A 144,179-nucleotide genomic window follows, 5' to 3' on the forward strand; every position below is an offset into this window, starting at 1 on the left:
AGTCAATTTAGTAATATTGTTATTGATGTAGGCTTCTAAGATGCACTTGAAGGTTTTTCAAAAAGCATTGCTGCATTACCTTTTGCTTGAACTGAAATGAAGCGTCTTAGACTAGAAACATTTCATTAATGAGACGTGCTAAGAAGTGATGTATGAAGAAATTATTGCCCTGGTATAGACATTTCTCACCCTTATTCTTTGAGTCTATTTCAACAGAAGTGGTTTAAGTTTCCATTAGGCTGTTGAGTTACCATTTGATCATATTTTACTCTTTTCCTTTGTAGTGGGATAAACATTTATATTTTTGGACAGGACTAGAGAGAAACAAGTAATTGCAGCATAAGCATACTTTCTTGATAGAGTGGCCATCCACTGGGTATTAAAAGATCATTAAACAGATCTCCATATTGAACATTGATATATTTAAAAGTCACTAAACCTTCCCTAGATTTCATCCCCAGTTACTAAGTCATTCCTAGTTGTCATCCCTACTTACTAAGGCTGGTTTCACATTTGCGGACGAGGGCTTTGCGGAGGGCTGCGTAGTTTCTCCGTTAAGCCCCGTTCACTGCTGCACCTCTTCCTTCAGCTCCACCTACGTTGGTATGCGTCCTGAGTACCCTATCTTTAACATTGGGTACGCAGGCCATGTGGATGTATGTGGATGCCTCCGCATCAAACGCAACATTTTAGGATTTTGTTGCGGTCGGCGCAGCTTCAAAACGACGCATGCGGTGGCATCCGCATACATCCACATGGCCTGCCTATCCAATGTTAAAGATAGGATACGAAGGATGCATGCAGCCATAGGCGGCGCTGAATGAAGAGGCACGGCAGTGGGCAGGGCTTCACGGAGGAAGTCCTCAGCCCTCCGCAGCCCTGCCAAACGCTAGTGTGAAACTAGCCTAAGTCATCCTTAGTTGTCATCCCTAGTTACCAAGTCATCCCTAGTTGTCATCCCTAGATACTAATTCATCCCTAGTTGTCATCCTAGTTACCAAATCATCCCTAGTTGTCATCCATAGCTACCAAGTCATCCCTAGTTGTCATCCCTAGATACTATTTCATCCCTAGTTGTCATCCATAGCTACCAAATCATCCCTAGTTGTCATCCCTAGATACAATTTCATCCCTAGTTGTCATCTTTAGATAAAAAGAAAAACAGTTAAAATATAATGAAATCAAAATTATATGAAAAAGCATAAAATTGATTAATAAATGGGTCAATGCCTTTAGATTTTATAGATAGCGAACAACCATAATGCTTTTGTAAATTACATTATTTATGGTTCATATAATGTATTAGTTTATTGACTTTTAAGGACGTATTCCTGATCTTAAAGTCATCAGAAAACTATATTCCATCAACCAGTTCTCATAAATTTGTCTATGGGAGTAAGAGCAATGGAAAAGATCATATTTTTTAGATAAAAAGGAAGGATTTCATTTTTGTACAATATGTTCAATTGTTCAAAGTGCTTAAAATATCCCCTAATAATAGACTGATTCTCACTTGGTTTTTAGATGTACTATGTGTTCTTTTAAAGGAAAAAAAAGTAAAAACTTGAAAAGTGACCTGAATGTGATACTAAACTGAGCACTGTCACAAAGTCTCTTTACAGCATTATCTCGCTTCAAGAGAGAAGGGCCATTAGGTCCCTGAAAAACAATGATTCCATCATTATAAGAGAAGCAGACAAGGGGGGGAATGTGGTTCTGTGGCCATCCAATATGTATCTTGAAGAGGCCAATAGGCAATTGGGGGATCAGAGATTCTATACGAGATTACCATCGGATCCTACTGGAATCTTTTTGGAGAGATTACATAGTTTGATTAATCGGGCAACCTCTATGGGAATAATTTCCCCAAGTGAAAAGAGATTTATGTGGGTGGATAACCCAGTGACCCCTACCTTTTACCTTTTGCCTAAGGTGCATAAGAACATCCAAAAGCCACCGGGAAGACCAATTGTGTCCAGTATAGGAAGTATGAGCGAACGGGTATGTACCTATATTGACTATTTCATCCAACCTATTGCCTCGGCGTTACCGGCTTATATTAAGGATTCATCTCACTTTATCAGTGTTTGCCGTAACATCACCTTGACAGGCCAGGAGTTGTTGGTGACATGTGACGTGGAGTCGCTATATTCAAATATCGCTCACACCCATGGTATTCAGGCACTCTCTTACTTCCTTAATAGATTGGAGGGCTCTAATCGCCATCATGATTCTTTTATCTTGGACCTCCTTTACTTTGTTTTACATCATAATTACTTCTTGTTTGACAGGACGTATTATAAGCAAGTATCGGGCGTGGCCATGGGCGCGCGGTGCGCGCCGGCATATGCAAACATCTTCTTGGGTTGGTGGGAGGAGACGATGGTTTTTAGTTCGCAGGGTTATCTGAATCACATTAAGCATTGGCATCGTTTTTTGGATGACATTTTTTTCATTTGGGAGGGATCCGAAGCCTCTTGTACCCAATTCTTGAGGGAGCTTAATGAAAATTCGCTTAATATTTTTTTGACATCTTCTTGTTCCCCGGATTCAGCTATCTTTCTGGACCTTCGAGTGGTGGCCGATGGGGAGAAGCTGTTGACGGATTTATACCGTAAGCCAACGGCCACGAATAACCTGTTACAATATCAGAGTTTTCACCCTCACCATACGCGGACCGGAATACCTGTGGGACAGTTTTTACGTACCAGGCGAAATTGTACAACGGATGCAAGTTTCAGAGAACAGGCAAAGGATTTGACCATGAGATTGTATGGGAGGGGATATCCTAAGAGAACCGTTTCCACTGCTTTCCAACGTGCCAGGACCCTTAATCAGGAGGCTCTCCTAACATCACGTCCCCGCCTACAGGACTCCTCAGTAAGATTCATCACGGAGTATAGTACGAATTGGAACCAGGTGAGAGACATCTTAAATCAAAACTGGGATATCCTAACTTCGGATGCCCAAACCTCTTCTTGTGTCAGTTCGAGACCTCTTATGACGGCAAAAAGGGCCCCTAATTTACGGGATATTGTCACAAGAAGTCACTTTTCGCGTCCGGTGACTAGGCTTAATCGTGGGATTCGCCTCAGGGGTTCGTTCCCCTGCGGTGAATGTAATGTATGCCCGTATATGCTTCCCACTAGGGATTCTTTTAATAACCCTGGTGATAATGTGGAGCATTCTCTTGCTCACTATATCAATTGCAAAACAAGTTTTGTCATTTATGCTATTGTTTGTCCATGTCAGAAAGTGTATGTGGGGCAGACATCGCAGGAGCTGAGAAAACGGGCACAAAAACATCTCTCAACTATTGGCCCGGACAGACTCCCAGAAAGGCAAAATGCTAACACCAGTTGCAGCACATTATATGAGGAAACATGGAGGCAAACCCACTAACACCCATTTTTTTGGCCTGCAGAGAATTCTGGGCAATGAAAGAGGCGGTAGCCGACATAGATTACTACTACAACATGAAGCCCGCTGGATCTTTCGGTTAAAGTCTATCTCCCCGTTCGGTCTAAATGAGGAGCTCCTGTATACTGGCTTCCTGGGACAGGATTAAAGACTGAAGTGGCACTTTGGATCTGAACAAAGAAATTTCTCTGTGTTGGGCTCTCCGGGAATGGAACTGGGATTCTAGGATAAGCCCATTTGGCATTGGGAGTGGAACAAGAGATGTGTATCATGGACGGAACTAGAGGACTGGATCTGAATTGAAGTGCAAGGTTATAAAGAGAATGGAGAGGCATTAGAGAACTATGGACATTTGTTGTCATTGGCCCTCTATTCTATTCCATGGGGCATATATTCTTAGGCCTTGAGTATCATATGTACTGTTTGTTTTGATATCATATATGGAAATGTATCTTATTGGTTTCCGCATGCAATTATATTGTTCCGCATGTATATGTGTTCTGCACTTTATGGTATTTATATGCTCTATCATGTGGTTATGTATGCATTGAGGCTTATACATCTCCCTATTTTAAGGTAGAAGATGACTCCCTATCTTTATCAGATAGGATAGGGATGTATACATGAACAATGTTAATAATAATAATCCTCCCTTGGCTCCTTTTTTAGGTTTAGGATTTATCTTAGTTATTTGGCACATATATGTGCTTTGTCTTCTTTGATTCAGCTATTTACTTATCTTTATTATTCTCATTATTATTATTATTATTATCTTTATTACATATAAATATCTCTGTGTATATTTGCATTTATTCAGAATTTCGTTATAATATGTATACATATGTTTATAATAATTTCTTTTCCTCCATCCTGGTGCACCATTGGGCTCCATCTGTCCACATAGTTAGATTTCCGGGGCTCCTCTTCCGTCCGATTGCTGATTGCGATTGACCCGGGACTTTTCCTCCCTTCTTCTCTCTTCTTGTGCGGCCGCACATCACGCTTGCGCTGTCTTTATCTATCTTCTTGTCCGCTCTTTTAGCGCATGCGCTGGACTCGGTACTGAGTTGGTGATCATCAGAGCCGGGGTGGATTACGATGGGTGCACACTTCCTCTCTCTGCATTTCCGGCCCTGTACGGGACCTTCCGGTGCGGGAATCAATAGGATACGGTACTATTTGTATATAAGGGGGACACTTGTGGTTGCTGTTTATTCCCTGACGAAGCTGCACAGAGGCAGCGATACGCGTGGGACTTCTCCCCACTCCTTCCCCCTTATGCTTTTTGCTCCCTGACCTGTTGGAGGCTTCTCGCACTTTACATTGCCTTTAGGGTATGTCTTTGAGCTCTGGGCATTCCCGATATTGGCACATTTATCGAATCCTTGGATTTGGGGACTCTTTAGCGCCCTTTTGGGTAGCATTATTCGTCCACTATACCTTGTGACCCCATATCCTCCTTCTTTGTGGATGTATCTTTATGCTCAGCTATATAGATATTTTGCTGCTGCTAGATTTTATAACCTATATATTTTTGCATTCAGGATCCTTCAGTTATTATGTTGGGGACGCCCAATGTATGTTATATTACCTGATAAATATTAGTTATAGGCTATTATATTGTATTTGTCAACATCCATATACTATAGTGTGTGATTTTGGTGTATACCTTTGCATGCGGGATTAGACCTTATTTTGGTCATATTATTCTTTCAGGGGGAAGGGTGGTTTGTTTCCACATGGTTTTAATTGTTTTTAATGGATTTATGTGTCTTTATCCTTGTTCATGTTTACAATAAAGATTGTTGTTTATATATATTTAGGTGTGCGCTTGTTTATGCATAGGCTATTTTTTCTTTGTGGCTATGCTGTTTCTATGCATTTTTGCAGCACCCTATAGAACTTATTTGGTTATGTATATTTTCCTTTAGATATATGATTGGTATATAGTCAGTGCACCTGTGATCCTTTGATTTGTGTCTTTACAGCATTATAGATAATTTGTAAGAAATAACTATGTTATGTTAAGCTACATTTTTTGTCTAAATTGTAGGTAAAGTTCTCCATACATGGGAAACTCTGGTTCTTTGCAATGACTCTGAGGTCCTGAGGCATCCCTATTCATTTTTTTACTTATGGGGCCACATTGTACTGTGGAAAAAGTCATGAAAGAATATGATTAAAAAATGAACTGTACATCTCCTTGCTAGAATAAAAACTTCACTATGAAGAAACTTTTGATTAGTTTCCTAGAATTAAATGTTTTTGAGATACATACACATTTACCATTTACAAAATGTATGTGGTGAAAAATTGCAATCTAAACATTTAATAAATGTTCTTGCATATTCTTGTATGATGCGTAAGACAGAGCAAATCTCTTAGATTTCGAATAGGTTTTAAAATGAAGTTAAAGCAAATCTGAAAACTGATTTCATTTTATAAACTCCAAGAAACCTCTAAAAACTCTAGAAAAAGTATCCAGATTGCAAGTATGTCACAAAAATTGTCCTTTTCTGTCTTCATTAATTTTATAATGTTTGAGCTGCAGTGCTGGATTCATAGTGAGTCACTCAATGGTTTTCACTTGACGTTATATTACCATGAGTAAAATATCACTGTGGCTTTGTAGTCACACAAAAACTATAACAACTGATGGTAGATCACTCAAAAATTATATTTATCTCCCACTTCCCTTAATGTAGAGTGACCTTAGTAGTTGTCTTATGCGGATGGGGACCAGACATAAATGTTCCTGTGATCAATTTGGGGTCCACTCAAACACTCACGTATCAGACTTTTAGGGTCATTTTCTTATTCACAGTTTGTACTGTCCTTCCCCTTACATTTGCTTGTTGAATACTTCACTTTTCCCTTGTTATTGCCCTGGCGAGAATAAGTAGGCCTTCTATAATTGTACAGTTCAGATTATCCAATATATAAATTATGGCAATGCATTAAAAAAAGACAAATCTGGGATTATATAAAATTATTAAAGAGGACCTATCACATCCTGGGAAACACCAGGTCGCAAAATAAAACCAAATATAGACTTTGCTGAAATATCAATTAGGAAAATTGTAAAATTTCCTCACAGATATAGTAAAAAAAAAGCTTTGCCCATATAAGCAGAAGGAGATTGGTGTAACTTGTGGCTTGGCCCTCCACTGTTTCACTGTTTTGATCGTTTTGAAAGACGTCTTTCTTCTAAGCTTGATGCTACCATTGTGAGGAATGAGACTGATTGTGAGCTGCCTGTAAACATAGGGGAGATCTGTGTTGCTTCTACAGCATGGGATACCATAAAACTTAACTTTTAACCCACTATGATTACCAATTAAATTCATTTTTATTAAATGAAAAAGAAAAAATTATCTCCAGCATGGATCTTCTAAAAAGTCAATTTATTGGAAACACTTTAAAATGCAAACATATGCAAAAAAGAGTCATGCCATGACTAAGATCTGATGGTCCAACTGGGACCCCCATCTCTTTTTTGCAAATGTTTGCATTTTAAAGTGTTTCCAATAAATTGACTTTTTAGAAGATCCATGCTGGAGATTATTTTTTCTTTTTCATTGCTGGGTCTGGACTACGCCCTTGACCAAGGCGGCTCTGTGCATGGACATCATTGCACTGTTGAGGGATTGGTGAGCTGACTTATTTTCTTCCCATTTTTTCCTTTTTCCCTATTTTTGTATTTTTATTAAATGGAATAACATGCAATGAGTAACAAGTAATGATTCCTGGTAGATAATTCCTGGTAGATAATTATGCTTGATGAAAACCATCGAAGGGTCTGTATTATGTCAGGGTCATTAATATTGACATGAATCACCACCAGTATCTTGCAGTTCTTCCTTATTCCCTTTGGAGTGTCATCAGTACCATGATGTAGAACAGTGCAGGGCATATACTTTCGTAAATTATTTCTTGCGACAGGAAGCTAATGAATAATTCAAGTCCACTGGAGAAATAGGACAACCACAGTGCATGTAATATAAATGTATTATGTCTGTATACTGTGGAACTTATGACATCTCTGATAGTTTTTCTGACTTTCACAAAGAAGGGAAATTCATGTGCTGCAGGGTCAGTTTCAAAACCTCTTGCAAAAACAAAGTTGTCAAAGAGATTATTGATTCCTCTTACAGTGATTACAATGTGCCCGAAGTATAGTATTAATCCAGGCAGTGGTATAAAATATTTAAGCTGTTTATGTTGTGAATAAGTAAGAGGTTAGATTTGTCTTAAAATGTCTTATTTTGAGAAGTAGAGAAATGTAGAGTTTGTGATGAAATCCGTACAGTCACTTCCTCTAGGCTAAGTCCAGCTGACACGGCAGAATATATTCAGAATAGGTTAGAGCAGGTAAAGAAATACTAACCAGTTAGCGCTATTACCAAGCATTATGGGTTTTAGACATGTTATGAACTACATTTACATAAGCGCTTGAATAGTGGAGCGCTTTGCACAATAGCAACCAGCTTCTAATTATTACCACAGAAACAGTGTTTAAGTAATTTAGTCTCTCAGCTCTCATGAATCCTACCTTTATTTTCTTTTTTTAAAGCTTCCCTATAAAGCAGTATTAAGTGTCCCATATAATGCTCAATGTCTTCATATGATACACTGAAGTGAATATGTCAGCAGGATCAATCCTCCTAAGCTGTCTATATGGACAAGTAGGCTATAGGAAACTGAATGAGATGATACTTTAATATCTGCAATCAGATGTCTGATTTCAGAGATATCACCATTTTTCTTAATATGTAAATGAGCGGATCAGATTTATGGGCAGGACACTGATCTCCCTGAGAATCTGCCTCCAGAGATTATTTTAAATGAAAGAGGGATGTACCAGTGTAACATGTAAAAATTGTAGTGACATGTAATAACTGACAGTCTGGTCACTTGATCTCACTGCCAAACCATGTATTTTCACTAACACAGTACAGCAGAGCTAAAATTTGCCACATTCCAAACATCTGCAGCTCCAGTTGTCTTATTACAGTGCTGTCAACTCAGCTGTAGAGGTGTGACTGACTACAACTTAGGGTACCGTCACACTATACCATTTCAATCGCTATGACGGTACGATTCGTGACGTTCCAGCGATATCGTTACGATATCGCTGTGTCTGACACGCAGCAGCGATCAGGGATCCTGCTGAGAATTGTACGTCGTAGCAGATCGTTTAGAACTTACTTTCATCGCTGGATCTCCCGCTGGCATCGCTAGATCGGTGTGTGTGACACCGATCTAGCGATCTAGCGATGCGATCCAGCGATGCGTTCGCTTGTAACCAGGGTAAACATCGGGTTACTAAGCGCAGGGCCGCGCTTAGTAACCCGATGTTTACCCTGGTTACAAGCGTAAAACTAAAAAAAAACAAACAGCACATACTTACATTCTGGTGTCTGTCAGGTCCCTTGCCGTCTGCTTCCCGCACTGTGACTGCCGGCCGTAAAGTGAAAGCAGAGCACAGCAGCTGTGCTTTCACTTTCACTTTACGGCCGGCAGTCAGTGAGTGCGGGAAGCAGACGGCAAGGGACCTGACAGACACCAGAATGTAAGTATGTGCTGTTTGTTTTTTTTTAGTTTTACGCTTGTAACCAGGGTAAACATCGGGTTACTAAGCGCGGTCCTGCGCTTAGTTACCCGATGTTTACCCTGGTTACCCGAGGACCTCGGCATCTTTGGTCGCTGGAGAGCTGTCTGTGTGACAGCTCCCCAGCGACAACACTACGATTTACCTACGATCACGGCCAGGTCATATCGCTGGTCGTGATCGTAGGTAAATCGTATAGTGTGACGGTACCCTAACTCTTCTTCAGTTTCCATCTCATAGGCCACCAGTGTTGTGAGAGGGGCAGTACAGAAGAATTTTGTCTCATTACAAACCCACCTGCAGTTGTAGCTCTCCTCTCACATTGCTGTCAGCTTACCCCCACACTGACCTTATGAGATGAAAGCTAAAGAAGTGGACGTAATCACATTTATGTCTGCTCTACTCTGGGCACTTTTACTCTGCCACAGCTATGCAGTGAGATAAGGCGAGAAGACCGTCAGCCATTACATGTCTCACTCTGATAACAAAATAGTGCAATATGGTCTTATCTAAAGATAACGGGGTTTCAAAAGAAATGAACTCACTCACCTAGTGGGGTTGCACTAAAGCAATATATGATACGAATGCATTTCAGTTGCAGCAGGACACCGGTTGTAGATGGACTAAGCTTGATAAGGAAACAGGATGAAGGTGTCACTCAATGCCCTGCTAATGAAGGATCAATGTTGGAATATTCTTAAAATAATACAGTTGTGGCCAAAAGTATTGACATCCCAGCAATTCTGTCAGATAATACTCAGTTTCTTCCTGAAAATGATTGCAATCACAAATTCTTTGGTATTATTATCTTTATTTAATTTGTCTTAAATGAAAAAACACAAAAGAGAATGAAGCAAAAAGAAAAACATTGATCATTTCACACAAAACTCCAAAAATGGGCCAGACAAAAGTATTTGCACCCTCAGCCTAATACTTGGTTGCACAACCTTTAGCCAAAATAACTGCGACCAACCACTTCCGATAACCATCAATGAGTTTCTTACAATGCTCTGCTGGAATTTTAGACCATTCTTCTTTGGCAAACTGCTCCAGGTTCCTGATATTTGAAGGGTGCCTTCTCCAAACTGCCATTTTTAGATCTCTCCACAGGTGTTCTATGGGATTCAGGTCTGGACTTATTGCTGGCCACCTTAGAAGTCTCCAGTGCTTTCTCTCAAACCATTTTCTAGTGCTTTTTGAAGTGTGTTTTGGGTCATTGTCCTGCTGGAAGACCCCTGACCTCTGAGGGAGACCCAGCTTTCTCAATCTGGGCCCTACATTATGCTGCAAAATTTGTTGGTAGTCTTCAGACTTCATAATGCCATGCACACGGTCAAGCAGTCCAGTGCCAGAGGCAGCAAAGCAACCCCAAAACATCAAGGAACCTTAGCCATGTTTGACAGTAGGGACCGTGTTCTTTTCTTTGAATGCCTCTCTTTTTCTCCTGTAAATTCTATGTTGATGCCTTTGCCAAAAAAGCTCTACTTTTGTCTCATCTGATCAGAGAACATTCTTTCAAAACGTTTTAGGCTTTTTCAGGTAAGTTTTGGCAAACTCCAGCCTGGCTTTTTTATGTCTTGGGGTAAGAAGTGGGGTCTTCCTGGGTCTCCTACCATACAGTCCCTTTTCATTCAGACGCCAACGGATAGTACGGGTTGAAACTGTTGTACCCTCAGACTGCAGGGCAGCTTGAACTTGTTTGGATATTAGTCGAGGTTCTTTATTCAACATCCGCACAATCATCTTGCATTGAAATCTCTTGTCAATTTTTCTTTTCCGTCCACATCTAGGGAGGTTAGCCACAGTGCCATGGGCTTTAAACTTCTTGATGACACTGCGCACGGTAGACACAGGAACATCCAGGTCTTTGGAGATGGACTTGTAGCCTTGAGATTGCTCATCCTTCCTCACAATTTGGCAAGCCTACAACCTGCAGTAACCACCGATCGACCAAACCACTGCACGACCAGCTCTATCCTCACCTACCGTATCCTCACCCATCCCTTGTAGATTGTGAACCCTCGCGTGCAGGGTCCTCTCTCCTCCTGTACCAGTTGTGACTAGTGTAGAGCGATACCGTCCGATACTTGAAAGTATCGGTATCGGATAGTATCGGCCGATACCCGAAAAGTATCGGATATCGCCGATACCGATACCCGATACCAATACAAGTCAATGGGACACCAAGTATCGGAAGGTATCCTGATGGTTCCCAGGGTCTGAAGGAGAGGAAACTCTCCTTCAGGCCCTGGGATCCATATTAATGTGTAAAATAAAGAATTAAAATAAAAAATATTGATATACTTACCTCTCCGGAGGCCCCTGGACATCACCGCTGGTAACCGGCAGCCTTCTTTGCTTAAAATGAGCGCGTTTAGGGCCTTCCATGATGTCACGGCTTCTGATTGGTCGCGTGCCGCTCATGTGACCGCCACACGACCAATCACAAGCCGCGACGTCATTCTCAGGTCCTAAATTCCTAGAATGAGGAGTTTAGGGCCTGAGAATGACGTCGCGGCTTGTGATTGGTCGCGTGGCGGTCACATGAGCGGCACGTGACCAATCAGAAGCCGGGACGTCGTGGAAGGCCCTAAACGCGCTCATTTTAAGCAAAGAAGGCTGCCGGTTACCAGCGGTGATGTCCAGGGGCCTCCGGAGAGGTAAGTATATCAATATTTTTTATTTTAATTCTTTATTTTACACATTAATATGGATCCGATACCGATTCCCGATACCACAAAAGTATCGGAACTCGGTATCGGAATTCCGATACCGCAAGTATCGGCCGATACCCGATACTTGCGGTATCGGAATGCTCAACACTAGTTGTGACTTGTATTGTTCAAGATTATTGTACCTTTTTTATTATGTACCCCTCCTCACATGTAAAGCGCCATGGAATAAATGGAGCTATAATAATAAATAATAATAATAATAATTTGTTTTCTCAAGTCCTCAGACAGTTCTTTGGTCTCCTTTCTTTTCGCCATGCTCAATGTGGTACACACAAGGACACAGGACAGAGGTTGAGTCAACTTTAATCCATGTCAACTGGCTGCAAGTGTGATTTAGTTATTGCCAACACCTGTTAGGTGCCACAGGTAAGTTACAGGTGCTGTTAATTACACAAATTAGAGAAGCATCACATGATTTTTCGAACAGTGCCAATACTTTTGTCCACCCCCTTTTTATGTTTGGTGTGGAATTATATCCAATTTGGCTTTGGGACAATTCTTTTTGTGTTTTTTCATTTAAGACAAATTAAATGAAGATAATAATAAAAAAGAATTTGTGTTTGCAATCATTTTCAGGAAGAAACTGAGTATTATCTGACAGAATTGCAGGGGTGTCAATACTTTTGACCACAACTGTACATTGTACAGATTTTAAAGGTCAATGTGTTTTGAAGGTCACACAGTATTAGGGCTAGCGGAACGCACCGAGTAAATAGAGATGTTTATTATAAATGGTGCGTTCGCAGCCCAGGGTCCATCGTGCAGGAGGAACCTGCTGCTAGCGAATGGCGGCACTGTTTGTCGGTATAGACTAGCTCTGTTACCTCACAGAGTAGCCATGAAAGGAAAGCACTGCACCCTGTTAGCCTCACAGGAGCACAAGCTTACTGCCAAGCTGATAGCAGTCAGTGGTTATGCAACACAATCTCCTCACCGGAGAAGCCGGTATTCTAGGGGCTTATTTCAGCTGGGTCCCTGAACACACTCATACATTCTCCTCACCGGAGGTGCCGGTATTCTAGGGGCTTATTTCAGCCGGGTCCCCAAATACATTTTCACATAACCACACTGGCGCAAAGCACATAACTTAGATTTGATACTAGCGCATGGCCGTGCAGCCATGTGGACCTTATATAGCTGCAGCACATACAGGACCTTCCTAGAAGGACCAATGAGAGACTGCCACAGAGCCTGAGGAACTTCAGGACCTTCCTGGGAACCAATGGGTCTTGCTGCAGTATCTAAGCATGTGACCCTCGATCTCCAATGAGAGATCTTTCCCTGGGCATGCTCAGAAGGGGAAAAGCAGGACTTAGTCCCAAAAGCGTCTGCTCGCCGCTGCTCAACACTGGCTTCAATGGCAGAAGCTGGAAAAGCAGCAGTAACCCTTTGCACAGAGTCAGACTGAGCGAGACGTTGGGACCGACGTCTCCGCTGAGCAGGCTCCACCGCGGCAGGAGAAGAATGGGAGACCGCAGCGAAGATGGCCCGAGATTCCCCCTGTGCACAGGATCTTTTCATCAGGACAAAAACCTGCAGCAAAAAAACAGGGCAAAATATAGCAATACATGTTACATATTAAAAAAGGGCTGCCCAAGCCCTATTTTAGGATACTATTAGTATGGTCTAAAAAAAAGCATAGGAAGCATTCCATTTAAAGATGTTTTTTACATGTTAGTTGGAGTTTCTGTGACAACCTAATGTATGAAAGGAAGATGACTTGGGACCTGTGCACTTGTACTTGGTGGTCAATGGCTATGCTGAGATACTGTAGTGATCACAATATTAGGCTGAAAAAAATGATCCTTTGGTTTCCGGCTGCTTCAACATTCAATGTTCCTGACAACAAGAATGTCTAGTCCCCATTCTCAGCAGAAATGTCTCATGTGCTATATATCCCATACACCATTTCGGTATATATATAAATGAATAAGAAGCACGGATGTATAGACGTTATTCTATATCTCAATGTCTTTCCAAAACACAGAGAGTTGACACTGATTCTGAACAAATTAATCTTCAATTGTAATTTTTAGGCTTTGGTTGAGACAGGCCGAATGGGAACAGCTGAGGGAATAATTTGAGCATTTATTTGCTTCACATTCTCATCACTGTTGTCACAATCTAAATCCCCACACAACCAGGGACAACATACAAACTCTATAAAGATGTTGTCCTTGAACCCTGGACCTCTGTCCTCCAAAACGAACCACTGTGCCACCATGCTGCCCATGGTAGTTAGACAAAAACACAAGGAATAAATCTAGGAAAGAAAGTTTCTCAATGAAAAACACAAGAATAATCCAAGGACAGAACTGTATTTTGACCTTGTATTAAATTACAATTTAAAGTCATTATTCATTGGAGAATGTACTACAATTCCCTTTCAATGTATCATTAATTTGGCAATGTCTTGTTTATAATGAAACTGAAGGTCAAATACTCCCAAAGAAATTAAATACAGTTCTCTTCAGTTAGCTTGGAAAATACATATACAGAACTAAGTATCCATTATAGACAGAATTAAGTGACTGTGACCCATTGGACCTTCTCATTACAAAATGCAGGGTTTCTTATTGAGATATTAAAATCAGTGTTACCTCTAAGTAATTGGTTTACTAATTTGCTGTGTGTTTTTGTGATTATTTTAGAGGGATAAAACTCTTCCCGTGGGGAACCCATGATATGTGAAGAAGACACAAAAAGACCGTAAACATTTCTGGTGTGCATGTCTTATCAATGATACATTAAATATACATTTCAATCTCTTGCACCCAAGTGATTTCTGAACCATCAGATGAACCTTGCTTTATATTTAATGAAAATCTCATTTGCTTACAACCATTAAATCTCAAAGGAATGACTTAATATCCAGAATCTTTCTGCCATCAATACCAAACCACAAACTGTGCAGGAGACAAGCAAGAGAGATAGACTTTTATGAAAGCTGCAGGCTTGTCATGTGTTTAATTCCTTGTGTTAGGTCCTAGGGAGACACCACTGTTTGTTTCATGAACTAAAACAAAATTTAGTCATGCAGAAGTGTGATACGCAAGGATCCAGCCGAGCGACGACACATCTAATGCTATGACAGGCTAGAGATTGCTGTGACAGATAAAAAAAATGGTTTAGTTATTGTAGAATACAATATAAAGTAGATATACATAAATTATAGATTTTTATGTCTATTGCCAAATATATTTGAAAAAAATAACAAGACGCAGGTAAACTGAAAGCTCATGCATACATATCTATTAAGGCTTACAGAATGCTCTACGGAGGGGCTGCACAACCTGCAGTCCAGTGGTTACATGTGCCACGTGATGACATTTTGTCTGGGTCCCAACCATCTGGTCACAGATATGCTTGTATGTTTCTAGGAGATGCTCATATGTATTTTTTTTTATGCCAGAGAGAAAAGGCATGGCTGTAGAAGGTAACAGTAAGAAGTCGATTTGAGTGAATTGGTTTAAAGGAGTTATTACATTTTTTCCACTATGGGCTGAAGAGCTAATAGGCAGCTAGTTGTTAACTATGTGCCTGTTGTGCCCTGCACCAATCTCCGCTGGCACAGAGTGGTCAGACAGCTCCTGCTGGCAATTTAGTGGTCCTGCTGGTATCCCGTAGACAGAACTGCTTATCTCATCTGCTCTGCTTTGTTGGCGGGGTATGACTGCTGATGTAATGCTAATTGCAGCTGGCTCCGTGCTGCCTAACTGCAAGAAATGGCTGTCAGTCCACATGATGCCATCAATCACGCCCCAACGGAAGAGCAGTCCAGAAAAAGAAGAGCTGCTCTGTTGATGTGGAGCAGCTGAATTGCTGACAAGAGCGGTCGGTGACTGCTCTGAGACGGCGCTGGGTTGAACAGGTAGGTAGTTGCCTTTGTTAGCAACTAACTGCCACTTAGGTTTTAAGCCCATAGTAGTAAAAACAATTTTCTGAACCCTCAGTCAGGCGCAGCTGATCTGACTGGCCCAACTCAGTTAGTTTAGTTTCTCACTCCTCTCTCCTCAACTAACCTATCTTCCGGCTTATCTCAATGCTTTAACATTAACATTCAGATAAGCAAGAAGACTAGCTTGTCAACATGTGCTCACAAAAAGGTAAATGCAGATGAGCAATCACGTGATGAGCAATTGAACCAACAAGTAAAACAAAATCCTAACATTGTGTATCTTATGACAATACTGCAAGATACAATAACTGACAAAAATTAGTCCTAGTTTGAAAAAATCTTTAATGATAATGCATTAGCTTTGTATATACAGTATGAAAGTTTGGTTATCAAAATAAAGCCCCGTGGTCTGTCCACGGTTCCCCAGCCCAATACTGCATTCAGTTATTCTGCAGTACATACAATGCTGCAGGGATGGGATAACTCCACATGTACTGCACCTGACTGTGACTGTACTGCTCCGTATTAGAGCCATGCACCCTCCTTACAATGTAGATCACGCTCTATGCTCACAATTCTACCGTGTACATAAGCTTTTAGCTTCATTGCTTATAGTGCAACCATACCGACATGGAACACATAGTGCTTCATTATGTGACATGACACTCCCAACCTTCAGCACGAACATCTGTAATTACTTGCAACATACATTATCTACAATCACTGGAGGGCTTGACAATGAGTGAATAGGAAGGACTGGTTGATTTGTTTCATGCTCATTTTCCAGGTTTCACAGCACTTTATATGGAAGTATGGAAGCCCATTGTGTAAGAAAAATAACAGCTTGACACATTAATTGTGAAATAGCTGCTAGAAAATGGAGTGACAGGTAGAATGTCATCATGACTTCTTCAGTCATATAAGATTATTTTCTAGCGCAGGGAAAATGCATTCATAGCACATTAAAATTTAATTTCAAGTCTATAAAATACAATTAGAAACATATATAATTTCCCTTTTCCATAAAGAGAATTGAGTACAGCCAACATGTTTTCTTTTATTTAGTCTTTGAAGCAAACAGCTAAGTCTTTTTTTTTCACTCCATGCAACTATGTAAGCCATATGTTAAAAACAACAAAATGTAGTAATTTTAGTAATAGCCTATAATAATAATACCATTTTCTTTATCACAAACTCGTAATTCTGATCTTTTCTTATAGTTTAACCCCTGAGTGATCGAGTCAATTTTAACCTTAATGACCAGGCCAAATTTTTTAAATCTGACCAGTATCAATTTATGTGGTAATAACTCTGAAACGCTTCAACGGATCCCACTGATTCTGAGATTTTTTTTTTTGTGACATATTGTACTTTATGATAGTGGTAAAATGTATTCGATATGACTTGCGTTTATTTGTGAAAATATCAGAAATTTGGCCAAAATGTTGAAAAATGTTGCAATTTCCAAACTTTTATTCTTATGCCCTTAAGGTACCTTCACACATAACGATATTGTTAACGATATCGTTGCTATTTGTGACGTAGCAACGATATCGTTAATTAAATCGTTATGTGTGACAGCGACCAACGATCAGGCCCCTGCTGGGAGATCGTTGGTCGCTGAATAAAGTCCAGAACTTTATTTCGTCGCTGGACTCCCTGGAGACATCGCTGGATCGGTGTGTGTGACACCGATCCAGCGATGTCTTCACTGGTAACCAGGGTAAACATCGGGTAACTAAGCGCAGGGCCGCGCTTAGTAACCCGATGTTTACCCTGGTTACCATGCTAAAAGTAAAAAAAAACAAACAGTACATACTTACCTACCGCTGTCTGTCCTCCAGCGCTGTGCTCTGCTCTCCTCCTGTACTGTCTGTGAGCCGGAAAGCAGAGCGGTGACGTCACCGCTCTGCTTTCCGGCTCCCAGACAGTACAGGAGGAGAGCAGAGAAGCAGAGCGCAGCGCTGGAGGACAGACGGCTGTAGGTAAGTATGTACTGTTTGTTTTTTTTTACTTTTAGCATGGTAACCAGGGTAAACATCGGGTTACTAAGCGCGGCCCTGCGCTTAGTTACCCGATGTTTACCCTGGTTACCGGCATCATTGGTCGCTGGAGAGCGGTCTGTGTGACAGCTCTCCAGCGACCAAACAGCGACGCTGCAGCGATTCGGATCGTTGTCGGTATCGCTGCAGCGTCGCTAAATGTGAAGGGGCCTTTAAACCAGAGAGCTATGTCACAGAAAATAGTTAATTAGATTTCATATACGTCAACTTTACATTTGCATCATTTTTCAAACATTTTTTTTTCTGTTAGGAAGTTAGAAGGGTTAAAATTTGATCAGCAACTTTTAATTTTTCCAACAAAATTTCTAAAACCATTTTTTTAATCATTGTGAATATTATGTCTTTGGCAACTTAGGGCATAATGCAATTACCTTGACCTTTGTTAAAAAAAAAATTGAACAAATAAATGCCAAACCGCCCTAATATGGATCATTCAGCAAAAAAAAAAAAGCAAAGTTACAGCTCTCAGAATATGATGATGCCAAAACAAATTTGTTTTTGTAAAATAGTTTTTAGTGTGTAAAAGCAGTGAGGGATAAAAAAAAAAGACATAAATCTGGTATCACTTTTAATGCATAGTTAAAGGTGCAAAAAAATTAAAACAATAACTGAATTGCTGGTTTATGTTCATTCTATATGAAAAATCTAAATATAAAGCGATCAAAAAATATTATGTACCCCAAAATGGTGCCAAGAAAAATCTGCAACTCGTCCCGCAAAAAAAATAACCCTCATACAACTCTGTTTGTCAAAAAAATAAAAAAATTCCAGCTCTCAGAATATGGCTAGGAAAAAAACAATTTTTATAAACAAGCATTTTTCTGTGTAATAGCACCAAAACATAAAAAAACAAAACAAACAAACAATATAAATCTGGTATCTCTGTAATCGCACTGCCTTATCACTTAAACTGAACGGTGAACAGCTTAGTATAAAAAAAGAACTATTCTTGTACTACAACTATTTAGTCATTCTACCTCTCAAAAGATGGAGTAAGGCTAGGCTCACGTTTACTCTGTGCCCTCTGCTGAGTGCTTTAGTCGAGGTTTCCATGTAAATTCCCCAAAACCGCATTTGAGACAAAACCCCTATTTTAGGCAAATGATGATGAATTCTGTTTTGTCCATGTTCAGTTGTAGAAAGCGATTTACATGGAAATCCCGAGATAAGTGCTCAACATAGAACACAAGAATTTGACCATAGCCTTATTCTGGAAGCGATCAAAAAATGTTATGTATTCCAAAATGTTACCAATAAAAACACTTATCTAACCAGCATAAAACCAGCCCCATTCAGGTTTATGATCTGTCACTGAAACTATGCGGGGTTCCCATGTTACCGGTAGAACAAAGACTATGGGCTCACACCCCCTCAAATTAATCCAAGTGAATTATGTGCTCCGAAATCCATATGCTCCCCTCCTTCTGAGCTCCACTGTGCCTAAACCACAGTAAGCGCCCACATGTTTGGCATTATTGTAGTGGGGAGAGAGCACATAACAATTTACAGGGTGCATGTCACCAGAAGCACAAGGTGAGGGCACAATAAATGGGCATTAAACTGGCAGAATTGCAATGCTTCAGAAAAATTGCCTGGCATGGATGTTACAAAATAGTCATTGCATCTATAGGATTAATTGATTGAAAGGTGAAATTTCTACAATGGGGTCACTTTAGTTTTTTTCTACTGTTCTGGCACCTTCAGGGCTCTGCAATTGTCACCTGTAAACTATTGTACCAAAATATGTGCTCCGAAAGCCAAATGGCGCTCCTTCCTTCTCAGCCCTGACATGTGGATTAACCTTAAATACTGACAACATATGGGGCATCACCATGTTTGGGAGAAATTGCGCAATAAATTAAGGTGGTTTCAGTTTCACCTATTAACTCTTGTGTACCTGACAAATTTGTAGCAAATACAAAACTTACATTCTTACCACTAAAATGTCATATTTCCACATCTCAATATTATAAAATTCTGTGAGGCACCCCACCTATAGGTTCAAAATATGCACTATACCCCTAGATGAATTCCTTAGGAAATGAAGTTTCTAATATGGGGTCACCAGGGGGATTTCTGCTGTTCGTTTTTTCTTCAATACCAATTACCCTATGTACTCGAGTATAAGTCGACCCGAGTATAAGCCGAGGCACTTAATTTTGCCATGAAATACTGGGAAAACTTATTGATTTGAGTAGAAGCCGGATATGCATTGTCCCTTCATCCTTATCCTGGTATGCATGTGATAGGGTATTCAGGGACCCTCATAGTTTATCCTCACATATATGTATTGTTGTGTGACTTGTGTTTCACCTCTCTTGCTGAATCACTGTATTCTTTCAGTTACGTGATCGAAACTACTGACAAACACTATTATTGCTTAAGGGAGTAGTTAATAGCGGTGTTGGTGGTGGGAGCTATCAGATAGTAATGATTAATGAGCGTTGTCCACCTTAATTATACTAATTATCTACTTTTTGTAATAAGAATGATAATTTGCCATATGAGAATATGTTTTTGGCCAATCAATAGTTTGTACACCACATTGATGTGAATGCCCTAAGGTGAAAGGGTAAATAATGTTAGCTATGGAATAAAGGATTATGATTGGTTTCTATGCAGATACAATTTGTCTCTGTGTAAATTCATCATCCGCTCGAGCGTCCTCATAATAATATTTGGAAACCATCCAATATACTCTGGTCTGCTTGAGACCACCCTAACAGATGGCTCCCCATCCCTGTCCTTTTTATGCATGGCTCCCCATCCCTGTCCTATATGTATGGCTTCCCATCCCTGTCCTTGTATGCATGTCTCCCCGTCCCATCCTTGTATGCATGGCTCCTTTTCCCCTATCCCTTTATCCATGGTTATTATAAAAAAAAAATCACATCCTGCTTAACCTTCCCTGCACGCCATCGCTACATCTCGCTACATCTCGTTCCGGCTCTAGCAGCTCTCCGGCTGAGCGATCACGTGGCCCCCGCATTAAGGTAATGAATATTCACTTCACGCCTATGGGAGTAGATAGAGGTGAATATTTATTACCTTAAAGAGCAGGGCAACATGGTCGCTCAGCTGGAAGAGTTGGTGGCACCGGAATGAGATGCAGAGAGGGAGCGCAGGCAAGGTAAGTATGATGTGTGCTGGAAGCTGGTGACTGCAACTGTGCGTGCTATAAGAGAAATTAATATTCAATGTCAGCACAGTGAATATTAATTTCTCTTTTGCAGCGGGCACAGGCCGGCTCCTGCCTCTGTGGAGTTCCCCTCCCTCTCCCCGTTGTTGTGCACCTTGCATCTCCCTCATCCAGCTTGACAGATGGTCACAAAGGGGACTTGTAATCCCTTTGCAACCTATTAAATACCACTGTTGCAACTGACAGCTGTATTTAAGGGGTTAATTGTCCCCAATAGACTCCAAAACCAGCCAGGGCAGGTACCACAGGGTGTCAGCTGTCATGTATTCGTGAGTGAATATGCTCGGATAACATCTTAACCGAGCATGCTTGGGTGTTATCCGAGTATCTTCGGTATGCTCGTAAATTATGTTCAAGTGCCTGTAGCTGCATGACTTGCGGCTTCAACATATGCGGGGATTGCCTCTTATGTAGCCACAGACACTTGAACATAATATAAGAGCACGCCAAAGATACTCTGATAACATCTGATCATGCTTGGATTTGGATAAAATGTTATCTGGGGACGTGCGCTCATCACTACTTTCATGCACAGGTGACACCCACAGGAATTTCAGCTGTGGGTTGGCACTATACTCTTGTTCCTCAGTGCTGATAAAAAGCATATCAAAGGTCATTAAGGGATTAACTGTAGCTCAGCATGTTCAGGTAGGCTGGTGTATATAATGTATACTATGTTAAAGGCAGAAAATTACGTGTACAATCTGTTTGGCTCATCACTAATTTTTTTTTGAGTGGTTATGTTTTCCTATGATTAAAGGTTTATTCTCCTGTTATGAAATTGGTATAGTTAGAAAGCATGAAAATAATCAAGTTGGAAACTGACTTACTTATTTTATCTGCTGTCATCCTTCTGCTGTGAGAGCGCTTACATATCTTATTAACTGTACAGCTTGTTGCCAAGAAATTTTATCAACAAACCCTGGCCATATTCACAGCAGCTGCAATCCAAGCTGAGAAGTTAACTTTTGAGACACAAGCCACCTCACTCCAGCACACTGATTTCAATAAAGTACTTTGCTGCTCATCTCCCTCATTCTCAGCTCCATGACTGAGGTGCTGTTATTGGTCTTGCAAAATCACCATCCTACAGCAACAGTAGCAGCAACTCTCCTATTCACTACTCCCTTGTTCAAAGATATTGTTATGTCGATAGAATAAATTCAGCAGCTAATAAATCAGGATTGTCACTTGAGGAGGAGTGCTCACTCCTTAGCAACAAGGAAGTAAAAGAAATTGGAAAGCTGTTGTCACGTAGTGACAAGGGATTGTGAGCACATATCCAATCCCTCGAACTAGGGTCACCCTAGGCTATTCCTGTCCCCAGGATTACCCTGGATGAAGGAGATGCTAAGGTCTTGTAGCTTGCTATATTCCTATCTTAGCCCTTCTCTGTTCCCTCCCCCACCCATGGAGAAGTGAAACCAAAGTCTATTGGAAAACAAAAATCAGAAAGACAGGGGTTTACAAACAGGGATAAAAGAAAATTACAATCACACAAATAAACTCACAAAACCACAGAGTGGTAAACAGGGAAGGAATAGAAGGCACAAACCAAATGGGAGAGAATAAGGATAAATACGCAAACCACATCCGCAGAGAAAACTCCTGAAAAACTCACCAAACTCCTACTCCAAATAATGAACTTCTCCTTGAACACCAAACCAGGAAGTAGAACAAATATCATAGGCAACTCCCAAATGCCAGTGGTGAACATATATACCAGAGGGGTGTGGTCAACACAGAACAGCTGAGACAATTCAGGATGGAGAGCTCCAGGAAATCAAATCAACTGATTAACCCTTGCAATGACAGGGTAAGGAAAACCTGCACTGTTTAATAGGTTGGTGAAACAGTTGTAAACAGTTCAGGAGTTTGTGTAACCAGATGCAGCTCTCTTGTAGCACCTCTCTGTCGCGGTATCCCCGCAACACAACTTGAGAATAACACTTTCAGCTCTTGACCACTGCTGTGTAGTATACAAAAGATCACAGCACTTCTACATTGCAGTGTCATTGTTTTAGTTCTCCCTGAGCTAAATGAAGGCCTGTTAGGATTAGTATGATGGACATTTAGTTTTGAGGCTAACAGCATTCCTTGACCAGTGTGTAGTTTCTAACCATCTGATTATGCTCATGGTTGAATATTGTATTTCCCCACATGCTGCTATGGATCACATAGGATCTGATAGACAGCCTATTTGCTTGAGATGTTTCCTTTCAGTGGAATTGCACATTGAGCTCTGCACAAATCTAGCTACTATTAAAACACCTTTGCCCGTGAAAGAGGTGATTGGTCAATGCATTTCGTGAACAGTTAAACTACCTTAGGCAATTTTTCAATATTGAGGCCATAAAAGTCAAAAATTATATCCTAAAAATGGTAAATGAACATGACAAGCAATGTAACAAAGATAACCTATGCTATCCTGAACACATAGCACATCCTTATTCTTATCAATCTGTCAGCAGGTTTTTGACATGTAAGATGAAGACAGCATGCTGGAGGGGTTAATACACAGATTTTAGCAATGCATGGGTTGTTGTTGATATGCTCCAGCTCTTCTGTCTACCAATTGCATAAAGTCAGAGATAGAACCGTACAATCATAAAATGTTTGAGTTGGAAGGGACCTCGAGTGTCATCGTGTCCGACCCCCTGCTCAATGCAGGATTCGCTAAACTATCTCAGACAGATGTCTGTCCAGTCTCTGTTTGAAGACTTCCATCGAAGGAGAACTCACACCTCTCCTGGCAGCCTGTTATACTCATTGAACACCCTCACTGTCAAAATTGTTTTCTAATATCTAATCTGTATCTTCTCCCTTTGAATGTTATTAAATTGCTTCTCGTTTTTCCATATGCAAATGAGAATAAGGATGATCCCGCTACACTGTGACATCCCATCAGAAATTTGTAGACAGATATTAATTCTCCCCTTAGACTTTTTTGCAAGCTAAACATTTGCAGATTTTTTTTAACAGTTCCCTATAGGACATATTTTCAGTCCACTCACCATCCTGGTAGCTCTTCTCTGAACTTGCTCCAGTTTTAGGATGTATTTTTTATAATGTGGTGCCCAGAACCGGACACGGTATTCCTGATGAGGCCTGAACAAGGAGGAATAGAGGGGGATAATTACTTTGCATGATCTAGACTCTATGCTTCTCTTAATACATCCCGGAACTGTGTGTGATATTGACTTTCAGCTTAGGGCAGGCAAGCCACTGGAGAATGGCAGGTGCAATATATGCTGAAGAGGAAGTTTTCAGCCCCTATAATGCTGGCAGAAAATTGACAAATAGAAATATAAATTTATATATTTGAACTCCAATAATCTATGCAGGCATTGGGAAAAAATATTTTAGCATTTACTTTTCATAACTCAAATTAGTTCTCTGCAGTGGTGTTTTAGAAAATCTTGTCATATAAAGTATGGAATTCATTCTGTATTAAAATATCCCATAACACTTCTCCACCAAAGTGAGAAAGAAAAATCATAAATAAATCAGAATATCTTATATTGTAATCATGAAAATAATAGTCAATATTGTTACCAAAATACATCCACTGAATTTTGTATTCCAAAAGTAATCTTGTACTTTTTGCATACTCCCAAAATGAGAGTTAAAGTAATGCATTAAAGAGCAGATATAATCGTGGCCGTAATATAATTTTATGTTTGAGAATATTTCTTTTCTATATATTTTTTGCTTTAAAATGCCATCATCTCAGTGACACTCTTTCATGCTACTAATTAAATATAGATTGTCAAAGTAAAGTGCAGTCAAAATTGCTTGACGAAACCAGAGGTGTTTTATCCTCATTACAAAAATGTGGCAAAGTACAAGCTCATATCTATTAAAATGAATATAATTCTTTGCTGGAATAATCTCGACTTTCATGAATATAGAGCATCTCTGTTTGAGAGTTTTGACTGAACAGAAGCTTAGCGGCATTTTAAAAGATAGAATAAAATTGTGTATGCTTGCAGAAATAATTGCTGAATCCTAAAAAAAAAAAGATATTGTAGTTTACTGCAGAACTCCACTGAGCTTTTTACAGAGTAATATACGGTTAATCCGCAATCTCATTTTAAAGTATCACGGGTTTTCTTGTTTATGGCTGGAAGTATCACCATAAAAAGAGCTGTATGGTATATGTCAGATTTTTGCCTTTACTGACTATTATCAGTTCCTTTGTAGATGACTTTACAAAAGTGAGGTTAGTCTTGTTCCTTGAGCCCTTATAAGTGCCAGCACAAAAGGTGCCTCTTGCCTTTGGCGTACCATTAGATAGAACACATAGGGTGAATCACTGAAGCCTCGCTCATAAACAATGCAGTGGTCTCATAAAATATTTATTTACCAGTTTTAGGTCAAGGCTAGAGCTATCAGGGAGATAAAAGTTTCCACTTTTGTGTTCGTGGATGGAAAAGTATCTCCCCTGGACCACATTAGTGAATATTTTCAGAAAACAGTTTCTGATATTATTACATGATTGTTCAGAAGAGAAAATGTCAATATTCTTGAGAATTAAATCAACTATGGTCTTTCTAGGGCAGACGGGCAACTTTTATGTAGCTTGTGAGACACTTTCAAAAGCGGAAAGGTGAAACCGAAATGCCCTAGATGAGATTTCTTTCACCAAGGATAAAAGTAAAGAATTCTGTAGATGGGTGAAAGAAACAGGAGCCTGAGAACCAGATAAAAGTGCTTCTCACTAAATTAGAATATCATCAAAAAGTTAATTTATTTCAGTTTTTCAACACAAAATGTGAAACTAATATTTATTATATAGAATCATTACAAACAGAGTAATAGAGTAATCTATTTCAAGTGTTTATTTCTGTTAATGTTGATGATTATGGCTTACAGCCAATAAAAACCCAAAAGTCGTTATCTCAGTAAATTAGAATAATTAACAAAACACACGTGCAAAGGCTTCCTATGCTTTTAAAAAGGTCCCTTACTGTTTCAGTAGGCTCTACAATCATGGGGAAGACTGCTGACTTGACAGATGTCCAAAAGGCAGTCATTGACACACCCCACAAGGAGGGAAAGCCACAAAAGGTCATTGCTAAATAAGCTGGCTGCTCATAGAGTGCTGTATCCAAGCATATTAATGGAAAGTTGAGTGGAAGGAAAAAGTGTGGTAGAAAAAGGTGCACAAGCAACCGGGATAACCGCAGCCTTGAAAGGCATCATGCTGCTGCAGTGCAGTACAGCGCAACCTCCACCGGGGGGAACTTGAGAGGGAAGTGAGACTGCACACACAGAGCAGCAGCACAAATGCCATCTAGTGGTAAGAGAGTGGTCAGATAAGCTGAGTCAAAGCACTAGATAGCACGATAGTACAAAAGGATTAGACAGAACGGATAGTCAGGACGTAGCAAGAGATCAGTAAACCAGAACGGGCAATATATGGTACAATAGGGACAAACAGTAACAGAGTCAATAGCCAAGCCAGGAGGTCAGAACCAGAGAAGACAATAGTACCAAAGGCAGAAGCGAGTCCTAATACAAGCCAAATCAGGAACCAGAGAATCAAACAGATAAACAGAGAAACGATGGGAAAAGGGCAGACACGCGGCAAGTCAGGGATCACAGCTGGACAAATCAAGAGTTACCAGAGTCAGGTTCACATGCCAAAGACAAAACTATAGCTGACGCCACCAGCAGGATGCCTGGGAGGTAAATCGCAAACCTGAGCCCAGAATGAGGCAGAGCAAAGTTAACCCTTGACATGATCCACCCGGAAAAAGAGCAGACAGGACAAAACCCTGTCAAAAGGATTGTTAAGAAAAGGCCATTGAAAAATTTGGGGGAGAGTCACAAGGAGTGGACTGCTGCTGGAGTTATTGCTTCAAGAGTCACCACACACAGATGTATCCAGGACATGGACTACAAGTGGTGCATTCCTTGTGTCAAGCCACTCATGACCAATAGACGCCAGTAGCGTCTTGCCTGGGACAAGGAGAAAAAGAACTGGACTGTTGCTCAGTGGTCCAAGGTGTTGTTTTCAGATTAAAGTAAATTTTGCATTTCATTTGGAAATCAAGGTCCCAGAGTCTGGAGGAAGAGTGGAGAGGCGCACAATCCAAGATGTTGTGAATTCTGCTTTTGGGTTCCCTCCAGTGGTTGTAGGTGGTAATGCAGTTGTCCCTGAGTTGCTGTCCTGGTCAGGTGTTTCTGCTGATTGCAGTTCTGACTGGGGTATTTAGGTGTGCAGGATTCATTAGTCCTTGCCAGTTGTCCATGGTTCTGGGAGGTTTTGGATCTCTGTCTGGTTCCTCCTGCCTTGCTGCCAATTCAGCAAAGATAAGTGTCTGGTTTTTGTTTCTGTGGCACACATGCTGTGTGCTTAATAATTCTGTGCTATTCATTTGTTTTCTCTTGTCCAGCTTAGACTGTGTCAGTGTTTTCTCAGTCTTGTTGGATTCTCTGGAGTTGCAGATATATGCTCCACATCTTTAGTTAGATGGTGGAATTTTTTGAATTTTCTGCTGTGGATATTTTTGGAAGGATTTTAATACTGACCGCTAGGGTTGAGCGACTTTTCTTTTTATAGGATTGGGTCGGGTTTCACGAAACCCGACTTTTTCAAAAGTCGGGTCGAGTGAAATCGGCCGATCCTATAGAAAAGTCGGGGTCGGGGTAGGCCGAAACACGAAACCCAATGCAGTGCATTGGGTTTCTAATGGTTCCCAGGGTCTGAAGGAGAGGAAACTCTCCTTCAGGCCCTGGGATCCATATTTAAGTGTAAAATAAAGAATCAAAATAAAAAATATTGATATACTTACCCTCGGATGCGCCTGAAGGACCTTCGATGATGTCGCGGCTTGTGATTGGTCGCGTGACCGCCCATGTGACCGCTCACGTGACCAATCACAAGCCGCGACATCATCGAAGGCCTTCAGGCGCTCATTCTTAGAAAGGAAGGCTGCCGGTGAGAACCAGGGTGCGTCCGAGGGTGAGTATATCAATATTTTTTTTTTTATTCTTTATTTTACACTTAAATATGAATTCCGATACAGATTCCTGATATCTTAAACATATCGGAACTCGGTATCGGAACTCCGATTCCAGATTAGAAGATTGCCGACCTCATGGCCGACCCCACACAGGGGTCGGGTCGGGCTTCATGAAACCCGACTTTGCCAAAAGTCGGTGACTTATGAATCTGGCCGACCCGTTTCGCTCAACCCTACTGACCGCTTAGTATTCTGTCCTATCCTTTCCTATTTTAGCTAGAGTGGCCTCTTTTGCTAAATCCTGTTTTCCTGCCTGCATGTGTCTTTTCCTCTACTACTCACAGTCAATATTTGTGGGGAGCTGCCTATCCTTTGGGGTTCTGCTCTGAGGCAAGGTAGAATTCCTATTTCCATCTATAGGGGTATTTAGTCCTCCGGCTGTGTCGAGGTGTCTAGGATTTGTTAGGCACACCCCACGGCTACTTCTAGTTGCGGTGTCAGTTCAGGATTTGCGGTCAGTATACTTTCCACCTACTCCAGAGAAAGTTTCATGCGGCTCCAAGGTCACCGGATCATAACAGTACAACTGGCCAATAATGAGTTAAATGCATCTCAGAAGAAGGGAAGAAAGGTGTTGAGCCATTTTTTTTCCGCACTCTGTTTTGTCTTCTCTTTCCTCTTTTTCTCTGGGTGGCCGAGGAGTCTTGTGCTAGCATGGATATTCAGGAATTAGCTTCTCGTGTGGACCAGCTTGCTGCTAGGGTACAGGGTATTTCTGATTATATTGTTCAGACTCCTGTTTTAGAGCCGAAGATTCCTACTCCTGATTTGATTTTTGGTGACAGGTCCAAATTTTTGAGTTTTAAAAACAACTGTAAACTGTTTTTTGCTCTGAGACCTCGATCCTCCGGTGATTCCATTTAGCAGGTTAAAATCATCATCTCCCTGCTGTGTGGCGATCCACAGGATTGGGCATTTTCCCTGGAATCTGGGAATCCGGCTTCGCTTAATGTAGACTCCTTTTTGCAGGCTTTAGGTTTATTATATGATGAATCTAATTCTGTGGATCAAGCGGAGAAGACCTTGTTGGCCCTGTCTCAGGGTCAAGAGGCGGCAGAATTGTATTGTCAGAAATTTAGAAAATGGTCTTTGTTGACTAAATGGAATGATGATGCTTTGGCAGCAATTTTCAGAAAGGGTCTTTCTGAATCCGTTAAAGATGTTATGGTGGGGTTTCCCACGCCTTTCGGTCTGAGTGATTCTATGTCTCTGGCCATTCAGATTGATCGGCGCTTGCGGGAGCGCAGAACTGTGCGCGCTGTGGCGTTGTCCTCAGAGCAAATTCCTGAGCCAATGCAGTGTGATAGGATTCTGTCTAGAACGGAATGACAAGGTTTCAGACGTCAGAATAGGTTGTGTTATTATTGTGGCGACACTTCTCATGTCATTTCTGTCTGCCCTAAGCGGACAAAAAGGATCGCCAGTTCATTTACCATCAGTACTGTACAACCTAAATTTCTGTTATCTGTGTCCTTGATCTGCTCATTGTCATCATTTTCTGTCATGGCGTTTGTGGATTCAGGTGCCGCCTTGAACTTAATGGACTTTGAGTTTGCCAGGCGTTGTGGTTTTCCCTTGCAGCCTTTGCAGAACCCTATTCCTTTAAGGGGCATTGATGCTACACCCTTGGCAAAAAATAAGCCCCAGTTTTGGACACAGGTGACCATGCGCATGGCGCCAGCCCATCAGGAAGATTGTCGATTTCTGGGGTTGCATAATTTGCATGATGCTATTGTGCTAGGTTTTCCATGGTTGCAGGTACATAATCCTGTGTTGGACCGGAAGTCTATGTCTGTGACTTGTTGGGGTTGTCAGGGGATTCATAATGATGTTCCTTTGATGTCAATCTCCTCTTCTTCCTCTTCTGAAATTCCTAAGTTTTTGTCTGATTTTCAGGATGTATTCGATGAGCCCAAGTCCAGTTCCCTTCCACCGCACAGGGACTGTGATTGTGCTGCTGACTTGATTCCAGGCTGTAAGTTTCCTAAGGGCCGACTTTTCAACCTGTCTGTGCCTGAACATACCGCCATGTTGAATTATATTAAGGAGTCTTTGGCGAAAGGGCATATTCGGCCATCTTCTTCACCGTTGGGAGCGGGATTTTTTTTTGTTGCTAAGAAGGATGGCTCCTTGAGACCCTGTATTGATTATCGCCTCTTGAATAAGATCACGTCAAGTTTCAATACCCTTTACCTTTGCTTTCTGATTTGTTTGCTAGGATTAAGGGGGCTAGTTGGTTTACTAAGATTGACCTTCGGGGGGCATATAATCTTGTTCGTATTAAGCAGGGTGATGAATGGAAAACTGCGTTTAATACGCCCGAAGGTCATTTTGAATATATTGTGATGCCATTCGGGCTCACTAATGCTCCATTTGTTTTTCAGTCCTTCATGCATGATATCTTCCGGACTTATCTTGATAAATTCTTGATTGTATATTTGGACGATATTTTGATTTTTCCCGATGATTGGGAGTCTCATGTGCAACAGGTCAGGATGGTATTTCAGATCCTTCGTGACAATGCTTTGTTTGTGAAGGGGTTTGTTATGATCTGGTGATTTAGGAGCAACATGGAACGAGCTCTAAAGGAAATGGTATCTGTACTGACCGCAGTCCCTAAGCTCAACACAACACTAGAAGTAGCCGTGGGATACTCCTAACTCTCCCTAGGCACCTCGTCACAGCCTAAGAGCTAACTACCCCTAAAGATAGAAACAGGAAAGCTATCTTGCCTCAGAGAAAATCCCCAAAGGATAGATTAGCCCCCCACAAATAATGACTGTGAGAGGAGAGGGAAAAAGACATACACAGAATGAAACCAGGATGAGCACAGGAGGCCAGTCTAGCTAGATAGAGAGGACAAGATGGAATACTGTGCGGTCAGTATAAAACACTACAAAAATCCACGCAGAGATTACAAAAATCTCCACACCTGACTAAAGGTGTGGAGGGTAAATCTGCTTCCCAGAGCTTCCAGCAACAGAATTAAAATATTACTGACAAGCTGGACAAACATAGCAAGCACAGAACGGATAAGTCCACAACCTGTGGACAGAAAAGAGCAAGCAAGGACTTAGCTTTGCTGAACTGGTCAGGATAACAGGGAAATCCAAAGATATGTGAATCCAACCAGGAACCATTAACTAGTGGCACTGGCTGAAGAAAGAGCCAGGCATAAATAGCCGAGCAGAAAAGACAATCAATGGAAACAGCTGAAGACAGCTAAATCCAAGGAGCAGCCATACCACTTGAAACCACAAGAGGGAGCCCAAGAACGGAATTCACAACAGTACCCCCCCTTGAGGAGGGGTCACCGAACCCTCACCAGAGCCCCCAGGCCGATCAGGATGAACCAAGTGAAACGCACGAACCAAATCGGTGGCATGGACATCGGAGGCAACAACCCAAGAATTATCCTCCTGGCCATAACCCTTCCACTTGACAAGATACTGAAGCCTCCGCCTCGAAAAACGAGAATCCAAAATCTTCTCAACCTCATATTCCAACTCTCCCTCAACCAACACCGGGGCAGGAGGGTCAACCGAGGGAACAACGGGCACCACATATCTCCGCAACAAAGATTTATGGAAAACATTATGAATGGCAAAAGAGGCTGGAAGAGCCAAACGAAAAGACACCGGATTAATAATTTCAGAAATTTTATAAGGACCAATAAACCAAGGCTTAAACTTAGGGGAAGAAACCTTCATAGGAACATGACGAGAAGACAACAAAACCAAATCCCCCACATGAAGCCGGGGACCAACACACCGACGGCGGTTAGCAAAACATTGAGCCCTTTCCTGAGACAACGTCAAATTGTCCACCACATGAGTCCAAATCTGCTGCAGCCTGTCCACCACAGAATCAACACCAGGACAATCAGAAGGCTCAACCTGCCCAGAAGAAAAACGAGGATGAAAACCAAAATTACAAAAGAAAGGTGAAACCAAAGTAGCCGAACTAGCCCGATTATTAAGGGCAAACTCGGCCAACGGCAAGAAAGACACCCAATCATCCTGATCAGCAGACACAAAGCATCTCAAATAGGTCTCCAAGGTCTGATTAGTACGCTCAGTTTGGCCATTAGTCTGAGGATGAAACGCCGAAGAAAAAGACAAATCAATGCCCATCCTAGCACAAAAGGCCCGCCAAAACCTAGAGACAAACTGAGAACCTCTGTCAGACACAATATTCTCCGGAATGCCATGCAAACGAACCACATGCCGAAAAAACAACGGAACCAGATCTGAGGAGGAAGGCAACTTAGGCAAAGGTACCAGATGGACCATTTTAAAGAACCGGTCACAAACAACCCAGATAACAGACATCTTCTGGGAAACAGGAAGATCTGAAATAAAATCCATGGAAATATGCGTCCAGGGCCTCTCAGGGACCGGCAAAGGCAAAAGCAACCCACTGGTGCGGGAACAGCAAGGCTTGGCTCGGGCGCAAGTCCCACTGGACTGCATAAAAGCACGGACATCACGCGACAAGGAAGGCCACCAAAAGGACCTAGCAACCAAATCTCTGGTACCAAAAATCCCAGGATGACCAGCCAACACTGAACAATGAACCTCAGAAATCACCTTACTTGTCCATCCATCAGGAACAAACAGCTTCCCCACAGGACAGCGGTCAGGCCTATCAGCCTGAAATTCCTGAAGCACCAGTCGCAAATCAGGGGAGATGGCAGAAAGAATCACCCCTTCCTTAAGAATGCCAGCCGGCTCAAGGACTCCAGCAGAATCAGGCGAAAAACTCCTAGAGAGGGCATCATCCTTAACATTCTTAGATCCCAGAAGATACGAGACCACAAAATCAAAACGGGAGAAAAACAGGGACCATCGAGCCTGTCTAGGATTCAGCCGCTTGGCCGACTCGAGGTAAATCAGATTCTTATGATCAGTCAGGACCACAACGCGGTGCTTAGCTCCCTCAAGCCAATGTCGCCACTCCTCAAACGCCCACTTCATAGCCTACAACTCCCGATTGCCGACATCATAATTGCGTTCCGCAGGCGAAAACTTTCTGGAAAAAAAAGCGCACGGTTTCATCAAAGAACCATCAGATTCCCTCTGAGACAAAACAGCCCCTGCCCCAATCTCAGAAGCGTTGACCTCAACCTGAAAAGGAAGAGAAACATCCGGCTGACGCAACACAGGGGCAGAAATAAATCGGCGTTTAAGCTCCTGAAAGGCCTCAACAGCCGCAGAGGACCAATTCGTCACATCAGCGCCTTTCTTCGTCAAATCAGTAAGGGGCTTAACCACACTGGAAAAGTTGGCAATGAAACGGCGATAGAAAATAGCAAAGCCCAAAACTTTTTGAAGGCCCTTCACAGATGTGGGTTGAATCCAATCATGAATAGCTTGGACCTTAACAGGATCCATTTCCATAGACGAGGGAGAAAAAATAAAACCCAAAAAAGAGACCTTCTTAACTCCGAATAGGCACTTAGACCCCTTCACAAACAAAGCATTATCACAAAGGTTCTGGAACACCATCCTGACCTGCCTCACATGAGACTCCCAATCATCGGAAAAAATCAAAATATCATCCAAATATACAACCATGAATTTATCAAGATAATTGCGGAAAATATCATGCATGAAGGATTGGAACACAGATGGAGCATTAGAGAGCCCGAATGGCATCACAAGGTATTCAAAATGGCCTTCTGGCATATTAAATGCAGTTTTCCATTCATCACCCTGTTTAATACGAACAAGATTATATGCCCCTCGGAGGTCAATCTTAGTAAACCAACTAGCCCCCTTAATCTGAGCAAACAAATCAAAAAGCAAAGGCAAGGGGTATTGGAATTTGACCGTGATCTTATTAAGAAGACGATAATCTATACAGGGTCTCAAGGAGCCATCCTTCTTAGCAACAAAAAAGAAACCCGCTCCCAATGGTGACGAAGACGGCCGAATATGCCCTTTCTCCAAAGATTCCTTAACATAGCTCCGCATGGCGGCATGCTCTGGCACAGACAGATTGAAAAGTCGGCCCTTAGGGAACTTACAACCAGGAATCAAGTTAATAGCACAATCACAGTCCCTATGTGGAGGAAGGGAACTGGACTTGGGCTCATCAAATACATCCTGGAAATCCAACAAAAACTCAGGGACCTCAGAAAAGGGGGAAGAGGAAATTGACATCAAAGGAACGTCACTATGTACCCCTTGACAACGCCAACTAGTCACAGACATAGTTTTCCAATCCAGCACCGGATTATGTTCCTGTAACCATGGAAAACCCAGTACAACAACATCATGCAGGTTATGCAACACCAGAAAACGGCAATTTTCCTGATGTGCAGAAGCCATGTACATGGTCATCTGCGTCCAGTACTGAGGTTTATCCTTGGCCAATGGAGTAGCATCAATGCCCCTCAAAGGAATAGAGCTCTGTAAAGGCTGCAAGGAAAAACCACAGCGCCTGGCGAATTCTAAGTCCATTAGGTTCAGGGCAGCGCCTGAATCCACAAATGCCATGACAGAAAAGGACGACAATGAGCAAATCAGGGTCACAGATAAAATAAATTTAGGCTGTACAGTACTAATGGTAACAGACCTAGCGACCCTCCTAGTACGTTTAGGGCAATCAGAAATAACATGAGCAGATTCACCACAGTAAAAACACAGCCCATTCTGACGTCTGAATTCCTGCCGTCCTGTTTTAGTCAAAATCCTATTGCATAGGTTCAGGACTCTGCTCAGATGACACTGCCATATGGTGCACAGCTTTGCGCTCGCGCAAACGCCGATCAATCTGAATGGCTAGAGACATAGATTCGCTCAAACCAGTAGGCGTAGGGAAGCCCACCATAACATCTTTAAGTGCTTCAGAAAGACCCTTTCTGAAAATAGCAGCCAGAGCATCCTCATTCCATTTACTGAGCACAGACCATTTCCTAAATTTCTGGCAGTATAATTCTGCCGCTTCCTGACCCTGACACAAGGCCAACAGGGTTTTTTTCTGCATGATCCACAGAGTTAGGTACATCATACAATAATCCGAGCGCTTGAAAAAATGCGTCTACATTCGGCAATGCTGGATCCCCTGATTCAAGGGAGAATGCCCAGTCCTGAGGGTCACCACGCAGCAAGGATATGATGATTTTAACTTGCTGAATGGGATCACCAGAAGAACGGGGTTTCAAAGCAAAAAACAATTTGCAGTTATTTTTAAAGTTCAAAAACTTAGATCTGTCTCCAAAAAACAAATCAGGAGTAGGAATTTTAGGCTCCAAAGCCGGAGTCTGGACAACATAATCTTGGATACTCTGTACTCTTGCAGCAAGTTGATCCACATGAGAAAACAAACCCTGAACATCCATGCCAGAGCACAAATCCTGCACCACCCAAATGTCAAGAGGAAAAAAAAGACAAAAGAGTGCACAGAAAAAAAAAATGGCTCAGAATTTTTTCCTTCTTTTGAGATGCATTTAATTCATTTTTGGCCACTTGTACTGTTATGATCTGGTGGTTTAGGAGCAACATAGAATGAGCTCTAAAGGAAGTGGTATCTGTACTGACCGCAGTCCCTAAGCTCAACACAACACTAGAAGTAGCCATGGGATGCTCCTAACTCTTCCTAGGCACCTCATCACAGCCTAAGAGCTAACTACCCCTAAAGATAGAAACAGGAAAGCTATCTTGCCTCAAAGAAAATCCCCAAAGGATAGATTAACCCCCCCACAAATAATGACTGTGAGAGGAGAGACATACACAGAATGAAACCAGGATGAGCACAGGAGGCCAGTCTAGCTAGATAGAGAGGACAGGATGGAATACTGTGCGGTCAGTATAAAACACTACAAAAATTCACGCAGAGATTACAAAAATCTCCACACCTGACTAAAAGGTGTGGAGGGTAAATCTGCTTCCCAGAGCTTCCAGCAACAGAATTAAATCATACTGACAAGCTGGACAAACATAGCAAGCACTGAACATAGCTTTGCTGAACTGGTCAGGATAACAGGGAAATCCAAAGAGATGTGAATCCAACCAGGAACCATTTACTAGTGGCACTGGCTGAAGAAAGAGCCAGGCATAAATAGCCGAGCAGAAAAGACAATCAGTGGAAGCAGCTGAAGACAGCTAAATCCAAGGAGCAGCTATACCACTTGAAACCACAAAAAGGAGCCCAAGAACGGAATTCACAACAGGGGTCTAAGTGTCTCTTTGGGGTGCAGAAGGTTTCTTTTTTGGACTTCATTTTTCCTCCCTCATCTATGGAGATGGATCCGGTTAAGGTTCAGGCCATACATGATTGGATTCAACCCACATCCGTGAAGAGCCTTCAGAAATGTTTGGGTTTTGCAAATTTTTATCGTCGTTTCATTGCTAACTTCTCTAGCGTGGTTAAACCCTTGACCGATTTGACGAAGAAAGGCGCTGATGTGGCGAATTGGTCCTCTGCGGCTGTCACTGCCTTTCAGGAGCTTAAATGCCGATTTACTTCTGCTCCGGTGTTGCGCCAACCGGATGTTTCTCTTCCGTTTCAGGTTGAGATTGACGCTTCTGAGATTGGGGCAGGGGCCGTTTTGTCTCAGAGGGATCCTGTTGGTTCCTTGATGAAACCGTGTGCCTTCTTTGCCCGTAAGTTTTCGCCTGCTGAATGCAATTATGATGTCGGCAATCAGGAGTTGTTGGCTATGAAGTGGGCGTTTGAGGATTGGCGACATTGGCTTGAGGGAGCTAAGCACCGTATTGTGGTCTTGACCGATCATAAGAATCTGATTTACCTCGAGTCTGCCAAACGGCTGAATCCTAGACAGGCTCGATGGTCCTTGTTTTTTTCCCGTTTTGATTTCGTAGTTTCGTATCTTCCGGGTTCTAAGATTATTAAGGCTGATGCCCTCTCTAAGAGTTTTTTTGCCTGATTCTCCTGAGGTCCTTGAACCGGTCGGCATTCTGAAAGAAGGGGTGGTCCTTTCTGCCATTTCCCCTGATTTACGACGGGTTCTTCAGGAATTTCAGGCTGACAGACCTGACCGCTGTCCAGTGGGGAAACTGTTTGTTCCTGACAGATGGACTAGTAGAGTGATTTCTGAGGTTCATTGTTCTGTGCTGGCTGGTCATCCTGGTATTTTTGGTACCAGAGATTTGGTTGGTAGGTCCTTTTGGTGGCCTTCTTTGTCACGTGATGTGCGTTCTTTTGTGCAGTCCTGTGGGACTTGTGCGCGGGCCAAGCCTTGTTGTTCCCGTGCTAGTGGGTTGCTTTTGCCCTGAGAGGCCCTGGACGCATATTTCTATGGATTTTATTTCTGATCTTCCGGTTTCCCAGAAGATGTCTGTTATCTGGGTTGATTGTGACCGGTTCTCTAAGATGGTTCATTTGGTGCCTTTGCCTAAATTGCCTTCCTCTTCAGATTTGGTTCCGTTGTTTTTTCAGCATGTGGTTCGTCTGCATGGTATTCCGGAGAATATTGTGTCCGACAGAGGTTCCCAGTTTGTTTCTAGTGTAAGATTACGCTACCTGAGTGTGTTGGGGGACACTCGCTTGGCACAAGATTCAAGCACTCATTCACGGTACCTCACTTGAGTCTGGTTTATTAAACTGCATAAACCATATGATGTACAGTCCATTGCAATACATTCCATGATACCACAAGCACCTACAGTTTATGAAGGTACCTGACGGGAGCTCCTGCTCCACCTGCTGACTCCTTGTCAGTCCTCTGGGAAAGCTGCCTTACGGGGTTCACCAACTTGCCTGGCCGGCACACATCAGTTAGTCCAGAGCCACCGAAGGACTGTAGCTTCCCCAAACAGTAGCTGTCACTGGCTCTGCAGATCCCGGTCCTCACCTCGTGCTATTCAGGGATCCGGTCCTACTCCCAGGACCTCCCAACACCCAGGTTACACAGGATCACACAGGTGGCCAGTCCGGGTACTATTCTGGACGTCCATCCCCAGCTGGGACCGTCTAATACCCAGGCCACCAGTAGCAAAGTCCCACCATGTGCTATTCAGGAAATCCCAGGATTATCCAACACAGGCTTCCAGGGCCTTGCACTTGCACCATTCAGATCCAAACACAGGAACCATGTGACCCACACCCTGGTCACATTACATACCTGTAACCACTCCCCTGGGTGGGAGTGTGGGTGTGTGTGGCTAGTCTGACCCTCCCATCTCTCATGACTAGCCCTGCCAATCTCCCATTAGAACTTACACATTTACATGTGGGACTACAGGTCCCAGACCATAACATAACTTTAGACTGACAGCGCAGAGTGTCCTCCTCTGCGACACACATACCGGCCATCTACAATTCTGCCGGACTTTGTCTCATCACAACTATGCCTCCAAGTGCATCTTGAAGTGCACACGCAGCGCCCCCTGGCTGTAACATTGGTCACTGCACCACACTAGGTTTTGGCGGGCCTTTTGTGCTAGGCTGGGCATAGATTTGTCTTTTTCTTCTGCATTTCATCCTCAGACAAATGGCCAGACCGAGCGAACTAATCAGACTTTGGAGACTTATTTGAGATGCTTTGTGTCTACTGATCAGGATGATTGGGTGGCCTTCTTGCCATTGGCCGAGTTTGCCCTTAATAATCAGGCTAGTTCGGCTACTTTGGTTTTGCCTTTCTTTTGTAATTGTGGTTTTCATCCTCGTTTTTCTTCTGGGCAGGTTGAGCCTTCTGACTGTCCTGGTGTGAATTCTGTGGTTGACAGGTTGCAGCAGATTTGGGCTTATGTGGTGGACAATTTGGTGTTGTCTCAGGAGGAGGCTCAACGTTTTGCTAACCGTCGTCGGTGTGTTGGTTCCCGGCTTGGGATCTGGTCTGGTTGTCTTCCCGTCATGTTCCTATGAAGGTTTCTTCCCCTAAGTTTAAGCCTCGGTTTATTGGTCCTTATAGGATTTCTGAGATTATTAACCCGGTGTCTTTTCGATTGGCGCTTCCGGCTTCTTTTGCTATCCATAATGTCTTCCATAGATCTTTATTGTGAAAATATGTGGTGCCCTTTGTTCCCTCTGTTGATCCTCCGGCCCCTGTGTTGGTTGATGGGGAGTTGGAGTATGTGGTTGAGAAGATTTTGGATTCTCATTTTTCGAGGCGGAGGCCTCAGTACCTTGTCAAATGGAAGGGTTATGACCAGGAGGATAATTCTTGGGTTTTTGCCTCTGATGTCCATGCTGCTGATTTGGTCCGTGCCTTTCATCTGGCTCGTCCTGATCATCCTGGGGGCCCTGGTGAGGGTTCGGTGACCCCTCCTCAAGGGGGGGGGGTACTGTTGTGAATTCTGCTTTTGGGTTCCCTCCAGTGGTTGTAGGTTGTAATGCAGTTGTCCCTGAGTTGCAGTCCTGGTCAGGTGTTTCTGCTGATTGCAGTTCTGACTGGAGTATTTAGGTGTGCAAGATTCATTAGTCCTTGCCAGTTGTCCATGGTTCTGGGAGGTTTTGGATCTTTGTCTGGTTCCTCCTGCCTTGCTGCCAATTCAGCAAAGATAAGTGTCTGGTTTTTGTTTCTGTGGCACACATGCTGTGTGCTTAATAATTTTGTGCTATTCATTTGTTTTCTCTTGTCCAGCTTAGACTGTGTCAGTGTTTTCTCAGTCTTGTTGGACTCTGGAGTTGCAGATATACGCTCCACATCTTTAGTTAGATGTATTTTCTGCTGTGGATATTTTTGGAAGGATTTTAATACTGACCGCTTAGTATTCTGTCCTATCCTTTCCTATTTTAGCTAGAGTGGCCTCTTTTGCTAAATCCTGTTTTCCTGCCTGCGTGTGTCTTTTCCTCTACTACTCACAGTCAATATTTGTGGGGGGCTGCCTATCCTTTGGGGTTCTGCTCTGAGGCAAGGTAGAATTCCTATTTCCATCTAAAGGGGTATTTCGTCCTCCAGCTGTGTCAAGGTGTCTAGGATTTGTTAGGCACACCCCACGGCTACTTCTAGTTGCTGTGTCAGTTCAGGATTTGCGGTCAGTATAGTTTCCACCTACTCCAGAGAAAGTTTCATGCGGGTCCAAGGTCACCGGATCATAACACCAAGCTACTTGAGGTCTAGTGTCAAGTTTCCACAATCAGTGATGGTTTGGGGAGCCATGTCATCTGCTGGTGTAGGTCCACTGTGGTTTTCAAGACCAAAGTCAGGGCAGCTGTCTACCAGGAAATTTTAGAACACTTCATGCTTCCCTCTGCTGATAAGCTTTTTGGAGATGGAAATTTCAATCTCCAGAAGGACTTGACACCTGTCCCCACTGCCAAAAGTACCAATATGTGCTTTAAAAACAACAGTATCACTGTGCTTGATTGGCCAGCCAGCAAACTCACCTAACCTTAACCCCATAGAGAATCTATGGGGTATTGTCAAGAAGAAGATGAGAGACACCAGACCCAACAATGCAGACAAGCTGAAGGCTGCTGTCAAAGCAACCTGGGCTTCCATAACAGCTCAGCAGTGCCACAGACTGATTGCCTCCATGCCACATTGCATTGATGCAGTAACTGATGCAAAAGGAGCCCCGACAAGTATTGAGTGCATTTACTGAACATACATTTCAGTAGGCCAACATTTCAGATTTTAAAATCACTTTTCAAGCTGGTGTTATAAAGTATTCTAACTTACTGAGATAATGACTGTTGGGTTTTCATTGGCTGTAAGCAATAATCATCAACATTAACAGAAATAAACACTTGAAATAGATCACTCTGTTTGTATTGACTCTATATAAAATATGAGTTTCACTTTTTTTATTGAAGAACTGAAATAAATTAACTTTTTGATGATATTCTAATTTTGTGAGAAGCACTTGTATATCGCCAAACTACTGTTTGGGAAATCTGATCTAGAACATTTCTTGCACACGTAATAAATATACAGTCATCCTGCAAATTACAATATTAAAGGGAACTAGTCATGAAAAATGCTATTAACTTGCAAATATGTGGCTGATTGCATTCTAAAGCTATGTGACAGCCACACTGAAAGCCCAGCTGCTCGGAGGAAATTAACTTTATTGTTCTTGTCAGCCTTCAGCTTTCAGTCTTAGAAGTGCAGCTTAAATCATCACTCAGTACATAATGAGCCACAGTTATAACCACACCCCGACACTGCCTGACAGCTGGCTCAGCAGTACATCAGTACAAAGCTGGCTGTCAATCAGTGCCAGAGCATGGTTGGAGCCACCGCTAACTATCTACTGCCTCTATGACTAAAAGCCAGAGGCTGCCTGGAAGAAAAAAGTTAATTTCCTTCTGGCAGCCTTCAGCCTTCACTCATATAGCTGCAGCTTTAGTCAATGCTCAGGAAATAGTGTGTGGCCCCCCAGCACTGTCTGACTGCTGGCTATGTAGTTATGCACTACAGGGCTGGCTGTCAGTCAGTACCGGGGTGTGGTTACAGTTGCCGATCACCGTGTACTGAGCGGTGAGTGAAGCCACACTGAATGCACCTCTATAACTGAAAGCTGGAGAGTGTAAGGAGAATTAAAGTTCATTTTGACTTGGTAATCTGGCTTTCAGTACAGTGATCGCACCTCTTTAGAACGCTATTACCTATCAGACTAACCTCATATCTGCAGGTTTATGGCATTTTGTGGCATGAAAGGTTCTTTTTAACTTGTTTCAGGTTAACTGTTGCCTTATCTGGTAATTAGTCCTAAACCATATAAAATGTCAATGCAAAAGAAGATTTTAAAATATAAAGAAAAAAAAGTAAGCAGATACAGTATTTAATGCAGATGTGTCATTACAGACACAGTAACAGCCAAAAAAAAAGCTGCTGGAAGTATATCACTGTAATACTCTGGCTCTGTACAGTGTATGCTGATTGGCTGCATCTTCCTTCCAATCACGCATGCTGCAGATCTACGCTGTACATGTCATTGCTTGTTTGTTGTATTTTTACGTTTATACTCACGCAAGAGATTATTGTTTGTTGAAAATATTGTACTTAATAGCAAAGCCAAAAAAGAGGAATAAAAATCATCCAAAAATTCAAGAACTAATACAGCAGAAAAGTGGCATCACCGTTTACCTGCCCAGGTCTCCGAACAAATGCACTCTCAGGATGCAGCAAACCCATGTAGTAAAAATGAAAATATTGTAACCTGATATTTATTGGGTGCACTGAATTCATAAGTTATTCCCTATCAAGAGGGAATTGACTGCTGAGTGTCTGAGCACTAGGATCCCCACTGATAATGATAACGTGGCTCTGAAGAACGCACTGCTATCTTTGACAGTTTCATTGTGAATGAATGGAGCAGAGGTATGCTTGAAAAGCCCCATTTTTGGATCAGTGATCAATAAATTATTTACTCTCCTATCTATAAGGAATAACTTATTTTTTTGGTACAATTCCTTGAAGAAACCTCTTTAGTTATCGGACTACTACAATAAAGAATGCATGAAAATCAGTTGAATTGACATTATGAGTATTTAAGCCTGCTCGTAAAGGGGTTGGCCAACCTTATGGTGCAAGTCTGCAGTCACTTTATGTGAATTCAGACTTGTGAATCCTCACAGGGGTAGCACTGCATGTTGTGTGGATTCTCTGGTGCTGGCATAGGGAGTGTGAGTGCAAGTATGCTATTAGCATAATTGCGGTCACTTGCCGACTAGACGTGTGTGGCCTTCTCAAAACAAGTGAATTAAGTGAAGCCAGACATGTCTAGCCAGAATGTGACTGGAAATATGCAAATCACATACTTGTGGTCACATGATGGCCTGCTTTCAGTGTCGGGACCGGAGAATCCTCACAATACGCAATGCACGTGCTGTGAGGATTATCAAGTCTACAGTTAAGGTACCGTCACACAAAACGACGCTGCAGCGTTACCGACAACGATGTTGGTCGCTGTTTGGTCGCTGGAGAGCTGTCACACAGACAGCTCTCCAGCAACCAACAATCCCGAAGTCCCCGGGTAACCAGGGTAAACATCGGGTTACTAAGCGCAGGGCCTGGTTACCAGCGTAAACATAAAAAAAACAAACACTACATACTTACCTTCCATGTCTGTCCTCTGGCGCTCTGCTTTCCTCTGCACTGTCAGCGCCGGCCAGCCGGAAAGCAGAGCGGTGACATCACCGCTGTGCTTTCCGGCTGGCCGGTGCTCACAGCCAGTGCAGGGAAGCAGAGCGCCGGGGACAGACACGGAAGGTAAGTATGTAGTGTTTGTTTTTTTTACGTTTACACTGGTAACCAGGGTAAACATCGGGTTACTAAGCGCGGCCCTGCGCTTAGTAACCAAATGTTTACCCTGGTTACCAGTGAAGACATCGCTGGATCGGCGTCACACACGCCGATTCAGAGATGTCTGCGGGAGGTCCAGCGACAAAATAAAGTTCTGGACTTTCCCCAGCAACCAACGATCTCCCAGCAGGGGCATGATCGTTGGTCGCTGTCACACATAACGATTTCCTTAACGATATCATTGCTACGTCACAAAAAGCAACGATATCGTTAACGATACCGTTATGTGTGAAGGTACCTTTACATAGAATGACAGCACACTTGTAACCTAAGGCCAGAAAAGCCCTTTAAAATGGTGCTACTGTATTTGCACATTGTGGCCATGTTGTGTTTTTTTTAATCGCAACTGTGGTTAAGAACACATTGTTTAAATTTTTCACTATCTGCATGTCACCACTATTGTTCAAATTGATGTTATTTTTTTATGTTTCCTTTAATGACTTACATTGCAGCCTACCTTTCCATTGTCGCATTCCAAGAACCATAACTTTTTTTTATATGACAGCCAATCTAGCTGGCAAGTTTTTTTTCCATGGCTATTTTCATGTACATATTATTTTTAGTTTCCATAAATACCTTTCTTCATGAACTGCAAAACTCCAGTATTTTTTTTTTCCTGCAAAGTATGTTTTTAAAATAAGTCAATACATCTCAAAACCTACAGCTTTTCCCACTAACATACCCATATGAGGGCCTGCTTTTTTAAAAAATTATTAACGGGTCATAGTTTTTATTGATTCAGTTTTGGGAAACATAATTTTGCACATTTTTTTCATATGGAAATACAATAAAACATTTGTGCCACTGTAGCTTACATTTTGTTTTTACATACCCCATTGCATTCCCATTTACATCTCAACATACGTCATACAATACTGTAGCATTAATAGATTTTCAGACAGTAGATCTTTACGAACATGTAGACTTGTTCCATGCATGATGCCTTTTTAGGTTTTTTTCTGAACAATAGATGAATATTTATATGTTGTTTCATGTAGACAATAAATTATAAAAAACGAGTTTGTACTAATGTGCTGGAGTGAAATCTACCCGGCAATAAAGATTAATGGCCATATATGCTTCTTGCCCAGAGCATCATTTTCTGTAAAACTCGCTCTCAGAGCATATTGTGAGACAACCCATCCAGCTGGCAACATCAGAATGGATTTATATATTAAAGTGTATTACAAATGAATTCAAGTACATGATAAAATGTTTGACACCAGAAGAACCGACTCTAAAACATGACTTAAAACTGATAGGATGAGCAAGCTTTAGCAAGAATAAATGACATAAAATGAGTAATTGCAATTGTACTTTTATCATTCATTATTCCGGGTAGGATACCTTATGAACAGTGATGTATGTGACTTTAAAATCAGAAACCATAACTGTAATGAAGGAAGGGGGAGCCAGGGCGATAGTCATGGCCAATAGAAATCCTTAGATCACTCCCTGGTCCCTCCCCAGTAAAAGTTCACATTTCTCTGTGGCTTTACCCTATGCTGACTCTCTGCGCCATCTGGACTTGCCCGATACGGGGATGTATTCCTCACAGACGGTTCCGCAATAAAGGAGACACACTCTGGCTTATCTTCAATAACAACTTGTTTACTCAGCACAGTCCGTTCAAATACAGGCACTTCGGATATCGCATTCAGTTCCTCCTCTTCGGTCCCTGTTCTGTCCTTTCCTTTTCTATGCTCAGCCCGGGTTGGACCTAATCTTCCGGTCCCGCAGAATCTATCCCATCCGGGATTCTTGCTTCACATGGGGGAGTCCTACACTGCTTCACCCCGGTACTAAGAACTGCTGCCCAGGCAAAGATCTCCCACATCACCCAGCTGAACAATCTTCTCTTTCTCTACAGGGACAGATTCCTTCCGCTGCCTCTGCAGTGTTCCCATACTCCTTTCCTCCTAGAGGAATTATTCTGTGTACTGTACTATGCTGGGCCCCTTCCTTAATGTTGTGGGGCACAACGACTCCTGGCCAGGCAGCCCTGGGAGCTGCACGGGCACCCAGGCCCTTACTGACCTAAACCAGGAAGCTACCTATTCTTATCCCCACTGTGCCTCTCCTATGCTAACTGTTTCCTAAGATGCTCGCCTCTAGTGGCCAGCTAGGGACACTACTCCCCTAACACTAAACTGGGCCCGGGGAGTTACTTTCCTTAACAACAGTGTGCAAAACATGTAAGCGTGACATGAAACACATATAGAGCAATATACAGTAGGTATAGCAATGCTCTTGTACACGGTGGTAATACACTTTATGTGTAGCGGTACAACCATCTACAAACATATTAATATACATTACATACATGTAGGGGTTGGGGAGAAGAGGGAACAACAATACTTTCACACCCCCTACAGTAACATATCAGTCCTTCACTGCAGAGTTTATACTAAGATTATCCAGGTTAAATCCTTAAAAACTAAGAGATGTAATCTTACCAGTTAAAGGGGTTGTCCGGTCCAAATCGATAAGACTGCGGTCACTCTGTGTGACTACAGACATATGAATCCCCCCAGCGCATGCCGGTATGTGCTATACATACTCCCTGCCAGGGTCCATCAAGTGGGCATGGTCTCACTCCATACACTTATATGGAGTGGGGCCACGTCCCACCTAGTGATGTGCCCGTTCAGTGGGCGTGGCTGACTAGAGGGCAAGTCCTTCCTCCATATAAGTGTATGGAAGCGAGGCAGCACCCACTGGTCGGAAGTACTGTAAGCATAGCTCATACTTACCCTCCGGTCCTAGCTCTGAAGCTTGCGAATCTCTCTAGCGCACAGTGCATGTGCTGGGGGGATTTAAAAGTCTGCAGTCACATAGAGTGATAGCACACTTACCGATTTGGATTTGACAATCCCCTTAAAACTGCCTAAATTTTCCCTTGCTAACTTCCCAGTTTTGATATTTTTCTGCCTCATTGTTTTCCAAACCTATGGAGCATGAAGCTTCTCACCCCTCCAGCTATCTGCTATTGCACCCAATCTAGTTTGTTTTGTAGACCTTTATTGGTTGAGAGACACAAACTATTGAATTATTATACTGTAGGAGTTTTCACACTTTAGTAAGGCTTTATCAAGACTTCATAATTAATTGCCCTGATCCCTATTCCATCACCCATTTCCTCTGCACAGTGACGCTACTAGCAAGGCTGTTGTGCAGAAAACTGAAATTTAGTCTCAGAACATTGGCCTAAGTATTATACATACAGACATTCCATGCTATATTAACTCTTAAGGACCAAGGAATTTTTCGTTTCTGGCCTTCTTGTTTTGTCTACTTTCAAGTGCCAAATCATTTTTACTTTTCTGTCAACATGAAAGTATGAAGGCCTGCTTTTTTAGCAGGGCGAGATGGAGTTTTGAAAGGCATAATTCATTTTACCATGTAATGTTCAAGAAAATTTCAAGAATGCTAAAATAGTGAAAGAATGCAATTTGTTGTGAATTCTGTGGCCAAGCTCCCTCCTGTGGTCGTGAGTGGTACTGCGGCTGGTTCTGTCTATAAGCTTCCTTTGGTGGATGAGAGTGGTACTGCGGCTTCTGAGTTTCCTTCCTCAGGTGATGAGGTTAAGTCGTTAGGTGCTGCTCTATTTAACTCCACCTGGTGCTTTGATCCTGGCCTCCAGTCAATGTTCTAGTATTGGTCTTGCTTCCTCCTGGATCGTTCCTGTGGCCTGTCTATCCTGCATAAGCTAAGTTCTGCTTATGTTATTTTTGTTTGCTATATTTTTTGTCCAGCTTGCTATATTGGTTTTTCTTGCTTGCTGGAAGCTCTGAGACGCAGAGGGAGCACCTCCGTATCGTTAGTCGGTGCGGAGGGTCTTTTTGCCCCTCTGTGTGGTTGTTTGTAGGTTTTTGTGTTGACCGCAAAGCTATCTTTCCTATCCTCGGTCTATTCAGTAAGTCGGGCCTCACTTTGCTAAATCTATTTCATCTCTGTGTTTGTATTTCATCTTTACTCACAGTCATTATATGTGGGGGGCTGCCTTTTCCTTTGGGGAATTTCTCTGAGGCAAGGTAGGCTTATTTTTCTATCTTCAGGGCTAGTTAGTTTCTCAGGCTGTGCCGAGTTGCATAGGGAGCGTTAGGCGCAATCCACGGCTACCTCTAGTGTGGTGTGATAGGATAAAGGATTGCGGTCAGCAGAGTTTCCACGTCTCAGAGCTCGTCATATGTTTTTGGTAAATGTCAGGTCACTTTGTGTGCTCTGAACTTCAAGGTCCATTGTGGTTCTGAATTACCTGTTCATAACAGCAATTACAACATTGCTTCTTGGGTTTTGTTTTAGGGTGTTTATTGGACAGAACGAAAGACCTGGAAATATGGATGTCCACATCAGTTCGATTATGGCAACATTAAAAATGCATTTTTTTTGCGTTTTTGCAGTAAAAAATGCAAAAAAAGCATGCGTTTTTCCCCCTATATTTAACATTAAAAACGCATGCTTTTTTTGTATGCGTTTTGACGCGTTTTTGCAACGCATGCATTTTTTTTCTGCATGCGTTGTGTTGCAGAAATGCAACATGGAGTATTTTTAGCGGCGTTTTTTTTTGCCGCAAAAAAACACATGCGTTTTTTGCAGCAAAAAAATGCATTGCTGTCTATGTAAACGCATGCGTTTTTAACCACATGCATTTGCATGCGTTAAAAACGCATGCGTTTTTATAAAAAAAAAAAACACACTGATAAACCACCCCACACCATAAACTTGATAAAGGGATCCTACCCCTAACCCTAACCCTACCCCTAACCCTAACCCTACCCCTAACCCTAACCCTAATCCCTTTAAGGGTAGGGTTAGGGGTAGGGTTAGGGGTAGGGTTAGGGTTAGGGGTAGGGTTAGGGTTAGATTTAGGGGTAGGGGTAGGGTTAGGGTTAGGATCCCTTTAGGGTTAGGGTTAGGGTTAGGGGTAGGGGTAGGGTTAGGGTTAGGATCCCTTTAGGATTAGGGTTAGGGTTAGGATCCCTACCCCTAACCCTAGCTCTTTCTGTTTATAGTGGGTTTTTTACTTTATTTTGATGATTGGCAGCTGTCACACATTTATTTGCATGCGTTTAAAAAACGCAAACGCATGAAAAAACGCATGTAAACGCGTTAAAACGCCGCATTTTTTCACCACATGTAAAAACGCATGCGTCAAAAAAACGCGGTGTTTGCACGCGTTTTCATGCGTTTTTTCACCATGCGTTTTTTTAAAAAACGCATGCGTTTTAAAACGCAAGTGTGAAACCAGCCTTACAACATTGCTTCTTGGGTTTTGTTTTAGGGTGTTTATTGGACAGAATGAAAGACCTGGAAATATGGATGTCCACATCAGTTCGATTATGGCAACATTAAAAATGCTGTGATTTTTTAATATTTAACTGTTGAAAAAAAATCAGAATATTGTTAAAAAAAATTTTTTGCATTGTATTGCCATTTTCTTAGACCTGTAACATTTTTATTTTTCTGTTGATCTGACTAAGGGCTCATCCCACTTGCGATGAAATCGGACCAATGCAATCCGATAAAAAATCAGATTGAATTCGGACCAATGTTATTCTATGATTGTGTCTTCATCTGCGCTTTTTTCCAGCTCGGATCGGATGGAAAAAAGTCACAGCATGCTGCAATTGTAATTGGAATTCTGATCGCATCCTGCAATAGAAGTCCATGGGTGCGAGAAAAAAAATCACACAGCACCCAGACCATGCGATTGCTGTCCGATTTTTACACATCGATCACATTTGAAAAGCCGGCAATTCATATGCGGGTACAATAAAATCACACTGACAGGTAGATTTTAGATAGAATAGATAGAATAAATATATATACACATAGAATGCATACATATATATATATATGTCAGTGACACACGTATATATGGACGGATAGATAGATACTGTAGATAGATTAATAAAAGATTATTTTTTGGAAAAAAAATGGCATGGGCTCCAGTGCAATTTTCATAACCAGCAGAGGGAAAGTCAACGGCTGAGGGCCGATGTTTATAGCCTGAGAATGGGGTGATACCCATTGAGCTTACTCGGCAATTAATATCAGCTCACATATCTATAAGTAGCCTTTACTGGCTATTAAAATGGGGGACCCCCAAATAATGACGTGGGGTCCCCCCACAATTAATAATCAGCAAAGACTATGCAGACAGCTGCAGGCTGATGGCTAAAAACATCAGCTATCAGCCGCCCCAGAAAAGTCGCATCTCTATGATGCGCTAATACTTGCACATAGGCCGGGATCACACGTGCGAGAAACTCGCACAAGTCTCGCGTCTCAATACCCAGCACAGATGCCGGCACTCAGACTGGAGTGTTCAGCTGCAGAGAAAAGCATGCAGCCAAACACTCCTGTCCCGAGTGCCGGCGGCTGTGCCGGGTATTGAGTCTCGTGCCAGTTTCTTGCATTTGTGATCCCGGCCTCAGCCTCGCTCTTCCCACTTGCCTGTAGTGGTGGCAAGTGGGTTAATTGTTGGGGGGTTGATGTCACCATTAGGTGACATCAAGCCCTGAGTTTAGTAACGGAGAGGCGTCTATAAGACACCCCCATTACTAACCCCATAGTCACATTGTAAGAAAACACAGACACCCAGAAAAAAGTGACAGAGGATTAATGTATGCAAAAGCTCATGTTAAAATTGCATTGCAATAGGATAGCAATCACACTGCATTCAGATGTAAATCGGATGTTAGATGGGAACAATCGGATTGTACTCACATAAAAAAAGCATGACACTCGCATGACACTTGCATTACACTCATCCGACTCTCCTGCATCAAAATCGGACCAATTTTAAAATCGCTATTGTGTCTCCAGCTAGTGTGACTTTGGTTTTTACACAATGAGCTGACTTTTTTAATCATAATTTTTGTACATAAGATGTTTTCATTGATTATCATTTCCCTTACATTTTGTTTGTTTACATTTCGTTTACATTTCAACCAAAAATGCAATTTGGGGTTTTTGATTTTTTCCTCTTTATGGCATTTACCAACTGTGCTAATTAATTACATATTCGAATAGATTGGACTTTTATGAATGTAAACACCAGGTTTATTCTTAGCTATGCCAGACGTATTATTCGGTAAGCCCAAGAAAAGGAGCTATTGTTCATATGAAGGATTTTCAAATAGAACCACATATATATATATATATATATTTTACTTGCTGCTGGGCAGTGTGGTTCTACTTGAAAATGGCACATGGTCTGTATTGTTGAGCTTCACATATATGTAGATTTTACGTGCTGCTCATTTTTCTAAGAGGATTACTGCTAACATGCAGGAAACCGGATCAGAGAAGCACAGTCCTATGGTGTTTCTTTGAATTTGCTTTTGCTCTGTAACAGCCTAATTTGATCATGTATAATTACATGAAGCACAGCCTGTCATAAATATTTAATATATGTTTTATATGCCTGATTTTTCAAATGTGTATGAACCACTCTGTCCTATTTTTAAGTTTTTTTAGGTGCTTTTTGTGCTGTTGTTTCTCACTGTGTGATTTATGTAATAAAGATTATTTGTTAATTATTTAACTATTGTTCATAAAAGCCTAAACATGACTGTAGTTGTAAATTGAATTGATGTTTCTTGATTTGTTGAATGGCTGCTGATACTTATTGTATCAGCTCATACAGCTTATTTTTCTGCTATCCTTGAGGAACAAAGGCACAGGTTAATTGAACAATCAGTGTTTGTTAATTTGGTGAATGCCTGCTGACTACCCATTGTATCAGTCCATGCAGCTAGTTGTTCTGCAAACACTGAAGGTCAAAATATGCTAACCTGAATGTGCAACACTCGAACAATGACCTTGTCCCACCTCCCTCCAAACCTGTTGATAATGCCCTAAAGGACAGCTGTGGGTATAGAAGGGAACTCTCTCAATCTAAAGGGAGACTTTAGGCGACAGCAGCCAAGACACCAGGCTCCCACAAGAAAAACAATACAGATTTGATCCACTGCCCATCACTGAATATATGGAGACTTTAGGAGAACCCAGGTAGGGACAATCAGGTCACCTGGCCACATACCTCAATGGAATCTGTCAGCTCTCTAAGCTTGCTGTTACCTCCTCTCTGTGAGTGCCTGCCAAAACAAGGGTGTAACTGCTTGGGGTAGTTGACTCTGGAAGACCCGAAGTGACAGATTTTCTAATTCCTGGCAAGCCAACAGAAGGGTGAGACTATGTCATATTCACCATCTTGTGTACTTTTGGGACTGTACTATATGTTATTGACTGTTGGTGGTCGAATAAAGTACTGCTACACTGTGTTACCCTCACCCTGTGTTGTCTGAGTAGTATTTTGTTCACGGAGAAAATGTATTGACGTTCAGTGGGATGAGCCCTGGCCCATGCAGTCTTTCTAAAGACAGTCAGGCAGCGGACGAAAGCACCCACTGACCCTCATGCTTCCACATTTGGTGACAGCGGTGGGATACTACTCAGCCAAGCAGATCTGGTGGAGCTACAGGAGACTGGTGTATGTAGACACCATCTAGGGGCTCCACAAGCAGGGAGGCAGCTAGACAGACTCAGCAGACCATAGGTGTGTAAGAAAATAGTCAGCCATAATATATGGAACAGCCATGTTGGTTCTAGCAGCCATCTTGTGCAAAGTTATAAACTAACTGACTTTGCTTCTAGAAAGCTAATAAGATGTACTTCTGAAAGTCATAGACAGATTGGAGACACCAGATGAGATCATGGCCATTAGAAGGTATAGCGGGCATACACACAGTTTAATTGGATCAGAAAAAGGGTAACATATGGTAATAAATAAGTGTATTTGTTGTAGTGATATTGGAAAATAGACGTGATGTGATTAATTACAATTGCTAAGACGAAAAAGGAGATTTACGAGTTCTAATGGAGTTTGGCGTAAAGAATCTCAAAGTCATTACATTTAACCATTGTTTTGTCTTTAAATATGTTTTTCTCTGCAATATGATGTTATCATGTATATGCCCTTTTGCGGCAATGTGCTTTCTTTGTCTGTATCATGTATAAAAAGCCCTTACTACTGTTATTCGGGGCAATTACATCGCCATTCTGCCGCCTTGCCACACCATGGCCAGGCTAGAGCCAAACCATCGCCAGGCATCCCAGAATTCCCCTTCCTGTCTGTACCCCTGTTTGTGCCTGCCTGTGTTATCTCTCTAACTTCTATGAAACTGTTCTGCTACAAAATCTCCAAATAAACTTCAGTCTCCGCTTGATAAGAGGATTGTCTACATATTTTTCCTGGCTCTTCCAGCCCTCAATAAAAACTTTCTTGGAAGGTGAAGCATACACAGCAAGTTTCGAACGCCATCATGTTCAGTCCCACCAACTCAGTCTTGAGAAGAGGACCAGAGTGGATATACTGCTTCAAGAGGAAACGTCAACTAGAAGACTTGTGCCAGCTTCAATGGATCGAATACAGGGCCACCAACACTCTGTCAGATTTGACCCAGGAATTGGTCCTTTGGGATGCCCAGAAAGTCATGGAGGACAATGAGTTTGATTAAGAGGAACTGAACTGCCTTCCAAATCAAAGATCCATTGTCAGTCTGGAATCAAATAGCCAATCCCAAGCAACCCAAATCTAGGAGTTGTTGGTCGCATTGGGACCCAGATCCTCAAGCAGGAGAAAGACCTGGAAGAGCTGTTCCATCATTACTTACGAATTCATATCATCAATCTAAAGAATTGTGTGGTATACCAGATGTGTTTATTTTTTTCCTTTGATTAGTTTTAACGTTGCAAAGTGAGGGGTGATTTGAATTTTTAAATGTTTTTACTTTTGTTTTTTATAAGTACTTAAAAAAGGTTCAAAGGAAGATGAGATGACAGCGACAGGCATCTTCAGAAGACACGAGTCTGTCATAGTAACTCATCGCCAATGGGAGCAGATCACTGTGCACATTTTATTTAAATGCCGTTGTCTGACATTTACTGAAGCATTAAAGTGGTCAACAGTTGTGGTTATTAGAGCCTCATGCAGGCTATATATTATAGCTGGTATCTGCTGCTTGTGGGAGGGAGCTCAGCTTCTGAGCCCACTACACCCATATAACCCATTCCCAGGATGTGAATTAAACATCTTTTAGTGGAAAGAAGTTAATACTAGTTTTTTTCTGAAGAGGCTGTGGGGAAAATGTATGGCTTGTGATGTGGGCCCAATTGATCATTAATAAAATTTGGGCAGTGCTAAATGAGATTCTATAGGCATCCATACATATTGAACTGTCTTAATAATTTTGGCAAGTTCAAATGACCTGTCTAATGTGTATGAATGTTAGGATTGGCGGAACGCACCGAATATATTTATTTATTAGAAGAAGTTGGTGCGTTCGCAACCCGGGATCCACCGTGCAGGAAAGCACCTGCAGCTAGATATGGCGGTACAATATAGTAGTATAAACAGACTCTGTTACTTCACAGAGTCTGTTAGCAAGGATAACGCTGTGCCCTGTTTGGCTCACAGAGGAACACAGCTACTTAGTAGAGCAGATGGTGGTCATGCAGTCAAATGCAAACATGAAACTTCTCGCCGGAGGTGCCAGCATTCTAGGGGCTTATTTCAGCCGGGTCCCTGAATACACACATACACACGAAACTCCTCGCCGGAGGTGCCAGAATTCTAGGGGCTTATTTCAGCCGGGTCCCTGAATACACACACAAACATGACCACACTGGCGCTGAGCTCGTACATAAATTGACACTAGCGCATGGCCGTGCGGTCATGCGCACCTCTTATAGCTGCAGCAAGTACAGGATCTGCCTAGAAGGACCAATGAGAGACTGCCACAGACGTTGAACACCTTCAGGACCTTCCTAGAGGACCAATAGGATTTGCTGCAGTACCTGAGCATGTGACCCTTGATCTCCAATGAGAGCTCTTACGCTGGGCATGCTCAGAAGGGGAAAAGTAGGACTTAGTCCCAAAGACGTCTGCTCGCTGCTGACCAGTACTGGCCACAATGGCAGAAGCTGGAAGGACAGCAGTAACCCTTCGCACAGTGTCAGACTGAGCATGACGCTGGGACCGACGCCTCCGCTGAGCAGGCTCCACTGCAGCAGAAGAATGGGAGACCGCAGCGGAGATGGCTCGAGATTTCCCCTGTGCAGAGGCAGGAACTCGACCCCTAACATATGAGTACCTTTAGACTCCACTCCTTGATTTTGCCCTGTCCGAATTTTCTAATGACCCAGTGGGCACATATTACTTAACTCAGCAGCCAATTTAAGCAGCTGATTATGAATCCATCTTTTTCAATGTGCTTGTATGTGATTTTGGTGCATTTTCTTGGAAACTATTAAAACTGTTTAATATTCTATGGCAACTTCATGACATAAGTATACAATGAATGAGTTGTTTCTAAATCCTTCTTTATCTTTTAAATGCACATGGCGTATTCCCCAGATACTTCTCAGAATTGCTTCCGTCTAAATACTGGAACTTTAATACAATGTGTTCTCCATAGGGAAATATATTGGAATACTTTGAATTGAAATGAATGAGTTTATTTCATGCCAAAAGGTTGTTGCTATAATAGGAAATGTCCAAGCGAGTCAGTTATATGCATGGGAGATATGGAAACATATATTCTGTGATGTCAATGATGTTGGCAATAACAGAGAAGATTGGAAGAAAGGAATGTACTGTACAGTAGTATACATTGTAGTGTGAAGGTATGCAGAATGCATTTATGATTTAATCAATCTCAAGGAGAAAATTCTAAAGGGACCGATTCCTTGAATTCTGGAATTTTTTATAGTAACCCTTTGAAGACTAAACCTTTTGTAGGCATGAAAATCATTCATTATGCCAGTTGAGAAATATAATTTAATGCAATAGTAAAGTGTGGAAAGTACTTATCTGATAAAAAGACACATCTGTACAAGAGAATTAAATACTAAACAAAATAACACTAATTAAAGGGGCTGTCTCAACCTCTTATCCTCAGGAGAGCACCGCTCTCTGCCCCCATCTTCCTGCTGTGCAGGGTATGGGGTGCTGCTACAGATTGAAAGGTTTTTACCATTGGTATGGTTGCTATGCTTGGTCAAACTATGAACTCTCCTATTGTGTAAGTAGAGGCAGCATTGTCTCCACAGTATATTAGAAAGGTAAGGACACTGAAGCTGGCCAGATTGCTAGATCCAACTGGCTTCAGAGTGACAAAAGCAGGCTCTAAGTCATAGAGCCTACTAGTGGCACAAGCTCTTAGGTAATTGGCCACTCTGTGACCGAAGGGTTTTCTGGTTCATACATTCATGATGCATATTAGACAGGAGTTTCTAACTTTCAAACACTATTAGTATTAGCCTGATGATGCGCTTAGGATGCGTGCACGCACACTCCTGTTCCCTTCAAGAGACAGTGCAAATCTTATGTGTCACCAGCCACTAACTGGGAGGCACTTAGTACTTAAGGCACCTCCACTTGTAGGGCAGTGCCTGAGCAGCAATTGAGTTTTCAGTCTGTTAGCTGATAGCCCATTACCAGGTCATTGAACCTACATCTGTTATAGTACCTGTTCCAGTCTAATCTGTATCTGTACTTTGAGCCTGAAACCGGTCCGGTGGAACCAAAACCGGAAACCACTCAGGCAATATCTTAGAATAGGAAGTCAGGAAGGGGGCAAACACTTTTTCACACAACTGTCTGTTTCCCATCCTGGTATGTATGCCTCTTTTCCTGGGCCCTATCCTGGTGTATATCCCCCATTTTTGTATATATTTTCCCCATCCTGGTCTCATTCTGATATATACATCCCCCATCCTGGTATGTATATCCAACATCCTGGCATATATGTGCCCTATCCTGGTATATATGTTCCCTATCCTGAGCCCATCCTGGTATATATCCCCTATCCTTTTATATATATGTTTCTGTTCTTTAATGCATAGAAAATAACTGATTATACTCACCACCCATCCTCTGCCACGCCAAGTTATGTCCTCTTGTTAAGCCGGCATTTGAGTTCAGCGTGCAAGTGACGGGATCTCATGACATCATTGCCATGCGCCCCCAGTGACGTGAACGTCGACAGCTGCTGGTCTCTGATTATACGGCCTTGTGTATTGCATGGCACTGGCCTCATGGGTACCCTGCACAGAAATACACTTGACAGTTGAAGTTTGCCGTAGCATCGGCGGACCCCCTCGCACAGCCCCGTCCTCTACGACCACAATCATTACGCCCCTGGTCATGGCTTTAAGACATTATGAGGAGGCCTGTGCAGCAACACAAAATGACAAAATGGATGCTCTCTGATGCTTCAGCGCTATGGAAAATGCTTCTAGAAAAGTTTTTTTTTTTGCAAATCATGAACCGAATCTCAAAATGTTCGAGTTGGTGTGAAATTGTGAATTTTGGCACAATCGATGCAAACTCCCTGCAGATTGATCCACTCATATCTAGTCCTAGCACTTGGGTTCCTTGAAGCCTTCTTCATATCAATTGAACTTTTCTTTGAAGTTCTTGATAATACAATAAATAATTGATTCAGGGGTAATCTTACAGCAGTAATTTCCTTGTCAGGAAAGCCTTTCTGATACAAAGCAAAGATGGCTGCACATGGTTCCTTGGAGGTATACATGTTTAATAGAAATAGACAATGATTTTAAGCAATAACCCCCTTGCAACTAGTCTGTTCTTATAATATTTTGTGATTAAGTTAATTTTCATGGCAAAAAATGTGTTTGAATTTTTTGGCAATTCATCCAATCACTCTTCATAACAATTTAGACTGAATTTTAATTGCCACCATTAAAACTTAAGAAGCAAACTTTGTTAAAAACAACATTTTCACCCATTCCTGGTTTTGGTTTACAGCCTATCTTTCTACATAGTCTATAGACAATGAGCTGCTTATCACAGGATGGGGTGGAGTCAGGCTAGCAAATGCATGCTAATGTAGCTGCTGTAGTCTGGACAATGATATTCACCAGATGATAGAACCTTCATTGTAATTAAATAGCAGCACATCACCTTATATGTGATACATAATTGAAATCTGTGTTTTAACCCCTTCCTCATACTGTCCTCAGATTACATAGCAAAAATCTACTGACAGGCTCCCTTTAAGCGTAGGCAGAAGTAAAAATCTGCTTAGGAAATTGTTCTTAGAATTGACATGTCTAGACTGGCATTGTGTTCCTTCCCCATAGAATATGCAAGGATCTATACAATTCTTTGTTAGAAGTTCATGCATACTTGGTATGAATTTTCTATGGTTTAGTACTGTTCATTCAATAGTTCTTGTCAAACACTTCAGATGTCTTTCTTTGATGCAACCTATGTCTCCTCAACTGCCACAATTCTCTACATACATCAGTGATGCTACTGTCCAATGCTTAATGTCAAATATCAGCACCTTGCTTTGCAGTCAGTAGATCAGATAGAACATATGCTGCAAGCAAACTATGTGCTAACAGTTATAAATATAAGGGTTGTCACTTAAGTCAAACTGTTCCAAGAAATGTTCTTGGGAAAATACAAGTTTATGTGCCTTGAAGGCAGTAAAAATTATGTAGATATCTTGATAAAATATATATGAGCACAAAGGAAAGCTACAAAACAAAAGGGAAATACAGGTCCTTCTCAAAAAATTAGCATATAGTGTTAAATTTCATTATTTACCATAATGTAATGATTACAATTAAACTTTCATATATTATAGATTCATTATCCACCAACTGAAATTTGTCAGGTCTTTTATTGTTTAAATACTGATGATTTTGGCATAAGTAATACAAATGCCTTAAAACATTCTCTCTCTCTCTCATTATTCTGGCATTTGGCAAATATTAATAATTATAGTAAGCCTAATTGACCTAAAACAGGAAAGGTTTGTTCTGATTTCATGTCAGATATTGAGAAAAACATGCAGATGTGTCTCTTTATATGGTGTATGTAAACTTCTGGTTTCAACTGTATATGATGTATTATTCATCAATCTTGTCTTTTCCTGTGGCACTCACCATTTTATCTCTGTGTTTTTGTGTATTTTTTAATGTATGTGATATTAATAATTTATGATAAGAATCACATTTGTTATGAAACTCTGGCTAGTACAGGTCCTTCTAAAAAAATTAGCATATAGTGTTAAATTTCATTATTTACCATAATGTAATGATTACAATTAAACTTTCATATATTATAGATTCATTATCCACCAACTGAAATTTGTTAGGTCTTTTATTGTTTTAATACTGATGATTTTGGCATACAACTCCTGATAACCCAAAAAACCTGTCTCAATAAATTAGCATATTTCACCCATCCAATCAAATAAAAGTGTTTTTTAATAACAAACAAAAAAACCAACAAATAATAATGTTCAGTTATGCACTCAATACTTGGTCGGGAATCCTTTGGCAGAAATGACTGCTTCAATGCGGCGTGGCATGGAGGCAATCAGCCTGTGACACTGCTGAGATGTTATGGAGGCCCAGGATGCTTCAATAGCGGCCTTAAGCTCATCCAGAGTGTTGGGTCTTGCGTCTCTCAACTTTCTCTTCACAATATCCCACAGATTCTCTATGGGGTTCAGGTCAGGAGAGTTGGCAGGCCAATTGAGCACAGTAATACCATGGTCAGTAAACCATTTACCAGTGGTTTTGGCACTGTGAGCAGGTGCCAGGTCGTGCTGAAAAATGAAATCTTCATCTCCATAAAGCATTTCAGCCGATGGAAGCATGAAGTGCTCCAAAATCTCCTGATAGCTAGCTGCATTGACCCTGCCCTTGATGAAACACAGTGGACCAACACCAGCAGCTGACATGGCACCCCACACCATCACTGACTGTGGGTACTTGACACTGGACTTCAGGCATTTTGGCATTTCCTTCTCCCCAGTCTTCCTCCAGACTCTGGCACCTTGATTTCCGAATGACATGCAAAATTTGCTTTCATCAGAAAAAAGTACTTGGGACCACTTAGCAACAGTCCAGTGCTGCTTCTCTGTAGCCCAGGTCAGGCGCCTGTGCCGCTGTTTATGGTTCAAAAGTGGCTTTACCTGGGGAATGCGGCACCTGTAGCCCATTTCCTGCACACGCCTGTGCACGGTGGCTCTGGATGTTTCCACACCAGACTCAGTCCACTGCTTCCTCAGGTTCCCCAAGGTCTGGAATCAGTCCTTCTCCACAATCTTCCTCAGGGTCCGGTCTCCTCTTCTCGTTGTACAGCGTTTTCTGCCACATTGTTTCCTTCCAACAGACTTACCATTGAGGTGCCTTGATACAGCACTCTGGGAACAGCCTATTTGTTGAGAAATTTCTTTCTGGGTCTTACCCTCTTGCTTGAGGGTGTCAATGATGGCCTTCTTGACATCTGTCAGGTCGCTAGTCTTACCCATGATGGGGGTTTTGAGTAATGAACCAGGCAGGGAGTTTATAAAAGCCTCAGGTATCTTTTGCATGTGTTTAGAGTTAATTAGTTGATTCAGAAGATTAGGGTAATAGGTCGTTTAGAGAACCTTTTCTTGATATGCTAATTTATTGAGACAGGTTTTTTGGGTTATCAGGAGTTGTATGCCAAAATCATCAGTATTTAAACAATAAAAGACCTGACAAATTTCAGTTGGTGGATAATGAATCTATAATATATGAAAGTTTAATTGTAATCATTACATTATGGTAAATAATGAAATTTAACACTATATGCTAATTTTTTGAGAAGGACCTGTATAATTTTATTTATCATACATTATATGGGTATGCTCGGCATTCAAAGATGTTGTCATTGCGATATGTGATATCCACAGGCACTATGTTCCCTCCTTCTTAAAGGGGCCACGTGCGCCATCTTATAGTGTACCCAGCCAATGGCTAGGAGACAAGTACTATTTAAGGCTCCTCCACCAGCATGAAGGTGCCTGTGCAACGTTGTAGCTTGTTTCTAACATGTTTGCTAGTTCTCAGGTCCCAGTACTCCCATCCCAGCATACTTGTCCTGTACGTCAGCCATGCCTGCCTGTTTGCCTGTATATCAGCCATGCCCACCACCCCATACCTGTCTATATATCAGCCGTGCTCAACTGCACCTACCATTTTTGACCATTCCTGCTTCCTGTCTCTTGGGGGTCAGCTACCATCTACTCAAGCTCAGTCCTGGTGTAGCACCTGGTCGCCTCTCCCTCGTCCCTCCTCGGATTGCGGTATACCAAGTTGCCGTGCATCCGAGGTCGGACTTGGTGAGGCACCTAGTCATGTACCTCCAGGCTCTCCTCAGATCACGACACAATGGTTCCACAACTCAGTCCATTACAGTAGGCTGAATTTCCCCTGTAAGTGCAACTAATATACCAACCCCAGTTGCAGGGGAAATTTCCAATAAAAAGAATGTATTAACATGACAAAATGCCCCCATAAGGTATTTTAAGACCTTAAGGGGGACTCACAGTGTGTGAATAAATGAAAAAATAAATAATCAAGAAAAAGTTAAAATACCCCTAAAAAAGGGCTAGTCCAAATTGATGTTTCTTGCCCCACTCCTGTAAAAAAAAATTATGTCCAAAATATATAAAAATAATTTTGTAATGGAAGGTGAACATATTTTAAATGATTTTTAGGGGTCCGCTGTGAACATAAAAAAAGAATTTAAAAAAGTTAAACATAAATGGAAAATACACATTTACATTCTCTTTACATTTCCCCAGATTCAGACCCCCCAAAAATTATATACATACAAATATATATATGTATATATATATATATATATATATATATATATATATACTAGCTATTGAACCCGTTCTACGCCCGGGTGGCGAGCATTTATATTGGTATATGGTCTCCATCATGTGCTGCTGCCATCCTGCGCCCGTTCTGTCATGTGCTGCTGCCATCCTGCACCCGTTCTGTCATGTGCTGCTGCCATCCTGCGCCCGTTCTGTCATGTGCTGCTGCCATCCTGCGCCCGTTCTGTCATGCGCTGCTGCCATCCTGCGCCTGTTCTGTCATGCGCTGCTGCCATCCTGCGCCCGTTCTGTCATGTGCTGCTCCCATCCTGTGCCCGTTCTGTCATGTGCTGCTCCCATCCTGCGCCCCCGTTCTGTCATGCGCTGCTGCCATCCTGCGCCCATTCTGTCATGTGCTGCTCCCATCCTGCTGCCATCCTGCGCCCGTTATGTCATGCGCTGCTGCCATCCTGCACCCGTTCTGTCATGTGCTGCTGCCATCCTGCGCCCGTTCTGTCATGTGCTGCTGCCATCCTGCGCCCGTTCTGTCATGTGCTGCTGCCATCCTGCGCCCGTTCTGTCATGCGCTGCTGCCATCCTGCACCCATTCTGTCATGTGCTGCTCCCATCCTGCTGCCATCCTGCGCCCGTTATGTCATGTGCTGCTGCCATCCTGCGCCCGTTCTGTCATGTGCTGCTGCCATCCTGCGCCCGTTCTGTCATGTGCTGCTGCCATCCTGCGCCCGTTCTGTCATGTGCTGCTGCCATCCTGCGCCCGTTCTGTCATGTGCTGCTGCCATCCTGTGCCCGTTCTGTCATGTGCTGCTCCCATCCTGCGCCACTATTGTATTATATGCCCCCCATAAGACGCTCCAGTGTGTATGCCCCCATATGCTGCTGCCATATAAAAAAAAAAAATACCATACTCACCTATCGTCCGGCTCCACTGCAGGTGTGTCTTCAAGAAAATGGCGCCAGAAAGCGCGGACTGCGCAGGCGCCAATTCCGGCAGCAGGAATCGGCGCCTGCGCAGTCCGCGCTTTCCGGCGCCATTTTCTCGAACACACACTCCGGCTCCTCTGCCTGTGACTGGACTCTGTCACAGCAGAGGAGCCGGGAGACGGAGCCGCACGCAGCGCTGGAACGGAGGACAGGTGAATATACTTACCCTCCCTCCTGGCGCGTCCACGGTCCCTGACTCTCCGGTGGAAATCGCGGTATGTGTTCAGTGCTTACGCATACCGCCATCTCCTGGGAGCATCACTCTGTGGGGGCCAGACTGCGTCGGCGCTTGCGCCTGCGCAGTCTATAAGCGCTTCGGACAGAGTGACGCTCTCAGCGTTATATTATAGATATATATCATCAAAATTAAGTTCCATGTATTGCCTCGAAAATAATTAAAAAGTATTTGAATATGCTAATGAGAAAATATTGTAGAGCCACTAACTGGTGAAAGGCCATTTATATTTGGCAACTGTGGTCATTAACTGAAAACTGATCATCAGCCATATACAAGGCAATTGAAGGCCATTTAATGGTCTATTTAGACTAGGAGTCTATGCCCACAAAATCATTGTAAATTATTGTAAATGCAATCATATTGTATACATAGAATATCATAGATTTTGGGAGAACATCTTACAGAGCAAGATGTTCTGCCGATAAAGATGATTTTAATTCTGGCATGAATGATCCAGTTACCTGATGATGGAGCATTTTGCTCGTTTGTCAGCTAATTGCCACCATGCCTAACCCCCTACATGACCATGGGATTTTCCATTTTTCCGTGTTTGTTTTTCGCTCCCCTCCTTCCCAAAGCCATAACTTTTTTATTTTTCCGTCAATATGGCCATGTGAGAGCTTATTTTTTGCGGGACGAGTTGTACTTTTGAACGACATCATTGGTTTTACCATGTTGGGTACTAGAAAATGGGAAAAAATTCCAAGTGCAGTGAAATTGCAAAAAAAGTGTTTTTTGTTTGGCTTTTTTGCTAGGTTCACTAAATGCTAAAACTGACCTGCCATTATGATTCTCCAGGTCATTACGAGTTCATAGGTTTAGGTTATACAGTTATATGAAAAAGTTTGGGCACCCCTATTAATCTTAAGCTTAATGTTTTATGAAAATTGATTTTTTTTTGCAACAGCTATTTCAGTTTCATATATCTAATAACTGTTGGACCCAGTAATGTTTCTGCCTTGAAATTAGGTTTATTGTACTAACAAAAAATGTGCAATCTTCATTCAAACAAAATTTGACAGGTGCATAAGTATGGGCACCCTTATCATTTTCTTGTTTTAAATACTCCTACCTACTTATTACTGACTTACTAAAGCACTTTTTTTGGTTTTCTAACCTCATTTAGCTTTGAACTTCATAGCCAGGTGTATGCAATCATGAGAAAAGCTACTTAAAGTGGCCACTTGCAAGTTGTTCTCCTGTTTGAATCTCCTTTGAAGAGTGGCATCACGGGCTCCTCAAAACAACTGTCTAATGATCTGAAAACAAAGATTATTCAACATAGTTGTTCAGGGGAAGGATACAAAAAGCTGTCTCAGAGATTTAACCTGTCAATTTCACTGTGAGGAACATAGTAAGGAAATGGAAGAACACAGGTACAGTTCTTGTTAAGGCCAGAAGTGGCAGGCCAAGAAAAACATCAGAAAGGCAGAGAAGAAGAACGGTGAGATCAGTCAAGGACAATCCTCAGACCACCTCCAGAGAGCTGCAGCATCAACTTGCTGCAGATGGTGTCACTGTGCATCGGTCAACTATACAACGCACTTTGCACAAGGAGAAGCTGTATGGGAGAGTGATGCGAAAGAAGCAGTTTCTGCAAGCACGCTACAAACCGAGTCGGCTGAGGTATGCAAAAGCACATTTGGAGAAGCCAATTTCTTTTTGGAAGAAGGTCCTGTGGGCTGATGAAACCAAGATTGAGTTGTTTGGTCATACAAAAAGGCGTTATGCATGGCGGCCAAAAAACACAGCATTCCAAGAAAATCACTTGCTACCCACAATAAAATTTGGTGGAGGTTCCATCATGCTTTGGCGCTGGGTGGCCAATGCCGGCACCGGGAATCTTGTTAAAGTTGAGGGACGCATGGATTCCTCTCAGTATCAGCAGATTCTTGACAATAATGTTCATGAATCAGTGACAAAGTTGAAGTTACGCAGGGGATGGATCTTTCAGCAAGACAATGATCCAAAACACTGCTCCAAATCTACTCAGGCATTCATGCAGTGGAACAATTACACTGTTCTGGAATGGCCATCCCAGTCCCCAGACCTTAATATCATTGAACATCTGTGGGATCATTTGAAGAGGGCTGTCCATGCTCGGCGACCATCAAACTTAACTGAACTGGAATTGTTTTGTAAAGAGGAATGGTCAAAAATACCTTCATCCAGGATCCAGGAACTCATTAAAAGCAACAGGAAGCAACTAGAGGCTGTTATTTTTGCAAAAGGAGGATCTACTAAATATTAATGTCACTTTTCTGGTGGGGTGCCCATACTTATGCACCTGTCAAATTTTGATTGAATGCAGATTGCAAATTTTCTGTTAGTACAATAAACCTCATTTCAAGGCAGAAACATTACTGTGTCCAACAGTTATTAGATATATGAAACTGAAATAGCTGTTGCAAAAAATACATTTTTTATAAAACATTAAGCTTAAGATTAATAGGGGTGCCCAAACTTTTTCATATAACTGTATTTTATCTATTTGGTGAAAAAAAAATCCAAACTTTGCTTAAAAAAAGCACCATTTTCCGATACTAGTAGCGTCTCCATTTTTCGTGATCTGGAGTCTGGTGAGGGCTTTTTTTGTGTGCGCCAAGCTGAAATTTTTAGTGATACCATTTTGGTGCATAATATATACGTACTTTTGATCACCCCTTATTGCATTTTAATGCAATGTTGCGGCTACCAAAAAAACGCAATTCGGGCATTTCGATTTTTTTCTCTCTACGCCATTTAGTGATCAGGTTAATCCTTTTTTTATTGATAGATCGGGAGATTCTGAACGCGGTGATACAAAATATGTGTATATTTGATTTTATTTTTATTGCTTTATTTTGAATGGGGCGAAAAAGGGGTGATCTAAACTATTATATTTTTTTTATTTATTTCATATTTTTTTAAACATTTTTTTACTTTTGCCATGCTTCAATAGCCTCCATGGGAGGCTAGAAGCTGGCACAACTCGATTGGTTCTACTACATAGAGGCGAAGCATAGATTGCCTCTATGTAGTAGAATTACAGGCTTGCTATGAACACCGACCACAGGGTGGCGCTCACAGAAAGCTGACATCAACAACCATAGAGGTCTCAAGGAGACACATCGCTGACCTCCGATCATGTGACGAGGTCAGCGATGAGCGCATTCAAGGCCGTGCGGCCGGACGCGGTAGTTAAATGCCGCTGTCAGCGTTTGACAGTGGCATTTAACTAGTTAATAGTGGGGGTTGGATCGTGATTCCACTTGCCGCTATTGCACGCACATGTCAGCTTACATGTCGCGGCTATGATATGGGCTCACCGCTGGAGTCCAGATCAAAGCAGGGGATCGGACCTCGGATGTGCTATCCCGTCCGAGGTCAGAAAAGGGTTAAACAACCTGATTATGCAGTATGAGTATGAACTGACTTTCCCCAACTCTTCTGGGATCCTGAATGTCTCTGTATATTATATTGATTTTCTATGCTTTCCCTGGCATCTGAGTGTCTATGTGCAGTGCATATAATCTTTTTCTGGTATGCTTCTTACCTATCATCTTGCTTCCATGACCTGTTTCATGTCTCTCATTATATTATTCTGGCATATCTTTGAGTGGTGACTCCAACCCCTCCCTCTCTTTATGACCTTTGCTTAACTCTCTACATCAAGAGTTTAGTCTGATCCATGTATCTTCCAAATTCCATATTTCAAATAACAGATTTCTAATAACTATACTTTACTATACTTTGAATTAGACTTGAATTGGACTGGAATTTGATTGTAAGGTAACCAAATATCAAACCACTACAATGTTTCGGTGTCTTTTCTCTTTCACCCCCATACTACTCTATTTTTCCCTACCTCCTGTAATCCCCCCACCTAGTAAGGAACTAGTAATTTCACCCTCCATCCTCCACAGCCATCTTACCTCCTCCTCACAGCTGTTCCTCCACATACAATCCTCTTTCTCCAGACACACATGGCTGCATCATGTCCTATCCTGCTCCCACCTTCTAACGCTCTGTCTGCTACTCCTCATCACTGGTGACGTATCCCCAAATCCTGGCCCTCCTCAACACATACCCACACTCATTTCTACCCCCCTGCCATGATCCTCTACATGTTTTCCCAACCATGTTGACCTCATACCCATTCATCCAGCCCCCACTCCCCCGGTCCCCCTACCTGGAGCTCTATGGAACGCATGCTCCATCTGCAACAAACTGCCATTTATCCATGACCTCTTCATCACCCAAAAACTCGCCTTCCTTGGCATCACTGAAACCTGGCTCACCCCCTCTGCCTTTGCCTCTCTGGCTGCACTTTCCTGTGGCGGATTCCACCTCTCTCATACCCCTTCGCCCCATTACCAAATGTGGTGGAGGAGTTGGCTTGCTCCTGTCCAGCACCTGCTCCTTTACTCCAATCCCACTACCACACTCCACTACTCTTCCTTCATTTGAGGTGCACTCCATCCGCATCTATTCCCCCTCCAACCTCCAGCTGGCTGTCATCTACCGCCCCCCAGAACTAGCCATCTCCACCTTTCTTGACCACTTCACCACCTGGTTACTTAATTTCCTCTCTGTTGACATCCCCACTATCATGATGGGTGACTTCAATATCCCCATTGACACTTCCACCTCAGCTGCCTCCAAACTTTTATAGCTTACTGTCTCCTTCGGCCTCACTCAATGGTCTTCTGCGGCCACTCACAAAGATGGTCACACACTAGACCTTATATTTACCTGCTTCTGTTCCCTTACTAATCTCACTAACTCCCCCCTCCCCCTGTCTGACCACAACCTACTGACATTATCTTCCCTCTCCTCTCCTAGTGCGCAACCCCAACTCCACAAACTCACTCACCCTTGCAGAAATCTCAAACACCTCAATTTACAATCACTCTCTGAGTCCCTTCTCCCTCTTACAGACATAGCTTCCCTTCATGACACAGATGCTGCTGCCACTTTTTATAACACCACAATAACAGCAACACTTGATTCAGCCACCCCCCTCATGCATAGCAAAACTTGTACAATCAACAGACAGCCCTGGCTTACCAGCCTGACCAAAGAACTGAGACAGGCTTCCAGGGTCGCTGTGCGGAGATCCCACTATGCCGAGCACTTCATCGCATACAAGCAGTCCCTCGCCAGCTTCAAGTCCACGCTCACTGCTGCAAAGCAAACTTATTTCTCATCTCTGATTTCCTCCCTGTCTCACAACCCTAAACAGCTTTTCAACACTTTCAATTCTCTACTCCGTCCCCCAGCACCTCCTCCCTCCTGTCTCATTTCTGCTGAAGACTTTGCCTCTCTCTTTAAGCAGAAGGTCAATACGATCAGAGAATGCTCTGGCCCGCAGTGCCCAATGACCCTCTTAGCTGCTCAACCCTGTTCCTCCAAAACCATCTTCTCCACCATGACAGAAGATCAGCTCTCCACCCTCCTGTCTAGATCACATCTCACCACTTGCATGCTTGATCTGCTCCCTTCCCACCTCATCCCTAACCTCACCACAGTCTTCATCCTAACCCTAACACACCTCTTCAACCTCTCACTCAAAACTAGTGTCTCCTTCTCATCCTTCAAACATGCCAAAATCACATCCATCCTCAAAAAGCCCTCTCTCAACTCATCCTCTGTGTCTAGCTATCACCCGATATCTCTTCTCCCTCATGCCTCAAAATTACTGGAAGAGCATGTCCATCTTGAACTGTCCTGCCACCTCTCCTCCTGCTCCCTGTTTGACCAGTTGCAATCTGGCTTCCAATCCCATCACTCAACTGAAACTGCCCTAACTAAAGTCACCAATGACCTACTAACCATCAAGAGAAAGCAACACTACTATGTCCTCCTTCTCCTAGACCTGTCTTCTGCCTTTGACACTGTGGACCATTCCCTCCTGCAACAGATACTATCGTCTCTTGGCATCACAGACTTGGCCCTATCCTGGATCTTGTCACATCTAAAAGACCAAACTTTCAGTGTCTCCCTCTCCCACTCCACATCCTCACCTCGCCCCTTGTCTGTCGGTGTCCCTCAAGGCTCAGTTCTAGGACCCCTATTCTTCTCGATCTAGACCTTCGGCCTGGGACAGCTCATAGAATCCTACAGTTGGCAGTATCATCTCTTTGCCATTGACAAACAGATCTACCTATCTGGACATGACCTCATCTCCTTACTCCCCAAAATCCCACAATGTCTGTCTGCTATTTCAGCTTTCTTTTCTGTTCGCTTTCTAAAACTGAACATGGACAAAACAGAATTCATCATCTTTCCCACACCTCACTCTACCCATCCACAAGACCTATCCATCAAGGTCAATGGTTGCTCACTTTCCCCAGTCCCGCATGCTCGGTGCCTCAGGTTGATCCTCGACTCTGCCCTCTCTTTCAAGCCACATATCCAAGCCATTGCCTCCTCCTGCCATCTCAAACTCAAAAATATTTCCCGGATCCGCTCATTCCTCGACAACGAAACCACAAAAACACTAGTGCATGTCCTTATCATCTCCCGCCTTGACTACTGCAACCTCCTACTCTCTGGCCTCCCCTCTAGCACTCTGGCACCACTCTAATCCATGCTATACTCTGCTGCCCAACTAATCTACCTGTCTCCCTGCTACTCCCCAGCCTCTCCCCTATGCCAAGCCCTTCACTGGCTTCATATCGTCCAGAGACTCCAGTTCAAAACCCTTACTATGACATACAAAGCCATCCATAACCTGTCTCCTCCTCCATACATCTGTGACATGATCTCCTGGTATTTACCTACATGCAACCTTCGATCCTCCTTCTCTACTCCCCTCCTATCTCTTCTTCCCACAACCGCATCCATTCTCCCGTGTTCCCCCCATAGTCTAGAACTCTCTACCCCAACAAATCAGACTCTCACCTACCATAGAAACCTTCAAAAAGAACCTGAAGACTCACCTCTTCCGACAAGCCTACAGCCTGCAGTGATCCTCAACCTACTGAACCGCCGCGCAACCAGCTCTACCCTCTCCTAGTGCACCCTCACCCATCCCCTGCAGACTGAGAGCCCTCGCGGGCAGGGTCCTCCCTCCTTCTGTACCTGTTAGTGCCTTGTTTTTTGCTCATGTTTATTGTATTTGTCTATATTTGCCCTTTTCACATGTTAAAGCATCATGGAATTAATGGCGCTATAAAAATGTATAATAATAATAATGATAATTATTATTATTATTGGCTCGTCTAAATGGGCCAAGACAATCGGGATTGTATCAGGCAGTCCGCAACAATTTTAGGTATCATTGCAAATTGTAAAATCCACCTGCTGAAAAAATAAATTGATAACCCGATTTCCTTTTGGATATGCCAATTTTCAAAATCTTTACTGGTCACAATTAATTAGCATGAAACCAATTACTATTCATGTCATGTCGATCATCAGCTTCATTTGTCATTTCTATTGTGGACATCTGAACAGTAAGTTTTCATTTTTCTACCTGTTCATTAACATTATGAGATTTATAACATTAATATTGTTGCCAGGCAGTAAAGTGTTTAAGTTCATATTTAATTTTAAATAGAGGATAACCACAGCCATTGATGATACAATAACACAGAGAGCGGAGGGAGAAAACATTCTGTCTGATATCTCACCAAACCTCAACTGATCTCTGGTGTCTAACTGCCCAATTAACTACTGGCCTCAGGCTTAGGACTCCAGTTCTTCCCTAGAAAATAGACAGCACTGACAGCAGTTTCATTCCTACCGCCAACTGAATACTTATTAAAATTATTCAAGGGAAAAATATTTTTTTCCCAGTTTTACATTAACGTTAAAAAGATGTCTGCAGAAATAAAATCAGGTGTTGGCATGATGTAGAATAACATGCTGACGATAGTATTGTAATCCTGTAATCAAGAGTAATTCAGCTTAAGTGGAATATGACAGGTTAAATGTCCTATACTTGGAAATAAAATTCACAGCAAGGCAATATCTAGTCACAGCATGAGGCCAAGAGATATTAAGAGCCTTGAAACTTGAGTAAAGAAATCAAACAAGTCAGAGAAACACATTTATAGACAGCATTAAACCATAAACCTACTAAAGCATTGATTATAAGAAAAACATTGTGAAATAGTGATGAATAAGTTACATCACACAGTCAATACTTGGAAAAATGTACTATGAGACTGTCTTAGATGCCAAGGCACTGAAAAGCCTTGAAACACAACTAGGGAGAATGTAAGAATGACTCTCCCTTTACAACACGTCAATACCTGGACCCCCCCCCAAAAAAAAAAAAAAAACAAAGAAGCAAAAATGAGCATACTCTCTACAGCATGCAAATCAGTAAATGGTAATAGTACATGTAAATAATATAGGGTACTTAGTTAACGCCATTTTGATTAAAAAAAAAGCATAAAAGCTATCTCACCACGACAAGGTGTACCCATAGGGACGGTCCTATCCTGTCTTTAATAGCAAAACCTTACCATGTGTCAAACGACACCACCTCTCTCAAACATGATGACCTCAGGAAGATCTGAGTATTTAGAGATTAATAATGCCTCATATCCTTCATATTAAATAGATCACAGCTAGACATGATGCAAATTGATTCACAGCACTTAATCCAGATGCCACGTCGTAGTCTATGGCTGCAGGATGGAAAGTCTTACCACTATCTGCGGCTAATGTTTCGGTTAGGGTGCCATCACATGTGCCTCACAATGATTGATAATGTGCCTGGCCGCCTAACCAAAAGAGGAGCTGTGAATGATGTAAAGTAAGCAGTGGTTTTCAGGGCTCCCAATGGCCACAGATTACTGACATGGATGCTGGACGAGGTCATGTGAATTGATCCACAAAATCACTAATCAGAACATAATATAACACATATCATGCTGCATATTCAACAACAGAACATATGCTATGAATGTAATCTTATGATTAAACTTTGAAAGTTCAATTTTCATTCATCCCAAAATGCCAGCAATTTAAAACATTGTATCCAAAAAAACTTTTACAAGTATTGTTCTCCCCCTTAAAAGGGTTGTCTGGCACCTAAAATGTATTTTCTAAATATCTATCCTAACACCCTAACCTTTGTATTTGCTTTTTACATAATACCCTACACTTCTCTCTATCTTGTTAATCCCTTAATCCCTAAAACTGTTTTTTTTTTACTGTACTTACTGTGACATTTCATTTCAGAGGCATCTCAAATATGACGTCACAGGAAGCTGGGGCTGCACTCATGAATTGTCTTCAAGGGGAGGCACTGGGGTCACTCACTGCTTTCACTGGTGTCACTCACTGGTGTCACTCACCTGATGATGATTCATTTGTGGGCAGTGATAGAAGTTGTGGGGCAGCACTAGTGCCACTCACTACTTTTATCTCTGCCCTCTGATGATGTCTTCTTTCACAGAGGCTATGGTGGAGATAGAAGCAGGGTGTCAGCACTGCACTAACCTCTCCCACAGTGTCCATCGCCCAGGATCCAGGACATCTTCATGAGGGCAGATATGCAAAAAAACTAGTAAGTAACTTCAGTGCTGCTCGTTGCAATGTCCTGTTTTAGGAGGAGTGATAGATATTGCAAAGAGCGAGTGCAGCCCCAGTCTCCTATGACGTCATGATTGTCTCAAATGAAGCATCATAGGAAGCACACACAGATAGGGAAAGTGTAGAGTATTATATAATAAGCACAATAAGAAAAGTGGTTAGGGTGTAACGATAAATAGTTAAAAAATAAATTTTAGGTGTCGGACCACGCCTTTAACCCCTTAAGCCCCGAGGGTGGTTTGCACGTTAATGACCGGGCCAATTTTTACAATTCTGACCACTGTCCCTTTATGAGGTTATAACTCTGGAACGCTTCAACGGATCTTGGCGATTCTGACACTGTTTTCTCGTGACATATTGTACTTCATTTTAGTAGTAACATTTATTCGATATAACTTGCGTTTATTTGTGAAAAAAACGGAAATTTGGCGAAAATTTTGAAAATTTCGCAATTTTCCAACTTTAAATTTTTATGCCCTTAAATCACAGAGATATGTCACGCAAAATACTTAATAAGTAACATTTCCCACATGTCTCCTTTACATCAGCACAATTTTGGAACCAAAATTTTTTTTTGTTAGGGAGTTATAAGGGTTCAAAGTTGACCAGCAATTTCTCATTTTTACAACACCATTTTTTTTTAGGGACCACATCTCATTTGATGTCATTTTGAGGGGTCTATATGATAGAAAATACCCAAGTGTGACACCATTCTAAAAACTGCACCCCTCAAGGTGCTCAAAACCACATTCAAGAAGTTTATTAACCCTTCAGGGGTTTCACAGGAATTTTTGGAATGTTTAAATAAAAATGAATATTTAACTTTTTTTCACACAAAATTTATTTCAGCTCCAATTTGTTTTATTTTACCAAGGGTAACAGGATAAAATGGATGCCAAACATTGTTGTACAATCTGTACTGAGTACGCTGATACCCCATATGTGGGGGTAAACCACTGTTTGGGCGCATGGTAGAGCTCGGAAGGGAAGGAGCGCCATTTGACTTTTAAATGCAAAATTGACAGGAATTGAGATGGGACACCATGTTGCGTTTGGAGAGCCACTGATGTGCCTAAACATTGAAACCCCCCACAAGTGACACCATTTTGGAAAGTAGACACCCTAAGGAACTTATCTAGATGTGTGGTGACCACTTTGACCCACCAATTGCTTCACAGAAGTTTATAATGCAGAGCCGTAAAAATAAAAAATCATATTTTTTCACAAAAATGATCTTTTCGCCCCCAATTTTTTATTTTCCCAAGAGTAAGAGAAGAAATTGAACCTCAAAAATTGTTGGCCAATTTGTCCTGAGTACGCTGATACCCCGTATATGGGTGTAAACCATTGTTTGGGCGTATGGCAGAGCTCGGAAGGGAAGGAGCGCCATTTTACTTTTCAATGCAAAATTGACTGGAATTGAGATGGGATGCCATGTTGCGTTTGGAGAGCCCCTGATGTGCCTAAACATTGAAATCCCCACAAGTGACACCATTTTGGAAAGTAGACCCCTTAAGGAACTTATCTAGAGGTGTGGTGAGCACTTTGACCCAACAAGTGCTTCACAGAAGTTTATAATGCAGAGCCGTAAAAATAAAAAATCATATTTTTTCACAAAAATAATCTTTTCGCCACCAATTTTTTATTTTCCCAAGGGTAAGAGAAGAAATTAGACCACAAAAGTTGTTGTGCAATTTGTCCTGAGTGCGACGATACCCCATATGTGGGGGTAAACCACTGTTTGGGCGCATGGCAGAGCTCGGAAGGAAAGGAGCGCCATTTGACTTTTCAATGCAAAATTGACTGGAATTGAGATGGGACGCCATGTTGCGTTTGGAGAGCCCCTGATGTGCCTAAACATTGGAACCCCTCACAAGTGACACCATTTTGAAAAGTAGACCCCTTAAGGAACTTATCTAGATGTGTGGTGAGCACTTTGACCCAACAAGTGCTTCACAGAAGTTTATAATGCAGAGCCGTAAAAATAAAAAATCTTATTTTTTCACAAAAATGATCTTTTCGCCCCCAATTTTTTATTTTCCCAAGGGTAAGAGAAGAAATTAGACCACAAAAGTTGTTGTGCAATTTGTCCTGAGTGCGACGATACCCCATATGTGGGGGTAAACCACTTTTTGGGTGCATAGCAGAGCTCGGAAGGGAAGGAGCGCCATTTGACTTTTCAATGCAAAATTGACTGGAATTAAGATGGGACGCCATGTTGGTTTGGAGAGCCCCTGATGTGCCTAAACATTAAAAACCCCCACAAGTGACACCATTTTGGAAACTAGACCCTCTAAGGAACTTATCTAGATGTGTTTTGAGAGCTTTGAACCCCCAAGTGTTTCACTACAGTTTATAACGCAGAGCCGTTAAAATAAATTTATTTTTTTCGCAAAAATTTTTTAGCCCCCAGTTTTGTATTTTCACAAGGGTAACATAATAAATTGGACCCCAAAAGTTGTTGTCCAATTTGTCCTGAGTACGCTGATACCCCATATGTGGGGGGGAACCACTGTTTGGGCGCATGGCAGAGCTCGGAAGGGAAGGAGCGCCATTTGGAATGCAGACTTAGATGGATTGGTCTGCAGGAGTCACGTTGCATTTGCAGAGCCCCTGATGTACCCAAACAGTACAAACCCCCCACAAGTGACCCCATATTAGAAACTAGACCTCCCATGGAACTTATCTAGATGTGTTGTGAGAACTTTGAACCCCTAAGTGTTTCACTACAGTTTATAACGCAGACCCGTGAAAATAAAAATTCTTTTTTTTTTCACAAAAATGATTTTTTAGCCCCCAGCTTTGTATTTTTACAAGGGTAACAGAATAAATTGGACCCCAAAAGTTGTTGTTCAATTTGTCCTGAGTACGCTGATACCCCATATGTGGGGGGGAACCACTGTTTGGGCTCATGGCAGAGCTCGGAAGGGAAGGAGCGCCATTTGGAATGCAGACTTAGATGGATTGGTCTGCAGGCGTCACGTTGCATTTGCAGAGCCCCTGATGTACCCAAACAGTAGAAACCACCCACAAGTGACCCCATATTGGAAACTAGACCTCCCATGGAACTTATCTAGATGTGTTGTGAAAACTTTGAACCCCCAAGTGTTTCACTACAGTTTACAACGCAGAGCCGTGAAAATAAAAATCCTTTTTTTTCCCACAAAAATGATTTTTAGCCCCCAAATTTTTATTTTCCCAAGGATAACAAGAGAACTTGGACCCAAAAAGTTGTTGTCCAATTTGTCTCGAGTACGCTGATACCCCATATGTTGGGGTAAACCCCTGTTTGGGCGCACGGGAGAGCTCGGAAGTGAAGGAGCACTGTTTTACTTTTTCAATGCAGAATTGGCTGGAATTGAGATCGGACGCCATGTCGCGTTTGGAGAGCCCCTGATGTGTCTAAACAGTGGAAACCCCCCAATTATAAATGAAACCCTAATCCAAACGCACCACTAACCCTAATCCCAACTGTAACCCTAACCACACACCTAACCCAGACACACCCCTAATTCTAATCCCAACCCTAATCCCAACCGTAAATGTAATCCAAACCCTAACCCTAGCCCCAACCCTAGCCCTAACCCTAACCCTAACCCTAACCGGAAAATGGAAATAAATACATTTTTTTTAATTTTATTATTTTTCCCTAAGGCTAGGTTCACATTGCGTTAGGGAAATCCGTTTAGCACTAGCGGATTGCGCTAACGCAATGTCTTTTTAGGTGTCGTGTTTAGTGGTCGCGTTAACGTCCCCGCTCTGGAAGATCGGGGATCGGACCTCGGGCGCGCCGCGGACGCTGCAAGCAGCGTCTGAGGCGCGCCACAAAAGAATGGCACCTTGCTAGCGCGAGCCGAAAATGGCACGCTCTAGCGATGCGCTACACCTGAAAATCACATTGCTGTCAATGGTTGTGCTAACGGACCCGTTGCACGGCGTTAATTGTGACATTTTCGCCGTGCAACGCTGTCCGTTAGCGTTAACCCATTAACGCAATGTGAACCTAGCCTAACTAAGGGGGTGATGAAGGGGGGTTTGATTTACTTTTATAGCGAGTTTTTTAGCGGATTTTTATGATTGGCAGCCGTCACACACTAAAAGACGCTTTTTATAGCAAAAAAGTTTTTGCGTCTCCACATTTTGAGACCTATAATTTTTCCATATTTTGGTCCACAGAGTCATGTGAGGTCTTGTTTTTTGCGGGACGAGTTGACGTTTTTATCGGTTACATTTTCGGACACGTGACAGTTTTTGATCGCTTTTTATTCCGATTTTTTTGTGAGGCAGAATGACCAAAAACCAGCTATTCATGAATTTCTTTTGGGGGAGGCGTTTATACCGTTCCGCATTTGGTAAAATTGATGAAGCAGTTTTATTCTTCGGGTCAGTACGATTACAGCGACACCTCATTTATATCTTTTTTTTATGTTTTGGCGCTTTTATACGATAAAAGCTATTTTATAGAAAAAATAATTATTTTGGCATCGCTTTATTCAGAGGACTATAACTTTTTTATTTTTTTGGTTATGATGCTATATGGCAGCTCGTTTTTTGCGGGACAAGATGACGTTTTCAGTGGTAACATGGTTATTTATATCCGTCTTTTTGATCGCGTGTTATTCCACTCTTTGTTCAGCGTTATGATAATAAAGCGTTGTTTTTTGGCTCGTTTTTTTTTTTTTTTTCTTACGGTGTTCACTGAAGGGGTTAACTAGTGGGCCAGTTTTATAGGTCGGGTCGTTACGGACGCGGCGATACTAAATATGTGTACTTTTATTGTTTTGTTTTTTTTTTTTTTATGTAAAGAAATGTATTTATGGGAATAATATTTTTTTTTTCTGCTTTATTTAGGAATTTTTTTTTTATTTTTTTTTTTACAAGTGTGGAAATTTTTTTTTTTACTTTTTCACTTTGTCCCAGGGGGGGACATCACAGATCACCGATCTGACAGTGTGCACAGCACTCTATCAGATCGGTGATCTGACATACAGCCGGGCAGGATTAGAGCTGCAGCTGCAGCCTGATCCTGACCCGGAAGTGCTCCCTGCAGGACCCGGATGCAGCCCGGCGGCCATTTTGGATCCGGGGACTGCAGGGAGAAGACGCTCGGTACACGGTGAGCACATCACCGTGTACCGATCGTCTCAGGGAAGCCCGCAGGGAGCCCCCTCCCTGCGCGATGCTTCCCTGCACCGCCGGCACACCGCGATCATCTTTGATCGCGGTGTGCCGGGGGTTAATGTGCCGGGAGCGGTCCGTGACCGCTCCTGGCACATAGTGCCGGATGTCAGCTGCGATAGGCAGCTGACACCCGGCCGCGATCGGCCGCGCTCCCCCCGTGAGCGCGGCCGATCGCATATGACGTACTATCCCGTCCATGGGAATTAAGTCCCAGGTCACCTGGACGGGATAGTACGTCATATGGGATTAAGGGGTTAAAGAGTGATGGATTAATTCACCTCTAACAATAGAATTGAAAGTCTATGGAGAGGTAGAGAAGCGCACACAAAACAGGGCAATACTGTCTGGTACATTGGCAGAAGGATAAAACTCTCCTTATTCAGTGTTTTGGTGGCTGGTGACATCTGATGGTCCCACACTTTCTATACCACTACTGGGTTGACTTAAAATGGGTTTCCACTACGTTGACCTGAGAGGTCATCAATATCATACTAGTGGTGGTGATACATGTTAGTCCATATAACCTTTACAGCACGAAGGTCATGCTTCGTAACTTGAAATGCAAAGCAGAACTCAGATTGAAAAATAGGGGGAAAAAATAGGGAAAAAATAGAATAGGCAATATTTTGTTGATATATCATAACAAAAAAATGAATCAGTAAAAATTAAAAACAGATGTCTTGTGTCAAAATAAAGAGACGCAATGTAGAAGGTATAATTCAGAAATAAAACTATTTCTTATTGCAGTATAATCAGGGCGATCATATTCATAAAAGCTAGACTAGTCCTGTGGAGACTATCCTCAAAATTGCAGGGATTTTTTTAATTAATCTGTTATTTTTAAATATATAGGTCTGCTTTGCCAAGTGCCTTTAACTGCAAAAAACAGGAGTATATTAGTCCATTCTATTTTTGGTGTATGCACTCCCTTTTGTTCCTGATTTATCAATCTGAGTTTTGCTTTGCATATCATATTGGTGGGGGCCCAGCACTCAAAACCCTCACTGATCAGCTGCTATAATGTCGTGGAGTGGCCGGATGTAAACAGTGGATTGAGCAGAACACCGCGGTTTAGTGGCTGCTGCCAAGTGCTAAATCAGCTCTAATTCAAATGATAGTTCCTTATATGATTTAGATAATTGTGTAGAGATATTTTTACATTTCCATTCTCTCTTTCTCTATAGAATACTGCCAGGAAATTCAAGTTAACCCCTTAACGACCAGAGGTGTTTCAGTTTTTGCGTTTTCGTTTTTTGTTCCCCTTCTTCCAAGAGCCATAACTTTTATATTTTTTTGGTCAATGTGGCCAATTGAGGGCAAATTTGTTGTGGGACAAGTTGTTCTTTTGAATGACACCATTGGTAACAACATATGGTGTACTGGATAATGGAAAAAAAAATTAAAAGTGCAGTGAAATTGCAAAAAAGTGCAATTCCACAGTTTTTTTTTTACTATGTTTACTGAATGCTAAAAATGACCTGCAATTATGATTCTCCTGGTCATTAAGAGATCATAGACGCTAAACATGCCTAGGTTCTTTTTTATTTAAGTGGTGAAAAAAAATCCAAAATTTGGTAAAAAAAAGTCGCCATTTTCTGAGACCTGTAGCGTCTCTATTTTCTACGTTTATGGGCTGGTGAGGGCTTATTTTTTGCATGCTGAGCTGATGTTTCTATTGATTCTATTTTGGTGTAGATACGATCTTTTGATCGCCCATTATTGCATTTTATTGCAGTGTAGCGGAGACCAAAAAACGTAATTCTGACATTTTGATTTTTTTTTTCTCGTTACGCCATTTAGCGATTGAGTTAATTATTTTCTTGTATTGAGTTAGCACATTTAGCTACTATTGGCCTTGTGGGAAAATAAATGGGTTTGTCTTCTTGGGATATAAATGTTAAAACTACTAGATATGTTGAAAGATGAAATAATTGTATGAAATGGAAAGCGTCATGCAATATTTTCATTTTAAATCTGCAATGGTGAATGCACATGCTTGTCTCATATATATAAAGATATGCAAGTATATTCAGCTAATGAGCAGCTTGTTGGTTGGGGAATTACACATCCTCATTGAATAGACAGTTAAAGCAAGCTAATGCATCTGAGTCTATCATTAGCGCTACCACTCCTGGTATAAACTGTTTCTGCTTTTACTTTTATGGAAATAGAGGTGTCAAAGGCAAAACAGTAATAATAAACTGATGTTAAGGACACACATAGTCTAATTTTTATTCCTGGTTCCAAATGAAATGCAGGAATCTAAATATCATTTAATTAATGTGTCAAGCTCATGATTGTATAAATATTGCTGCTCTATAAAATACTGAAGAATAGATGGATAAATGGATCCAATACAGAACAGAAAATGCGAACATGGAAAAATTGCAAACAACAATTACTTAAACCTAGAATCGCCTATTTTTATGTTAAACAATATTGGTTTAGAAAATCATTGTCACCAAAAATTAGCCAGTGCTACAAAGAATATCTCTTTCTCTGTCTCTGACTGACCAGACTATGTTCATGTATTACACACAGCACAATCCTAAGATTAACATATGCCCCTTGACCTACTGGCATGTTGAGACCCGAAATCTGGAAAGAATCTTAATATATACTTACCTTGTAATGTTTTCAAACCCTGTTCCATCCAGATGTGTCCGGATCCCAGTATTCCAAGTGGCAGAAGTTCACCGACCGCCATATTTGGACACCCAAGTGATGGGTGACTCAATATGGAAACTGCTGGGGGTATCAGCCTCTTGCGCGGTACCACCAGCGGAACACTGTCGCACCACACACACACTGTATATGCCATATGCACCACATGCACACACACTGTATACACTGTACGCACCACACACTCTGTAGTCGGTCACAATAATATGGGTTTTCCCACAAACGAAAGTTCATTTTAAAAATTGTCTGTGTCTGACCGTGTACGGAGCATACCACATCTCCTTGGCAGGGGAGGAAGCAAAATACAATACTGACTTTACAGCAGGGGATCACAGAGGATTCATTTTGTCAGGTAAAATATTTCACTGACTGTTTTTAAACAATATTTTACCTTATAAAATGTATCCTCTGTGATCTCCTGCTGTAATGCCAGTATTGTCTTTTGCTTCCTACCCTGATGGGGAGGAGAGCTGATGGGGAGAGAGAAAGCGCACAGGGGTGACAGAGACAGAGCACAGGGGGGAGACAGCTCAAATGGGACAGGACATGTGGGGAGAACGCAGCTCAAATGGGACAGGACATGAGGGGAGAACACAGCACAGGAAGGAGAGAGACAGCAGACAAGGGGGAAAGCACATGGGGTAGAAAATAATTCATAATGATTGAAAGTTGGGTGATGATGTAAAGAACTATTTATGAAAGTCAGTTGATCATCATTGATTCAATGTCATTCATCATTGATACGGTGTTCTTTTCCTTTGGCAATTCCTTATTGGGGAGCCTTTAATCTTAATATATACTTACCTGTTGTGAATTCTGTTGTCGGGCTCCCTCCTGTGGTCATGAATGGTACTTCGGCTGGTTCTGTCCATGGACTTCCTCTGGTGGGTGTTTCTGAGTTTCCTTCCACAGGTGACGAGGTTAATTCGTTAGCTGGCTGCTCTATTTAACTCCACTTAGATCTTTGCTCCATGCCACCTGTCAATGTTCCAGTATTGGTCTAGTTCACTCCTGGATCGTTCTTGTGACCTGTCTTCCCAGCAGAAGCTAAGTTCCTGCTTGTATTTCTTTGGTTTGCTATTTTTCTGTCCAGCTTGCTATTTTTTTGTTGTCTTGCTTGCTGGAAGCTCTGGGACGCAGAGGGAGCGCCTCCGCACCGTGAGTCGGTGCGGAGGGTCTTTTTGCGCCCTCTGCGTGGTCTTTTTGTAGGTTTTTGTGCTGACCGCAAAGTAACCTTTCCTATCCTCGGTCTGTTCAGTAAGTCGGGCCTCACTTTGCTAAATCTATTTCATCTCTGTGTTTGTATTTTCATCTTTACTCACAGTCATTATATGTGGGGGGCTGCCTTTTCCTTTGGGGAATTTCTCTGAGGCAAGGTAGGCTTTATTTTTCTATCTTCAGGGCTAGCTAGTTCCTTAGGCTGTGCCGAGTTGCATAGGGAGCGTTAGGAGCAATCCACGGCTATTTCTAGTGTGTTTGATAGGATTAGGGATTGCGGTCAGCACAGTTCCCACGTCCCAGAGCTCGTCCTTTATTATCAGTAACTATCAGGTCATTCCGTGTGCTCTTAACCACCAGGTCCATTATTGTCCTGACCACCAGGTCATAATAGTACAGGTGGCCCAAAGTACTAATGCATCTCAATAGAGGAATAAGAGAAGTTCTGAGACCATTTTTTTTTCTTTGCAGTGTTTTTTGTCTCTCTTTTCCCCTTTACCTCTGGGTGATTCAGGACACAGGTGTAAACATGGACATTCAAGGTCTGTCCTCTTGGATGGATAATCTCACTACAAGGGTACAAAACATTCAAGATTTTGTGGTTCAGAATCCGATGTCAGAGCCTAGGATTCCAATTCCTGATTTGTTTTTTGGTGATAGATCTAAGTTCTTGAATTTCAAAAATAATTGTAAATTGTTTCTTGCATTGAAACTTTGCTCCTCAGGTGACCCTGTTCAACAAGTAAAGATCATTATTTCTTTGTTACGTGGTGACCCTCAAGACTGGGCATTTTCCCTTGCGCCAGGAGATCCGGCATTGCGTGATGTTGATGCGTTTTTCCTGGCGCTTGGATTGCTTTATGACGAACCTAATTCAGTGGATCAGGCAGAGAAAATCTTGCTGGCTCTGTGTCAGGGTCAGGATGAAGCGGAGATATATTGTCAGAAGTTTAGAAAGTGGTCTGTGCTCACTCAGTGGAATGAATGTGCCCTGGCAGCAATCTTCAGAAAGGGTCTCTCTGAAGCCCTTAAGGATGTCATGGTGGGATTTCCCATGCCTGCTGGTCTGAATGAGTCTATGTCTTTGGCCATTCAGATCGATCGACGCTTGCGTGAGCGTAAAGCTGTGCACCATTTGGTGGTACTATCTGAGCATGGGCCTGAGCCTATGCAATGTGATAGGACTTTGACCAGAGCTGAATGGCAAGAACACAGACGTCGGAATGGGCTATGTTTTTACTGTGGTGATTCCACTCATGCTATCTCCGATTGTCCTAAGCGCACTAAGCGGTTCGCTAGGTCTGCCACCATTGGTACGGTACAGTCTAAATTTCTATTGTCCGTTACTCTGATTTGCTCTTTGTCATCCTATTCTGTTATGGCATTTGGGGATTCAGGCGCTGCCCTGAATTTGATGGACTTGGAGTATGCTAGGCGCTGTGGTTTTTTCTTGGAGCCCTTGCAGTATCCTATTCCATTGAGAGGAATTGATGCTACGCCTTTGGCCAAGAATAAGCCTCAGTACTGGACCCAATTAACCATGTGCATGGCTCCTGCACATCAGGAGGATATCCGCTTTCTGGTGTTGCATAATCTGCATGATGTGGTCGTTTTGGGGTTGCCATGGCTACAGGTTCATAATCCAGTATTGGACTGGAAATCTATGTCTGTGACCAGCTGGGGTTGCCAGGGGGTGCATGGTGATGTTCCATTTTTGTCTATTTCGTCTTCCACTCCTTCTGAAGTTCCAGAGTTTTTGTCGGATTATCGGGATGTATTTGATGAGCCCAAAGCCAGTGCCCTACCTCCTCATAGGGATTGCGATTGTGCAATTAATTTGATTCCTGGTAGTAAGTTTCCTAAGGGCCGATTGTTCAATTTATCTGTGCCGGAACACGCCTCTATGCGGAGTTATATAAAGGAATCCTTGGAGAAAGGCCATATTCGCCCGTCGTCATCACCGTTAGGAGCAGGGGTTTTTTTTGTGGCCAAGAAGGATGGTTCTTTGAGACCTTGTATTGATTACCACCTTCTTAATAAAATTACAGACAAATTTCAGTATCCTTTGCCGTTGCTGTCTGATTTGTTTGCTCGTATTAAAGGGGCTAGTTGGTTCACCAAGATAGATCTTCGAGGGGCGTATAATCTTGTGCGTATTAAACAAGGCAATGAATGGAAAACAGCATTTAATACGCCCGAGGGCCATTTTGAGTACCTGGTTATGCCATTCGGGCTTTCCAATGCTCCATCAGTATTTCAGTCCTTTATGCATGACATCTTCCGAGAGTACCTGGATAAATTCCTGATTGTGTATTTGGATGATATTTTGGTCTTTTCGGATGATTGGGAGTCTCATGTGAAGCAGGTCAGAATGGTGTTCCAGGTCCTTCGTGCGAATTCCTTGTTTGTGAAGGGGTCAAAGTGTCTCTTTGGAGTTCAGAAGGTTTCATTTTTGGGGTTCATTTTTTCCCCTTCTACTATCGAAATGGACCCTGTTAAAGTCCAGGCCATTTACGATTGGACTCAGCCGACATCTGTGAAGAGCCTGCAAAAGTTCCTGGGCTTTGCTAATTTTTATCGGCGCTTCATCGCTAATTTTTCTACTGTTGCTAAACCGTTGACTGATTTGACCAAGAAGGGTGCTGATGTGGTCAATTGGTCTTCTGCAGCTGTAGAGGCTTTTCAGGAGTTGAAGCGTCGTTTTTCTTCTGCCCCTGTGTTGTGCCAGCCAGATGTTTCGCTCCCATTTCAGGTTGAGGTTGATGCTTCTGAGATTGGAGCAGGGGCTGTTTTGTCGCAAAGAAGTTCTGATGGCTCGGTGATGAAGCCATGTGCTTTCTTTTCTAGAAAGTTTTCGCCTGCTGAGCGTAATTATGATGTTGGTAATCGGGAGTTGTTGGCCATGAAGTGGGCATTCGAGGAGTGGCGTCATTGGCTTGAAGGAGCCAAGCATCGCGTGGTGGTCTTGACAGATCACAAGAATTTGACTTATCTTGAGTCTGCCAAACGGTTGAATCCGAGACAGGCTCGATGGTCGTTATTTTTCTCCCATTTTGATTCTGTGGTTTCGTACCTTCCGGGCTCTAAGAATGTGAAGGCTGATGCCCTGTCAAGGAGTTTTGTGCCTGACTCTCCGGGTGTTCCTGAGCTGGCGGGTATTCTCAAAGAGGGGGTAATTTTGTCTGCCATCTCCCCTGATTTGCGGCGGGTGCTGCAAAAATTTCAGGCTGATAGACCTGACCGTTGCCCAGCTGAGAAACTGTTTGTCCCTGATAGATGGACTAGTAGAGTTATCTCTGAGATTCATTGTTCAGTGTTGGCTGGGCATCCTGGAATCTTTGGTACCAGAGATTTGGTGGCTAGATCCTTTTGGTGGCCTTCTTTGTCATGGGATGTGCGTTCTTTTGTGCAGTCCTGTGGGACTTGTGCTCGGGCTAAGCCCTGCTGTTCTCGTGCCAGTGGGTTGCTTTTGCCCTTGCCGGTCCCGAAGAGGCCCTGGACGCATATTTCTATGGATTTTATTTCGGATCTCCCCGTCTCTCAAAAGATGTCGGTCATTTGGGTGGTTTGTGATCGCTTTTCTAAGATGGTCCATTTGGTATCTTTGTCTAAATTGCCTTCCTCCTCTGATTTGGTGCCATTATTTTTCCAGCATGTGGTTCGTTTACATGGTATCCCGGAGAACATCGTTTCTGACAGAGGTTCCCAGTTTGTTTCGAGGTTTTGGCGATCCTTTTGTGCAAGGATGGGCATTGATTTGTCTTTTTCCTCGGCTTTCCATCCTCAGACAAATGGCCAAACCGAACGAACTAATCAAACTTTGGAAACATATCTGAGATGCTTTGTTTCTGCTGATCAGGATGATTGGGTGTCCTTTTTGCTGTTGGCTGAGTTCGCCTTTAATAATCGGGCCAGCTCGGCTACTTTGGTTTCGCCGTTTTTCTGCAATTCTGGTTTCCATCCTCGTTTCTCTTCAGGGCAGGTTGAGTCTTCGGACTGTCCTGGTGTAGATACTGTGGTGGATAGGTTGCAGCAGATTTGGACTCATGTGGTGGACAATTTGACATTGTCCCAGGAGAAGGCTCAACGTTTCGCTATCCGCCGGCGCTGTGTGGGTCCCCGACTTCGTGTTGGGGATTTGGTTTGCTTGTTGTCTCGTTATGTTCCTATGAAAGTTTCCTCTCCTAAGTTTAAGCCTCGTTTCATTGGTCCGTATAAGATTTCTGAGGTTATCAATCCTGTGTCATTTCGTTTGGCCCTTCCTGCTTCTTTTGCCATCCATAATGTGTTCCATAGGTCGTTATTGCGGAGATACGTGGCGCCTGTGGTTCCATCCGTTGATCCTCCTCCGTTGAGTTGGAGTATGCGGTGCAGAAGATTTTGGATTCTCGTGTTTCGAGACGGAAACTCCAGTACCTGGTCAAGCGGAAGGGTTATGGTCAGGAAGATAATTCCTGGGTTTTTGCCTCTGATGTTCATGCTGCCGATCTGGTTCGTGCCTTTCATTTGGCTCATCCTGGTCGGCCTGGGGGCTCTGGTGAGGGTTCGGTGACCCCTCCTCAAGGGGGGGTACTGTTGTGAATTCTGTTGTCGAGCTCCCTCCTGTGGTCATGAATGGTACTTCGGCTGGTTCTGTCCATGGACTTCCTCTGGTGGGTGTTTCTGAGTTTCCTTCCACAGGTGACGAGGTTAATTCGTTAGCTGGCTGCTCTATTTAACTCTACTTAGATCTTTGCTCCATGCCACCTGTCAATGTTCCAGTATTGGTCTAGTTCACTCCTGGATCGTTCTTGTGACCTGTCTTCCCAGCAGAAGCTAAGTTCCTGCTTGTATTTCTTTGGTTTGCTATTTTTCTGTCCAGCTTGCTATTTTTTTGTTGTTTTGCTTGCTGGAAGCTCTGGGACGCAGAGGGAGCGCCTCCGCACCGTGAGTCGGTGCGGAGGGTCTTTTTGCGCCCTCTGCGTGGTCTTTTTGTAGGTTTTTGTGCTGACCGCAAAGTAACCTTTCCTATCCTCGGTCTGTTCAGTAAGTCGGGCCTCACTTTGCTAAATCTATTTCATCTCTGTGTTTGTATTTTCATCTTTACTCACAGTCATTATATGTGGGGGGCTGCCTTTTCCTTTGGGGAATTTCTCTGAGGCAAGGTAGGCTATATTTTTCTATCTTCAGGGCTAGCTATTTCCTTAGGCTGTGCCGAGTTGCATAGGGAGCGTTAGGAGCAATCCACGGCTATTTCTAGTGTGTTTGATAGGATTAGGGATTGCGGTCAGCACAGTTCCCACGTCCCAGAGCTCGTCCTTTATTATCAGTAACTATCAGGTCATTCCGTGTGCTCTTAACCACCAGGTCCATTATTGTCCTGACCACCAGGTCATAATACTTACCTTGTAATGTCTTCACATCCTGTTCAGTCCAGATGTGTCCGAATCCCAGAATTCCAAGCGGTGGAAGTTCACCAACCTCCATATTGGGACACCCAAGTGATGGGCGTCTCAATATAGAAACTGCTGGTAGTACCAGCCTCTTGCGTGATACCACCAGCGGAACACACCACACACACAAACACACACTGTATATGCCGTACGCACCACACACACACTGTATATGCCGTACGCAGCCTCTTGCGCGGTACCACCAGCTGAACACCGTCGCAAACACGCCACCACCGGGATCAACCGAATGATTCACTGACTGCCACAATCTTTGTGCAGGAGAAGCGCATGTGCAGTTTTAATGTGATCGCTGCTATCTGTCTGCACATATATGGCAAAATACAAAAGAGGTTGCACTCAATCATGCCAAAGCATGTCTAATATGAAATACATGAAATATGAATAGCAAAATGGCTTTTGAACATTAGGGAAATATTTGAGAGACTCTTTGCACAAAATTTGATCAAATAGTGTGAGCCCATCAACCATCGTCAAGGTGGTCTCATTAAAACTGATGGGTCCCTTACCTCCCTGTCCAAATGTGAATACTTACCGAAGGCCAATGTCTGTATGCCTGGGTGAATGTGGACACCTCTGTCAGCAAGGCCTACATATGGGATGGCTGGAACTCAGTGTGATTAGATGTAATTAAAAACCACATGGTGACGGGAGGAGTGCTCAGTCTGTAAGCTAACATAGACATGACAGAGAAACGACTGGCACATCCAAACTAGTGTGAATAGATGCATTCCAGGAGCAGTTACCTCCATACACAAAATACAAAAAAAGGTTGCACTTTATCGTGCCAAAGCATGTTTTATATGAAATACATGAAATATGAATAGCAAAATGGCTTTTGAACATTAGGAAAATATTTGAGAAACGCTTTGCACAAAATTTGATCAAATAGTGTGAGCCCATCAACCATCGTCAAGGTGGTCTCATTAAAACTGATGGGTAGGCATACGGACATTGGCCTTCGGTAAGTGTTCACATTTGGATAGGGAGGACAGGGACCCATCAGTTTTAATGAGACCACCTTGACGATGGTTGATGGGCTCACACTATTTGATCAAATTTTGTGCAAAGCGTCTCTCAAATATTTTCCTAAAGTTCAAAAGCCATTTTGTTATTCATATTTCATGTATTTCATATTAGACATGCTTTGGCACGATGGAGTGCAACCTTTTTTTGTATTTTGTGTATGGAGGCAGCTGCTCCTGGTATGAACCTATTCACACTAGTTTGGATATGCCAGTCGTTTTTCTGTCATGCACATATATGGGGGCGGTCTGATTTACTGCGCCTGCTCAAATTCCGCGCAGGCGCAGTGAATCATTCGGCTGATCCCGGCGGCAGATGCACGACGTGTCCACAAGCAGAGTAAGCTGGTCACATTAAAAGGGTTTTCCCACGAACAAAAGTTAATTTTAAAAATTGTCTGTGTCTGACCGTGTACGGAGCATACCACATCTCCTGGGCAGGGGAGGAAGCAAAAGACAATACTGACATTACAGCAGGGGATCACAGAGGATTTCTTTTGTCAGGTAAAATATTTCACTGACTGTTTTTAAACAATATTTTACCTCACAAAATGTATCCTCTGTGATCAAAGCGCTCAAGATTTGAAAGAGACACAGCACAGGGGGGAGACAGATCAAACGGGACAGCAAATGAGGGGAGAACAGCACATGAAGGAGAGAGACAGCAGACAAGGGGGATAGCACATGGGGTAGACAGGACAAAGAAGAGAGCACAGACGGGAGAAGTCAGCACATGGGGAAAGAGAGACTGGATAATTCAGAAATGTGTAAAATAAAATTGTTTTGCTTTTCTGGATATGGGGCTGTGTGATTACTTATTTTATGCATCCTGAGCTGATGTTTTTACTGATACAATCATGGTCAAAAGTATTGATATCCCTGCAAATCTGTCAGATAATGCTCATTTTCTTCCTGAAAATGATTGCAAACACAAATTCTTTGGTATTATTGTCCTAAATGAAAAAACACAAAAGAGAATGAAGCAAAAAGCAAAACATTGATAATTTCACACAAAACTTCAAAAATGAGCCAGACAAAAGTATTGGCACCCTCAGCCTAATACTTGGTTGCACAACCTTTAGCCAAAATAACTGCGACCAACCGCTTCCGGTAACCATCAAGGAATTTCTTACAAAGCTCTACTGGAATTTTAGACTAGGGTTGAGCGAAATGGATCGTTCATTTTTAAAAGTTACCGACTTTTGGCAAAGTCGGGTTTCATGAAACCCGATCCGACCCCTGTGTGGGGTCGGCCATGCGGTACGCGACTTTCGCGCCAAAGTCGCGTTTCAATGACGCTAAAAGCGCCATTTCTCAGCCAATGAAGGTGAACGCAGAGTGTGGGCAGCGTGATGACATAGGTCCTGGTCCCCACCATCTTAGAGAAGGGCATTGCAGTGATTGGCTTGCTGTCTGCGGCGTCACAGGGGCTATAAAGAGGCGTTCCCGCCGACAGCCATCTTACTGCTGCTGATCTGAGCCTAGGGAGAGGTTGCTGCCGCTTCGTCAGAAGCAGGGATAGCGTTAGGCAGGGTCCATTAACCACCAAACCGCTTGTGCTGTAGCGATTTCCACTGTCCAACACCACCTTTTGTTTGCAGGGACAGTGGAAGCTACATTTTTTTTTCCTCAGCGCTGTAGCTCATTGGGCTGCCCTAGAAAGCTCCCTGATAGCTGCATTGCTGTGTATACGCCGCTGTGCAAACCAACTGCTTTTTTCAAAGCACAAATCCTGCTGTTCCTTCCTTTCTGCACAGCTATCTTGTTTGTTTGTCCACACTTTTTATTAAATTTGTGCATCAGTCCACTCCTTATTGCTGCCTGCCATACCTGGCTGAGATTACTGCAGGGAGATAGTAATTGTAGGACACTCCCTGTATTTTTTTTCTCCCTAAAAAAATAAGTTGTGGGAGATTAAGATTGGCATTTCTGCTAGAGTGCCATCCCTGTGTGTGCCATCTCTCTCACATAGTGGGCCATAGAAAGCCTTTGTATTTTTCTGGTTTTTTTTGTGGGGTTTATAAATTCTCCCTGAAAAAAAAAAAACAGTGGGAGATTAATATTGGCCTTTGGGCTTGTGTGCCAGTCCTGAGTGTGCCATCTCTCTCTCAAATAATTGGCCATAGAAAGCCTATTAATATTTTTTTGGGGGGGTTTCTAAATTCTCCCTGAAAAAATAAAAAAAAAATCAGTGGGAGGTTAATATTGCCCTTTCTGCTTGTGTGCCACTCCTGACTCCTGGGTGTGCCATCTCTCTCTCTCTCAAATAGTGGGCCATAGAAAGCCTATTTTTTTTTTATTTTTTGGTTTCTAAATTCTCCCTGAAAAAATAAAAAAAAATCAGTGGGAGATTAATATTGCCCTTTCTGCTTGTGTGCCACTCCTGACTCCTGGGTGTGCCATCTCTCTCTCTCTCTCTCAAATAGTGGGCCATAGAAAGCTAATTTTTTTTTGGTTTCTAAATTCTCCCTGAAAAAAACAAAAAAAATCAGTGGGAGATTAATATTGCCCTTTCTGCTTGTGTGCCACTCCTGACTCCTGGGTGTGCCATCTCTCTCTCTCAAATAGTGGGCCATAGAAAGCCTATTTTTTTTATTTTTTGGTTTCTAAATTCTCCCTGAAAAAATAAAAAAAAAACAGTGGGAGATTAATATTGCCCTTTCTGCTTGTGTGCCAGTCTTGACTCCTGGGTGTGCCATCTCTCTCTCTCAAATAGTGGGCCATAGAAAGCCTATTTTTTTTTATTTGGTTTCTAAATTCTCCCTGAAAAAATCATTTTTTTTAATTTGGTTTCTAAATTCTCCCTGAAAAAATCATTTTTTTATTTGGTTTCTAAATTCTCCCTGAAAAAAACAAAAAAAATCAGTGGGAGATTAATATTGCCCTTTCTGCTTGTGTGCCACTCCTGACTCCTGGGTGTGCCATCTCTCTTTCTCAAATAGTGGGCCATAGAAAGCCTATTTTTTATTTTTTGGTTTCTAAATTCTCCCTGAAAAATAAAAAAAAAATCAGTGGGAGATTAATATTGCCCTTTCTGCTTGTGTGACTGTCTTGACTCCTGGGTGTGCCATCTCTCTCTCTCAAATAGTGGGCCATAGAAAGCCTATTTTTTTAATTTGGTTTCTAAATTCTCCATGAAAAAATCATTTTTTTTTCATTTGGTTTCTAAAGTCTCCCTGAAAAAATAAAAAAAAATCAGTGGGAGATTAATATTGCCCTTTCTGCTTGTGTGCCAGTCTTGACTCCTGGGTGTGCCATCTCTCTCTCTCAAATAGTGGGCCATAGAAAGCCTATTTTTTAATTTGGTTTCTAAATTCTCCCTGAAAAAATCATTTTTTTATTTGGTTTCTAAATTCTCCCTGAAAAAAACAAAAAAAATCAGTGGGAGATTAATATTGCCCTTTCTGCTTGTGTGCCACTCCTGACTCCTGGGTGTGCCATCTCTCTTTCTCAAATAGTGGGCCATAGAAAGCCTATTTTTTATTTTTTGGTTTCTAAATTCTCCCTGAAAAATAAAAAAAAAATCAGTGGGAGATTAATATTGCCCTTTCTGCTTGTGTGCCTGTCTTGACTCCTGGGTGTGCCATCTCTCTCTCTCAAATAGTGGGCCATAGAAAGCCTATTTTTTTAATTTGGTTTCTAAATTCTCCATGAAAAAATCATTTTTTTTCATTTGGTTTCTAAAGTCTCCCTGAAAAAATAAAAAAAAATCGGTGGGAGATTAATATTGCCCTTTCTGCTTGTGTGCCAGTCTTGACTCCTGGGTGTGCCATCTCTCTCTCTCAAATAGTGGGCCATAGAAAGCCTATTTTTTTTTTCTATTTGGTTTCTAAATTCTCCCTGAAAAAATTAAAAAAAATCAGTGGGAGATCAATATTGACATTTGTGCTTGGGTGACAGTCATGCGTGTGTGGCATCTCTCTCATTTGGTGCCACCGAAAACAGAGTGTGTAACATTGTGCCTGATTTTCCTTGCGGTCTCACCCACCTGTAAAGGGATATCTAAATCATACTGAAGTTATAGCTCACCATGTAAGTTGTTTGACAGCAACAAATTCAGTTACTTTGGTTAAGTTTTTAAAACAATGAGGAAGTCTGGTGGAAGAGGTCGTGGCCGTGGGCGTTCATTGTCAGCTGGTAATGATGGTAGTGGTAGTGGAGCATCAGGTGGTCGTGGGAAAAAAAATATTGCACCTACGTCTTGAGCTGTGGAGCCAGGTTCGTCGTCTGGCTACAGAAGGCCTCGAACGCTCCCTTTTCTGGGAGTAGGAAAACCGCTTTTAAAGCCGGAGCAGCAAGAGCAAGTTTTGGCTTACTTTGCAGACTCAGCCTCTAGCTCTTTTGCCTCCTCTTTTGAAACTGGTAAATGTAAAAGCAGCGCGTCGTTAGTGTATGTTCACGGTCAGGGACAAGTCACTTCCTTGTCCTCTTCAGCAAAAACAACAACAGAGAAGGATGCAGCAGGCGACACAACGGGTTACTCCATGGAGCTCTTTACACATACTGTCCCTGGCTTAGAAAGTGAAGCAGTTAACAGGCCATGCCCATTACAAGTTGAATCTGACATGGAGTGCACTGATGCACAGCCACAGCCAGACTACTATGCTGGTCCTTTGACTCAGACCACAACATTGCCCTCGCAGGGTACTGATCCAGAATCAGACCCTGATGAGACTATGTTGCCCCGTCACGAACGCTCTACCACCGACTTACACGGTGACACAGACGAAGTTGCGCACGAGCTAGAAGAGGAGGTCATAGATGACCCAGTTGTTGACCCCGATTGGCAGCCATTGGGGGAACAGGGTGCAGGCGGCAGTAGTTCTGAAGCGGAGGAGGAGGGGCCGCAGCAGGCATCAACATTGCAACAGGTTAGATCTGCCGGGCCCGTAGATGGGCCAAAACGCGTGGCAAAGCCAAAACCTGTTGGAGGACAGCGTGGCCATCCGGTTAAAGCTCAGTCTGCAATGCCTGAAAAGGGATCCGAGGCTCGAAAGAGTGCAGTCTGGCATTTTTTTTAAACAACATCCAATTGATCAGCGCAAAGTCATCTGTCAAAAATGTTCAACTACATTAAGCAGAGGTCAGAATCTGAAAAGTCTCAATACAAGTTGCATGCATAGACATTTAACCACCATGCATTTGCAAGCCTGGACTAACTACCAAACGTCCCTTAAGGTTGTAGCACCCTCGGCCAATGAAGCTAGTCAGCAACGCTACATCCCTGCCGTCACTGTAAGGCCATCATTTTCCGCACCACCTGCAGTATCTGTGCAGGTTTCTTTGCCAGGCCAAAGCAGTCAGGGTCAGGGAATCACCAGTTTTGTAGTAGGAAACACTGCATCTAGGGCACAGGCGGAAACAATACCGTCTCCAACCGTCTCTCAGTCTGCCATGTCCACCGGCACACCCGCTAGTTCCACGATCTCCAGCTCTCCAGTCCAGCTCACCCTACATGAGACTCTGGTTAGAAAAAGGAAGTACTTATCCTCGCATCCGCTTACACAGTGTTTGAACGCCCACATAGCTAGACTAATCTCGTTAGAGATGATTCCCTACCGGTTAGTTGAAAGTGAAGCTTTCAAAGCCCTGATGGACTATGCTGTACCACGCTACTAGCTACCCAGTCGACACTTCTTTTCGAGAAAAGCCATCCCAGCCCTCCACCAGCATGTTAAAGAGCACATCGTCCATGCACTCAGGCAATCTGTGAGTACAACGGTGCACCTGACAACAGATGCATGGACCAGTAGGCATGGCCAGGGACGTTTCGTGTCCATCACGGCACACTGGGTGAATGTGGTGGATGCAGGGTCCACAGGGGACATCAATTTCGGGACAGTTCTGCCTAGCCCACGGTCTAGGAAACAGTTGGCTGTAGGTGTTCGCACCCCCTCCTCCTCCTCCTCTTCGTCCTTCTGCAGAAGCGAGAGCTCGTCCACAGACCGCAGTCGCCAAACCACTCCATCCGCAGCTGCCACTGTTGCACACCAGTTGTCCCATTATGGGGCAGCTACTGGCAAGCATCAGCAGGCTGTATTGGCTATGAAGTGTTTGGGCGACAACAGACACACCGCGGAAGTTCTGTCCGAGTTCTTGCAGAGAGAAACGCAGTCGTGGCTGGGCACAGTAGATCTTGAGGCAGGCAAGGTAGTGAGTGATAACGGAAGGAATTTCATGGCTGCCATCTCCCTTTCCCAACTGAAACATATTCCTTGCCTGGCTCACACCTTAAACCTGGTGGTGCAGTGCTTCCTGAAAAGTTATCCGGGGTTATCCGACCTGCTCCTCAAAGTGCGCGGACTTTGCTCACATATCCGCCGTTCGCCCGTACACTCCAGCCGTATGCAGACCTATCAGCGGTCTTTGAACCTTCCCCAGCATCGCCTAATCATAGACGTTGCAACAAGGTGGAACTCAACACTGCACATGCTTCAGAGACTGTGCGAACAGAGGCGGGCTGTTATGTTTTTGTGGGAGGATACACATACACGGGCAGGCAGTAGGATGGCAGACATGGAGTTGTCAGGTGTGCAGTGGTCGAAGATACAAGACATGTGTCAAGTCCATCAGTGTTTTGAGGAATGCACACGGCTGTTTAGTGCAGACAACGCCATAATAAGCATGAGCATCCCCCTAATGCGTCTGCTGATGCAAAGTTTGACGCACATAAAGGAGAAGGCATCTGCAGCCGAGGAAGAGGAAAGCCTTGATGACAGTCAGCCATTGTCTGGTCAGGGCAGTGTACAGGACGAGGTAGCGGGCGAACAGGAGGAGGAGGACGAGGAGGACGATGGGGATGAGTATTTTTTTAATGAGGAAGCTTCTCCGGGGCCACTGGAAATTGGTGGCGTGGCAAGGCCGGGTTCTGGGTTTCTGAGGGACACAAGTGACGTAGATTTGCCTGAAACTGCCCCGCAACCAAGCACAACCGCAGATTTGACAACTGGAACATGGCGGATTATGCCTTACGTATCCTCAAAAGGGACACACGCATTACGAAAATGATGAACGATGACGATTACTGGTTGGCCTGCCTCCTTGATCCTCGCTATAAAGGCAAATTGCAAAATATTATGCCACATGACTACTTCGAACTAATATTAGCAACCAAACAATCAACTCTTGTTGACCGTTTGCTTCAGGCATTCCCAGCACACAGCGCCCGTGATCGTTCTCACACGAGCAGCAGGGGGCAGCAGACCAGAAGTGTTAGAGGTGCAGAAATCCGAAGTGGCATTGAACAGAGGGGTTTTCTGACCAGGTTGTGGAGTGATTTTGCTATGACCGCAGACAGGACAGGTACTGCTGCATCAATTCAAAGTGACAGGAGACAACATTTGTCCAGTATGGTTACTAACTATTTTTCATCCCTTATCGATGTTCTACCTCAACCGTCATTCCCATTTGATTACTGCGCATCCAAATTAGACACCTGGCCAGAATTGGCAGAATATGCATTGCAGGAGCTTGCTTGCCCGGCAGCTAGTGTCCTATCAGAAAGAATATTCAGTGCTGTAGGTTCAATATTAACCGAAAAAAGGACTCGTCTGGCTACCCAAAATGTTGATGATCTAACCTTCATTAAAATGAACCACAACTGGATTTCGAATTCTTTTGCCCCACCTTGCCCGGCCGACACCTAGCTTTCCTATGAAAAGGTATTGCCTGTGGACTACTCTGAATGACTTTACCAATCTCGTAATTTGCAGCAGCTGATTGTCCAGCATACAACATGTTTACACCTCCCTAAATGGCCAAACTCCCCACACGGGGCCGTGTTATCGCCACTTGGCGCAAGCACCCGTGAGAGTGCTGTTTGTCTGAAGAGGTGGGTGTGCCCGCTTTTGGTCTATGGCACTGCCACTGGGTCCCTCATAGTACAATAAAGTGTCTCTGGCGGTGGTGGTGCGCACCCAACGTCAGACACACTGTTGTAACATGAGGGGCCCTGGGCATGTACCGCCGGCCACAAGAGAGTTCCCCCACTCCCAGCTCAAACATTGCTCTACCACTTGCACAATTATCTCTCACAGTTCTACCAATGTTTAGTCTATGCGCTGACATCCGTAAATTGCTGCCACTGACAATACCATTGTGTTGACATGTATGATGGTACTTAACATAGTCAGGGGCAGTGTCCTATATTTACCCAAGTAAATACTTTGTGCCAAATTACTAGGTCTGAAACTACGCAGAGGAGCCAACCCCTGTACCTAATGATTGCACCCTTTTGGTTTTTCTTTTTTGTTGTAATGCGAGACATTAACATGTATTTATTTTTTGGGACTACTAACTGGCAGACACTCATTACAATCGGCCGCCGCTGACAACACCAATGGTGCCCACTGCCTGTGTACCCCTGCAAGAGAATTCAAAGTGCCTACAGCCCAAATTTATTATGTTAGGCCTACTACGCCTGTCTGCGGTCCCTCCTTCCACTAAGCCTCCACTGACCTGTCTACTGCTGCCCGTGTTCCCCTGGAACCAATTTTAAAGTGCCTACAGCCCTAATTTATTATGTTAGGCCTTCGAAGCCTGTCTGCGGTGCCTCCTTCCACTAGGCCTCCTCTGACCTGTCTACTGCTGCCCGTGTACCCCTGGAACCAATGTTAAAGTGCCTACAGCCCTAATTTATTATGTTAGGCCTTCGAAGCCTGTCTGCGGTCCCTCCTTCCACTAGGCCTCCACTGACCTGTCTACTGCTGCCCGTGTACCCCTGGAACCAATGTTAAAGTGCCTACAGCCCTAATTTATTATGTTAGGCCTACTAAGCCTGTCTGCGGTCCCTCCTTCTACTAGTCCTCCACTGACCTGTCTACTGCTGCCCGTGTTCCCCTGGAACCAATTTTAAAGTGCCTACAGCCCTAATTTATTATGTTAGGCCTTCGAAGCCTGTCTGCGGTCCCTCCTTCCACTAGGCCTCCACTGACCAGTCTACTGCTGCCCGTGTACCCCTGGAACCAATGTTAAAGTGCCTACAGCCCTAATTTATTATGTTAGGCCTTCGAAGCCTGTCTGCGGTCCCTCCTTCCACTAGTCCTCCACTGACCTGTCTACTGCTGCCCGTGTTCCCCTGGAACCAATTTTAAAGTGCCTACAGCCCAATTTTATTATGTTAGGCCTTCGAAGCCTGTCTGCGGTCCCTCCTTCCAATAGTTCTCCACTGACCAGACCAATGCTGGCCGTGTACCCCTGGAACCCAGCTGAAAGTGCATGGAGCCTCATTTTTTTCTTTGTTTTATATTTAGAAAACCCAGATGAACTACGCTGTACCACGGTTCAAGCTACCCAGTCGACATTTCTTTTGCGAGAAAAGCCATCCCAGCCCTCCACCGGCATGAAAAAGTCTGCATTGTCATAGCACTCAGGCAATCAAACAGTAGAAAGGTGCACCTGACAAGAGACACATGGACCAGTAGGCATGTCCACAAAAAGTTACGTGTCCTTTACGGCGCACTGGGTTAATGTGTTGGATGCATGGTCCACAGGGGACAGCCTACATAGTCTGTCTGCAGTCCCTAATTCAAATTGTCCTCCGCTGACCACACCACTGCTGCCCGTGTACCCCTGGAACCAATTTTAAAGTGCCTACAGCCTAATTTTGTTATGTTAGGCCTACTACGCCTGTCTGCGGTCCCTCCTTCCAATACTCCTCCACTGACCACACCACTGCTGCCCGTGGACCCCTGGAACCTATTTTTAATTGCATAGAGCATCCTTTTTTTAATAGTAGGCGTACAAAGTCTGTCTGCGGTCCACTATTGAAATTGTCCTCCACTGACCAGAGCAATGCTGCCTGTGTACCCCTGTAACCTTTTTTAAACTGCAGTGAGCCACATTTTTGGTTTAAGCCCTACTACCTGTGTCTGTCTGCGCCACTCAATACAGCTGTCCTCCTTTGAAAAAAGCAGAGCGTCAATAGTCTTGTTTTCAGCCTCTAGGAATTTGAAAACTGCATTGGGGCTACTACTTTGGTAGGGCCTACTAACAGTGTCTGCCGCTCCAAGGTGTGCTCCAGGTTTCCTCTCCATTGCTTGGGTCTTCTGACTCTCGTTTAGTAGTTGTTGAAAACTACACTGCATTAGGCCTACAAATTGGGTATGGGGTGTAGAGACGGTGTGTTACACTCCAAGGTGTTCCCCAGGTTTCGTCCACATTGCTTCGATCTTCCGACTCTCGTTTAGTAGTTGTTGAAAACTACACTGCATTAGGCCTACAAATTGGGTATGGGGTGTAGAGACGGTGTGTTCCACTCCAAGGTGTTCCCCAGGTTTACTCTCCATTGCTTCGGTCTTCCGACTCTCGTTTAGTAGTTGTAGAAAACTACACTGCATTAGGCCTACAAATTGGGTATGGGGTGTAGAGACGGTGTGTTCCACTACAAGGTGTTCCCCAGGTTTCCTCTCCATTGCTTCGATCTTCCGACTCTCGTTTAGTAGTTGTTGAAAACTACACTGCATTCGGCTTACAAGTTGGGTCTGGGTTGTAGAGACGGTGTCTTCCGCTCCAAGGTGTTCTCCAGGTTTCCTCTCCATTGCTTCGATCTTCTGGCTCTCGTTTAGTAGTTGTTGAAAACAACACTGCATTCGGCCTACAAGTTGGGTCTGGGGTGTAGAGACGGTGTCTGTTATGATTAGGTAATTCAGAACCACAATGGACCTTGAAGTTCAGGGCACACAAAGTGACCTGACAATAACCAAAAGACATAGGACGAGCTCTGAGACGTGGGAACTCTGCTGACCGCAATCCCTAATCCTATCCAACCACACTAGAGGCAGCCATGGATTGCGCCTAACGCTCCCTATGCAACTCGGCACAGCCTGAGAAACTAGCTAGGCCTAAGATAGAAAAATAAGCCTACCTTGCCTCAGAGAAATACCCCAAAGGAAAAGGCAGCCCCCCACATATAATGACTGTGAGTAGAGATGAAAATACAAACGCAGAGATGAAATAGATTTAGCAAAGTGAGGCCCAACTTACTGAACAGACCGAAGGTAGGAAAGATAACTTTGCGGTCAACACAAAACCCTACAAACAACCACGCAGAGGGGCAAAAAGACCCTCCGCACCGACTAACGGTACGGAGGTGATCCCTCTGCGTCCCAGAGCTTCCAGCAAGCCAGAAAAACCAATTAAGCAAGCTGGACAGAAAAAATAGCAAACAAAAATAACACAAGCAAAACTTAGCTTATGCAGAGCAGACAGGCCACAGGAACGATCCAGGAGGAAGTAAGACCAATACTAGAACATTGACTGGAGGCCAGGAGCAAAGCACTAGGTGGAGTTAAATAGAGCAGCACCTAACGACTTCACCACATCACCTGAGTAAGGAAACTCAGAAGCCGCAGTACCACTTGTGACCACAGGAGGGAGCTCTGCCACAGAATTCACCTCAGGTGTCTTCCACTCTAAGGTGTTCCTCAGGTTTCCTCTCCATTGCTTCGATCTTCTGGCTCTCGTTTAGTAGTTGTTGAAAACAACACTGCATTAGGCCTACTAGTTGGGTTGGGGCCTTCTATCTGTGTCTGCCTCTCCTTGCTGTTCTCCTCCAGTGAACAAAGCTGTGCCGCCGGTTTACTACTGTTGCCAATTTTGAACTGCATTTAGAATACTTACTGATTTGGGCCTACTCTCTGTGTCAGCCTCTCATTCCAGTTGTCCTCCACTGAACAAAACAATGCCCCCTGGTTAGTCCTGTTAACAATTTTGAACTGCATTTAGCCCACTTTATTCTTTGGGCCCATATCTGTTTCCCCCTCATCCTGCCCATTGCCCAGCCAGTGATAGATGAGTCTGCTGGTACATTGACCCATAATGCAACATTCCCCGTGCACGCTACACTGCAAGATTGTGACCCTGCTGAGAGTCAGGTCCCCCTTCCCGCATACCATACCACCTTACACGGGGACAAAGAGGAAGGTGCAGATGAAGGTGCAGGTTCCTTCATCAGGTGGGGGGAGGAATACTCGTTGGCGACGTCACTGGCACAGGGCCCCTCATAGTACGCAAAAGTGTTGCTGCCGGTGGGAGGCGCCCCCGCCGTGCAAACACACCGCTGTACTTTGAGGGGCCCTGTGCCAGTGCCAATGCCAACGAGTGGGCCCCCCTGCTTGCTCAGGATCACAGCACTTGCAAAGTTGAAATACTTACCTCTCCCTGCTCCACTGCCGTGACGTGGTCCAGATTTACTGGGCACACTAATTACTTGAACCAGCCCTACCCCCCACAACTTTAGCCAAATGACCCCCAATTTCAAATGCCTTCCAATTATTATAAGCTAAATTACGATTGACAAGCTTCAGTAGCAAGAATGGATGTTTTTGCCAATACAATGGGCTCTGTACATGTTTTCCTGGCCTCTACTCACTGCCGACTATGCTCCCCCATTGACTTGCATTGGGTTTCGTGTTTCGGTCGATCCCCGACTTTTCGCGATAATCGGCCGATTCCACTAGACTCGACTTTTGAGATAGTCGGGTTTCACGAAACACAGCTCGACTCTAAAAAGGTCAAGGTCGCTCAACTCTATTTTAGACCATTCTTCTTTGGCAAACTGCTCCAGGTCCCTGATATTTGAAGGGTGCCTTCTCCAAACTGCCATTTTTAGATCTCTCCACAGGTGTTCTATGGGATTCAGGTCTGGACTCATTGCTGGCCACCTTAGAAGTCTCCAGTGCTTTCTCTCAAACCATTTTCTAGTGCTTTTTGAAGTGTCTTTTGGGTCATTGTCCTGCTGGAAGACCCATGACCTCTGAGGGAGACCCAGCTTTCTCACACTGGGCCCTACATTATGCTGCAAAATTTGTTGGTAGTCTTCAGACTTCATAATGCCATGCACACGGTCAAGCAGTCCAGTGCCAGAGACAGCAAAGCAACCCCAAAACATCAGGGAACCTTCGCCATGTTTGACTGTAGGGACCATGTTCTTTTCTTTGAATGCCTCTTTTTTTCTCCTGTAAACTCTATGTTGATGCCTTTGCCCAAAAAGCTCTACTTTTGTCTCATCTGACCAGAGAACATTCTTCCAAAACGTTTTAGGCTTTTTTAGGTAAGTTTTGGCAAACTCCTGCCTGACTTTTTTATGTCTCGGGGTAAGAAGTGGAGTCTTCCTGGGTCTCCTACCATACAGTCCCTTTTCATTCAGACGCCGATGGGTAGTATGGGTTGACACTGTTGTACCCTCGGACTGCAGGGCAGCTTGAACTTGTTTGGATGTTAGTCGAGGTTCTTTAGCCAACATCCGCACAATCTTGCATTGAAATCTCTTGTCAATTTTTCTTTTCCGTCCACATCTAGGGAGGTTAGCCACAGTGCCATGGGCTTTAAACTTCTTGATGACGCTGCGCACGGTAGACACAGGAACATTCAGGTCTTTGGAGATGGATTTGTAGCCTTGAGATTGCTCATGCTTCCTCACAATTTGGTTTCTCAAGTCCTCAGACAGTTCTTTGGTCTTCTTTCTTTTCTCCATGCTCAATGTGGTACACACAAGGACACAGGACAGAGGTTGAGTCAACTTTAATCCATGTCAACTGGCTGCAAGTGTGATTTAGTTATTGACAACACCTGTTAGGTGCCACAGGTAAGTTACAGGTGCTGTTAATTTCACAAATTAGAGAAGCATCACATGATTTTTCGAACAGTGCCAATACTTTTGTCCACCCCCTTTTTTATGTTTGGTGTGGAATTGTATCCAATTTGGCTTTAGGACAATTCTTTTTGTGTTTTTTCATTTAAGACAAATTAAATGAAGATAAAAATACCAAATAATTTGTGATGGCAATCATTTTCAGGAAGAAAATGAGTATTATCTGACAGAATTGCAGGGGTGTCAATACTTTTGGCCATGACTGTACCAATTTGGGATGGATACAGTCATGGCCAAAAATGTTAGTGCCACTGAAATTATTCCAGAAGATGAAGTATTTCTCCTAGAAAATTATTGCAATTGCACATGTTTTGTTATACACGTTTAATTCGTTTGGGTGTATTGGAACAACAGAAAAAAACAGAAAAAAATGCAAATTGGACATAATTTCTCATAAAACCCTCAAAATTGGCTGGAAATAATTGTTGGCACCCTCAATTTAATTTTTGTTTGCACACCCCTTGTAAATAAATAACTGCAATCAATCACTTCCTATAACCTTCAACAAACTTCTGACATCTCTCAACTGGAATTTTTCCACCACTCTTTTAAAAACTGCTCCAGGTTTCTCATATTTGAAGGCAGCTTTCTGCCAAAACACAATTTTAAGATTTCTCTACAGGTGATCAATGGTATTTAGATGACGACAACAAAGTGCTGCAGAGTTATGAAGTGGCCAATCATGAATTGGCCACTTCATAACTCTGCAGCACTTTGTTTCCATCCATTTCTGTGTGCATGTTGAAATTTGTCTGGTGTCATTGTCCTGCTGGAAAACCAATGACCTAGGACACAAACCCAGCTTTCTGACACTGGGCACTACATTGTGACCCAAAATCCTTTGGTAATCTCCAAATTCAATGATGTCTTGCTCACAGTGATGGCACCTAGTGCCAGAAGCAGCTAAACAACCTTAAAACATCTTTGAGCCTCCACCATATTTAACTGTAGGTACTGTGCTCTTTGTAGACCTCATTCCATTTTTGGTAGACAGTATAATCATTTGTTTTACCAAACAGCTCTGTCTTGGTCTCATCTGTCCACAAGAAACTTTCCAGAAGCATTTTGGTGCACTCATGTACATTTTGGCCAACTACAGCTTTTTTATGTCTATGCGTCAGCAGTGGGGTCCTCCTGGGTCTCGATTAGAGTTTAATTTAATTCAAATGTTAATGGTTAGTTTGCACTGACACAGATGCACCATAAGCCTGCAGAAAAGCTTAACATTTCTTTGGAACTTGATTGGGGTTGCTTATCCACCATCCGGACTATCCAGCATTGCAACCATTCATCAATTTTTCTATGCCGTCCACGTCTATGGAGATTAGCTACAGTGCCATGGATTGTAAATTTCTTGATTATATTGTGCAACATGGACAAAGGAACATCAAGTTCTTTGGAGATGGATTTGTAACCTTCAGATTGTTGATATTTTTAATACATTTTTGCTTATCAAGTCCTCAGACATATCTATTCTCCTCTTTCTGTTCTCAGTGTTTAGTATGGCACACACAGACACAATGCAAAGATTGTGTCAACTTATCCCCTTTTTATCTGGTTTCAGGTATGATTTTCATATTGCCAACACTTGTTACTTGCCACTGGCGAGCTTGAATGAGCATCACATGCTTGAAGCAAAGTTATTTACCCTAAATTGGAAAGGTACCAACAATTTTGTCCTGCCCCTTTTTGAGGTCTTGTGTCCAATTTGCTTTTTTTCTCTGTGCTTTGTGTTGTTCCAATACACACAAAGGAAATAAACATGTGTATAATAAAACATGTGTAGTTCCAAAACTTTTCAGGGAAAAAATCTTCATTTTTTGGAAGATGACAAAAGTATTCTCGGAGTGTTACCTTTTATTGGATAACCATAAAATAATATATGTTTGCAAGCCTTCAAAGCACAGAAGCTCCTTGTTCAGGCAGGATAACAAATAAATTAATAAGAAAAAGACAGCCTCTGTGCTCTGAAAGCTTGGAAACATTTTTTCTGATCAGCCAGTCAAAGATATCACTCTGAGAATACTCTGTCATCATTGGGCAGAAAAGTAATCACATCGATTTTTCTGGCTAACACGGTACCACAATATAATTTGTTATTGAACATCATTTTCTCGAACAATTTCAAAGGTGCCAACACTTTTGGCCATGACTGTACAGTGTTTTCATCATCTATTATTGCAATGTTGTGGAGACCAAAAAAAAATAAAATTCTGGCACTTTGATCTTTTTTTGTCGTGACTCTATTTACCGATTAACTTATTTTATATTTTAGTATATCAGACTTTTATGACTGGAGCTATACCAAATATGTGGAGTTTTTGTTATTATTTTATTTTTAAGGGGGTTGATTTGAACTTTAGTTTTTTTTTCAAAAACATATTTTTCTCATTTTTAACTGAACTTGTTTGTCCTCTTAGAGCAGGGGTCCCCAACTCCAGTCCTCAAGGCCCACCAACAGGTCATGTTTTCAGGATTTCCTTTGCATTGCACAGGTGATGCAATTATTACCTGGGCAAGACTAAGGAAATCCTGAAAACATGACCTGTTGGTGGGCCTTGAGGACTGGAGTTGGGGACCCCTGTCTTAGAGGACTTGACGTTGTGATCATCTGATCGTTTGTATAGCGAAAAGCACGTTCTACTATGAATGCCAGCTAAACACCTGCTTTCACAGGACAAGTACGGAGGTCTTCAGCAGACCCCCAGCTGTCATGGCAACCCATCGGCACCCCACAATCCTGTCACGAGCATGTAAATGGGTACTTCAAATGACTTACCCCAATTCCAGAAATTGACAGCGTCATTTAATAGGTTAACAGCGTCTGTTACAGGTGGATGATGGCTGAATAATTCATCTAAGGCCGGAGTCACACATGTGAGAAACACGTCCGTGTCTTGCATGTGAAAAGCAAGCTCTGGCGCCGGCACTCCAGAGCGGAGCATGCGGCTCCATGTGCTGCTATGCGGCCGCACGCTCTGCTCCAAAGTGCCGGCGCCAGAGCTTGGATATCACATGCGAGACACAGATGTGTTTCTCGCATGTGTGATCCCGGCCTCAGTCAGTAATTACATCTGACTTAACTCTATGGCACATGTTGAAGAGGTTACATTTCAACTTAATTTTAGCCAGTTATAGGTTTTCATATTGAATCCAATCTCTGATCTTCATACCTGATCAAGCTTGTATTCACTAATCCTTCTGCATGGAATTTCCTGAATTGCCATCAGTTGCTGACCCTAGACTGACTTAACTCATCACTTGCCTTTGATTCTATCATTTTCATTATGATCTGTGTCTATTTTTTAGACTGTGTTCCTGACTGTTGAATTTGTCCTTTTCCTTGTCTCTCCAGTTGTGACCAGGCTATAAAACCACTTTACTGCAAGCTCAACAAGTAATTCATGAATGCAACCCATGCACACATCACAATGCAATAACGGGATGCCAATGGGTTGTCATAACAGTCGTGAGCTTGATGAAGGACCCCATTGTTGCCATCTTAGAAGGAGAGAGAAAGAAGGGGGTCTCTGTGCAAGAATGTTATATGGGCCTTTTTCTGTCCAATAATGTTTCTGTAACAGAACCTGTTTACTGCTTTGAAGGTGGAAGTGGGCACCACTGTTTCTTGGGCCCTGTGTGGCTGCATAGATTGCACCAATGGCGTGTCTACCTCTGCTTGTCAGGCCATGTGTAATCCTTTAATAGTTTGAATAAAAGTTAATTTTTATATTATAGTCTTTAGTTGGGGTTTAGTTGCCTTTTGGCAAATTGGTAGTAATTAAGCCATGTGCACACAGGCACATAACGTTTTTTTGAGATACATGCTCTCTTTGGTGAGTTTGAGCAGAATTTTTTTTTTTTTTTCTGAAGTGTTTTGATAAGGTTTGAAGCAATTTGACAGTTTTTTTTTTCCAGAATATGTTTTTTCTGCAGCCTTTTAATGTCACTCTGCCTTGTCTGAGATTCTACGAGTAGCTACTTCAAAGAAATAATATGCTCTTTTTTTTCCCACCAGGCGTTTTTCAAAACCTGAAGCTGCAGAAAACACTCAAAAGTGTGAATTTATGAACAGCATAAGTTTTACATAAGAAATGAATAGAAAGAATCTGTCATCCAATTTTGAATAGATTTTTCAGGCTTTTTTTGTTTATTGGATCCACTTCAATAAGCTCCTAAAAATAATCTGCATACACAAACCCTTGTCCTGCTGATAAGACCAGAATGTTGCTCAGTTTAATAGGAGAACATCATTTTTCTATGTACTGTATGGCAATACATTAGTAAGTAGAACAAGTGATCAAGCAATCACAGATTCAAGGGTACTAAAAATGTGAAAATATAAAAATATTAAAAAATCCAAGCTTCCTACTCTTCTTATACTAAGGCTACGCTCACACTATCAGTATTTGGTCAAGATTTCACATCAGTATTTGTAAGCCAAAACTGGGAGTGGGTAAAAAATGCATTGAAGGTATCGGTGATGCAATAAAATTCCGATATATTTTAAAATATTAATTAACCCATAAGGGAAATGCCGTTAAGAGGAACAAAAGAATGAATGCCACATATCCCCCAAAAATGCAACAAAATGCAATAAAAACATCTTATGTACCACAAATTGATGTCAGTAATAATGTCAGCTTGCCATGTGAAAAACAAGCCTTCATGCAAATCCATTGACAGAAAAACAGAAAAATAAAATGGTTGCAGGTCTCAGAAAATAGTAACAATCCATTTTACTCCTCTAGAAATTTTCACAATTTTTACCCACTTAAATTAAAAAAAAACTGTAAGCTTGGAACTGTTGTAATTGTACTGACCTCTAAAATCATGTACCATGTATGTCATTGTTACTGCACAATAAGCACCATAAAGAAACAAATAATAGGGAATTGTGATCTTTGCAATTTCATTGGGAAAAACAAATATGCAAAATGGAAAATCACCAAACATGAAAGTGTTAAAGAAAATAGGAGCTGATCAACAGTACCAGGCAGCAGCATATTTTAAATGTCTGAGGACAGGTTTACCTACTCAGTTGTGTTTTAGACACATTTTACGCCTCATTTGACATTGACAGGGGTGGATTAGTGGGAAGAGAGTATGATTTGATATTCACAAAATTTGCCAAAGTTTTGGCATAAAATCTGGTCTAAATTAAGATGACCAAGATGTGATGTAGAGTCAGACAAAAGTTGCACCAAATTTAAAGATAATTAATAATCAGAATATAAACTATTGCTTAAATTTATTTTTGTTTTAAATGCATTAAAAATTGTTTGGCAATGAGTTTTTTTCATGTCACATTCTGTTAGGGCTGGCAGACCGCACCAAATATAAAGGAAGCTATAAGGTGCGTTTGCAGCCTGAGGTCCACCGTGCAGAGATATTACCTGCTGCTCGGTAATGGCGGATATTATTGGTGGTATAGTGAGACACCCACAAGTTAACATCACCTGGAATGAATTAGAAACTGACCCTGTTACGTCACAGAGCCGCAATACCGCAGAACAAATGCTTGTGTTCGGTCACATGACCCTACCCCAAGGACACGGGGTTAGAGTCCCTCTAGACCCACTAGCGTTCGGCACCGCACCTGCGGTGCCAGGGAAAATGAAGTAATAAATCTAGCGCCCTGCTCTTCAAGATGCTACTAACTGCCATAACTAGGGACTGGAAAGCACACTAGCTGCGCACAGCACCACACTGGTGAATGCTGCAAAGTTGACGCTGTACTCGTGCTCTGTGCTTGATTGCAATATCTAGCACTGTACTTGCTCGAGACACCAAACCCCATACAACAACACTAGGGAGGGGAATGATTAGGACATTTCACCAGATAACATACTCGCATCCACACACACACAGACAACTTCTGTTTATACTAGCGCATGGCCGAGCGGCCATGCAAACCTTTTATAGGTGCAGCCTTCCGGGACCGTGCCAGTGGTCCAATCAGAGCCACTTGAGGACCTGAGCATGTGACCTCTGACCTCCAATGAGAGGTCATCCCACGTGCATGCTCAGTAGACAAAAAGCAGGACTTAGTCCCAGGAGCATCTGCTCGCCGCTGATTACTACTGGTTACAATAACTGGACCTGCGATGGCAGCAGTAACCAGATGTACAGCATCAGCTTGAGCAAGATGCTGGGACTGACATCTCTGCTGAGCAGGCACCTCTGCGGCTGAGGAAGAATGGGAGACCACAGAGGACATGGTTCGAGGTTTCCCCTGTGCAGTGGCGGGACCTCGACATGTAATACATTCTGCATATAAAATCAAAGAGGAATCTTGCAACTTTGACACTGGCCATTGGGGCCATTTTAGCCTCATGCTTTGTCTTTCAGGAAGACTTTTCAGCAGACTCCTTATCATCACAGTCAGGATTTCAATGGCAAGCTAACACTTATGTACATGCTAATGACAAAGATCCACTATTCATATTGGTTGATGTCACTTCTGACCCTGCTACTCCTCCATTCTCAATGACCTTTTCACACAGATAATAAATTCTTCAATAAATTAAATAAGGTCTAAATTAGTCTCTTGTTGTATATTCTCTGAAAGAGCAGGAAATATGAGTCTATCATAGCCTCAGTGACCACTGTGAAAATTCAAACATTTCTATATTTTTTAATATAATTTAAGTCATAATCTGAAAAAAGAAAAAAAAATATAAAAAAAATTAAAAGAAATACATTTACTATAAAATCTTGGTTTAAACAGTGACGACACATGCTCTACATGACAGTAGCAGCAAACTTACCCGCTTAGTTCAAATATTTATAACGTTCCTATAAGGACATTTATGAGGGCAGGACATTCATAGTGACCAGGGAAGCAACGTTCAGAATATATATTTTTTTTATAGTTATGTCATTTCATTTGATTTCTATAGAAAACAACAGAAAAGTAAAAACAAAGAGGTTCAGAATAACAAAAAAATTCATCTTCCAGCCATACAAAACTCCACATTATTTATGGTGCCACTAAAGCACTAGTAAAACACAGACAGCTATTGGAGTTACATGCACAGCAAATCAAATGATCAGAATTACATTTAATGAATCCATTCCTGCCTTTCTGCACATTTTCTTTATATTTTTTCAAATATAATAAAGCCGTAAGAAATAATGCAATATTCCTTCTATTGCCATAAAAAGCCCTGAAAACATATAACATAACAAGAAAGCAAATATATTCATCTGATAATGAAAACATAAAATACTCCCAGATATCATGAACTTAATTAGCTAAAGTGACACAGAAAGCAAGAAACACGGTGTTATAGAAAACTGCATTAAACGGATACAGACTGAATGATGCTTCCATTTCAAGGCACAATGATGATGTGCAATCCTGCCCTGCAGAAGACACTTAACAAGGTGAGATTATGGGGCCGATGGGAGAACAGCTCCCTGACGGACACTGCTCGCTCCTAAATGTGCCACCATTTCACACACTGCGGAGTTCTGCCATCATTTTTACTGCAGTCATTTTTACATTGGATTGGGGAGTGCTGTTTGCTTTATTCTGCAAGAAACCTTTGTTAATGGGTGCAGCTATGAAAAGATCAAACCTCGTTCATCCTGCTTTGAATTGTCAGCGTACAGAACATTCGCTTTTGGATTTTTTTTGTGTGTCAGTTGTGACAATATATTTCTGATCATTGCTTGTAACTTTATGTATTTGTCATAAAGTTCAAAGCATATCTGTGGCAGAAAGGGTCCCAAAATGACACTGTGAACGGCACAGTTATTGTAGCTCATCATCGAGCTGGCAGGCAATACATCAGCGCATTTGCGGGATGCTGCTATAAAGCAAAGCCTTCTGGTTACTTTCATTTCTTACATATTACTATCCAGTATTTGTCATTTTTATTATTTTGCACTATTTCATTATTAATATAGTATTGAGCATTCCGATACCGCAAGTATCGGGTATCGGCCGATACTTGCGGTATCGGAATTCCGATACCGAGATCCGATACTTTTGTGGTATCGGGTATCGGTATCGGATCAATAGGGATGTGTAAAATAAAGAATTAAAATAAAAAATATTGATATGCTCACCTCTCCGGCGGCCCCTGGACATCACGCTGGTAACCGGCCGGCTTCTTTGTTTAAAATGAGCGCCTTCAGGACCTGCGAATGACGTCGCGGCTTCTGATTGGTCGCGTGCCGCCCATGTGACCGGCACGCGACCAATCAGAAGCCGCGACGTCATTCTCATTCACAAAACTCCTAATTCTAGGAATTAAGGACCTGCGAATGACGTCGCGGCTTCTGATTGGTCGCGTGCCGGTCACATGGGCGGCACGCGACCAATCAGAAGCCGCGACGTCATTTGCAGGTCCTAAAGGCGCTCATTTTAAACAAAGAAGCCGGCCGGTTACCAGCGTGATGTCCAGGGGCCGCCGGAGAGGTGAGCATATCAATATTTTTTATTTTAATTCTTTATTTTACACATCCCTATGGATCCCAGGGCCTGAAGGAGAGTTTCCTCTCCTTCAGACCCTGGGAACCATGAGAATACCTTCCGATACTTGATGTCCCATTGACTTGTATTGGTATCGGATATCGGTATCGGCGATATCCGATATTTTTCGGGTATCGGCCGATACTATCCGATACCGATACTTTCAAGTATCGGACGGTATCACTCAACATAATTATTAAACCACAATTGGCACTTTAGTCGAAGACTCAAAAATGTAATTGCCTATTTGCTGTTTGTCCTTTGATTGGTGACTTTTTTTCCTCTACGTCGGATATGAATCGTTCTCCAAAATGGACATTCCGCATTTTACAGACTTCATCTCCGAAGAACAATAATTCAGTTTTTTTTTTTTAACACAAGTCAATGCGGTTTATAATTAACTCCGCAGATTAGTTCACTTGATAAAGACCATTATGTCGCAGTCTATCTACAGCAAAAATTAGGTCACAAATGGACATTTCTAAATGTGTAGTATTGATCTACGCCGTGATTGCTTCTAACATTCAAGGCGGATTTCACATAATGACTTCATCATTCACTAAGGAACGTGCAAGTATCCTCGCATATAAAACTAATAATTATGTTTTAGAAGACAGTGTTAGAGTTCATAAAGGAGAAATAAAGTATGATCATTATTATTAAACTTGATGCTGTCTGTTATGGAGACTCAGTCAATGTTATGTCTTTCCGATCTGCAAACTAATCATTACATAGATGTAATTACGGTACTACAAATGCAAATACATTGTACCACTTGTATAAATATAGACTAGCTGAAGAGCCCGGCATTGCCTGGGCATAGTAAATATCTGTGGTTAGTTATAGCACCTCACTTCTCTCATTTTCCCAATCACATCTTTCATTTTCCCCCTCACAACTCTCATTTTCCCAATCACATCTCTCATTTTCTCCCTCACACCTCTCATTTTCTCCCTCACTCCTCTCATTCCCCCCTAACACTTGTCATTTCGACCTCACATCTGTCATTTTCCAATCACTCCACTATTTTTCCTTGCTCCTCTCATTTTGCACTCACACCTTTTCATTTTCACCTCACACCCCTCATTTTCACCTCAGTATATACATGTTTGCATCTCCCTTATATATAGTATACACCTGTATGTCATCTCCTGTATATAGTATATACCTGTATGTCATCTCCCCTGTATATAGTATATACCTGCTGTGTGTCATCTCCCCTGTATATAGTATATACCTGTATGTCATCTTCTATATATAGTATATACCTGTATGTCATCTCCTTCTATATATAGTATATACCTGTATGTCATCTCCTCCTGTATATACTATATATCTGTGTCATCTCCTCCTGTATATAGTATATACCTGTATGTCATCTTCTATATATAGCATATACCTGTATGTCATCTCCTCCTGTATATAGTACATACTTGTAGGTCATCTGCTCCTGTATATAGTATATACCTGTGTGTCATCTCCTCCTGTATATAGTTTATACCTGTATGTCATCTCCTCCTGTATATAGTATGTACCTGTATGTCATCTCCTCCTCTATATAGTATATACCTGTGTGTCATCTCTCCTGTATATAGTATATATATGTGTGTAATCTCCTCCTGTATATAGTATATACCTGTGTGTCATCTCCTCCTGTATTAGACCTCGTTCACACGTTATTTGCTCAGTATTTTTACCTCAGTATTTGTAAGCTAAATTGGCAGCCTGATAAATCCCCAGCCAACAGGAAGCCCTCCCCCTGGCAGTATATATTAGCTCACACATACACATAATAGACAGGTCATATGACTGACAGCTGCCGTATTTCCTATATGGTACATTTGTTGCTCTTGTAGTTTGTCTGCTTATTAATAAGATTTTTATTTTTGAAGGATAATACCAGACTTGTGTGTGTTTTAGGGCGAGTTTCATGTGTCAAGTTGTGTGTGTTGAGTTGCGTGTGGCGACATGCATGTAGCGACTTTTGTGAGATGAGTTTTGTGTGGCAACATGCGTGTAGCAACTTTTTGTGTGTCGAGTTGCATGTGACAGGTTAGTGTAGCAAGTTGTGTGCAGCAAGTTTTGTACATGTCGAGTTTTGCGCATGGCGAGTTTTATGTGTGGTGCCTTTTGAGTATGTGCAAGTTTTGTGTGAGGCAACTTTTGCATGTGTTGCAACTTTTGTGCATGTGGCAATTTTTCCGCGTGTGCAAGTTTTGCGTGTGGCGAGTTTTCCATGAGGTGAGTTTTGCACTTGTGACGAGTTTTGCGTGAGCCTAGTTTTTGCATGTGGCGAGTTTTGCGCGTGGCGAGTTTTGAGTGGCGCCATCGCTCTTGTTCACATCTGGCAGCTGTCAATTTGCCTCCAACACTTTTCCTTTCACTTTTCCCCATGCCTATGACGCTCTCGGGGTCCAGACGTGTGACTGTGAAAAATTTTGTGGCTGTAGCTGCGACGCCTCCAACACTTTTCCTTTCACTTTTTCCCCATTATGTAGATAGGGGCAAAATTGTTTGGTGAATTGGAAAGCGCGGGGTTAAAATTTCACCTCACAACATAGCCTATGATGCTCTCAGGGTCCAGACGTGTGACTGTGCAAAATTTTGTGGCTGTAGCTGCGATGGTGCAGATGCCAATCCCGGACATACATACATACACACACACACATTCAGCTTTATATATTAGATTTATTATTGTTTTTATTATGTTTTTAGTTGTTACTCATTTGCAATTTGCAGTAAATATTAATTCTTTTTATTGTCATTATTTATTTTTAGTGCATCATTTATTTCATGATGTTGTACATGTACAAAACTTAAATATAAAATTACAATGAACAAACTAAAAGTCACAGACTGTCACAGAATGAGAAAAGACCCCGCTCTCACAGGCTTATAGTCTACTGGGTAATGGAGAAGAAGACAGCAGGTTGGCGGGGGTCTTAGCAACTCCTTTTGTGCTGAGGTGACCGGCGGGTTGCGCAAGGCGTTTATTACGGAGGCCATGGAATGAACTTCAATATTGCTCCTGCAACGTAACCAGTCCAGCTTAACCAGTCCAGTTAACCCAAAAAAGGCCATTTGCAACATCTGCCATGCCAGCATCAGCAGGCGCAGCACAACTACCAGCTTGAACTCCACCAACATGCTCAGGCACATGCAAGCAGAGCACCCAACTACACCAGGATCTAGAAACAGTGTCTGAGGGTGATACCACTGCCTCTTCCCCTTTTCTGCATGCACACCAATCCCCTATCCATTATGTAGGTAAAGATGACTCCCACCTTGCATCTGTCATTGCACACTTGCAACCATGTCCATGTCCTTGTTCCAATATTATGAGGACATGGAATGAACTTCAATCGAATATTGCGTCCAGCATGCAGCCAGCGGGTAAGGAAAGGGTGAATCAAACACCCGAAAACCACGCCCCTATGACCGAAAACCAATCCCGCCAAATTCAGGTGACAGGTTCCCTTTAACAATTCTAACTTTCTTCATGTAATATTCACCCTTTATAATTTATTTAGAATGTTATTACAAAGTGCAAACAACGAGTGAGAAAGTACCTTTCTGCCGACCTCTTATCCCCTGAGCAAGTGTTTTGTTTGCTTGAAAGTGACCATGAATGTTAAAAGGTGAATTGCAAGTATCATCAGGAAATGAAATACATAACTAAAAATACCTCTGTGATTTCTTTGCGCAGACAGGGTGTCTGACAGATTCAATTCAATGTGTCATACATCATTCCCCACAGTGTTATTGACAGAGATGTAGCAGCATCGAATTTTAATTATTCAGCTTGTATCGATCCCTCAATATTCTGGTGAGAATCATTTTCAGACCCTTGAGAGGTTAAAGTTGTTGTTTAATTATCCAACAAGCAGCATCTTGTGAATCACGGTTTGGATTTCCCTTGTTCAGTCCTCCTGCACCAAATTAATTCTGTACTTTGTTTTTGTCTATATTTGCAGGATGAAAGTGCAGTCCAGACATATAGGAAGGTTAAAAAAAATATATTTTCACAGTCACAAGGTCAGTACTTACTGAAACTTGTTGAATAAAAATACCTAGATTAATAAGGAGAACTTTCTGCTGTACTGTAATAGATACAAAATGCCATAATTTAGTGCAATATATTCTCAACTGGCTGAATTTCAATTTTAGTTACAAAATGTGAAGTGAAGGTTACTGTACGAATCTGGTGAATGTTCCATCCAAATATCTAGGAATGCATTGCTGAAATAGTAAAATAGATTATTCTAACTGCATTGCAACAAGCAGTCTGAAAAAGTTATATCTATATAAAAGTTGTATCTATATAGGTTAACATTTATAGCAACACCCAAAGACATAAATTATATGAGCTCAGGGAGTTAAAAAGGTAACACGTACTTGGAAATGTGCATTTGGTAACCTTTCCAAGTTTTGTTAGCATAGGGAATTCAGCTCTACAAACAAATATATAAATCAACAGTGGCTGGTGGGGACAAGGAAAATGGTACTGCTAAAAACCCTATTTAAACATACTAGTGGGGATAATTTTTAGAACATTGCCTTATCGAAACATGGCCACCCAAATGAAGAAAGAGCAGTAGTGATGAACGAATGTTATCCAAGCATGTTTGCTCATCACTAAGGAACAGTCACTTACTTAGACATGGCAAAGTTTAAAAGTACTTTACTTTTTGCAAATCATTGTCTTTTGGCAGTTAATAACTTGCCGATTTTACATGGTATTGTGGCACAGAGCTTTGTGGTTACACAATTGGTAATACAAAGATTAATAGTTTTGCTTCAGGATTGAGGAAGAGAGCTTGGTAGCTAAACACCAGGACTGAGGAACCGAGCTTACTGCTTATAAACCTGGATGGAGGCACAGAGCTTAGTAGTTACATACCAGGACTGAGGAACTGAGCTTGGTGGTTTCATATCTGAATAGAGGCACAGACCTTGGTAGTTTCACAACAGGACCTAGGAACTGAGGTTAGTGGCTACAGGTCTGGATGGAGGCACAGAGCTTGGTAGTTACACAAGAGGATTGAGGAATCGAGTTTAGTGGTTACAGATCTGAATGGAGGTAAAGAGCTTGGCAGTGGAAATAAACAATAGGAATACTCTATATATTTGCAGTTGATAGATGATGATTTGCTTATCACTAGAGCAGGGGTCCCCAACTCCAGTCCTCAAGGCCCACCAACAGGTCATGTTTTCAGGATTTCCTTTGCATTGCACAGGTGATGCAATTATTACCTGGGCAAGACTAAGGAAATCCTGAAAACATGACCTGTTGGTGGGCCTTGAGGACTGGAGTTGGGGACCCCTGCACTAGAGCTCTCACCACTGAGACCTCTACCATTAGGCCTCTAAAATGCCCTGTGTCTTTCCTAACACTATACTCATGTCCTTATTGCTGCCATTATTATCATTCACTATATTAATTTTTTACACTTATTTAACACAGTGATATTTAATATCGTAGATTCATTTTGAAAAATAATTAAGGTATAAATAACAATAAAAAAATCTATTGTCATAAAATGAATGAGATATCACATGTATTTATATATTGTAAGATTATGGTGCTAATTTGATACATGTATTTTAAATTATCCTCCGTATAGTTTTCACTCAACAATAGTTGAATTCGGTATGCACTTTATGATATAGTTTACATTAATCTTTTTCTTTTTATTTCACCGTCTCTATTGTATCTGCGTTATTTATATACATGCACATCACTCTGCAAATTCACCTTTATTTTTTTGTATTCACATAATCCTCATTCAAGGTATGATTTCATTTTTACTTATCCTAATCCATTTTCTTTGAGCATTCATTTATTTATTTCTACACTTAAGTCACTTGCGTCCCTATTAAATGCCATGTATGATTCCCCTTAGGCTAGGTTCCCATTGCGTTAATGGGTTAGCGCTAACGGACAGCGTTGCACAGCGAAAATGTCGCAATTAACACCGTGCAACGGGTCCTTAGCGCACCCATTGACAGCAATGATGATTCTGCCCGCAGCGCATCGCTAGCGCGTGCCACTTTAGGCACGTGCTAGCGATGTGCCATTCTTTTGTGACGGACCTCGGACGCTGCTTGCAGCGTCCGAGGCACGTCCGAGGTCTGGTCCTCACTAGCGCAGATCGGGGATCTGCACTAGCGGGGACGGCGAACGCGGCCCCAAAACAAACATTGCGTTAGCGCAATCCGCTAGCGCTATGCGCTTAATGGATTGCCCTAACGCAATGGGAACCTAGCCTTAGGTGGTATTGGCTGGAGTCTATGCAGTTCACGCAAGCACTTCCCAGGGTTTTGGTGTGTTGGTTCGTCATCCTTCTCCCTCAGATAGCGTGCATGCATGTGCCCTCTAGCTCTGTTCCCTTCCGGGAGCGCTCCACATCTGGACTGCATGCACTTCAGTGTGCTGTCCAAAGGAGCTCGTCGCCGGAAGTGACCTTCATTACGGCCGCACAGGGAGCCACATGCGCTGGGAATATCCCTGGAGAGAATGGGATAAATCACTCCTCCTCTTTGTAATACTCACGCGATTGGTGCTATGGGGTATATAACAAATTACCACCCCATCGCAGCGGACCCCCGGAAGACGCGACGGTGAAACATGCATTGGGGTGAGGGGGTTATGCCATCCATCCGTCTGTGCTCCTGTGAAAGGTATATACATTTACCCTTAATCTTACACTACTTGCTTTTTACTATTGCTGATTCCCATTTGCTGATGCTCTGTTGCTCTGCCTGTTTTCAGTGATATTTGAGCCCTCTGATATAGACATCATTTTTGGAAATTGGATCTATTAAACAATAACGATTAAGGTGCTGTTCTACTGTATGATGCAGGCTCTTTAAGTATTACTCAGCATTTATACTTTTCTCATGTTGGCAGAACTATTTACTCTAACTTTACATTAGGATTATTAGTATCTTTCCCAGTCAGCAAAGCTATACTTCCATTCTTAATATTATTGATGGTATACATTTCCCTCTTCTGGGCATTCTGCTTTTTTATGATTGTTCTCTATGTATGATTTTAGTATTTTGTGTAATAAAATGTGATTTTATAATAATTTCCTGGATCTCTTCTTCGGCTAATGTTATATAAGTCCAAGTTTGTTTGTTGGTATTAAGGCATAATACAGGATGGGCCATTTATATGGATACACCTAAATAAAATGGGAATGGTTGGTGATATCAACTTCCTGTTTGTGGCACTTTAGTATATGGGAGGGGGAAAGCTTTTCAAGATGGATGGCGACCATGTCTAGTCCAGTTCTGGCCAGGAGTTTGCACAATGCATTTTGCAGTCATGTGACCGCTGTTCCCAGGGCTGACACCGGACAATACTCACAGCGCTAAGTGCATGCAATGTAAGGAGTCACAAGTCTGCAGTCACACAGAGTGATTAAAGCCTTGTCATTTTAGACAAGACAAAACCTTTAACCTTTTCACGACATATGACATACGTATATTTGTTGATAAAGAAAAACATCATCAATTGTAGGCATCAATTTAATAAATATCAAGGTTGACACGTGACTTTGTCCAAGTTTTTAATTTTGGCCCTCTGTGTATTTGAATTTGCCATCCTGATCTATACTCTGCTAACTTAGCTGCATTCTGCTGCATCTACTAATTTTAATGAAATGCCCTCACCATAAGTAGCTAACAAATCATCCATCCGTTCATCTAAAGATCTGCATCCTAATGTGGGTTACTTACATTCTTTGACCCTGACACTGTAGAAAGTGACATTTTCTCAAACTATATTGCTAAGAATCATTTTGACAATAATGTAGTGCAATTAGCATTTAGTGATGAATGAATGCTAGTTAAGGGAATTTGATTGTAATGAACGAAGCTCTGAATAGATCACCTTTAAAGAGCAGCTTGACTCATAAATTTTATTCCTTTGCATTTTTCCTTCAGAGAGACTCTGCCTTGTACTTTATCCTTTCTTCTTGTGCTCTACTACTAAGTATACTCCCAGCAAACTGTACAAATTCCCTATTGTGCTAACATTTGGATTCTTATCTACAGACGTTTTATGTGCTCCTTTGTGTGCCATTTTTATTAGGAAAAAATAAGATGTTTCAGCCACAGAGAGAATTTATGCATAGAATTTTGGCTGAATCATCTCTTTGGAAAATACGTAGTATAGCGCAGCAGTTAATTTGAAGCATAAAGAAAGGCAAAGTTACTCAACTAAAAGTGGTTTAGTCTTCATTATAACAGAGGAGACTGTGCAATATTATATCAACTTCACATGAACAGTTTCCTGGAAAGTGGACTGGTCATCTTGAGCCAGTTGAATGGCCACCAAGCTCTCCCAATCTGACCCCCTTAGACTTTTATCTTTGGGGTCATCTGAAGGCAATTGTCTATGTTGTGAAGATAAGAGATGTGCAGCATCTGAAACAGTGGATACTGGAAGCCTGGGCTAGCATTTCTACTGCATTGTTGCTATCAGTGTGTCAAAAGTTGGAGAAGAGGGTTGTGTTGACAATCCAACACAATGGGCAGCACTTTGAACACATTTTATAAGTGGTCATAAACTTGTAAATAACTCATTGAAGAATAAAGTTATGTTAAAACCGAGCACGCCATTGTTTTTCTTGGGAAATTCTCAATAAGATTGATGTGTCACATTGATGTTTTCTCGCATAGCACTCGGCCATATTCTACGGTAGTGTGACTCCAGCCTAGCAATTAAAGTGCAACGTGCCACTATTAAAATAGTGGAAATGATAGTTTTTTCAACCCTATGAACTAGTAGTTGCAGGTTGAGGCCCGAAATACAGATAGCTGTTGGCAAGTGTCCAAACTGGAATTTCATTGCCAACTAGTATGGCTGAGAGCTGCCACGAACAAAATCATCTCCTGCTGCATTTTCTTTACCCAATACAAAAGATGACATGCTTAATGTCTAAACATAAACAATAATATTCCAAACTCATTAGCCTAAACTAGTGAAAGCTAATAGCTATTTTTGCTGGGTTGCAAAAATCTGAGTAGTGAAGTGCAAAATGCTGGAGCACATATAATCATGCCAGATATAATAACAGGTTCTTATGTTTCATATGTTGATGATAAAAGTTGCAGTAAACCAGGAAATTGATAGTATGAATAATGTTATTTTACCTGCACAGTAGATTGCTATAAGAAAATGAAAAGGGTCCCTGCCCTCAGCACCGATGTGCACATTTTGCCCTGCTTCTTCGCCTCTCCCAGAATTCTTTCCATGCTTGCTTACAACTTCTGCACATTGCGGTATATACACACAACTAATGTGCAGAAGTTTTAGGTAGGTTTTGAAAAAAATGGTGCAAAGTAGGAATGCTTTAAAAAAATGTGTTAATGGTACACACATAGATATATATTACACACACAGTTTATATATATATATATATATATATATAGGTGTGATGGGTCCCTGGCTGCTGGCTTTTATAAGGTAAATCTATCTTATGGTGTGCATTTAGGTTTTAACATTAATATATATTGCAAGCGGTTGTGCGCTAGTACCTTTTTCACTTTTTTGTATACAATTAGACTTCTTTATACAAATACTATTAAGATTATGCACTTTATATTTACAGTATGTGGTGCCTGATCCCTACTGCTTGCATTGTGAGCTGATGGATTGTATATTATGTATGTTCCAATACTTATTTAGTTTGAAAATATATATATATATTTTGGATATTGATTATTATGGCCCTTTCATGCACCTGATTTAAAACTAAGCCACTTTGAAGCCATACCCGCCGTTCCTTTCCCGTACTTGTTTTTCTTTTTCCACTTATAATATTTTACGTGTTTTTATTCATGTGTTTGTGTATTGTAGTAAAAATAAATTTAATATTGATTAACCAACCTTAAAAAGCATCGGTTTGGGCGAGATATATATATATATATATATATATATATATATAAATTAGCTATTGAGCCCGTTCTACGCCCGGGTGGCGAGCATTTATATTGGTATATGGTCTCCATCCTGTTATGTGCTGCTCTCATCTTGCTCCCCCATCCTGTCATGTGCTGCTCCATCCTGCGTCCCCATCCTGTCATGTGCTGCTCCATCCTGCGTCCCCATCCTGTCATGTGCTGCTCCATCCTGCGTCCCCATCCTGTCAGGAGCTGCTCCATCCTGCGCCCCCATCCTGTCATGTGCTGCTCCCATCCTGCGCCCCCATTCTGACATGTGCTGCACCCATCCTGCGCCTCCATTCTGTCATTTGCTGCCCCCATCCTGTCATGTGCTGCTCCCATCCTGCGCCCCCATTCTGACATGTGCTGCACCCATCCTGCGCCTCCATTCTGTCATTTGCTGCCCCCATCCTGTCATGTGCTGCTCCCATCCTGCACCCCCGTTCTGTCATATGCTGCTTTCATCCTGCACCCCCATTCTGTCATGTGCTGCTGCCATCCTGCACCCCCGTTCTGTCATGTGCTGCCCTATTCTGTCATGTGCTGCTCCCATCCTGCGCCACAGTTCTGTAATGTGCTGCTCCCATCTTGCGCCACCGTTCTGTAATTTGCTGCTCCCATCCAAATGCCCCATACGCTGCTCCATAAAGGTTGATGGCCCCCATAAGATGCTCCATAGTATATGCCTCATATGCTGCTCCATTATAGTTGATGGCCCCCATAAGATGCTCCATATTATATGCCCCGTACACTGCTCCATTATGGTTGATGGCCCCCATAAGATGCTCCATAGTATATGCCCCGTATGCTGCTCCATTATGGTTGATGGCCCTCATAAGATGCTCCATAGTATATGCCTCATATGCTGCTGCATTATGGTTGATGGCCCCCATAAGATACTCCATAGTATATGCCTCATATGCTGCTGCCTTATGGTTAATGGCCCCCATAAGATGCTCCATAGTATATGCCCCGTATGCTGCTCCATTATGGATGATGGCCCCATAAGATGCTCCATAGTATATGCCCCGTATGCTGCTGCATTATGGTTGATGGCCCCTATAAGATGCTCCATAGTATATGCCCCATATGCTGCTCCATAAAGGTTTATAGCCCCCATAAGATGCTCCATAGTATATGCCCCGTATGCTGGTGTGATATATAAAAAAAAATAACATACTCACCTATCGTCGCTGGGCGTCGAGTGCTGGGGGGACTGAGCAGGCGGGGACACCGGTGCTCTGTGGGGGTCAGGTGCCGGAGTTGCCGCTAGCTCAGGCCCCCGACACTTATTATATTCACCTGTCCCGTTCCAGTGCTGCGTGCCACTCCGTCTTCCGGTTCCTCTGGCTGTGACTGTTCAGTCAGAGGGCGGCACGAATTAAACGCGTCATCGCGCCCTCTGAACTGAATGTCACAGGCAGAGGACCCGGAAGACGGAGCGGCACGCAGCACTGGAACGGGACAGGTGAATATAGCATACTCACCCACCTGGCACATCCCTGCTTCTCTGTTGGAGATCGCGGTGTGCGTTCAGTGCTTACGCATACCGCGATCTCCTGGGCTGCGTCACTCTGTGGGGTCGACTGCGCCGGGGCTTGTGCTTGCGCAGTCTATAAAGGCTTCAGACAGAGTGACGCTCCCAGCGTTATATTATAGATATATGTATATATATATAATGTTAAAAGATTGGAACAGCACCTAACACAGTACCTTAAAGTGCACGCATCCCCAGCCAGCAATCTCAGACGGCTCTTTGCAATAGTAGAAAAACAAGGGGAAACAGCACAGCGGACTTCCAGAAAAAAAGTGATGTTTATTGCCCAAATGGCGTGGCCATTATATATATTTATATTATATATAATATATAAAGCTGAATGTGTGTGTGTGTATGTCCGGGATTGGCATCTGCACCGTCACAGCTACAGTCACAAAATTTTGCACAGTCACACGTCTGGACCCCGAGAGCGTCATAGGCTATGTTGTGAGGCAAAATTTTAACCCCGCGCATTCCAGTTCATCAAACAATTTTGCCCCTATCTACATTATGGGGAAAAAATGAAAGGAAAAGTGTTGGAGGCTAATTGACAGCTGCCAGATGTGAACAAGGGGGATTTAAAGAATGAGAGCGATGGCGCCAAAGAGTATATACCATACAGTTGCTATGGTGGGGCCCTGACATGGGATACTCACCACACATGGGGATATGAACACACACTACCACGTGCTTGAACACATATATATTACCCTCAGCACACATTTCACCACACATACACCAACCTTACCACAGAAAAGTCAAAACACAAAAGTCGCCACTCAAAACTCACCACGCGCAAAATTTGCCACATGCAAAACTCGCCACATGCAAAACTAGGCTCACGCAAAACTCGCCACACGTGCAAAACTCACCTCATGGAAAACTCGCCACACGCAAAACTTGCACACGCGGAAAAATTGCCACATGCACAAAAGTTGCAACACATGCAAAAGTTGCCTCACACAAAACTTGCACATACTCAAAACGCACCACACATAAAACTTACCACACGCAAAACTCACCATGCGCAAAACTTGCTGCACACAACTTTCTACACTAACCTGTCACATGCAATTCGACACACAAAAAGTTGCTACACGCATGTCGCCACACGCAACTCAACACACACAACTTGACACATGAAACTCGCCCTAAAACACACACAAGTCTGGTATTATCCTTCAAAAATAAAAATCTGATTAATAAGCAGACAAACTACAAGAGCAACAAACGTACCATATAGGAAATACGGCAGCTGTCAGTCACATGACCTGTCTATTATGTGTATGTGTGAGCTAATATATACTGCCAGGGGGGAGGGCTTCCTGTTGGCTGGGGATTTATCAGGCTGCCAATAGCAACCAATCATAGCTCATCTTCTATTTTGCTACAGTTAATTAATCTCAGCTCCGATTGGTTAATATAGGCAACAAAGGACATTCTCAGTATAACAAAGCTTGTGTGAGGTAAAAGCATGTCAGTTAGGGTGTGTTGGTGGAGAGGCTGATGTCAGTCACATTACCTCTATGTGAAAGGATATAGAAACTGCCAGTTACAGACTATTTTTACCACAATAATGCCTCATAAGAAAAGGAATTCCATGGCATGAATGTCAGCTGATGCGAAAAGAAAAGCTGCATTACGGGCCAATGAAAAATGTGAAGACCGAGTAACAAGGCTGACACACATGAGAACAGCAGCTGCTTCCTCAAGAGACAATTAACTTTCTGAGCAGAGGGAAGCGAGGCTTGCAGACACGAAAACAAGAGCTGCTTCCTCAAGGGCCAATGAACTTTCTGAGGAGAGGGAAGCAAGGCTTGCAGAAATAAATACATTTTTGTTAACACATTCTATTTTGCTAACAGCAGTTATTAACCTGGGCAAAGCCGGGTAGTACAGGCCGGGTAGTACAACTAGTGTGTATATATATATTGCCTTGCGAAAGTATTCGGCGCCCTTGAACTTTTCAACCATTTCCCACATATCATGCTTCAAACATAATGATACCAAATGTAAATTTTTGGTGAAGAATAAACAACAAGTGGAACACAATTGTGAAGTTGAATGAAATTTATTGGTTATTTTAAATTTTTGTGGAAATTCAAAAACTGAAAAGTGGGGCATCCAATATTATTCGGCCCCTTTACTTTCAGTGCAGCAAACTCACTCCAGAATTTCATTTTGGATCTCTGAATGATCCAATGTTGTCCTAAATGCCTAATGATGATAAATATAATCCACTTGTGTGTAATCAAGTCTCCGTATAAATGCACCTGCTCTGTGATAGTCTCAGGCCTCTGTTTGAAGCACAGAGAGCATCATCAAGACCAAGAAACACAACAAGCAGGTCCGTGATACTGTTGTGGAGAAGTTTAAAGCCAGATTTGGATACAAAATGATTTCCAAAACTTTAAACATCCCAAGGAGCACTGTACAAGCGATCATATTGAAATGGAAGGAGTATCATACCACTGCAAATCTACCAAGACCCAGCAGTCCCTCTAAACTTTCATCTCACACAAGGAGAAGACTGATCAGAGATGCAGCCAAGAGGCCCATGATCAATCTGGATGAAGTGCAGAGATCTACAGCTGAGGTGGGACAGTCTGTCTATAGGACAAAAATCAGTCATACACTGCACAAATAAGAAATCTCATCTCGTGGGATCTTGGTGCCGAGATCTCCATCTGTGCATGCGCTGCCACCCGGCGGCCATTTTTCCAGAGTCCACCACACAGGAAACCATGGAATTGCGGGGAGCTCTGACCTTTCACAAAACGTTGGCAGAGCCCCCTGCAGCTCTGGACATCCCTGCAGCAGTGCTGGGCACCCACAGCAGCATAGGACACCCGCAGCGGTGCGCAGCACATCAGAACACCCCCTCGTCCCAGCTTGCAGCGTCACCCCACTCCTGCCTCCTCCAGCAGCGATCCTGATACCCCACTTCACTGCAGCCACCTCCCCCGGTAAGCAATAAGACGCATGGATTATAAGAAGCGAAAAGAAAAGGCTGCTCTCCAGTCCTCAGAAGAAGCACGGAACTCAATCTTGATAGATAGTGAAGTCCATGAAAATTTTTTTCATGGACTTCATTATAAGAAGCACCATCATTTTATAAAAAAAAATTCCTATTTTTCTCCTCAAAATTTGGGGTGCATCTTAGAATCTGGAGCTTCTTATAATCCGAAAAATACAGTATAGGTACATACATACACACACACACACACACACATAAATCTAAACTAAAATTTATAATACCGTAAAAAACTTGAGTATAAGCCGACCCGAGTATAAGCTGACCCCCCCTAATTTTGCCACAAAAAACTGGGAAAACTTAATGACTCGAGTATAAGCCTAGGGTGGAAAATGCAGCAGCTACTGGTAAATTTCAAAAATAAAAATAGATACCAGTAAAAGTAAAATTAATTGAGACATCAGTAGTTTAAGTGTTTTTGAATGTCCATATTGAATCAGGAACCCCATATAATGCTCCATACAGTTTATGATGGGCTCCATAAGATGCTCCATATTAAAATATACCCCATATAATGCTGCACAATTGTTGATTATGACCCCATAAGATGCTCCATACAGACATTTGCCCCGTATAATGATCCACAAATGTGGATTATGGTCCCATAAGATGCTCCATACAGATATTTGCCCCATATAATGCTGCACATGGCCACATAAGATGCTCCATACAGATATTTGCCCCCATATAATGCTGCACATGGCCCCATAAGATGCTCCATACAGATAACTGCCCCATATAATGCTGCACATGTCCCCATAAGATGCTCCATACAGATAACTGCCCCATATAATGCTGCACATGGCCACATAAGATGCTCCATACAGATATTTGCCCCGTATAATGCTCCACAAAGTTGGTTATGGCCCCATAAGATGCTCCATACAGATATTTTCCCTCATATCATGCTGCACATGGCCACATACGATGCCCCATACAGATATTTGCCCCCATATCATGCTGCACATGGCCACATAAGATGCCCCATACAGATATTTGCCCCGTATAATGCTGCACATGGCCACATAAGATGCCCCATACAGATATTTGCCCCCATATAGTGCTGCACATGGCCACATAAGATGCTCCATACAGATATTTGCCCCATATGCTGTTGCTGCGATTAAAAAAATTAAAAAATTACATACTCACCTCTCCGGCCCCCGACACGTGCTATAGTCACCTGCACCCCATTCCACTGCTGACCGCCGCTGTGTCTTCCCATCCTCTGCACTGATGTTCAGGAAGAGGGCGGCGTGCACTAATCGCGTCACCGCACCCTCTGACCTGAGCGTCACTGCGGAAGACACAGTGGCGCCAACGGTGGAACGAGGAGCAGGTGAATATCGTGCACTGCCCTGTCATACTCACCTGCTCCTGGCGCCGTTGCTGCACGTCTGTTCCCCAGCGCCGCATTTTCTTCCTGTAGTGAGCGGTCACCGTTACCACTTATTACAGTAATGAATATGCGGCTCCACCCCTATGGGAGGTGGAGCCGCATATTCAGTACTGTATATGAGCGGTACCATGTGACCGCTCACTACAGGAAGAAGCTACAGTGCCGGGGAAGCAGGGACCTGCAGGGACCGTGCCAGGAGCAGGTGAGTATTATTAAACAGCCCCCGCTCCCCCTGCCCTGCCGACCCCTGGGTATGACTCGAGTATAAGCTGAGAGGGGGACTTTCAGCCCAAAAAAGTGGGCTGAAAATCTCAGCTTATACTCGAGTATATACAGTAATTCACCTGGAGGTTTTACTTCAATATGTATTCAATTTCATTAAAAATAAAATTTCTAGGTGCATTATATTAGAAATTTCAGTCTAGGAAAGTTTACTTCTTATAGCTGAACTTGCATGAAGTGTAATTAGCCAGCAATATGTGACTATAAAGCAATAATCGAGCCACTTTAAGTGAACAATGTTTCACTGGAGTAGATAAAATGAGAGAATGTGATTGTGGCTTAGAGTGGGTATAAAAGCTTATTCTTGATTAAGTAATCACATCAGTACCAGTCATTAACATTGTGTTGCTGTGGTTTAGAGAGCGGATCTCGGTTAAATGCATCACTTGTCTGAGTGCTCAATGTCCATTAAATGTTGCATTTGTAGCAATGAATGGTGATGAAATTCTATTACACTGTCGCCGAGTCAAGAAAGACTATAGTTTCTTTTTACATGAATATATACTCTATTTCTTTGCTGTGGCTTGAAAATATGATGTATTGCTATTTCTGATTGATTTTTCCTTTATAATAATTGTAGGGTTTTCTCAGTATGCATATAAAGTTGAAGGAGTTGCTCTATAAAACCGTCCCTCTCCATGTGCTCAGTTAAAGAGTTTGTCCCATCTTAAAGGGAATTGGTCAGTAGCATGAACCCTCCTGAGCCATCTACAGTGCCTTGCGAAAGTATTCGGCCCCCTGGAACTTTTCAACCTTTTCCTACATATCATGCTTCAAACATAAAGATACCAAATGTAAATTTTTGGTGAAGAATCAACAACAAGTGGAACACAATTGTGAAGTTGATTGAAATTTATTGGTTATTTTTAATTTTTGTGGAAATTCAAAAACTGAAAAGTGGGGCGTGCAATATTATTCGGCCCCTTTAACTTAAATTAATACTTTGTTGCGCCACCTTTTGCTGAGATTACAGCTGCAAGTCACTTGGGGTATGTATTTATCAGTTTTGTACATTGAGAGTCTGAAATTCTTGCCCATTCTTCCTTGGCAAACAGCTCGAGCTCAGTGAGGTTTGATGGAGATTGTTTGTGAACAGCAGTTTTCAGCTCTTTTTACAGATTCTCGATTGAATTGAGGTCTGGACTTTGACTTGGCCATTTTAACACCAGATTATGTTTATTTGTGAACCATTCCATTGTAGATTTTGCTTTATGTTTGGGATCATTGTCTTGTTGGAAGACAAATCTCCGTCCCAGTCTCAGGTCTTTTGCAGACAACAGGTTTTCTACAAGAATTGTCCTGTATTTGGCTCCATCCATCTCCCCATCAATTTTAACCATCTTCCCTGTCCCTGCTGAAGAAAAGCAGGCCTAAACCATGATGCTGCCACCACCATGTTTGACAGCGGGGATTGTGTGGTCTGGGTGATGAGCTGTGTTGCCTTTAAGCCAAACATATCATTTGGCAATGTTGCCAAAAAGTTCGATTTTAGTTTTATCTGACCAGAGCACCTTTTTCCACATGTTTGGTGTGTCTCCCAGGTGGCTTGTTGCAAACTTTAAGCAACACTTTTTATGGATATCTTTGAGAAATGGCTTTCTTCTTGCCACTCTTCCATAAAGGCCAGATTTGTGCAGTGTACGACTGATTGTTGTCCTATGGACAGACTGTCCCACCTCAGCTGTAGATCTCTGCAGTTCATCCAGAGTGATCATGGGCCTCTTGGCTGCATCTCTGATCAGTCTTCTCCTTGTTTGAGATGAAAGTTTAGAGGGACGGCCGGGTCTTAGTAGATTTGCAGTGGTATGATACTCCTTCCATTTCAATATGATCGCTTGCACAGTGCTCCTTGGGATGTTTAAAGTTTTGGAAATCATTTTGTATCCAAATCTGACTTTAAACTTCTCCACAACAGTATCACGGACCTGCCTGTTGTGTTCTTTGGTCTTCAAGGTGCTCTTTGTGCTTCAATCAGAACCCTGAGACTATCATGGAACAGGTGCATTTATACGGAGACTTGATTACACACAGGTGGATTATATTTATCATCATTAGGCATTTAGGACAACATTCGATCATTCAGAGACCCACAATGAACTTCTGGAGTGAGTTTGCTTCACTGAAAGTAAAGGGGCTAAATACTGCACGCCCCACTTTTCAGTTTTTGAATTTCCACAAAAATTTACAATAACCAATACATTTTGTTTAACTTCACAATTGTGTTCCACTTGTTGTTGATTCTTCACCAAAAATTTACATTTGGTATCTTTATGTTTGAAGCATGATATGTGGGAAAAGGTTGAAAAGTTCCAGGGGGCCGAATACTTTCGCAAGGCACTGTATTTTAGCATGCAAGTTATAGGAGACTGAACACAATGATACACATATCTGCAATCTGATGTCTTTTTCTAGAGAAATCCACATTTTTCTTCTATGTAAATAACCTCTTCCAGACTATGGGGAGGGTGGTGCCTGGAAGATAACTGTCTCCAGAGATTATTGTACATGAAGGAGAGTTACCAGTGTGAGACAAGTAGCTAACACAGAACAGGAGAAATTAAATTTGTCTACTTGCAAACAGATTTGTTTCTTTCTGAGCTCTGCTGTATTACTACAATATTACAACCATGTCTGCCTGTGACATGGAACCTGAAAGAAACCACATTTTGGGGCATTGTTTGATACTTTTTCCATTATTTTGTTTACTTATACAGAGATCTATACAAAAAGAAAGGAAAAAGATTGCGCCTTTTTTTTAAACAAATACCTAAAATATTAAATACTTGCAAATACATAAAAAACAAACACAGATTCATACTGTCCTATGAACCGACAGCTAACATGTTGCTGCAGGGTTTTTATTTTCCAAAGAAAAAAACGCTTCAAAAATACCCAGAACATTGTTTTTCCAAATAAGGCTCCATGTGAAGGCTGGCAAGTCCTTCTTCTATTGGTTCTATGTCAAAATAGTCCAGAGGTGTACTCACATTCTGATGGCTATGACAAAGGCAAAAACTTGGGAAGTACATGAAAATAACTATATAATTATTTACTCAACTTATGTAATCATACACAATTATATAAACTATAATATAGTGATATATATGGGTATGATCTTTACATTTATTTTAGGAAACAGATTTTTATATGATAATGTGCTATCCTGGGGAGAATGAAAAGATAAAGCATGATAAATGCTTTCTCTTAAAAAAAGAAAAAAATTACAGACAAAAAATATAATGAACAAATACTAAATTTTACACTAGGCAACAGAAAACGAATGACTTTAATTTATTATTTAGTTAATCAGTAATTTATTACAATTAAGAAAGGCTTAACCTTTGTATATTGGCGTTGAAGATACACTAATTGTGGTATTTCTATGTTAATTATTCACCTCTGAGCCGAGAGACAAGTTCTGTGAGTGAACTTCTGCTCCTCGGATGTATTGATGTGTGGTTTAATTCTCATGAGATATGTGGATGCCAGAAACTCATCCAGAAATAGAAGCATTCGGCTGTGTAATAGTGATCATGGAGATTTTTCTAAAGTAAGCCACTGCACAAGTCTAAATGATCTCCCTCACCTCTGACCAGTAGCTTCATTTGTAGTTTGTATTGCCTGTATTCTTCGATAACAAATCCACATATAACAGAGGTAAGAACTAAAGCAAGAACAGGCAGGCACCAGATAAAACAATGAATTCAACACAGTATATTTAAGGAAGTTCTCGACCTAAACAGAACCTAAAATGCTAATCATAATGAAACTTACAGTGGTTATCCAGCATTAAAGGGAACCTGTCACCCCCCTGGCGATTTTAACTAAAAGAGCCACCTTGTGCAGCACTAATGCTGCAATCTGTCAAGGTGGCTCTTTTATTTGGGTCCCTTCCAATGCTACAATATTCATTTTTTTAATTTTCCTGCCATACCTGTAGTCTGTTCGGGGGGCATGTCTTTTGCCCCCGGACACAAACGCCTCCCAGCCATCACTTGGCCCCTCTGTGCATCGGGTGCCGCCTCCTGTGCTTCCATTAACATCCCCGGCACCTGCGCTGTAAGTTCCCATCATGTGATGGGAGTCGAAGGACATCGCAAACAGCACATGCCCGAAAAAAGAACGCCAGGGGGAGGTGACAAGTCCCCTTTAAAATATAATTTGTAGGCTTAGATTCTTAGATAATAACAAGCAAAGATAGCTTCACTTGCTGCACCCCTGTGGATCCAGTGGTCAGCGCCTGCACTGGAAGCGATGGCTGCAGATATAAGAGGAGTGCTAATGCCTATTATTTGATGCAGCGATGTCTGGAACAGTGTGTTATCAGATAAAGCAGTCCTGTTACATCCCGAGCACAGTCATTGCTTCCTGATTCAATGCTGACTACAAAGGTTATGCTCCCACAATGAGCTTTTGGTGAGTTTTACATATTTTTTCTGCATCAAAAACTCAACATCTTACAGTTCCAGAAAACTGAATGGGATTTATAGAAATCTAATCACCACTGCAGCATAACGGACTTGCTGTGTGTGTTTCAAATCCTCAACATGTCAATTTCTCTTTCAGGTAAGCTGAGTTTTCTGTTCAAAATTTGCCCATAGACTTGCATTAGGGCAGCGCATTGGCTCAGTGGTTAGCACTGCAGCCTTGCAGCGCTGGAGTCCTTGGTTCAAATCCCACCAAGGACAACATCTGCAAAGAGTTTGCATGTTCTCCCCGTGTTTGTGTGGGTTTCCTCTGGGTACTCCAATTGCCTCCAACTTTCCAAAGACATACTGATAGGGAATTTGGATTGTGAGCCCCATCGGAGCCAGCGATGATAATGTATGCAAAACTGTAAAGCACTTCGGAATATGTTAGCGCTATATAAAAAAAAATAAAGATTATTAGGTGTGAAAATTCCGCAGGTAAAAAAACATTCATTTTTAGCGCTTTTCCACTGTAGAAACGCATACTAAATGGATGTAATATGCACCTCTTGTATGTCACCAATTTGTATGTCAACAAATTTTTGTCAAAGCCAAATACCAGGAAGTACCAAAAACAAAGCCGCTTTATCTAAAGCATGACACACGAAAAGGATACAAAAACAGTGTCAAATACTAGATAAAAAAGCATGTTAAAAACACACACAAAAAAAGCAATAAAAAAACCCTGCAAGTAACCTAATTTAAACCCTTCGCCCCAAAGCCTGTTTTCACCTTCCTGACCAGGCCAATTTTCACAATTCTGACTACTGTCACTTTATGAGGTCATAACTCTGGACCGCTGCACTAGATACCACAGATTGAGAAAGTTGTACTTTGTGATAGTGGTAAAATGTCTTTGATATGACTTGAATTTATTTATGAAAAAAACGTAAATTTGGCAAAAAATTTTGAAAATTTTGCAATTTTCAAACTTAATTTTTTTGCCCTTAAATCAAAGTAATATCGCACAATATAGTTAAAATGTAACATTTCCCACGTGTCTACTTTATATCAGCATAATTTTTTAAACTTTTTTTGTTAGGAAGTTATAAAGGTTAAAAGTTGATCAGAAATTTCTAATTTTTACAACAAAATTTGCAAAACCATTTTTTTAGGGACCACCTCACATTTGAAGTCACGTTGAGGAGCCTATATGGCAGAAAATACCCAAAAGTGACACCATTCTAAAAACTTAACCCATCAAAGTACTCAAAAAGCCACATTTCAGAAATTAACCCTTCAGGTGCTTCACAAGAATTTTTGTAATATGGAAGGAAAAATAAACATTTGCTTTTGTTTTCACAAAAATGTTCTTTTAGACCTATTCTTTTTTAACTTTCGCAAGGGTAACAGGAGAAAATGAACCATACAATTTGTAATGCAATTTATTCTGAGAATGCAGATACCCCATATGTGGGGGAAATATACAGTTTGGGCACACAGCAGGGCTCGGAATGGAATGAGCGCCATTTCAACTTTGAATGCAACATTTGCTGGCATAATTAGTGGACGCCATGTCATGTTTGGAGAGCCCCTGAGGTGCCTAAACATTAGACTCCCAACACGTGACATCATTTTGGAAACTAGACCCCTTAGGGAACTTATCTAGATGTGTATTGAGCACCTTGAACCCACAGCTGCTTCACAGAAGTTTTTAACGCAGAGCTGTGAAAAAAAAACAAAATCACATTTTTCACAGAAATTGTTTTTAGCTCCAAATTTTGCATTTTCATAAGGGTAAAAGGAGAAATTGATCCATGCAGTTTGTTATTCAATTTCGCCTGAGTGTGAAAATACCCAATATCTGGAGGAAAACAACTGTTTGGGTTCACGGCAAGGTTTGGAAGGGAAGGAGCGTCATTCGACTTTTTGAAAGTAAAATTTCTATGATCACATTTATCCGGCGCTCGACGCTGAGTACTTACATTGGGGTTTCCATAAAAATCTTATATTGACGTGACAGTTGAAACTCCCGATGGATCCATTCACAATAATGATGCAGCAGAGCTACTCTTGACTTCGTCTGGCCTCTGTTCAGCGGTGTCCATCTTTTCAGTAGTGCACAAAACTGTGGCCGATGGCACTCATGCAATCCTAAAAAGACGGCACCGCTGGATCACAGGTCCTATGGCGTGCACAGTTCCTCCATCTGCCTCATTATAGGGAATCTTCCCCAGAGGTTTCGTCTGAATCACGTATTTCAGAGATTTACACAGAAACCCCGATGTAAGCGCTCAGCGCAGAGCGCAGGATACATGTGTGCCGAGTCCTACTGTGATCTTTGGAAGGCAGAATGAAAAAAAATCATCAGCATGTGTAGAATCGGTTTTATTTATTTTTTTACACAATTCCTCATGTAGTATATGTGATTAGGCGACTTTATTCTTCGGGTTAGTGCAATTACAGCGATACCAGATCTATATAAGGTTTTTATGTTTGACTTCTGTCACACTTTTCTATTGCTAAAACTAGTTTTTGCATCACCACATTTTGAGAGCTATAATTTTTCCATATTTTGGCCCACAGAGTCACCAATCGTGGGCATTGCTGTGGGATGTCAGCTTTCACACATATCTGACACTCGCACCCGATTGCCGTGGCGCTCAGTGTGAGGCCACATGCCATGCGCCGTACCTATACTGCTGCTTGCGGGAATACAGATCCCGCCAAGCTGTACATGTATGTCGCATGTCGGGAAGGGGTTAAATAGGTGCAGCATCGAAAATTCTGGAAAAGCTTCTCGTGGGAACGTACCTTAAAGTGGGCAGCACTGGATCCATGAGGGCAATAGTAGATGAGCATTACTCGGTTCATTATTTTATAACAATCCATGCACAAGAATTTTTTTTTTAACACGTAATAATTCCTTTTAGATGCAGGTGCCAAAAGTTGCAGTTGTGTGCTCCTTTATTTGCTGTTATAGCCACATCCACCCCTTCATTATTTGGTCAGTATTTTACCTCAGTATTTGTAAGCCAAAACCTGGAGTGGAACAATCAGAAGAAAAGTATAATAGAAACATATGCACCACTTCTGTATTTATCACCCACTCCTGGTTTTGGCTTACAAATACTAATGTAAAATACTGACCAAATACTGCTAGTGTGAACATGGCATATCTCAGTGTAAATCCAGGTGCACTACCTAGGCCAGGTTCACACAAGAGCATTTTTTTGGCGAGCGTGCTGTCTGTGTGTGCAACGGTTTGCACACGGATACAACACTGGTCATTGTTGGTCGATGTGTATGTGAAGCAGTCAATATTCTCTTTGATTTTATGATTGACAGGCAGCACCACTTGTCTGTCATGCGGGCATGCGAATGGAGATGCCCACAGACCCAGTCACATCCAGAAATTATTGGTTTCCACAGCCTGAACACAACCTAAAACAATACGCTGCCAATAATGGTGATCTTTTGTGCAGCACAAATGATTATTTCACCTTACGAACAAGTGATTTGCTCATTCACTGGTGTGATTGGCAGTCTGCTTAGACTGCAAGATTATTGGGAACAGAGTATGCCTAGGAATGCTCTTTTACAATAATCATGCAGTGCAAATGTGCTTTAATTCCAAAGCCCATTCTTTTATTTGCAAGCAATATTGTTAGGTTTTAAAAATTCTCAAAACCAACATAGAAATCCTACCCGTAAACTAAGTGTTTTATATTAACAACAGGATTGGGTTTGTATATTGAGAGCCCGATCAGAAGGTGCAGGGGGCGACACAACCGATATGGCTCCCAGCCATGCTGGTCAATGGCCGCACAACTTTCTTTCCAAATTGTGAGGTCGTTGTGGCAGTGCAGACTTTTGGCTATGCAGCCTATTGCGTTACTCTGGGTGATCTTATGTTAAATCTTTGATGTGCAATATTGAGATCTAAAAAGATGCTAGATTTTAACAAATAAGACTAGAGCCAACATGCGCACTTGTAGCAATAGGCATTCAACAATTCAACAGAATTTAAAATGAGTTAATTTTCATAAATAAGAAGCTTGTTCACACAACAAACTTTAATTGATTGATTTTCTCAGAATTCCCATTTGAACATAAGAAGCTTCAACTACAACCGAAGGAAGGAATCTAATTTCTTGGTTTAGTTTCAATGAGATTGTTATTGACTGGACATAAATGAGCTGCGAATGGCTAGAGATATAACGAGCTTGACTTTGTATTGTATTGTTAGAGACCTGATGGATTTGCATTTCATTTAGGAGCTTGGAAACAAAAAGTACAATGCTATTGTGAATATATTATGCTGGAATACTAGGAAAAATATCTGTAGTACTCAGTTATCCTCTAAACATTTACCTATTACAGTGTGTGTAGACTATTACAACTAGATAACAGCGATTAGTGTTGTTTCTCGTGTAATGAAGATACAGACATTTCTTTTTTTCTTGCAAAGCAGATATACTGTATCAAAGACATTGTGATGATGTTTGGAAAACGTTCACCAACCTCAAATTCAGCACGAACGTAGCACATTCGGATTCGTGTTTAGTTTCCTGAGTATTTTTATTCTGCACAATTTGGTCACAGTTTGGTAAATCATAGCGTTTCTACTAATGCTTTTGTTATGACTTTAGCTAGGATAATGGTGCTGTATGATGAGCGGGTGGGACAGGAGACGTGTTTGATGAGGGGAGGGGGTATGTCTAGGTCAGAAGAGCTGCTGAGTGTAATTTTTTTCCTTATTTTTTTCTTTAATAACTTAATATGTGTGCATTCCTGCAGCTAATTAGGGTGCAGAAACCATCCACAACATTATGACGCAAGGTCTTCTGTGATTGGATGCCGAAGTCCATATAAAAAGCGTATTTCTTATTTTGCTGGCAGAATTTTCTCAATGTCAGGCTGGAGTCACACACAATGTATAAAAAATCAGAAGACTCGCTACACTCATCAGGAGGGCGTTAAACTAGAAGAAGAGGGGACGGGAAGAAATACATTAGACGCGAACAAAGAAGACCCAGGAAAACATACTCAGAAGGGAGGTAAGAAAATTTCTAAAACAATCCACAGCGAGGAGATTGGAACAAAACAAAATCCTCTAAACTGCATGCTCGCAAACGCCAGAAGCCTGACAAACAAGATGGAAGAACTAGAAGCAGAAATATCTACAGGTAACTTTGACATAGTGGGAATAACTGAGACATGGTTAGATGAAAGCTATGACTGGGCAGTTAACTTACAGGGTTACAGTCTGTTTAGAAAGGATCGTAAAAATCGGAGAGGAGGAGGGGTTTGTCTCTATGTAAAGTCTTGTCTAAAGTCCACTTTAAGGGAGGATATTAGCGAAGGAAATGAGGATGTCGAGTCCATATGGGTCGAAATTCATGGAGGGAAAAATGGTAACAAAATTCTCATTGGGGTCTGTTACAAACCCCCAAATATAACAGAAATCATGGAAAATCTACTTCTAAAGCAGATAGATGAAGCTGCAACCCATAATGAGGTCCTGGTTATGGGGGACTTTAACTACCCGGATATTAACTGGGAAACAGAAACCTGTGAAACCCATAAAGGCAACAGGTTTCTGCTAATAACCAAGAAAAATTATCTTTCACAATTGGTGCAGAATCCAACCAGAGGAGCAGCACTTTTAGACCTAATACTATCTAATAGACCTGACAGAATAACAAATCTGCAGGTGGTCGGGCAACTAGGAAATAGCGACCACAATATTGTACAGTTTCACCTGTCTTTCACTAGGGGGACTTGTCAGGGAGTCACAAAAACACTGAACTTTAGGAAGGCAAAGTTTGACCAGCTTAGAGATGCCCTTAATCTGGTAGACTGGGACAATATCCTCAGAAATAAGAATACAGATAATAAATGGGAAATGTTTAAGAACATCCTAAATAGGCAGTGTAAGCGGTTTATACCTTGTGGGAATAAAAGGACTAGAAATAGGAAAAACCCAATGTGGCTAAACAAAGAAGTAAGACAGGCAATTAACAGTAAAAAGAAAGCATTTGCACTACTAAAGCAGGATGGCACCATTGAAGCTCTAAAAAACTATAGGGAGAAAAATACTTTATCTAAAAAACTAATTAAAGCTGCCAAAAAGGAAACAGAGAAGCACATTGCTAAGGAGTAAAACTAATCCCAAACTGTTCTTCAACTATATCAATAGTAAAAGAATAAAAACTGAAAATGTAGGCCCCTTAAAAAATAGCGAGGAAAGAATGGTTGTAGATGACGAGGAAAAAGCTAACATATTAAACACCTTCTTCTCCACGGTATTCACGGTGGAAAATGAAATGCTAGGTGAAATCCCAAGAAACAATGAAAACCCTATATTAAGGGTCACCAATCTAACCCAAGAAGAGGTGCGAAACCGGCTAAATAAGATTAAAATAGATAAATCTCCGGGTCCGGATGGCATACACCCACGAGTACTAAGAGAACTAAGTAATGTAATAGATAAACCATTATTTCTTATTTTTAGGGACTCTATAGCGACAGGGTCTGTTCCCCAGGATTGGCGCATAGCAAATGTGGTGCCAATATTCAAAAAGGGCTCTAAAAGTGAACCTGGAAATTATAGGCCAGTAAGTCTAACCTCTATTGTTGGTAAAATATTTGAAGGGTTTCTGAGGGATGTTATTCTGGATTATCTCAATGAGAATAACTGTTTAACTCCATATCAGCATGGGTTTATGAGAAATCGCTCCTGTCAAACCAATCTAATCAGTTTTTATGAAGAGGTAAGCTATAGGCTGGACCACGGTGAGTCATTGGACGTGGTATATCTCGATTTTTCCAAAGCGTTTGATACCGTGCCGCACAAGAGGTTGGTACACAAAATGAGAATGCTTGGTCTGGGGGAAAATGTGTGTAAATGGGTTAGTAACTGGCTTAGTGATAGAAAGCAGAGGGTGGTTATAAATGGTATAGTCTCTAACTGGGTCGCTGTGACCAGTGGGGTACCGCAGGGGTCAGTATTGGGACCTGTTCTCTTCAACATATTCATTAATGATCTGGTAGAAGGTTTACACAGTAAAATATCGATATTTGCAGATGATACAAAACTATGTAAAGCAGTTAATACAAGAGAAGATAGTATTCTGCTACAGATGGATCTGGATAAGTTGGAAACTTGGGCTGAAAGGTGGCAGATGAGGTTTAACAATGATAAATGTAAGGTTATACACATGGGAAGAAGGAATCAATATCACCATTACACACTGAACGGGAAACCACTGGGTAAATCTGACAGGGAGAAGGACTTGGGGATCCTAGTTAATAATAAACTTACCTGGAGCAGCCAGTGCCAGGCAGCAGCTGCCAAGGCAAACAGGATCATGGGGTGCATTAAAAGAGGTCTGGATACACATGATGAGAGCATTATACTGCCTCTGTACAAATCCCTAGTTAGACCGCACATGGAGTACTGTGTCCAGTTTTGGGCACCGGTGCTCAGGAAGGATATAATGGAACTAGAGAGAGTACAAAGGAGGGCAACAAAATTAATAAAGGGGATGGGAGAACTACAATACCCAGATAGATTAGCGAAATTAGGATTATTTAGTCTAGAAAAAAGACGACTGAGGGGCGATCTAATAACCATGTATAAGTATATAAGGGGACAATACAAATATCTCGCTGAGGATCTGTTTATACCAAGGAAGGTGACGGGCACAAGGGGGCATTCTTTGCGTCTGGAGGAGAGAAGGTTTTTCCACCAACATAGAAGAGGATTCTTTACTGTTAGGGCAGTGAGAATCTGGAATTGCTTGCCTGAGGAGGTGGTGATGGCGAACTCAGTCGAGGGGTTCAAGAGAGGCCTGGATGTCTTCCTGGAGCAGAACAATATTGTATCATACAATTAGGTTCTGTAGAAGGACGTAGATCTGGGGATTTATTATGATGAAATATAGGCTGAACTGGATGGACAAATGTCTTTTTTCGGCCTTACTAACTATGTTACTATGTTACTATGTCTGATCTTGTCTGCTGAGAATCGCACAAATGTTCTCCGTATGGTGATCCGTATCTCATCCGTGTGCAATGCCAGGATGCGTTTTCTTCTCAAAGTATCCGTGTGTCATCAGTATCTCATCTGTAGGCCTCTTTTCCACTTGAGCGAAAAAAAACGGTCCGTAATCTGGACCGAAAAAAAGGGATGAAAAGTATGCGTTTGTCATGCGAGTTCAATGCGATTTTTTAATCGCACCATCCGTTTTACATCCGTAAGACATCCATATGCAATCCGTTTTTTTTTCTCTGCAACTATTTTTACACAGTCATGGTGCGTATTCCATGCCTTTTTTTTTCTCGCACCCATTGACTTCCATTGGCAAGTCTCGTCCGAGACTCACAGCAAATCGCATCATGCTGCGATTCTTTTCTCAGTCCGATTTCAGCTGAGAAAAAAATCACAAATGAAACGTCACCTATTGAATAACATTGGTCCAAGTGCAATCCGATTTTTTTATCGGATTCCACTCATCCGTTTTTCTCGCAAGTGGAAAAGAGGCCGTACGGTGAGATTTTCTCACACACTTGCAAAATGAGCAAATAATGGCTGAGCCTTTCCTGTTACCTGCCCAATGCCTGAGAATTTCTCGCAAGTCACACTGATGGTCCATGTACTGTGATATTTTTTCTCACACCCATAGAGTTGCAATGGCGTTTCTCAGCTGAGATACACGGACAATCGCAGAATGCTGCGATTTCACTCGCATGCGTAATACGGACGAGAAAAAAACGGATGATGGGAGCTGCCCCATAGATTAACATTAGTCAGAGTTCTATGCGATTTTTTATCGCATAGCACTCGTCCATATTACAGACTAGTGTGACTCCGGCCTCACAGTGCAGAAAGACCGCTCCTGGTAGTTGGCAAGATATGATCATGTCCTGTGTGAAACCGATTTTCCAGCAGCTAACTAACTTGTGCTAAAACTATGCTGCAGTCTCAGGAGGCCCCATTTGCCAATTAAAATTGTTTGGGCAAAAAATTATGTAACAGTGAGAACTCAGAAGGCCAGATTTCCTCTTAAAAATCATTAGACCTAATATTGGGGTCCAGCCAGGAGGCCCAATTTGCTAATACAAATAGTTTGTGATAAAACTGTGTTGCAGGGAGAAATCAGAAGGCCACATTGCCACTCATTAGTAGACATGATCAAACCTTTTAAGGTTTGTTTTGGTTTGATTCACCGGACATTAAAACGTTCGCCGAACAATTTGACCAATGTCCCAGAACCCCATTAAATTCAATGGGAGGCCAAACCAAACTTATACATAACAGCTTAATGGTGACAAAAAAGCGTCCCAAAAACAGCTAAAACTAGGGGCAGACACCATGAAAAGTGGAAACAATTGAACCACATTAGAAATGTGCAAATGGCACAGCAGCTAGTCTTCCTTGGGCCATGAATGAGGTATCAGAGTCTGGGACAGCATTTACAGCATTGAATTGAAGATTAAATGAGGACCTGGCGGTTAAGGGAGTGGTGTGAGCATTCTTAGCTGGGAGTCCTGATACCTGTGAGAGAACAATTGGCATGGTGACGGAGGAGGATGAAGCAGAACATGTTGATGGAACAACTGGTGGTTGGAGAGGCCCACTAGTCAGCATTTTAGAGCAGTGAAATTTCCAGACTAAGGCATGCTGATCACAAATTTCAAATTATTGCAATTTTTGCCTTTGTTGAGTTTTTTTTTGCAAATGTGGCAGACAAAGCAAGTTGAGTCATCCATTAAGGTCTCAAAAAAGGCCCAGGCTGGGCAACCCTTGCCACCCCTGTGAGTTGCAGACTCATGACCGATGCAAGCCACAGCCAGAGTTGTGGCCGAGCATGTAGTGCTTGTCATGGTTGCATCACTCCATGTCTGTGTGGGAAGCTGCAACATCATCTCCTAGTCTTCCTCCTCCTTCACCTCCTCTGCTAAGCTACTCAGCTGCATACCTCTGGGTTCACACCAAGTGGGATCTACAACCTCACCATCATCCTCTCTGTTCTCACACTCTTCACCCTGGGAATCACCCTCCTCCTCTTCCTGTTCTGACACCACAGTACAGTCCACTTGTGCCTCTGGAATCTAGGCCTCATCAGGATCACCTCCACCCCCGGTGGTTAATGTCTGGTGATGAGGGTCTGTATTCTGCTCGGGCCCTACTTCATCTGGCCTTGATCCAACAAGAAAAAATGTTGTCATCGGTGCAGATGTTAAGGTGGAGGAAGAGGAGGAGAGGCCACTTGATGCAGCTTTTGCCATCCAATGGAGCACATGCTCTTTCTGAGCCTCATCTACAAGGCATACCGCTGGAGTCCAGTAGCCCATCCAACAACAGATGAAATGAACAATCACTATTTTGTTAGATAGCTATAACAGTGTTGTTGAGGCACACTAATGATTTTAAGTGGAAATCTGGTCTTCTGATTTGTCTCTCAAACAGTTTTATCACCAATGATTGAGTAACAAATGGGGCTCCTTGAGACTGCCACACAGTTTAAGCCTCGGCACTTGATAGGTGACTTTAGGTGTCAGAAGCTTGATCAGCTCAGAAATTGGATCCTGGTCCTGACCAGCGCAGGTGGAACTTGGAGTTCAACTTGGAGTTCTCATGAGGGGAATCTGGACATTGCAGGCAGTGATCAGCACTTTGATGGAGTAGACTTCCCACTGAGGCCTGTCATGCTGGTCTCAGCAAAGTCTCTGGAGCTGTCTTCCCTGGTGCTCCTCCTGCAAATCTTCCAGCACAATTTGATTCCACTTGATTTCACCTGGCAAGCAAATGGCAGTCTTTCCTCATTAATGACACATCCTGCAAGGGCTCTTCATGGATATCACTGCTTCCTATTACAACTGCATCTGATTTGTGAATGACCTGCCTCATCTGTTTGAAATCTCTGCAGTAACCGGTCATTGAAAGACCATAGGCAGGCAAGGGGATTGAGGAATCATATACGGGGAGAAGACCAGTGCAGTCCCACCCATGTGTACCGAATTCTAATTAAAAAAAGAAAACGCTTTAAACACGGCCAAGATAGCAATTAAAAGATATACAGCTCTGGCAAAAATTAAGAGACCACTGAAAAATGTTCAGTTTGTCAGATTTTTCCCTTTATAGGTATATTTTTGAGTAAAATAAATGTTTAATTTATTATATAAACTTCTGACAACATGTCTCTGAATTTCCAAGCAATAAATTTTGCATTTTTTTTCTGAAAAGGATAAATGCTCAAAATTACAAAAAAAAACCCAGTCCTTTCAGACCTCAAAAAATGCAAAGAAAACAAGTTCATAACCATATAGAAACATCAATACTAATGTTTTAACTCGGAAAGAGTTCAGAAATCAATATTTTGTGAAATAACCATGATTTTTAAGCACAGCTTTCATGTGTCTTGGCATGCTTTCCACCAGTCTTTCACACTGCTCATGGAGCAAAAATGTAAGCAGTTCTTCTTTGTTTGCTGGCTTGTGACTATCCATCATCCTCTTGACTACATTCCAGAAGTTTTCAATGGAGTTCAGGTCTGGAGATTGGGCTGCCAATGACAGGGTTTTGATGTGGTGGTCTCTTAATTTTTGCCAGAGCAAGTTTATTATAGATTTCATATAAAACATGGATAGTAAAAATAAGACAAAACCCCACAGATGCAGAAAAAAGAAAGGTGGGTACACCCAAAAATAGTAAAAAAACAATCCTGGCAGAACTCCCAAAAAGCAATATTTTGCATGTATATACAGTATATAAAAATGTAGCTCTGTCTGTAAATACAGGCACCAATAATATTAAATTGTCACCTTAGTACGTACATATATAAATAATTTCAATGTGAGTACAATATTAGTCCCATTTACACATTATCATACCAATCACAATTAAATTAGAGAAATAGCCTCCCTGGACGAAGCATTTCAAGTCAAACGCGTTTAGGGTGTGGTGGGTCCCCGTTTACTAGTTCTAGGTAATTATACCTCCTCTTGTTCTATTGTCACATTATAGGCCTTTTTTGATTGTGCTTCATGGGCAGCACTTTAAACACATTTTGTAAGTGGTCATAAATTTGTAAATAACTCATGAAAGAATAAAGTTATGTTAAAACCAAGCACAGCATTATTTTTCTTGTGAAATTCTCAATAAGTTTGATGTGTCACATAACCCTCTACCCATTGAAAAAAAAAATAAAAAAATAAAGTTGGATCCAAAATGGTCGACTTCAAAATGGCCGCCATGATCACCACCCATCTTGAAAAGTGTTCCTCCACCCATATACTAATGTGCCACAAGCAGGAAGTTGATATCACCAACCATTCTCATTTTATTTAGGTGTATCCACATAAATGGCCCACCCTGTATATGCTATCCGCTATTACGCTGTTACATTATAGAGCATTGTGCAATGTTGTTTATGTTACCCTCTATGGCTGTCCATACTTGGAGGCTATTTCTATAACGTAATTGTGATCGGTATGATAATGTGCATATGAGACCAATATTGAGCTCACATTGAAATTATTTATTTATTTATTGGTGCCTTTACTTACAGACACCAGCCACATTTTTATATACAGTATATACATGAAAAAATATTACTTTTTGGAGGTTCTACCAGGATTTTATTATTACTATTTTTGGGTGTACCCACCTTTCTTTTTTCTGTACCTGTGGTGTTTTGTCTGATTTTTACTATCAATGTTTAATATGAAATATATAATAAACTTATATATCTTTTAATTATCATCTTGGCCTTCTTTAAAGCATTTTCTTTTTGGAACTTTATTGATGTTTTTGGTTTATGACATTGTATGTAGGATAAAATTGGTGTTTCTTTGAATTCTACTTAGCAGAAAACTTCAAATGCTGATTAAAGAAGAAGAAAAAAAATGGATTTCTGCACCAAAGGTATCAATTTAATTAGAATCACAGTCCCATTACAGCCATTTCTTTGTATTACAAAATTGTGCTGACAAGTTCCCTTTAATAATGATATTTATTCTTTATATTTATGATATGCACGCAGTTGTTCTATTTGCCTATTTGAAGTATATGGTAAATATTATTAGTGACTGGCTAGGTTCAAAGTCATTATCTCAATGTATGCATTAATAATGTCCCCTGGAAATCAGTTTTTTTCAATTCCTTCCATTTTTGCGGGTTTCTGTTTCAGGAGACATCAGTGTGATGATGTGAGCTGTGAGATCGGATCTATTCCCTTTATGTCATTGCTCTTTAGCCATTTCTGTTTATTTTCTCATCTGACATCTAGGAACAAAGCTTCAGTGCTGTGACTGTCCCTATACATTTGCTGCATGCGTATAATTGCCCTGGTGATACCAATTGATCGATATTTCTCTGTACAATCCAGACAAAGCTTGTACTAAACATTCATTTGATAAAGAAACACAGTCTGGAAATTTCCTAGGCGTAGTTGCTAGGACACATCTCTGCAAGTCTGTAGATCTCTCTGATGTTTTTAAGCAAGACTTTTCATGATATGAAATGAAAGCTTGTGGCTTACGTGTAACTTAAAAAGAAGGCTGAAATCTGCAGGGTTTTATATATCACTCCAATATGAAAGAGATTTCACTTGTCAATATATGATGCTCACAAAATCCTTTTAGCCACCCGAATGTTACAGTAAATGACAAAGTTAGTGAGTACTTGGTGTATCACTCATCAGAGTCAATTGCAGTTACATGGTAAGAGTCTGGCTTGTCATGAATTTGTATTTCAAGACTTTTCATCAAGAAATCTCTGTCTTTGTCTATGAACAATGCCTGCCATTTCAAACTTACTTAAAACACTTTCTAGCTTTCTACCTTTCTAGCTAATGGCATTTGCTTTGCTGTCAAAGTCAAAGCGAGAGCGGCTGTACATATAGGAACTTAACTCTATATTCTGCTACAGGAATCCTAAGTATATTTATACCCATCATAGCAAGGCAAACTCCCAACCTCATCACATAGAGTGTCTAAACATTGTTAAAGTGTATAGGTTTTAAACCTATGGATATATATATTTATACTAGATTGTGGCCCGATTCTAACGCATCGGGTATTCTAGAATATGCATGTCCCCGTAGTATATGGACAATGATGATTCCAGAATTTGCGGCAGACTGTGCCCGTCGCTGATTGGTCGAGGCAACCTTTATGACATCATCGTCGCCATGGCAACCATTATGACATCTATGTCGATACTGTGC

Source organism: Ranitomeya imitator, chromosome 2, assembly GCF_032444005.1.
Source record: "Ranitomeya imitator isolate aRanImi1 chromosome 2, aRanImi1.pri, whole genome shotgun sequence".
Classification (NCBI taxonomy): Eukaryota; Metazoa; Chordata; class Amphibia; order Anura; family Dendrobatidae; genus Ranitomeya; species Ranitomeya imitator.